Source organism: Cryptomeria japonica, chromosome 9 (assembly GCF_030272615.1).
Source record: "Cryptomeria japonica chromosome 9, Sugi_1.0, whole genome shotgun sequence".
NCBI lineage: Eukaryota > Viridiplantae > Streptophyta > Pinopsida > Cupressales > Cupressaceae > Cryptomeria > Cryptomeria japonica.
The window spans coordinates 344171057-344315235 of NC_081413.1; the positions used below are offsets into that span (position 1 = coordinate 344171057).

General features: G+C 37.5%; 1 protein-coding gene across 2 annotated transcripts; it reads left to right on the forward strand.

Moving 5' to 3' along the window:
• The first annotated feature begins 14193 nt into the window (after positions 1-14193).
• Positions 14194-74703, forward strand: LOC131029713 (uncharacterized). Of its 2 annotated transcripts, none has more exons than XM_057960330.2 (4): positions 14194-14540; positions 14686-14843; positions 61887-62116; positions 74112-74703. In XM_057960330.2, the coding sequence occupies exons 1-4, from the start codon at positions 14449-14451 to the stop codon at positions 74388-74390; spliced, it is 759 nt and encodes a 252-aa protein (XP_057816313.1). In that variant the 5' UTR covers positions 14194-14448; the 3' UTR covers positions 74391-74703. The 2 variants fall into 2 exon arrangements, with proteins under 2 accessions (XP_057816313.1, XP_057816312.1); XM_057960329.2 differs by having other exon boundaries at positions 14196-14540; positions 14650-14843.
• Positions 74704-144179: the final 69476 nt, after the last annotated feature.

Consider the following 144179-nt stretch of genomic DNA (forward strand, 5'->3'; position numbering starts at 1 on the left):
TAGTTCAATTTGATGTTGTTCTGACATGTCCCACTGGAATTTTTTGATAAGATGTCGCCATCTTTGTAGGAAATTGGTGAAGGTTTCTCCAGGCCTTTGTTTTGTATTACATAGGTCCATCATAGAAACATCATTACCCATGTTGTATGCATAGTGGGCCACAAATTTTTCTGCCAAGTCTGGAAAAGAGACAATGGAACCTCGTGGTAAAGATAAGAACCATGCCAGGGCGTCTCCCGTGAGACTCTTAGGAAAGAGTTTGCGAAGATAAAGGACACTATAGGAGACTTCTTGGCATAAGATGTGGAATTCTCGGACATGGTCGCGGGGGTCTCCTTTGCCTTCATACTTGGTGAATTTAGGGATTTCAAATCCTGGGGGATATGGTGCAACTGATATAGATGGGTCGTAAGGACAAGGGCAAAACTCTTCGAATGAGTAAGCTTTCCTTTTATTAGTCTTTTCTTTCATTTTTTTGATGATATTCTTCATGTCTTGAATTTCCTTGATGAGGCCTTGTTGTGGACTTTGATATTGATGAATTGTATCTGCCCCAAGAATTGGATGAACTAAAGAAGGTGCACCACCACCAATATATTGATATGATGAGGAGGTGGGAACGTGGGATGTGATGATCGATGTCGCTGGGGTTCATGTGATAGTTCGTTGTGGTCCGCCAACTGTTGTGATGGGATTGAATGCGGTCTGGATAAAATTTGCGACATTGTTGGGAGAAAGGGAAGTTTGTGGAATAGAAATATGTGGTTGAATAGAAGGAGGTGGTATAGAAGTTTGTTGGAGAATGGATGAGATTGGATTTGATAGTGGTATGGATGGTAAGGAGGAAGAAGGAAGGATGGAGACCATGGTGGGAGGTGTCGTGGGTGGCATTGATTGGGCTTGGATGATTGATGGGGCTACAATTGATTGAGTTTGAATAGTAGGTGCAACACTTTGTGTGGGAGTGAGGTCTCCTTGTGGTTGTTGGACGAGAGCAGATCTATTAAATTTAGGTGGAAGTTGAGCTCCATGTTCAAGAAGAGTTTTTAGAAGTGCAATAGGATTGTGTTTAATAAACTTTTCTATCATCTCTTGGTTATAAGAATCCGCTAGGAAAGTTTGCACTTCCAGACAAAGTTCATCTTGGTTAACCATGTCAAGATTTTGGCTTTGATCACTTGGTTGCCCACTTTGTGTATGATCTTGCGTGGGATCTTCATACAAGACACCAATGTCTGGCATGCCATATTGTTGATCAGCCATCTTTTTCTTTTGGGATCGAGTTGCGACCATACACGATATTTGTGATGAAAAGACTTAGGAAAAATGTGATGAAATGACTTAGAAAATTTGTGATGGAAGGATTTTAGAAACTTGTGATGAAAGGACTTAAGAAATTTGAGGATGAAAGGACTTAAGAAATTTGTGATGAAAGGACTTAAGAAATTTGAGAATGAAAAGACTTAAGAAATTTGTGATGAAAGGACTTAAGAAATTTGAGGATGAAAGGACTTAAGAAATTTGTGGATGAAAGAACTTAAGAAATTTGTGATGAAAGGACTTAAGAAATTTGAGGATGAAAGGACTTAAGAAATTTGTGGATGAAAGAACTTAAGAAATTTGTGATGAAAGGACTTAAGAAATTTGAGGATGATTGATGAAGAAGGTATGGTAGTGATGGTTTAGAAGAAAACTTGATGACTAGGTTGTCTTTGGCATGAACATGAAGGATCTATTTAAATGGCAAGTTGTATGAAGGGATATGACCACCCTGAGTTGGACGATAGTAGGTGTTTCAAAGGACAAATTTGAGTGTTGATGTAGAGGATAAACTCTTAGCTTCTCTCTTTGGCTTATGAAAAATGGGACGGACAGAGTTTTGACGCAATTTTGGACTTGGCGTGGGTAATGACTTGGACAATTTGTTTGTGTCTTGACAAATATTTTTGCAAAGTGTTTGGGGATAGTTATGTGTTTTTAGTCTACTCTTGGCAAGTATGTATCAAACAAAGCAAACACAATGATTAAATGCATATTATCTCAAAGACACTCATGCTCATATACAACATTCTTAAGGCTGGCAAGGACAATAGTCATTGAATCCCAATTGGTTTCCCATCTACGCTTACCCATAGTGGACATTTAGATGCTTGACCCCACTAGCTCCCCTCCATGGCACTCACTTCTCGGGGCAGCCAAACATCAATTCCCATGAAAACTCCTCATGGCGAACTTTGTGTCTCTACTAAGGGCCGTAAGAATATGGGCCGCTTCAGAGGTCTGACCTCCTGCACCAATGACTAGAAGGTTTTTGGCCACTATGAACAAGGTGTTTAGTAAGTCTTCCCGTTAGGAGCTACCCTTCGAAGTTGCGCAAGCGCAATTGAGGCCTATAGCCCAACGAAGCACCAAGAACTTAGTAGTCACACAAGCATGATTGAGATCTCTAGGATCCTACTAAGCACCCAATGTGAGAGTGAACTCTCATATAGCCCCAACCATTAACCCTTTCGTAGTCAATGGCCTATTTATTATAGTGAGTTGGGAACCCCAGGTCCGGGTGTACTCACTTGGGTCGTTCCCCTCTTACCTTCTCAAAGAGAAAGTTGGGAGGGCAGGCCCGCTAGAGGTAAACACACAATCAAACAAGAAAAGGTTGGAGGGTCTAGATTTCTGATCGTCTAGTAAGACGAGAGCATACTTTCCTACCTTTACGCTTTTCTTAAAGACACATAAGACAATGGTTCATTCCATTTTAATTAATATCTAGGTGCCTAATTTAAATAAATGCACAATATTTGGTTGAATCAGCTAGGCAACCTGCAAAACCACTTGATTAGTAGTTTGAAAAATGGAGTCTTCAAAAAGCGTCCTGCAAAACAACTTGATTAGTAGTTTGGAAAAATAGTCTTCAACAAGCGTCCTGCAAAAATCAACAAAATGACAAAAATATTTATTTTTATTTTATTTTTTGGGAATGAATAGAAAAACATGAATAAAAACTTTTTTACTGATGACAAATGTGGATTTGAAGAAAGCTTTGATGGGTAAATGGGGTTTGACTAGGTTTTTACCACTTTCTAAGGGATAGGCAAGCGAAAAATGGGGATTTTGGAGGAGAGATGAAGGAATGAGAAAATTTGTCCAAGAGGGACAAAAAAACAAAAGTTGAAGACGAATAATATGGGAAAAATTTGGAGGTGATTGGATGAAAAGGGAAGAAGTTATGGCAAACCCTAAAAATAGAGAAATATGGGATTTTGGGCTTCAAAAAGTGGATTTTTGAGCTAAGGCCTCAAAGGAAGAAAATGTGGAAAATGGCAATATGGAGAATTTGGTGAAGTTTGAAGGGAAATGGAGTCAAGATAAAGAAGATATGGCAAAAAAAAGAAAAAAATAAATTTTGAACCCTAGATTTAATGGAACAGAAACCCTAAATTTAACTGAATAGAAACCCTAAATTTAACAAAACAAAAACCCTAAATTTTACAGAATAGAAACCCTAAATTTAACAAAACAGAAATCCTAGATTTAACATAGTAGACCGAAACCCTAGATTTAATAGAGCAAATTGTCGCACTAAACAGAATAAAATAAAAATGTCAAAGGTCTAGATTTCTGATTGTCTAGATAGACAAGAGCATACTCTCCTACTTTCACACTTTTCTACGGGCAGACAGATTATATTTAAACAGAGCAGATAACAGAAAATAAATAAATTAAATGCAAACTACAGTTAGCACCTAAAATTTTTAGACAAATTAACAGAGCAGACAGTAGCACTACACAGATAGAAAAGTGTCAAAGGTCCGGATTTCTGATTGTCTAGATAGACAAGAGCATACTCTCCTATTTTCACACTTTCCTATGGTCAGAGCATACAGTCGTACTAAACAGAATAGAAAAGTGAAAGGTCTGGATTTCTGATTATCTATATAGACAAGAGCATACTCTCCTACTTTCACACAAATTATACTAAAACAGAACAGACAACAAATCAAATAACAAATCAGATAACAGAGCTGTCGTGCTGCAACCGAAATAGAAACATAAAAAAAAAAGAAACAGAACAGAATAAGGAGGAGCTATCACCCAGAAATGCAAAGCCACGATTCTGGAACCTGTGAAAAAGATATATATATATTTTTTGCAATCGCGCTATTCTGGAACCTGCGTCTCACAACTCACAAAAACCTAAAAAAAAAAAAACATTAGTTCTCAGTGACGTGAGTCCCACTGGGCGTGCCAAAATGAAGAGGGGAAAACAGATTTGAAAGGTAAACTAATCAAAACATAATGAAATAAACATGCAAAATGCTAAAATATCATTAATAGACCATTTCACCTTGTTATTTTACCTTCTCCTTCAGATTGAGCTTGATGAAGTGAAGGCGCCCCTTGATAATGCTCCACTTGATGTGCTCCTTTGATTGCTGGATGTAGATGACTCTCCAATATTGTGCACAAATGATTAGGATGAATGATAAGGATGAGATGATCAAGTTACCAAGATGATTTCCTGGGCTCAAAAGGGCAGCATAAGCTTACTGGATTTCAAGATGTTTTTGAATGAAGGGATGGAACCCTATTTTATAGGAAGAGGAGAGGAAAATGGATGGCTAGGATGAATTCAAGATGAAGGGCTAAGATTTACTTGTGAGCTCACACAAGCTCCAAGAGAGGGTGTGGAGACCAAGAAATATGCCCTAAAGGCATTTCGTATCTCCACACTCTACAAGATGCATTAGAGGAATTAAAAATTCTCCAAAAATGAATATTATGGGGATTAGAAGAATAAAAAGGAATTAAAAATTCCTCGGGAGAGGGAAATGCCTAGAGGAATGTGAGATTTCAAAAATCTTATATTCATATAGAAAAAGAGCATTTAAAGCTAGTGGCCGGATGAAAGGACAAAGAGTTGACTTTGTGGCTAATCATGATGATTAGCCATTAACGACTCATTAGGAGGGGGATATGAGGAAATGTTAGGTGGGATTTATATTTGTAGGAGAATTTGACTAGGAGAGAGAATGAGTGGAGGGAATAAAAAATTAGAAGAATAATGTTAAGTGAGTTTAGGGAGTTTCTAGAAGAATTTATTAGGTTAATGATGAAGTAAGAAGATGATTGTAGGAATCATGTAGGTTAACTAATTAATTGAAATTAATTAGCTAAGAGGAAGATTTGTGAGAATTTGATTTTTTAGAAGAATAAAGAAAGGGATTGATTTATTAAATAAATCATATGCTATAGTGACAATATTAATTATATTTAATTAATATTAAGAAGAATTTTAATTAACATAATTAATTAATTAATTAATTATGTGAGGAATTAAAAATAATCAAAATAATTATTTTTAAGTGTCTACACTTAGAAAGAAGGAGTTGATTACAATGAAACCTTTGCACCGATAGCTAGAATTGAGGCAGTCATATTATTCTTGGCTTTTGCAGCACACAAGAACTACAAAATTTATCAAATGGATATTAAATGTGCATTTTTGAATGGAGATCTTGAAGAGGAAGTATACATTGAACAACCTAATGGATTTTCTTTGACAGATGACAATGATATGGTTTGCAGGTTAAGGAAAGCTCTGTATGGATTAAAACAAGCTCCAAGAGCTTGGTATGCAAGATTGAATAAGTATCTTTTAAAGATTGGTTTTACTAAAGGAAATGCAGACAACAATTTATATTACAAAATAACTAATGATGACATCTTGATTATTTTAGTATTTGTTAATGATATAATCTTTGGAGGAGAAGATGGTTTATGTAAGGATTTTTCTACTAAAATGCAGCAAGAATTTGAAATGTCTATGATTGGAGAAATAAAATTATTTTTAGGATTGCAGATTTCACAAACTGATAAAGGTATATTCTTGAGTCAATCCAAATACTTGAAAGAGTTACTAAAGAAATTTGGGATGGAGAACTTTAAACCGGTAAGCACACCTATGACTACAAATGACAAATTATCTCAAAGGGATGAATCTACACCTGTTAATCCAACTAGATACAAATCTATGATAGGAGGTTTACTGTATTTAACACAAACCAGACCTGATATTATGAATGCAGTATGTATTATTTCTAGATTTTAAAGTAATCTTAGAGAAAATCATGAATCAACAGTAAAAAGGATTTTCCGGTACTTACAAGGCATTATAAATCTTGGATTATGGTATCCTAGAGATGAAAACTTTGAATTATGTGCATACACAGATGCAAATTGGGCAGGAGATGTGGATGATAGAAAAAGCACCACCGACGGAGCATTCTTTCTTGGAAACAAACTAGTTTCTTGGTTGAGTAAGAAACAAAGTTGTACATCTTTATCAACAATAGAATCAGAATATGTTGCAACAGCAACTAACTGTACACAGGTACTATGGCTTAAGCAAATGTTAAAAGACATAAAGGTAAAATGCAAGGAACCTATTACCATATATTGTGATAACATTGCAACAATTGATATATCTAAGAATCCAGTACTACATTCTAAAATAAAACATGTTCCTATCAAACTGAATTTTCTAAGAGAAAAAGTTGAAGAAAAGGAGATAAAACTGGTTTATGTGAATACTAAAGAACAACTTATAGATATTTTCACAAAACCTTTGCCTAAGGAGACTTTTGAATATCTCAGAGATCATCTTGGAGTCATACCACCACCGGTAGAGACTTAGACAGTTGATGATTGTCATCAACCGACAGAATTAAAAGACAAATATTTTACTCTGGTCTTTGATGAGGAAGCTACTTCTTAGGGGGAGTAGTTGGTATATTAAATTGATTGGTATTTTGTATATGAACTTGGTTTTATTATAACTTTGGCATTTGATGTCAAAGAGGGAGAGATATCTATGGAAAAACACATTATCTTTTGGAGAGATTGGTATGGAAACTTTGGATAGCACATGTTGCTCCCAGAAGGAGAGATTGTTGTTTGGGAGAGACTATTACTCTCTGTATTTTGGTTATGATCTTTTTGGAGATTTTTCATTTTTAGCATTTCTGTTTTGGCACTTTGATGGTTTTTCCATCTTGTGTTGCAATCAATGCCAAAGGGGGAGATTGTTGGTATTTTGGTATGGTTTTGTCATTGATGTCAACACCTACTAAAACACTAGCACTTTGGAGATCCAACAACATTCACCAACAAGCAAGTAACTATTGCACAGTTACTGGTATATGGTTCACCGACAGGATATAATGATCACCGACACTTGAAATGATATGGAAGACACTTGGTAATATTGAAGACATCATGTGGACATCTTATCTTAATGAATTAATCATTGGTATATTCATATTTGCATATTTACTTTTACCGGCAAATAGGTCCAGGGTTACCTAGGGTTACACCGACATGTTTATCATTTCCAGATCAGCATGGCACACTATGGAAATGATTAATTATTGTTGTAAATGCATTAAGTCGACATGTTCAATCGGTTATTGCATCAGATATTATATTATTTGTAATATGTTTTTATTGTAATATCTTGTAGAGCCGACCTACTAAAATCGGTCTTAGGTTATGGTATAAAGATAAGATCTTATTTGTAAGATCAAGTGTGGAATGCGAAAAAGAATTGTGTGAAGGTATATGCGAGATTAAGAAGTGCAATACATGCAGACATCATTTGAAGGTGAAGCTAGGTTTTTCTGAAAGCATATCAGCATTACACCGGTACTGAATCCAGCATATGAAGATGCTATTTTGTGCAGTACATTCTTATTGGATTTAACCATCCAACTGTAGTCAATGTGACTCCCTTTTTGTGATTGAGCAGTGAGCTCTAGGCTGTTGGCCTTTTTGCATGTGCAGACCCCATTTATGTACACTTACTATCTGTAGTAGTATCATCTGATCGTGGGTAAGGTTTCCCACCATGGTTTTTCCCCTTACAGGGTTTCCACGTACAAATATTGGTGTCATGTGTTGTGGATGAATTTGTGTTTATGTTTCATGCATTAATCTTTACCAGTATAGCAATTAACTGTTAAAACTATCTACCGACATACTTAACTGGTTTACCGGTATTAAGCATTAAGTTAGTTAAGTTGTTTTTGGTTTGAATTTATTAGACAACTGATTCACCCCCCCCCTCTCAGTTGTCTCCGGGACCTAACACATGTAAATACATAAGGACTGGCTCTAGTCCATTTGTATGGTTGTTTAATTGAAGTTTTTAAGATGTCTCTTATCGACAAGACCTACCTCGATCGACAAGTCTTACCTCGATGAGTTCACCAGAGTTTGGAGTGGTTGTATCGGGTATCGAAAGGAGTAGTTTCAAGTTTCCCCGATGATTAACTTGACCTATATTCGGATGGTGATCACAGATGATCCTACGACGGCCGCTATACCGCAATGGAGAGATGCACAAAAGTTATTCCCCGCAACTTGGCGACCAAGGTGGGGCTCGACAAGAGAGTAGCTCAAGGGAGATAACGGTTGAGCAAATCAAGGTTGATCCAATGGTGGTCGCTAGGTCAGGATGGGAAACTACTTGTTAGAATATCCATCACGACCCAACGACAAAGAAGAGCTTCATTCCGAGCGGTTAGTGAGGTCGTGCTAAGGTGGCAGGGCAGGGACCCCAGAGCCAATCAGGGGGTGCCACGTGGCAGAGCACAGAAAGAGATCAAGGAAGATCAGATGATCAAGATAGCTGTTTGGTTGTCTTGCCGATGACCTGATGGATTTGCCTTTGTGGTGCATGTGGGATATTGTGTTTCTCATGAATGTAGACCGTCGCAGATGGTTAAATTTCAAACCATTGGTGCAGTTGCAATTGGAGACCGTTGATAACGAGATTTATCTCGTCCAATAGGAGGAGTTCCAAACATAGGATGTATGTATAAAAAGACCCAATGAGCATTTGTAAGAGGTGAATGGTTAATCGTGGATCATTGATCATTGTTTGTCGATTGCCTCAGAGAACACATTTTGTTTTTCTGAAATGCAATAGAGAAGTCCATTTTCTAGTTTTCAATTAGAGTTTCATTTCTGTTCATTTCATGTATGTTGTTACTGTAATTGTTTCATTTCTCTATTCTGTGAGTTGTTGGTTTGAACCTGTGAATAAATTCAGGATCTGGAAATAAAACTTTCCTTTTCAGTTTTTGTTTCTTGTTTGCAATAATCAAATGGCTTTAACTTGAAACTCCACAAGATCTTTGGAGATTGTCAAGCAAAGCCAGAAATGTATAGTAGGTTTTCATTTGAGAGAAACCAGGAAATGACAATTGCCATTTCTGCATACTAAGCCTACTAAAACACTAGCACTTTGGAGATCCATCAACATTCACCGGCAAGCAAGTAACTATTGCACAATTATTGGTATATGGTTCACCGGCAGGATATAATGATCATTGGCACTTGAAATGATATGGAAGACACTTGGTAATATCGAAGACATCGTGTGGACATCTTATCTTAATGAATTAATCATTGGTATATTCATATTTGCATATTTGCTTTTACCGACAAATAGGTCCAGGGTTACACATGCAGGTTTATCTTTTCCAGATCAACATGGCACACTATAGAAATGATTAATTATTGTTGTAAATGCATTAAGCCGACATGTTCAATCGGTTATTACATCGGATATTATATTATTTGTAAAATATTTTTATTGTAATATCTTGTAGAGCCGACCTACTAAAATTGGTCTTAGGTTATGGTATAAAGGTAAGATCTTATTTTAAAAAGAATTGTGTGAAGGTATATGCGAGATTAAGCAGTGCAATACACGCAGACATCATTTGAAGGTGAAGCTAGGTTTTTGTGAAAGCATATTAGCAATACACCAGTACTGAATCCAGCATATGAAGATGCTATTTTGTGCAGTACATTCTTATTGGATTTAACCATCCAACTGTAGTTAGTGTGACACCCTTTTTGTGATTGAGCAGTGAGCTCTAGGCTATTGGACTTTCTGCATGTGCAGACCTCATTTATGTACACTTACTATCTGCAGTAGTATCATCTGATTGTGGGTAAGGTTTCCCATCATGGTTTTTCCCCATACAGGGTTTCCACGTACAAATATTGGTGTCATGTGTTGTGGATGACTTTGTGTTTATGTTTCATGCATTAATATTTATCGGTATAGCAATTAATTGTTAAAACTGTCTACCGACATACTTAACTGGTTTACCGGTATTAAGCATTAAGTTGGTTAAGTTGTTTTTGGTTTGAATTTATTAGACAACTGATTCACCCCCCCCCCCCCGCCCCTCTTAGTTGTCTCCGAGACCTAACACATGTAAATACATAAGGATTGGCTCTAGTACATTTGTATGGTTGTTTAATTGAAGTTTTTAAAATGTCTCTTATCAGCAAGACCTACCTCGATCGACAAGTCTTACCCCGATGAGTTCGCCAGAGTTTGGAGTGGTTGTATTGGGTATTGAAAGGAGTAGTTTCAAGTTTCCCCGATGATTAACTTGACCTATATTCAGATGGTGATCATGGATGATCCTACGCCGGTTGCTATACCGCAATGGAGAGATGCACGAAAGTTATTCCCCGCGACTTGGCGACCAAGGTGGGGCTCGACAAGAGAGCAATTCAAGGGAGATAATGGTTGAGCAAATCAAGGTTGATCCAACGATGGTCACTAGGTCGGGATGGGAAACTGCTTGTTAGAATATCCATCGCGACCCAACGACAAAGAAGAGCTTCATTCCGGGCGGTTAGTGAGGCCGTGCTAAGGTGGCAAGGCAGGGACCCCGGAGCCAATCAGGGGGTGCCACGTGGCAGAGCGCAGAAAGAGATCAAGGAAGATCGGACGATCAGGATAGCTGTTTGGTTGTCTTGCCGATGACCTGATGGATTTGCCTTCGTGGTGCATGTGGGATATTGTGTTTCTCATGAATGTAGACCGTCGTAGATGGTTAAATTTCAAACCATTGGTGTAGTTGCAAATGGAGACCATTGATAACGAGATTTATCTCGTCTAATAGGAGGAGTTCCAAACATAAGATGTATGTATAAAAAGACCCAACGAGCATCTGTAAGAGGCGAATGGTTAATCGTGGATCATTCATCATTGTTTGCCAATTGCCTCAGAGAACACATTTTGTTTTTCTGAAATGCAATAGAGAAGTCCATTTTCTGGTTTTCAATTAGAGTTTCATTTCTGTTCATTTCATGTATGCTGTTAATGTAATTGTTTCATTTCTCTGTTTTGTGAGTTGTTGGTTTGAACCCGTGAATAAATTCGGGATCTGTAAATAAAACTTTCCTTTTCAGTTTTTGTTCCCTGTTTGCAATAATCAAATGGCTTTAACTTGAAACTCCACAAGATCTTTGGAGATTGTCAAGCAAAGCCAGAAATGTATAGTAGGTTTTCATTTGAGAGAAACCAGGAAATGGCAATCGCCATTTCTGCATACTGAGCCTAGGCGAGCTTAGTGATAGTCCAACTAGGTATCAATAATTTGAAGGAGATAACTTGCAGGGGAAGGAAACTGCTGAGATTTGGGAAAAGATCCAGAAGGCTACAAGCCTGAAAACAAGACATTGTGTAACCATAGGGAAAAGTTTGCTAAACCAAACAAGATGGGTGGTTTTGCAAAAAGAGAGCAAATGTGAGTGTGTCCAAAACCCCTGCAAGGATTTAGTGAACAAGCTTACCTTGTGAGCTTGAGGAAGATGAGATAAGCAAACAAATGGTAGGGAAGCCCTTCTAAGTCTAGAGGGGTAGGCTTGGAACCCGGAAAGGGATAGAAGCAAACCATCAAAGAAACCAAATTGATGGCAAACTAGGTTGCCTCCCTATCGCATTAGCTTTTTCTAACTGTCCTTACATGCATTGAGACCCCTTGCAATCAGGCCTTAAAGATTTGGTCACAAGTGAGGATGATTGCAAAGGAAAATATTAGCTTGCAATCGAGCCTCCAAGACTTGATTACAAGTGAAATGTATTTAACATTCTTGCAATGGTAGTTGAAATCGGGTTTCAAAACCTTGATTGCAAGTTAAGAAAACTTGAATACAAGACATGGTACATGCTTGCAATCGGGTTTCTAAAAATCACTTGCAAATTATAATGCAAAGGCAATAGAAAGACTTGCAATTAGGCTTTAGAAAACCGACTGCAAGTAATCATAACTTGCAAGAGAAAGATAAACACCTACATACTTGCAATCGGGTTTTGGAGACCTGATTTCAAGTGTGTAAATACATTACATAAAAACAAGTTAACTTGTAATCAGGTTTATAAGACTTGATTCCAAGTAAAGACAATTGACTTGCAATTTAGATAAAAAGTCCCTACTTGCAGATAGGGACTCAAAACCTGATTTTGAACAAAAAACTAAGAAAATGTAAACAAAGGCTGACAAAAACTTGGACAAAGATGACACACACACCTACTAACGAATTGACATTAACAAACATGAGTTTTAAACCTCGTAAAACATACCTTAGAGAAGAAAACTACAAATTTTGAGTAAAAAATTGTAGGGGTTGTCTATTTTTGAAAATTAAAAAATCAAGACAACAAGTTTATACTTTAGTTTGCCAATCTATGAACTTATTTTTAAGATAATTGATATAATTAAAAAACTATTTTTTATAATCATTAAATACATGCTACCACCAAAAATCTAACTAAAACAATTACTATATAGTATACTATATATTCAATCTACTAACCACTTAGGCAGGGGTCCATGGAGTGGCTAAAGCTTCTCTAAAGAAAGAGGTGGTTACATGAAGATTTTTTTTTGTGGTGTGGGATTATTTGGAATCTTTTCTTAAAAAATAGGAGCCCCTACTTTTTAGGCTTGCAAATTTGACGGGGTGAAAATGATGTTGCGCTAGAAATTGCTCCACCAGGATATTTGCCAGACATCTAATTTAATTTTCATTAAAAAATAGTTTTGAAGATTAATTTTTTATTTATTTTTAGTTCCCACATACAACAATATACTAATGCATTCATTCAATCCAACTTTTATATTAGTTCAACCAATCATTGTTTAGAATTAAAAATTTGAGCAACATTTCTATAGTTTATAATTTTTTTAATTTAATAATTAAAAAATGTCATTTATCTTTCTTGTTATTGATTCATGTTGGCAATAGTCCTTGCAAAAATCAAATTATTGTTTATTTTTTCTATAAATTTTGTGAGCTCAATTAATGACCTCAATGACATATATAATATTATATACATCATAATAAATGCACATGCTGACTTTAACATTATGTTGTCTTAATGAATGACACATGCGATGTCATTCATATCTAATCAATTAAATATACAATTTAAAAATAAATATTAGATAGTATATAATCTAAAGAATACTTACCTACTTTATGTATTGTCTAGTTAACAATTAATTATATTTAATGTTTTGATTGTTTTTTAATTATTACTTTTGCATCGATGATGGGTGCAAGATGCTACAAATAATTTTGACGGTCTGTGTTTTATAATTATAAAATTATTATTCTGAACCTATCCAAGAACAAATCGATTGAAAATAAGATGGACAAGAATTCTATGCTCATGTTCCTTATTGCCACAAACAATTAGTTTCCTACACACCACCAAAAAAAGGAGCTAGAAACAAAGAACAATAAGCTAGATGACTAATGATGTACATCAATGCTCTATGTTTCCATCAATCTAATTGCAATCATCAACTACTCTACTTAACAATAACTACTATATCTAACACTTATAGTGGGAACTTGACACAAGTTTTTACTTGTTTTCATCATGCACATAAAAGACCACCACTTTTTTTAAATTTAAGAGCTTAAATTTTTAAACTGAACAACACTATAAAATTCATGGGACACAACTTTAAATTTTTTCTTAAAAATGTCAACAACTCCAACTCTATTTAGCAATTAGGGAGGGTCCCATAAGAGGGGATTAAACTCTATTTTTAGGAAAGAGGTGGTCCCATGATGAATTTTTTTTTTTGGGTGTGTAATTATTTGAATCTTTTCCAAAAAAAAATAGGAACTTCTACTTTTTAGAACTTAAATTTGAGGGGAGCTAGAAACTGCCCACTAACTTAGAGATATTTTCTGCCACTTGTCAAACATTTAAATTTAATTTCTATTAAAAATAAATTTTAATGAAAAATAAATTATTTTTACTCTACAAAAATATTATATTCATGAAACCTTAAATTTGGAACTTAAACTTTTAAGCTGCACTGCAAATGAATTTCATAAAACAAACTACTTAAAAATTTTCTTAAAAATTCTCTCCAGCTCCAGCCCAGCCTTAGAATTTAGACCATCATAACCGACCAGAGACTATCCTTCGACTATCCTTACCTACCCAGGTTTTCAGCGAACCGAACTGTAAACTGTGGTTACAGCTAAAATTGTATTGGAAGGCCGTTTGGCATTATTCGTGTAGCGTTCGAAAGTGAAGTGTGGGGATTGTTAGCCAGGATGAATCTGACTGGCAAAAATGTTCTGCTCACAAGTAATGGAGATGAGGTTTCTTTTAACTTAGCCCTCAATTTGTGCAAGACTGGCTGCAGGTTAGATTTAACTTTTTTTAATCTGAAAACCCTAAATTCAAAATTTCAAAAAGAGAATTTCGACAAGTTTTGGAGCATATATCAATTATGTGGTATAAGTTAATGGCAGACTTGTGCTGGCTGGCAATGGTTCCGATTTTAGCAGCAGTGCGGAGCGTCTCAAGAATTATGTCAATGGCAGCATAGTTGGTGTGGCTGAGCTCGATATGAGTAGCACTGAATCGGTAGTCGATGAAGCAATTCACAAAGCATGGCGGAGTCTCGGTCACATTGATGCTTTAGTCAATTGCTACGCTTACGAAGGTATTTCCTTTCCTTTTCTTGATTATGCTTGATTCATGGTTTAAAATTTGGATTAAAGAAGACATTTTGAAATGATTGAGTTTGGCTTGTTGCATTTCGTTATTGGCATGCCATCTCCCTTGGACCATGCAACATATTTTTAGATTAGGAATACTAATTTTTTTTTCTTCTCTTGCTTTTATTTGATTCATGGTTTATGAAGGGGGAAATTAAAGATTGTTTTTTTGAAATGACCGACTTAGGCTTGTTGCATTCTCTTATTGGCATACCATCTTCTCTGGGATCACGCAACAAAGGTTTTAGCTTAGGAATACTAATTTTTTTTGCTTGATTTTTTAATTTCATGATTTTTGGAGGATGGATTGGAGAAGACTTTTGAAATGTCCGACTTAGGCTTGTTGCATTCCTTATTGACGTGTCATCCTATTGTGACGTATTCACACATCGCCCCATTGCAAATGGGGACCCCTGCTTTTTGCTTTCTAGGGTTTGTTTTTTTGGGTTTCTAGAGTTTTGTCTGTTAGCCTTTGCTTTTCGAGTGTCACCAGGGGGATCACTAGGATGGCAGGCTTTGCTTGAGCCGAGGTGAGTCTTTGGGGTCCCAGAATTAGGGTTTCTTTGAAAGTCTTCCTTAGGGCCTGGTTTTTCTCTTGTTGCTAATTGTGTCTTGCTTGGTGAGTGAGTATCATTCTTGAAGGTCCGAGCTAGGTCAAGTTGGTGAGTGATGAAGTCTGCAATGTCATCCTGATCTTCAAATGCCCTGAAATTTGGCTAAGTCTGGAATGTCCTGACCCTGAAATTTGGCTGTCTGGAATGTCTTGATCCTGAAATTTGGCTAAGTCTGGAATGTCCTGATCCTGAAATTTGGCTAAGTCTAGAATGTCCTGATCTTGAAATTTGACTAAGTCTGGAAAACTGAAGAATCCTCCAAAAACTAGATTTTGCAATATAACTCCTGGAGGTCCGAAACCACTCTCAAACATCCTGACAGTATATATGGAATATAACTTAAAGTATAAGTTATATTCCATAAAATGATCTTGACAGAGAGACCAAAATGTCAAATTTCACTCCTGACCCTTCCAAAGGGTCCAAAGCGAATTTCGCTCCTGACCCTTCCAAAGGGTCCAGAGCGAAATTCTCCATAAGACATTCTACTTTGACCAAAACCTAGAACTAAAGCATTCCTAGGCTTGAATGAAGGTAAAAACGCTTGTTTGAATGAGGAAATGTGAAAATGAAGTCAGGATTTGAGCCCAAGGATGATTTTCGCTCCTGACCCTTCCAAAGGGTCTAGAGCGAAATTCATTTTTCTCCACTTTGCTCTTTGACATGACCAAGTTTGTTGACTTCTGGGGCGTGATGGGAAGGTTTTGATGCACATTTATCTTTGAGAGGAGATTTGAGGTGACAAAATGATGGAAATTAGCCTAAAGTAGGAATTTCACTCCTGACCCTTCCAAAGCGTCCAAAGCGAAATTCTTGAAAACCTCATTTTCTCCCTTGTTTAGACCAACATTCTAGTTTTGAGGTGATGGGATGTGAAAATGTGAAGGATTTTGGCCAAGATTAGGAATTTCGCTCCTGACCCTTCCAAAGGGTCCAGAGCGAAATTCTTGAAAACACTCATTTTTCTTTTAGCCAAAGTCAGGACCAAGGTGGAAATGAAAGGAAAGTAGTCTATGTTTGCCTCCCAAGGAAGATTAGAGTTTGAAAAATCAAGAATCAAGGTCAAAACATGATTTTCGCTCCTGACCCTTCCAAAGGGTCCAGAGCGAAAATCCTTATATCTCTTGTTTTCTTCCTTGTTTTGGCTAGGCGTTGGCATGATGAAGGAGGAATTAGTATGTTCTTGCCCTGAGAGGGAGTGGGATGCTTTAGAAAATCAAGTTTTTGCCTAGGAGATGAATTTCGCTCCTGACCATTCCAAAGGGTCCAAAGCGAAATTCATTATATACTTCATTTGCTCCCTTGTTTTAGCTTGAAACCTTGCTCCTTAGATGGAGAATGATCTATGTTTGCTCCCAAATGAGATTGAAAGTTTGAAAATTGAACAAACAAGCTCAAATCATGATTTTCGCTCCTGACCCTTCCAAAGGGTCCAGAGTGAAAATCTTCTTAGACCTCATTCCCTTCCTTGTTTGACCAAATTTTGATTTGCAAGGTATCTTGAAAGGAAGAATGGACATGTTTGGCCTTTGGAAATGTTTGAAAGCATTGAAAAATGAAGGATTTTAGCCAAGAGGGTGAATTTCGCTCCTGACCCTTCCAAAGGGTCCAGAGCGAAATTCTTGGAAACTCATATTTTCTTCTTGGAGATGGTCAAATTCTTGAGTTTTATGGCATGGTTAGAAGGACTTTGATGTGTTCTTGCCTTTGAATATTGGATTGAGGTAATGGAGTAGTCAAAACAAGCTCAAAATAGGAAATTCGCTCCTGACCCTTCCAAAGGGTCTAGAGCGAAATTCCTAAAATCCCTTATTTTCCTAGCAAAGTCAAGTCAAACTTGGGTTTTTGTAGCTTGGATGGGTGAGGAGAAGTGTTTTCTTGCCTTTTAAGGTGAATTCAAGTTGAAATGATGGAGGAATAAGCCTAAAACAAGATTTTTGCTCCTGACCCTTCCAAAGGGTCCAAAGCGAAAACCCTAAAAACCAACTTTTTATCCAAATTTTGAATGAAGTTAGGCCTAGGCTAGAGTGAAAGAAGCTATTTGGAATCCCTTGGAAATATTTTTGACCACCAAAGATGCAAATTTTGAGCTAAAATTGGAATTTTGCTCCTGACCCTTCCAAAGGGTCCAGAGCGAAATTCTGGATAGGTCCTGTCCCTGGCTAGGTTTTTGAGTGAATTTGACTTTTTAGGCCTTGTGAAGATCAAACCAATGTTGCCAAGTTGGGAAGTGGATTCAATGTGAGGGAGTCCAGATGAAGTGAAGTGAAGAAAGTGAAATTGGGTTAATAGGCAAGCAAAAAGTGAATTTTGCTCCTGACCCTTCCAGAGGGTCCAGAGCGAAATTCATCAAAATCACTATTTCCCCTTTGTGTCAAGACAAGATTTTGATTCCTAAGGCATGAAAAGACTGGAGGGAGGTTATTTAAGCCTTGCAAGATGAATTGAGATAAAGGAAGTGTAAAATCAAGCCTAAAACTGGAATTTCGCTCTTGACCCTTCTAGAGGGTCTAGGGCGAAATTCCCATTATCACCTAATTTGCACATGTGAAAAACTAGGAGGATGGATCCCTATACTTTGTTGGACTAAAACAAGCATATGCTCACCTTCCGAAGGATTTTGGAGTTAAAAAATGGAGTAATTGAGGCCTAACCAAGAAATTTTGCTCTTGACCCTTCCAAAGGGTCCAGGGCGAAATCTTTTAAAACTCCTATTTTTCACCTTGTTTGGGCCAGGCAAGGAGCTGGTTGTGAGGTAATGTTGAAAAGAGGTCTAAGTTGGCCAGGAATGCAAATTTCGCCCCTGACCCTTCCAGAGGGTCTAGGGTGAAATTCTTATAGGGCCTGTCCCTGGGGAGAATATTGAGCAAGCTTCATTTTAATATCTTTTGTTGATGATTTAAGGTGTAAAATACTATGTCGAAATGAATTTATTATGTGTCCTTAATCATCTTTTGGTTTGTTTTGCAGATGAAAGAAGATCAGGCCAGGACAGGGACGACCTTTTCCAGTCCAGCATCATCAGGAACGACCTTTTCTGGTCTAGCATCATCAAGGACGACCTCTTCCAGTCCAGCATTTGAAGGAAAGGTACACCATCCATCCTGCACATCAAAGACAAAGGAGGTTAAAGCAGGGGTCTGTTGAAGAAGTATATAGTTTCAGAAGAATTAATTAAAGTTAGCTTCTCAACATCATCAAATTAATATTACAAGTGTCAGACAAGGTGGCATCCCAGTCATCACTCCTCCAGTCGGATTGGTCCATCTCAGCCTGTCCAGATTCAATGTACCTGACTCCTCAAAAATGACACAAACTTCGATGTACCTACCCCGGTTCTCCATTGGTCGAATATTCCAGAGAAGACATGTGTCCAAATAATGCAATTATTTCATTGGCCAGAATTGAGTTGGTTGTAACAAACCCTAATTAGGGTTTTCATTGTAAAATCTCGGCCATTGATCTCAAATTGATCTGAGCCATTGAATTGTATTGTGAGCGCTATATAAGCCCTGGCTCCTCATTTGTAAAGGCTAATAGTTAGTCAATAGTCAGTAGTGGGTGAATAGTTAGAAATAGTGAATAATCAGTTGATAGAATAGCAATTAGAGTAGATTAGGAGGACAAGGCAAGAAATTGTTGCCATTGATTGTAAATAAACTCCATTTTTATTGAAGTTATGGTGAAGTGTGTTGTTTTTTTGCAATATGCATGGTCTCTTGTTGAATCTTCATTTTAGATGATAGATAATTAAATTGAATGAAAGAAGTTATTGAATGCACTCGCGTGGAATCCTCCTAGTCCAAACCACTAGCCTTTTGCTGACTGTAAGAGCGCCTTGCGTGGTCAACTGGCATAGAACGAGCTTAATCCCGAGTCATAGCACCTTTGTTGTTCATGCATTATCTTGAATGGTGATCAGTATCTGATGGTGTACGATTTGGACATATTTGAAACATCCCTTAGAAGATCGCACTGAGTTGGTGTTGGATTGTTCAAGCCTGATGGTGAGACCCAGCCCAGTAGGACTCCACCTAGTCATTCAATCATCTTCTCGCATTCTAGGTAGTAGAGTAGACTTCCTGAACCCTGCATCTTTTGCCATTTGTTTGTCTTCCAATTAGTAAATAGGACTTGTGACGTTCAAGTCATCAAATGTAAGTCCCCTTGTGATTCTAGCAAAATCACATCATACCACGAAGAGCTTATCCACGAGTAGAGATCCTACATAACAAAACCTTGGAGTTGCCTCGACTGATCCTTCGGCGATATCTTCAGCAGTCAGGAAACTTTACTCAAGAGAGGATAAGGTACCCTAGGTATTTTATTCTGTGTTCGCATGTGCATAAAAAACACATCAACACATCCCCACGGACCATGCAACAGAGTTTTAGCGTTGGAATGCTATACAATGTTTTAGCAGACAATCTTTTTTTGTTCTTGATTACAATCATTAAGGTTGAATATCTTGCTTAGTGTTAAAAGTTATCAAGATATTGTTCAGGCGTCTATCCTAGAAATGCATTGCTAGATTCCATGAACCTTTGTCTCGAGTCAGTTGAATCCAAAATCTCCCGTTTCTGCATCTTTGTAAAGATGAGAATTTTAAAATATGATGAATGGTGATGGATCAGATGGGGATCAACCATGTTACATCTGATCCAGTTTTAATCTTATGGTGTAACCCTTGTTTGAGTTACCATGGATTTGTGGACTATGCAAGCCCAACTTCATGCTCTATATATTGGATTTGTATTCTCATTATTTTACAGAGCAGCGCTTGTACAAAATATAGCGGCTTAATTTCTCAACCTCAAATTACCATGGATAGTGGCATATGGAACATGCATTTTGATAGTGCATGCTCAAGAGAAGGAAATGATGTAGGTGTTTTATGGGTGTCACTGGATGACACAAATTATATGTTCACTTATAGGTTGGACTTTGAATCATCAACAATGTGGCTGAGCATGAAACATTGCTACTTGGTTTGAATATGGCTCCTAGGTATGGAATTAAATGCTTAAACGTTCATGGTGATTTGGAGCTATTGTGTCTTAGGCTAGGGCCATATATGCAGCTAAATAAAAAAGATTAAGGATGCATAGGAATGCAATGCGCGATGTAATTGTAAGGTTTGATGCCTTTGACATGAAGTCAATGGATAGAGAAGAAAATTTGACAATAGATGCCCTTGCTGTTTTGGCATCAAAGTTTGATACTTTCATGCTATCTCCCTAGTGTAGGCAGGTGTAGAAATTCTTACTAGAAACAACACTCCTGACATCTACAATTTTGAAGTCTTTAATGACAACCAGTAAATCTACGAGTTTTTAAATTGCTACAATCACTTTAAGAATCAACGGATTGATCAGTAAACCATGGTGGAAGAAAATGAAGATGGGAAAGAGACCCCATTTGGGAATAAAATAATTCAGTTGAAAACAAATGCTCTTTCAAGAAGTTTCCTTGCTTTAGAAAGAATGTTTGACAATGTTGATTGTTATAAAACAAGAAGCAAGCCTGTTAGCAAGGATGATGTGGAGGTAGTGAACTTAGGAATTGATGCAGCTCCTAGGATGATCTACCTTGGTGAGAAATCAAAATCAGTAGAGAAGCAAATGCTGATTCATTATCTAAAAGGTATATAAAATGCTTTGCCTAGTCTTACAATGGGTGGAAGGCTTACAAGGAAGATTTCTTCTTGCATACCATTCCTTTGGAGTTTGCACAAAGACCTTTCGTCAAATGTAGCAATCCATCAACACCACACTTGCCCCTCAAACGCAAAAGGAGCCAATGAAGATGAAGGTAGGAATTAACCCAATCAAACATTCAAAGTGGGTTTCCAAGCTTGTACCAATGAGAAAGAAAAACAAAGATATTAGGCCTTATGTGGACCTTAGAAATTTGAGAGTTAAATCATTGAAGGACAACTATCCATTGCCTATTGTGGACCATATATTATGGTAGGAGACAAGATTAGAATTGATGTCTATGATGGATGCCTTCTTAAGGTACAATTAGGTTTAAGTAGTCTGAGCAACACAAAACAAGCTATGTGATGTCCCCGATATAATTAAATAATAAATTTAAATACTTTATTGTAAGGTCTCAAATTTAATAACAAATCTTTCGGGCCCTTTATTTAATTAGATTAGTCAAGTCTCAGTTTGGTCGTGTCAGCTAGTTTGTAACCCTTCGGGAAAGTTCCCGGAGCCCATATTTATGGCCAAGTCTGTCATTTGTGTTGGTATGCGAATTTGGTATTCTCTCTTGTTTGTGCGAATTCCAGTTGGAGTTCTGTTATCCGCCATTTCGGAGGTGAAAGACCCTCCCTATTTGGTTCTTGCAGTTTTGGTGGGAGTAACTCTTCACCCTACTCTACCCTTCTCTGAGTCCCGAATTGTTGTAATTTGAAGTGCATTAATTTGACTATTCTCTGGCTCATGCAATAACATATAAATCTTCTTGTTCATCGTTTATCTGGCATCATACCTTATTGCAAGCTTCATCGATTCCATATACCACACTTTGGTCGAATACACCACACGCTGAACAGCCTGGCTCGAGTGACAAGTCTTCACTACCGTACGGTTCTCTCACTATATGGTCTGCACCCTCACCGTATGATCTCACACCGTACGTCCACACCCTCACCATACGGTTACACACCGTACATCCACACCCTCACCGTACGTGTTGCACACTGTACGTCCTAGACCCCATCGTACGAAACACAACATCTTCCACCGAATGGACATAACCGTGCAATTGCTCTTGACTGTACAACCCAAATTGATCAAGGGACATTACAGTGGTATCAGAGCTAGTGATTTTGCCAGCCTGTCGTGTAGTGGATGCAAGTGTACACTAGAAGGAGGTACCGTTCGGCCGATCAAATGGGGGAACCACAGGACCCTGCAAGAGAAGTCATGGCACTATTAAGGGAGCTAACCAAAAGCCAAGCTCAGCTCAACGACACCATAATCAGAGGGGAGCAACGACAACAAATCATGGAGGAAACCTTACGACAATTGGCCTTGGGAAAAATGAATGGAGAACAGAATGGGCGGGGCGATGATTCGGTCACTGGAAAGTCAAACATCCAATGCTCACATTCACGGCTGCTAATGTCGACTTTTCCTCAAAAATCTGAAGCGCTACGCAGGAAGCAAGAACCCACCTTTCAGGAGATGCAAGCACAGTTGAACCAAGATTGGAGGGATGCAAATCTCGAGGGGGACATATCCTTCAAGGATTATGTTGAGCTCTAGATGAAATACCTGGGTGGCAAAAGTCGGGGCTATTAAGGACACTATAACAATGACATCAAGCAAAAGGTTGGCAAGATCAACCTGTCATCGTTTGATGGTACCGAAGCAACCTCGACACGAGCTTGGGTTCAAAAAGAAGATACCTACTTCCAACTCAACCTGATGCCTGAAGATGAATCTATCAAGTTTGCAGCACTTCACCTGGAAGGAGTTGCACACGAATGGTGGCATCATGGAATGGTCACTCTCGGCCATGACTAGATAACTTCCTATGCCAACTTCACGGAGAAGCTCATAGATCGGTTTGACAGGAAGGATCCAGAACTCAATTTCAAGGAGTTGGCGCAACTAAAACAGTTGGGACCTGTGGACAGTTACATCACAGAGTTCCAGAGACTATCCGTGTTGGTAACAAACATCTCAGAGCGGAGATTGGTGGTCTTGTTCATGGACGGATTGATGGAACCTCTGAAAGGTTGGGTGAAAGGGTTCAACCCTAGCACACTCACATAAGCAATCAAAAAGGCCCGTAACATGGCAACATCTTCCTCTTCCAGAAATTTTGCACATACCAAACCACCTTTCATTCTGAAGCAGAAGGATAATAAACCCTTTCCGAAGAGGTCATCACTCGATGAAGCCACAAAACAGGAACTTAAAAGGAAGAAGCTTTGTTTCACCTGCAAGGAGCCATGGGAACTAGGACACCGATGTTTGGGCAAAGGAAAGATACACTATATTGAAGTGATGTCTGATGGAGAAGAGGAGCCTGAGGAAAGTGAACCAACAAGGGGAGAATCTGTCGAAGAAACCAGCTTGGCGGAGAGAATCTCCACATTGGTACGGAGTGGAGGCGTCATTGCCACACTGGCGGGTACCCCAAGGTGCAACGTATTTAGGGTACGTGGTACACTCCAAGGGCAACGAGTCCTGGTTATGCTCGACAGTGGGGCCTCGCTCAACTTCGTAAACTCATCACTCGTCACCCGAAGGGGTTTGTGTACAAAGGAGCATGAAGGGTTCGATGTCAAGGTGGCAGGAGGCAATCTCCTATCATGCACTCACTTGGTTCCGCAACTGAGCATCACCATGATAAATTACACGGTGACCGACGATTTCTTTGTAGTAGATCTGTATGACACAGATGTCATATTGGGCATTCAATGGATGGAGACCCTCGACCAGTACACGCAGAGCTTCAAAATGGAGTTTTCATTCGAGGTGGATGGTAGGAAGGTGGTTCTTAGAGGAATGTTGAATGGCGGCTCGAGGGAGATTTCCGCCAAACGGATGGAAGCCATCTTCAAACATGATGAAGTAGTCTGGGCAGCACATTGCTTGATCTCGACAAAACCTGTGAAAGAGCAACCGACTTACTACCAGGATGAGGAACTTCAGTCGGTTTTGGATAAGCATAGTTTGGTCTTTGCTGATATTCCACCTGGTATACCCCCACACTGAGGGTTTGAGCACACCATCGAGCTGGAGGAAGGAGCAAAACCCGTTATCACCACACCCTATCGCCACTTAAAGGAGTTCAAAGAAGAGATAGAGAAAACGATCCAGGAACTCCTCGATAAAAAATGGATCCGACCCAGCTCTAGCCCCTTTGCGTCCTCGATGGTAGTGGTGAAGAAGAAGGGCAAAACTCTCAGAATGTGTGTTGACTACCGTGCACTGAACAAGAAGACTATCAAGAATAGATACCCCATTCCCAGGATTGATGAGCTGTTGGACAAACTACATGGCACAGTCTATTTCTCCAAAATTGATCTCCGCTCCGGCTACCATCAGATCCGTATGAGGGAGCAAGATGTGGAAAAGACAACCTTCCGTTGCCAATTTGGACACTATGAGTTCTTGGTCATGCCGTTTGGATTAACCAATGCTCCAGCCACTTTTCAGTCCTGCATGAACCACATCTTCAACAAGCAACTGCGTAAGTTCCTACTGGTATTCTTCGATGACATACTCATCTACAACAAGACTTGGGAGGAACATCTGGGACATTTGGATGAAGTATTGGGGATAATGAAATCGCAATCATTTTTTTGCCAAAAGGTCCAAATGTGAATTTGGAATGATCGAGGTCTTGTACTTGGGTCACTTCATCAACGCCCAGGGGGTACAAGTTCACCAGGAGAAGATTCAGGCAATTTTGGATTGGCCTCCACCCAAGACTCTCTTGGAGCTGTGTGGATTTTTTGGATTGTGCAGTTATTATAGGAGGTTTGTGAAAGGATTTTCATAGCTTGGTGCACCACTGACAGATCTGACAAAGAAAGGATCCTTCCTTTGGAATGCGCAGGTGCAACAAACCTTCGACAAATTAAAATAAGTTATGAATACGCGTCCGGTTCTGGCACTACCAGACTTCACTTGCCCTTCATCTTGGAGTGCGATGCCTTGGGAGAAGGCATTGGAGCGGTGTTGATGCAAGACCATCACCCCATTGCGTTCGAGAGTCGGAAGCTCTCGGGAGTTGAGCGGTTGTACTCCATCTATGACAAGGAGATGCTCGCCATCATGCACACACTGACGAAGTTTCGACAGTAGCTTGTCAGGGCAAAGTTTGTTGTACGGACATACCACAACAACTTGCGATATTTCTTGGAGCAGAGGGATCTGAATGAACGACAACAAAAGTGGGTGAGCAAAGTCCACAAATTTGATTTTGACATTGAGTATGTGAAGGGCAAGAATAACGTGGTAGCCGATGCCCTGTCAAGAAGGCCTGCCATATGTTCTTTATCCCAGATTTCGGCGGATTGGAAGGAACACCTGTTGGTTGAATACTCCAAGAATACTTTTGCCTGCCAACTGATGGATGGTCAAGTGCAGGATGACCGATACAAGGTGGTTGACGACATCATTTACTACAACGACATAATTTATCTGGTACCTGAGTCCAAGATGAAGGAAAAGATTCTGAAGGAAATGCATGACTCTCCCTTGGCCAAACACTCGGGATACTTGAAAACCTATAGACAGATCCAAGAAAGGTTTTCCTAGAAGGGACTTAAGAACGATGTCCTGCAGTATGTGGGGGAATGCTCCACCTGTCAATAGAACAAATCTGAGCACACCTTACCGGTCAGACTGCTGCAACCATTGCCAATCTTCGACCAAAAATCGGATAGCATCTTGATGGATTTCATTACTAGGCTCCCCAGAGTGCAAGGAAAGGATTGCATTTTCGTCTTAGTTGATCGCTTGACCAAGTATGCACATTTTTTTGCCATCCCCACAGGATACCAAGCAGTTCAAGTGGCTGAGTTGTTCTTTCGTGAGGTATTCCGCTTACATGGTCTATCGCGAAACATAGTCAGTGACAGGGATATCCGTTTTCTGGGTACCTTCTGGATGGAGTTATTTCGGTTGGCAAAAACTGAGTTGTTGCCCAACACGAGCTACCATCCGCAGACAGACGGACAGACCGAGATTGTGAACAAATGGCTGGAGGGTTATCTCAGGAACTACGTCTCAGCTCAATAGAAGGCTTGGGTTCGCTGGTTACATTTGAGTGAACACTGTTACAACACCACCTATCACATGTCGATAGGCATGCCACCCTTCAAAGCAATGTACAATTATGAACCTTCTTCATTTGTTGATCTGGCATTGGGAGACAGTTGTGCATCGAGGGCCAAAGGTTGTCTTCAGGAGAGTTTAGACATCCTGACATCTCTCAAAGATAACCTGCAGAGGGCTCAGAACCAACAAAAGATGTATGCCGACCGACACTGGGTTGAGCGAAATTTTGAGGTGGGCGATCTGGTATACCTCCGACTTCAACCGTATAGACAATCCTCCTTGAAGACAAGTGGTAAGAAGAAGCTGAAGCCATGTTTCTATGGACCCTACAGGGTGGTTCGGAGGGCGGGCGAAGTTGCCTACAAGTTGGAGCTTCCTGAGGGGAGTCGGATTCACAATGTTTTTCACGTGTCATGTCTCAAGAAGGCCGTCTGGCAGTGCGTCACAGTGTCCAAGGATCTACCACCCATCGACGAAGAAGGAAAACTAATTCTGGAGCCGACGGAGATCATCGATGTTAGAGAAAAGAGGCTGAGATCACGCATAGTCAAGGTATTTCTTGTGTGTTAGAAGAATCTACCCTTCGAGGATGCCACCTGGGAAGGCGAGCAAATTCTGGAGCATCCAAGTCTGCAATTGCTTGAGGACAAGCAATTTTTGGCCCGGGAGGACTGTGATGTCCCCGATTTAATTAAATAATAAATTTATTGTAAGGCCCTAAATTTAATAACAAATCTTTCGGGCCCTTTATTTAGTTAGATTAGTCAAGTCTCAGTTTGGTCGTGTCGACCCATTTGTAACCCTTCGGGAAAGTTCCCGGAGCCCATATTTATGGCTGAGTTTGTCATTTGTGTTGGTATGCGAATTTGGTATTCTCTCTTGTTTGTGTGAATTCCAGTTGGAGTTCTGTTATCCACCATTTCGGAGGTGAAAGACCCTCCCTATTTGGTTCTCGCAATTTCGGTGGGAGTATTTCCTCACCCTACTCTGCCTTGCTCTTAGTCCCGGATTGTTGTAATTTGAAGTGCATTAATCTGACTATTCTCTGGCTCATGCAATAACATATAAATCTTCTTGTTCATCGTTTATCTGGCATCATACCTTATTGCAAGCTTCATCGATTCCATATACCACACTTTGGTTGAATACACCACACGCTGAACGGCTTGGCTTGAGTGACAAGTCTTCACTACCGTACAGTTCTCTCACTATACGGTCTGCACCCTCACCATACGGTCTCACACCGTACGTCCACACCCTCACCATACGGTTACACACCGTACATCCACACCCTCACCGTACGTGTTGCACACCGTACGTCCTACACCCCACCTTAGGGAACACCGTACGTCCTGGCTCGAGTGACAAGTCTTCACTACCGTACAGTTCTCTCACTATACGGTCTGCATCCTCACCATACGGTCTCACACCGTACGTCCACACCCTCACCATACGGTTACACACCGTACATCCACACCCTCACCGTACGTGTTGCACACCGTACGTCCTACACCCCACCTTAGGGAACACAACATCTTCCACCGTACGGAGATAACCGTGCAATTGCTCTTGACCCGTACGACCCAAATTGACGAAGGGACATTACACACTACACCATGGAGAACATTTGTTTATGTTAGGATGCCATCTAGGTTGAAGAATGTAGGAGCCACATTCAAAGAGCAATAGATGTTGCATTTGTTGGCCTTATTAATGAGATTATGGTGGTCTTTTAGGATGATTTGACTGTAGGCTCCAAGGATTGAAATGATCACAACAAACACTTGGAATTAATCTTCCAAATGTGCCTAGAGTATGGGATTTTATTTAATCCCAAGAAATGTATCTTCGGAGTGGAAGACGGAAAGCTCATGTAAGGGGTTAGAATTGACCTAGAATGAGTAAGGCTATTGATCTCATCTTGCAACCAAAAATAATCAAGGCAGTCCAATTATTGTTTGGGCAGATAAACTTTGTTAAGATATTTCTTCCTGATTTTGGAGAAAAAACAAAGGCCATTTCAAAGGTGTTGAAAAAAAGAGGCAATCATCAGTTTGGGACAAACAAATTATCAATTGATTTTTTCATGGACAAAAAAGATGCACTCAAGAAGCTGCTTGTATTGGAAAGCCTAGACCATTTAAAAGCTTTTTAAATCATGTTTTTGCATCGTTTTACACTATTGCTATTGTTTTGCTACAAATAAAATGGTGATGGTTGTTGTTGTGACCTTTTCACACGTCGCCCCATTGTAAATGGGGACCCTCACTTTTTTCGCTTTTTTTGGGTAGATGTTTTGCTTAGGTTGCCGTAGTTTAGCAATACTTTCCTAGTGTTTGCCTCTGCTTATGGGAGGGTGTCATGTCAAAATTCCAAAAGGTGTTAAGATTGCAAGGAAATGATCCTAAGTGTCAAGTTGCCTTAGTTTGTCAATTTATTTGTGTAAGTGTTGAGTTTCAATTTGCCTTAGAATGTGAGCAAGGAATGATGAAGATGTTGCAAATTGATGTGAATTCTGCACGAAAATGTTGAAAGTCCATGTAGGAGTCGTTTTTTACACTCCTAAGAGGTGAAATAAGTAAAAAATGCACAAAGTCCTGATGGACTTCTATTTTTCATCCTCCAAATTGTGGGAAAATTCATAAAGTCTCGATGAAAATAGAATTTCCATTGCATAAATTGATGAAATTGGGCAAGTTTGGACTTTAAATGCATGAAAATCAACTTAGTCCCGATGGAAAACGTTTTTCCACTTAGCAGTTAAGTCATAAAACACAGTCCCGATGTGAGGTGTTTTTCCACTGAGCAATAAAGGTGAAATTTGATAAAGTCTCGATTGAGGTTGTTTTTCCACTCCATTTTGAGCATGAAGGTACCAAATTAATGTTAAGGACAAGAAAATTCTTGATGGAGGTCGAATTTCCACTCCAGGACTAAGTTTACAAGTGAAAGTGTGGAAAGTCTTGATGACTAGAGAAATTCCACTCAGGACAAAACAAAGGACATGATGAGTCCCAATGGAGGTTTTTTTTCCACTGGGTCAACAAGAGTAAAAATGCATAAGGAATATGAGTCCTGATGACCCATGTTTTTCCACTTGGAGGAAAATTGACCAAGGTAAGATGAATTTATCAGTCTAGATGAGCATCGATTTTCCACTTGAGGTATAGTTGTAAGGTGATGGCTGAATTTCATTGAAAAATAATGTCCCAATGGCCATCGATTTTCCACCAAGGGCTGGAAATCAATATTACTTAAGAATTTTTAATGACAAATCAGTCTCAATGGGGTGCGATTTTCCACCATTCCATTTGGCGGATGAAATGAAAGGAAAATAAAGTCAAATTTAAATGTTCCGATGCATAGTGATTTTCCACCTTGTTGGGTTAATACATTTTTTTATCCCACATTTGTTGTGTGGTGAAAGTGAAAGGTAAAATGCTGAATAAGAACCCAGGCCAGCAAGCATTATAATATCGTTAAGTTGCTGATTTGACTCCAAGTGAGCTGGAAGGAAGGAAGGATTCGAATCACCAAAGGGGGAAGAGGTGCGATTTTTGCCTAAGGCATTAATAGCACCACCATTAGAGGTACTTGCAGTATTGTCAAAGGCGCCATTGTTGGCTGAGACCACCATTATCAGCCGCCACTTCAGACTGAAACACACCATTTCCAGCCAAGTGAACACAAATCGTATCAATTACATGAATTGCACCATGAAGGGGATGATTTTCAGCTGATAAAACACGATTTTCAGAGGTGTTGCAGACCTTTGTACTCAGAAATCAGACCTGAGACAGTGAACTGGGTTGAAATATCACCCATTTTCTGAGTTTTGAAGGGCATTCTCAGACTTACACATTGAAATCAGACTTACCCTAAGTCTGAAAATCAGGTTTATTTAAGGAGAAATTTCCAGATTTTGATCAAATTGTTTGTATTTTCCAGAATTATGTTTCATAACTTCGAATTTCTGATTTTAGAAAGCCCATAAGTCTGAAAGTCATTCAAAATCAGAACCTAAGTCAATTCTGGAAAATCAATTGTTCAAATTACCTACCACAAGTTGGGACAAAAGTTGGGAACAAAATGTCCCTATGAGGTTCTATTTTCAACTCAGGGATAACAATCAACTTATCCATCGGGAATGAGGACAAAGTATGGAATATTGAGGTGTCCCGATGAGGTTCGATTTTCCATCCAAGGGTATGAAAAGCATTACAAGGTAAAATTTACTAAGGACTGATTTTGTCCCTATACCCATCGATTCTCCACTCCAAGGGTAAGGCATCAAAATGAAGTGAAATTTGCTAAGAGCAAGGATTCCCTATGACCTTCTAATTTCCATCATGAGAAAATGATCATGAAGACAGTGATAAATTTCAAGGACTGAATTAGTCCCTACAGGGATCGATTTCCCACCAAGGTTGAAGTAGAGTTTATCCCATAGGTGTTTGATTCAATATTTGTTTGTTTTGCAGGTCTGCTACAAGGAAGGGAAGCATGATGATCAAGGCTTGAAGTGAAAAAGGATGCAACTTGTTGGGATACCAAGGGCTCAACACTTCAAAGCAACAAATGATGAAGGATCAACTCCAAGACCACAAGCAAGTGTAATGCAAGAATGAAGAAACTCAAACAATGCTATGAGGAGGAATCAACGTTCAAATTCCAGAAAAGATAAAGGTATGATTTGGATAAAAGACTCTACAAGCATATTGCAAGGACAAGTCACAACATCACAAATGCGAATGAGGAAGATCAACATTTCAAGGATTGGAAGAGGATTTCAAGACAAGGATTTACAAAAGCAAAGATGAGGACTAGCTCAAACATGAAAAAACTTCACTATGATGGTGAACAAATGAGGGAAAGACAAATCCAAGACATGATCACAAGGAATTCCAAACATCATGAAGAATGTTCAAGGCAAATTGATTAAGTCTACAAGGCAAGTTGAGGTGGCATTCCAATCACCATTCGTTCAATCAAAGGGTTCCAAGTCAGCATTCATTCAAGGATGGAATAGGTGACATGTGGTGCTACATCAAATATTATTTATCTTAGCTATCCTCATCTCTCATTGGCTAATGTAATGGTGGTTGTAAGAAACCCTAATTAGGGTTTTATCTTTTAATCTTGGCCATTGATCTTGAATCAATTTGAGCCGTCCATTGTAATGAGACCTCTATATAAGGCTCAACCCTCTCATTTGTAAAGGCTAATGTTAGAAGAGTAGAAGAATAGTTGCTAAGGCAATTAGGAATTAGAAGTTAGAGTAGAGTAGAGTAGGAGAAGAAGAAATTGTTGCTAAGACTTGTAAATGAATATACTCTTTTGATTGAAGATATGGTGAAATGTGCTGTTTCAACAAGTTGCATGGTTTCTACTTCTCATTTGCTTTAATGTTGATTAAATGAATGGAAGATTTAGTGGGTACTTAATGGTGAAATTCGCATATCCATACTACTAGCAGTTTGTTGATTGTAAACTAGCCTTGCATGGTCAACTGGAATCCTTATTCAAGCTTAACTTCAATTGCTGTTCACACATTGATATGCATTGCCTTGATGGTGTCTATGTTGTTGGCGGTAATTTCAACATCATATATTTACCTTAGAAGATTGCACTAGCTTTGTGGAATTGTTCATTGATGTCAAAGCAAAGTCTAATAGAGTCTCACCAAGTCATTCACTACTTCTTACATTCCTAGGAGTAGCATAGCTTTCTCAACCCTTGTCCTTTCTTTTTTATCTTTTTTTTTTTCAAATCAAGTAACTTCCCACGTTCCAGCAGCATTCAAGCAACGTTCAAGCATTCAACTTAAGTCCCCTTGTGATTCCAGCATTATCACATCAAACCATTGAGCTTATCCACATGTCGAGACCTGACATTAGGAACCTTGGAGTGTTCCAATTGATCACATGGTTTAGCATTTGAGAGACTTTATTCAAGAGAGGATAAGATACCTTGGTATTTTATGCTATGTTTGAGGTGCATAAAAAACACATCAACAGTTATGAACAACCAATATCATTATTCAACAGATCTTTGAGAGGTGCTAAATTGAACTACTCCATAATGGAGAAGCATGCTTATGCTCTTGTTAAGGTAGTGAAAAAATTTAGATCATATTTGATAGGAGGCAAAATCTTTGCCTTCATGTCACATACAATAATTAGAGGAATCTTTATGCAATAAGAGGCATTAGGCAAGAGGTGCCGATGTATCAACAAAATCCAAGAATATGACTTGGAGGTGAAGACTACCAAATTGATTAGAGGTCAAGGCTTAGCTAGGTTGATGGTTGATACAAATTTGGATGCACTTGAAATCCATTTGGTAAACTTCAACCCATCCTTTTTTGCTTGTCATTTGAAGGATTGTCCTTGTATAAGGACATTGTGTTTTATTTGGAGAACTTGAGCTGCCTTCAAGGCTGGATGATAAAAAAAAGAGAACATTAAAGCTTATAGCTCAAAAGTATGTGCTGCTCGAAGGCCAATTAATGTGGAGAAACCTTGATGCTGTACTTGTAAAATGTTTAGATGGGGAGCAATCTACAAAAGTTATTAATGCCAACAAGGGTTGTGCAGTGGTTATTTTAACTTAAGGACTATTACTCTTAAACTATGAGAGTAGGATATTGGTGGCCCACATTGCTGAAAGATGTGACCAAGTTTTTTAAATGGTAATGCTTGGTAGAGGTTTTCTAGCAAGATGAAATTTGCGGGTTCACACCACCTTATACTAAGTAGAGGCTCCATTCCAATAGTGGGGCATCGATTTCATGGGGGAGATTGTTGAAAATCTTGAAATGGGCATAAATAGACATTGGTGGTTTCCGACTACTTCACTAAATAGGTGAAGGCAATCCGTACAATAAATGCTTATTAAAAGTAGTGATTGATTTTTTGTTGAATAACATCATCACAAAGTTTTGTGTGCCACCAAAGATAATTACTGTTAACATTGTGTTTCAAATCTTTGGATTTCGTTGATATATGTTCTTAGTATGGGATATTTGTAACATATTTGCCCCCTTATCATCCAAAGGAAAATGGATAGGTCGAATACGCTAACAAGTGCATCATGTTTGTCATTAGAAAAACTTCAGGTGCAAGCAAGAAACAATGGGATGATAAGCTAAAGTTTTCTTTTTGGGTTGATAGAATAACCTACAAGGAGGCTATTTGGAGAAGTCCATTTGAACTAGTTTATGGCACAGGGGCAAAGATGCCATTCAGCCTTGAATTACCTATTTACAAACTATTGCAGCAAATTGAAGGGTAAGAAGAAGATGCCATTTCCCAAAGAGTGCATTAGTTGGGCGAATTAATAGAAGTAGGAGGCTGTTCATGAGAGGAATTTGTTGAGACCATAAATAATGTGGCGTCTCTTTGGTAAGAAGGTTGTGCAAAGGGAGTTTCAGGTGTTGAAGCTTGTTCTATTGTGGAAATCCAAATCAAAGGATAAAGGATAACATGCAAAACTTGATGCCTTGTGGGTTGGACCTTATCAAATTCTTAAAGGATGTGGTCAAGCCACTTTCAAACATAGAAGTCTTGATGGAGAATTCATGAAGTTGCTAGTTCATGGTCAACATGTTAAGCACTACTTCTTTGAGGTATGTATTTGGGAACCTTTATATATATGTTCTTGTCTTTTAGTTGCTCTGTTTGTTTTTGTTGTGCTTTGTCTTGTAAGTATCATGTTGCATGTCTATGTGTGATCATGATCCCTATTTGATCATCATGAAGTGTGTTGCTTGCAAAGGTTTTCCTTTTGCGTCCTTGTGTTGGTTTGCTCTTAGAGATCTAGATTCTTGCTATGTCATCAAGTGACATGCATCTCCAACTAGATCCATTGTGGGCGCCTTATTTGACTATATACTATTGTGCTTGAATCCTAGCCCCTTGTGAATTTTGGCCTTATTGTACCCATTACTTATAGTCAATCTACGAGATCTTCAATGGGCCCTTGTGTTCAAAATGCCTCCTTGTGTTGTGTTGGTTCTGCATTACACTTAGTTGCCTAAGTTGTCAAACTTTGTTTTTTTGAAGTGTTTTCTTTTCTACCTTGTTTGCAAAAGTTAGGAGGAGGGTTAGTTTAATATGTTGCAAATTTTGAAGGTTTGTAAATTGGAGAAAAGTGTGACTAAGAGAAGGAAGAAATTCACCAAATTTGTGTTTTGCAAAATTTGTAAGCTTGTGAAATCTGTGAAAAACCAATAAGGCTCATGTAATGACAAAAGTGCTAACAAGAAGAAGAGAAGAGAAAGAAAGAGACAAAAGTGGCAAAGTTCTAAATGTCACAAAGTTCATGAGTTTGTGAACTTTGTGAAGATGCAACATGGTTAAAGAAAATCCCAAGATGCTAACAAAAGATAGGGTGGAGATGATATGTTGGGAGGTTCACGAGTTCTTGAAGCTCTCAAAGCTTTGACTTGTTTCCATTACTTGATCCTTGTTTTGATTCCATCTTGCAACCTGTTGTGACCTAATCACACATCACCCCATTCAAAATGGGGAACCCCTACTTTTTAAGGTCCTCTTGGTCTTTTCACGACAGTCTCTTCGATCTCAGTTTGCAAGTGTTTTGGGGTGAATTTGATCAAGTCTGCAAGTCGTTTGAGTAAATTTGGCTAAGTCTGGAACTTGTTTTGCCCATTTTAGGGTTTCACCCTTTAGACTTAGATTTGAGGTCTTTTCCTTAGGGTTTTGAAAATACCGAACATTGCATTGGAATCGGGACCCTTCAAGGAACCTACAAGTGAAATTTGAGCTAATCCTGAGCAACTTTCTATTTTTAGGGATATCACTGCCTCCCAGATTGTCTTTATTTCGCCAAAAATCAAACTTACTATTTTTAGCAGATTCTATTTCTAGTAAGTGTCACCCTGTCCTGGTTTGCCCTAATTTTGATGTTTTGAAGTACTTACTATTTTTAGTAAGTCTATTTTTGGTAGGTTCTTCACAGGTAGAGGTCCCGACATTGAAGACTGAGCATTCTTGAATATTTGTCTAAATCCGGAAAGTTGAAAAAACACGCTGTTGATTGAAAAATGGCTGTGTTGAATTCATTCCAGAAGTGGAAAGGCATTGAAAAATCTCCTAAGGCATGAAAATCCACTTCAATCTAAAATGGCATCTAAATCTGGAAAGTTAGCAAAAATGGAGGTAAAAGCACGAAAGTTTCCTAAGGCAATGAAATCATTATCTTGACAATGAATTGATTCCAAAGATAGCATGGGCACCAAACTTGGGTGGTGAAGGAAAATCTCCTCAAATGCAAAAATCCTTAACACCATGGAATCCACGCCCAAGAATGTGCATGGGCACTAGAATGGGGTTGTGGAGGAATTTTCCTCCACCCCCAAATTTCCTTCTCCTAGTGCAATTAGCGTCCAAGCATGGGTCATGGGTGCCAAAATAGGGTTGTGGAGGAATTTTCCTCCACACCCAAATTCCTCCACACCATGCAAACAGTGCCCATGTCTGGGTATAGAGCGCCAAAATGGGGTCATGGAGGATTTTCTTCCACAAGGTCAATTCCATGCCCATGGAAAAAGGTTGAAAATAGGGTCGTGGAAATTAAGGCAAAGAAATCCCCTCAGGGAGAAAAATCAAAATCCCCTCTCAGGCATGGAAATTTGCCAAAACTGAAGAAATTTTGAGGCAAGACACAAAATTGGCCAAGTGAGAGTTTTCTCTCTCCTGAATGATGGAACTCAAATTTGAAAAAGTTCCTAAAAAATAGGAAATGTGACAATTCAATGAAAAAGCTTCCTTGGAACAAGATGAACTCAAAAAGCACAAAAAATTCTTCTCGGATAAAATTTTCTCTCAAAAAATGAGATAATCACAATTTCTTCCAAAGTGGATAAAATTGTCAAAATATTTTCAGGAAAGAAAAATTTGTAAAAATATCCTTTTGAAATTCAAAATAGAAAGGTTGACGAGTTGGCAATATTCAAAGAAGAATATTCCATGCTTATGATGCATGACTTAAGAAATCACGAAAATTTCCATTTTTGAACTAGACGATAACTGCGGGACCCATTTGCATGGCGAGTTATTAAGGAAAGTATGACGCATTCTTAATGCAATTGCTAAGATTAGTCTTTCGCCAACTTGGCAGCTTGGTGGGGAAATTCTATTTAAACCAAGGATTCAATTCATTTCTCACGTGCAATTTTGGAGAAAGTTGAAGTTGGAGAGAAGTGGCAAAGATTCAGAAATGAAAATTTTTATTTCTTTTCAAGAAGTTCTTGATTGCGGAGGTTTTATTTTATTCCTAATTAGGAATTTGTCGACTAGAATTTCTTCTCCACCATCTTATTTAATTCCTTACGCAGATTTTTTAATGTTAATTTACTTTGTTTTGTAGGAATGGTGGAATCAAGCAAAGCTGCAGCTACTTCCCGACAAGCACAAATCAAGAACGAGATGAAGGGATTCCTTTCAGAGTTCAAGATAATTTCCAAGTGGAAGGAAATCAACGACACCAACTTGGGAACTTTCCAGCTAGAGCTTTCAGGCACAAGATTTTTGGAACAACTTGACGCAATCCATCACCTACTGCTATTAAATTTGTCAAGAGTGGAATTGTCTCAACTGTAGGCTTCCCTCCAGCCATTCAATGTCCATAATTGATTTTGGAATGTGCAAAGCACCATGATGAAGAAATATGAGTGATTTTGACATCGGATGGCAAGCTTTTGTCTAACCTAATTGCCAAAGCTATTGTAGAAACTTTGGAATTCCGGCATATCATTCCATGACTTACTAACTTTAGGAAAGAGCAACAACAATGTATGAGGCTGGTGTTGAAAGATGCGCTGAGCTTATTAACAAGACTTGGATGCATAAGTCAAGACCACATATTTCCAAGATGCCTAACTAGATCACCAATTTTGACTTCAAGCAAGAATACGCGGAACTCGTAATGATGTTGAATAGGATAATGGGATGTCAGCATGCTTTCACATTTGAAACCTGGATGTTCTTCATTGGCGAGGTTATGAATGCCAATGGGATAGTGGATTGGGCAAGATTGATAAGCCATTATGTGCATGAACAGTTGAAGAATCTAAAGGAGAAGCGTACCCAATCCTTTTAATGAGCTCATATGTGATTTATTCGCTGGCAAGGAAGGATGGGCAGCTTCAATGGCTTACCATAAAAAGGGCCCATGGGATGTGGGCCAAGATAGTTCAAAGTCCACGAATGCTACCCCAGTTGCACTTATATAGCACTGATTCTTTCAAGCTAGTGAATGATACGTTTATAATGTATTTAACCAGATTATTGCAAGGTGAACTTCACACGAGAGTGTCGCCCGAGGCTAGGGTATTGATATAGAAATTTGGAGCCTTATACATTCAGTTTCCAAAATTTACTTATATCTGGGCCCAAGGATTTTCCTTTCAGCCGCACAAACTTCCAAGGTATCCTACGGACAAAATGGTGTTACTGGAGCTCACTAGGCAATTGATTGCTTATGACATGATTCAGAAAAAGAAAAGGAAGCTGTCCATCGAATTCCCTATTGTCCTAGGCGACTATGTAGAATTGTGTCCTCCATTCACGACGGCTGAAAAGTCCTTGGAGGAATTGGCATTCTACCACTTGACATTCCATATGTCTAGATCCTTATTTGATCCCGTATAACAAAATCTGGATGGTCGCCAAAATGAAGTTCAGGCATAAATTTCACTTGGAAGATTTTTGGGCAAATGCCAAGGATGATCTTGAGATCAAAAAAAGAATGTTTTCAAGATTACCCCTTGACATGATCCAAGCTGGTGAAATTATTCAAGTACTAGACCAGGTAAAGGAAGATTAGGATGTGATGCAGCCAAAATTTGAAAAGTTGAAGGATACACCTATCCAAGTTCCAGATTGGTCAGAACTTGAAGGTGATGATTTAGAAGATTTGGCTAGGTCTGTTTTGAAATTTACCAGGCATTGGGTGGATCGGCAAGTCAGGGCGCTGAGGGAAGGAAGGGTGCGCCTTTTACCAACTGATGGGAAACTTGGATTCCCATAGTGATGCCACAAAAGGATCATCGCAAGCCCAAGCTGAAGAAGGAGAAATCCAACAGGAAGGGGCTGGACATAGCAAAGAGATGGGTGTTCCTAAGAAGTCTAGAACAAGGAAGAGGAAAGATGCCCAACTGGAAATCCAGTCAAAAGTTCGAACGAAAGAGCCACAACAAAAAATGCCGAGGGTGAAAGAGGCACAGTTGCCGGCCAGTTCCTCTAGTGTGCAGGAAGTAGAAATGTTTACACAGGAGATTCCACAAAGTTAGCCTCAGGATAATGTTCTTGGCAGTGTTCCAACATAGGATTTGCTCAGCGCCAACACTTCTCACAAACCTGTTCTGCGGTAAATTCAAATGCAAGAAATTCCTCCTAGCACAGAACAACAAGACTAGGATGGTTCCATTGATACAACTCTTGGAGACATGGAGGAAGTTTCGCAGGACCAAGGGGACAAAAAAATTCATGATCAACCAGCCGTTGCTCTTGATTGGCTCAGAGAAAGGATGAGAAGGGATTCGGAAGAAGAGATAGATCCAACACAAGAGTTAGAAAGACTTTTGAGCAGAATGGACAAGCCGGTAGAGGAGAACGCAGCCAGGAAATTTTCAAAGATCACAAGGGATGAATTTGGATCCAAAACGTTGCACTTGGCCGAGCCTACGGTAGACAAAGACAGAAATGAGATCACGCTTGATGAATACGTAATTATAGAAGTTAATTTGGGGCGTGCATCCACAACATAGGTAGTGGAAGATTTTGAAGAGTCTTCCTTTGTCACAAAGGAGAAAATAAAGAAGATGAAAGAGAGGTGCAAGAGACTGAAGAGTGAAAATCAAGTATTGTGTGAATATGTGCGGAGTTTTAAACATCTCCTCAGAGAGGAAGATCCCTTCTTTGTACTTCCCTCCTCTCTTCCTAAGGAAACTGTTGATGGTGTTGAAGAAGTCAGAAGATAGCTCAATGCTCTAAGGAGTGGGTGGAAGGTGTTTTCACTTCAGTAGGAGGATTCATTGAGAACTTGGCTTGCCTTTATAATTCATGCAATCCTGGACTGGCTAGAGGTTGTAGATAGTTCATGGGAGGACGTGCACATTTACCAAGACTTAACTATTTCGTGACTCAGAGCACTAATGAAGATTCCTAGGCAGACGTTGATTGACGGGAAAGCTGTCTAGGAGAATGATGTTCATGATTTCCTGCAATGGTTTTATGTTGTTTACATTGGAAAGGAATATTTTGAAAGGTTCAACAAAGAGTTTGCTTCTTTAAAGGATTTAGTCGAGAAGGTCCAAGGAGAAATCCTTAACGCAGTAGAGGCACTATTTTCCAAAAGATTGACTTAGGAGGAAATAACGGTGGACTTCCTCAGGGACAAATTGCATGAATTTTTCTTTGTGGATTCATTTTCCATGACACACTTGGAAAATGTTTCTTTGTTCAACAACACAATGCGGAAGACATAGGAGTTGGCGAAATATTGGGAGGACCTTTTTTTTTATATTCTAGATCATTTACAAATATTTGCTCATACGAGCATCAACATGAGACCATTACAAGCTATTTAAGAGCACAACTATGACACTAATATTTGCTCATTTCGAGCAACCACACTAGAATCAACCTATATGGAAGACCAAGATACACAAATTAGAATCCACTTATTAGAAACCACCTCCAAACTAGAAGCCAATTATGGAAGACTAAGAGTCACAACTTTGAATTCCATATTAGATGTCCCTTTGGGATTTGAACTTTGATCTCCACAATGAGAATGCAATGCTTTAACCCATAGATGTAAAAAATTGTCAAAAAATCGGTTAAATCGCAATTTTTTGTGAGTCATTCGCCCAGATGATTTAATCGTCATTTAAATTGCGCGTGATTTTTTGGGTAAAAATTGCAATTCTCAGACACGAAAAATCGCGATTAAATCACGACTAAAACGTAGAAAATTGACATTTAAAAAAGCGAGTTTAAAAAAAAGTCGCAAACCCTAAAATGTAGAAAGGGTCGGGCAAAATTAAAAAAATGATTTCATTTTTGGCCAAATTGAAACGTGCGACTGCGACTCTGCGGCTTCCCTCCTCCCTGACGGTCGACGCCTGACGTTGTTCCAGTCTTCCAAATCCATACTTCCAGGTTTGCCTCGATTTGCCATCAACATCGTAGCAAAAGTGCATGAAAATTTAAAATCAATGCATTAACTTGAGTGGCTAATGTATTTAATCAGATGTGTATTTAGCTATTATATTTAACTTGAAATCGTAGCTATTTCATTGAATGTATTGCACTCATGGCAATGCATTTAATCAGAAGTGTATTTAGTCACTCAACGCATTTTCTATAAGGCTATTTAAAATTTAAAATTGCTAAGAAATGTTAAAAATTTAAATGTATTGTGATTTGGGAAAGAAATTGCTAAGATATGGTAAAAATTTCAAATGTATTGTGTTTTTTAAGAATATTTTATGAAATTATATATTTTCAAATGTTCGATAATTTTCTCGATTTATTGCCGATTTTTAAAATTTTTTTGGCCAAAAGATTTATTGCCAATTAAGAAGATTTATTGCCGATTAAGAGTTTTTCATCTTTGCTTTAACCAATTGAACTCAACCCCTTGGACTCAGATTGGGAGGACTTTCTCCAAGTGCGAGGAAGAAATTGCCTTGATGGAATTCAGGATTGAAAGCGTGCCAAGTGTCTCTGTAGGAGAATTGGAGGCCGTTGTCGCCAGGTTCATTGCATATGCTATTAATGAGCAAGATAATGGTCGTCCATTTCTGGATGAGAATTTTTTGACATAATGGCTCGTGCATGACTAGAATATTTGACCAAGTGGTGGCTAGGTCAACGCATGCTAAAGTGGTGGAGCACCTTTTTGCATGTAGCCGTGGTAATTAATAAGATAATGGAGCATCTTTTTGCATGTAGCCGTCGCATTTAGGAGATGATGGAGCATTTATGGTGTTATGGCTGATTTTTGCATGGAGGAATATTTATGACATATTGGGCGAATTTGATGGAGAGTGGTGCGTTTAACGCATAGTGGATGCTGTTTTGGGCAAAAACGAATTTATTGTAAATGGGCATGATGTGCATTTATTGTTTATTCCCACCTTGTTGCATCATGTGTGAGGAATCTTTTGGGTCATGTTGACGTGTTTTTTATGACAGCATCAAACACAGAATAAAGTTGCCTAATGGTCACTTCACTCTCTCTTGATCAAAGTACGATTGCATGCTAAGATTGCAAGAAGTTCAAACAATCGACTTCAAGGTTCCTTCAATGCGTGGACGTGACTCAGTTGGCTAATGTGATTGCTGGTAATCCAAGGGGCCTTACGTTTGCATCATTCCTTCACCTCTTTGTTGTGGCTGGAACTCCATCATCGGATATGGCAATTCTACGATGCTATTGCTTCGAATAGACTAAAATGAACTGAAAGTAAAGGGGAAAGGGTTAGAAGGATCTAAATCTACTCCTAAGGGCAGTGATAACAATGAATAGTTCTTTGGTGGACAAATTTCAAATAAACCAAGCTCTGCTTCGCCAAGTTCAACTACAACTCCGCAAGAACCGGTGCAGTCTTCTGAGAATATTGAAGGATTTTCAAATCGGGAAAGTGCATTTGAATACCCAAAACAACGCAATCCAAACGATTGTCCACAACCGAACTTAGCACAAGTTTAGTGGCTCAGGCTAACTTTACACTGCAACTTACAATCATAAAGATACAAAAAGTATGAACCATGGAAATTCATTAGACACCATTACATTCTCCATTGAAATCAAAGCACTTTACTACTTCTAATCTAAGTGAGGAAGGTGAAACCATGCAAGTTTTGAAAAAATAACTCAAGTGGACACCATTAGAGAACAATGTTTCACTATTATTTTCTCAAAAACTTATCGCAACAATTTCATACAAAGCTCCCCTCTTTACAAATGAGGGGGTCACCCCTTTATATAGGCCTCAAGCCATGATTACATGCAAAACCCTAATTAGGGTTTGCCCCAAAGATTCCCCACTCAAGGTGCAACAAGGTGGGAATCGACAATTAATAACCCATTATGCCCATTTACAATTAATTTAAAGAGCCTAAAATAGCGCCCACTAGCACATTAAATGTGCCCCATGATGTAAAATCGCCTGTGATGCCATAAATGCACCATCATCTTCTGAATGTGATGGCTACTTGTAGAAGGAATATGTCATAATGCCATAAATGTGACAGCTGCATGCAGAGAGATGCTTCATTAATTCAACGTCCGTTGACTCGGCTGCCACTTGGCGAGAAAACCTTGGAGAGAGAAAACTTAAAGAGAGAAGAATTTGATCCATGAAGAATTTTTTTGAAGTTTCTCGAACTCTCCTTGCTCTGGAGGAGATTTTCAACAATTCTCCACCATCTCCTATTTTTTAGGAATTTCCACAATTTTAGGGTTTTGGTCCAAGAGAGAGAATTCTCTCACGTATCCATATCTTCAAAAGTTTCTAAATTTGGAGGTCATTTGAGCCCTAAAAATGGATTTTTTCAAATTCTTCCCTGGGGGGGAAATTTCTTGTTTAGTTCATCCCCGATTCCTTCCTTGCCTTAGAAATTTTATCTTCAATTCATCCTTGGGTGTGACTTCTTGTTGTGGAGGAATTCTCCTTTGGAAAGGAATTTGTTCCTTACCCCGAGGAAGGAAATTCTTCATGCCTTAGCCAATTTTCATGATGTCCAAGAACTATGTCCTGAAGGAAGAAATTTCAAACACTTAGTCAATTTTTTACCTTTCCTAGAATTCTGTCCTGAAGGAAGGAATTTCCGAGACACAGCCAATTTTTTCACTTTCTTGGAATTTCTTCTTCTTGGGCGCAATTTTGACTTTGTGGAAGATTCAGTGAAATTTGTGAATCCTCCATGCCTCCTTCATTTTGGCGCCTATCCTTCATCTTTGGGTGGATATTTGCTTTGGCCATGGATTCATGGATTTTTCTCCTGTCCTTGGGGATCCCATTTTGGCGCCCCAGTCCATACTTGGGCGGATTTTTGCTTATGCCATGGATTCGCAGATTTTCCTCCTGTCCTTGGGAATCCCATTTTTTAATCTCCCAGACTTAGAATATTTTGACCTCTTGTGATTTTGAAGTGTTTTCCCGAGCTTTCTGTTTCAGGCATGGATTTCCAGCACTTGACCCATTTCTGGCTTTCTTTGTCTGCTGTCTGACTTTTCGGAATTAGAAATGTCTGCGAACGTCTGATCCTCGTCGCCTCGTTTGACTGACCCTGCCAGTAATGACTTTCCAAAAATAGAAACCTTCAAGGTGTCAACGTTAGATCCTTAGACAGGGTGCAGGAATGACTTACTATAAATAGAAACTTACTAAAAATAGAAATTACTAAAAATAGTAAGTTTGATTTTTGGCAAAATGACGACATTCCGAGACTCGGAAAATTCCCTAAAAAATAGGGACTTTCTAAAAATAGAAAGTTGCTCCGTTTGGGCTCAAATTTTACTGGTAGGTCCCTTGAAGGGTCCTAATTCTAGTCGTATGTTCAGTTTTCCCAAAACCCTAACAAGAACCCCTAAAACCTAGGACAAAAGGCAGAAACCCTAAAAAGGGACAAAACAGGCCCTAGACTTCATAGAATTCGCTCGACAGAGAAGCAGATCAACTCTAATTGACCCCCGAACATCCGCAAAGCGGAGAGATTGAAGAGATTGCTACCAACACACACAAAAACCAAGACCAAACGACCAAAAGGGCCTAAAAGCTAGGGGGTCCCTATCTGGGATGGGGTGATGTGTGAAAACGTCACAACAGGTCAAACACTAATTAGGGTTTGCATGTAATCAAGGCTTGAGGCCTATATAAAGGGGTGACCCCCTCATTTGTAAAGGGAGGAGAGATTGTCTAAGATTGTTGTGATAAGCTATTGAAGCAGTAAACTGCAATACATTGTTCTTTTGATGGTGTATACTTGTCTTGTTTTTGTAGCTTGCATGGTCTTGCTTTCCTCACTTAGAGTAGATTTATTTTATTCATTTTAGTGAACAAAGTTTATTGCAGTGTTCTAAGGTGGATCGTTGCTCATACCTTTTGTTAATAACTGATTGTTATTAATAGTGTAAGGTTGGTCTGAGCCATTATATGTGTGTGTTTAATTCGAATCATTGTGTGGATATTGTTCTTTGATGGTGTTTGCTGACGATTCGAAATCCTTTAAACACACTCCTTGAAGATTGCACCCACTTCATGTAGTTGCCTTAACGCGACGAAGTGAAGTGTGGTTGATCTATCTGAAGCATTGCAGTTTGCTGAGTTCTTAGGTTTTAGCATAGCTTCCCTAAACCCTCTCTCATTTTACTTTCAGCATTTTCAAGTCAAAAATCCTAAAAAGAGCTTCTCATTGACAAATCATTTGTGATCAAATTCCCTAAAAGTCAAAAAATTGTTTAATCTTCTTTAAGTGTGCATAAGTCCCCTTGGATTATCGACATATCACATCAAGCCAACTGAGTCACATTCATTGCATAATCGGAACCTTGGAGTCAATTGTTTGAACTTATTTGCAATCTTAGCATACAATTTAACTTTGATCAGGAGAGAGTAAAGTGACTGTTGGGCAACTTTATTCTATGTTAGTCGTAGTCATAAAACGTATGTCAACACGACCTCATGTGACCCCTCTCACACACAAGTTCTTATTTCCATTAGGCACTTCTGCAACTCTTTGAAACCTTAACACGCTACAATTTTTCAGTTACTCTCTCCAATTCTAGGACATTTGAGCTACTAGAAGTAATGTCGTACAACCTTTTAGGGTTCTTGTAGAGTTTGTAGGCATTATTTAATGTCACGGTAATTCAGACCCTTAAACCATTATTGTAGAGGACATTTGCAGATCATAGAAGAACATTCCTTGTGTATAACCGAATGTGTTGGGCCACAATTTCAAGTGTGGTTTAGGGAGAAATAACGCTCAAGGGATATGGGTGTCCTATGCGGAGTACCAATCAAACAACTTTCAAATTTAATGAAGATTTTATGCTCCCCTTTGGTTGGTTGTGATTTGCAAAGGGAGTATTTAAAGTTAAAGGTTTAATTTACGAAGGGATGGACTAAATTGAGAAAGAGCACTTGTAGAGCCAACAAAAGAGAGATATTCACAAACGCCCGAGGGTTTCAAATTTTTAATTTTGGGTATCATGTTTTTGGTATTGTGTTGATGTGGGTTTGTTCAAAATTTGAAACAACCTCCTTATAACCTTCAAAGAGTGTATATCGTGTAGATTTGTCCTTGATTGAGTGTCTCTTAGTGAATTATGATTAGCTGATTAGCTGATTAGCTAGAGGATTGTAAAATCTTCACAAAGATTTTGTAAGGTATCTTTTTTGAATAATAAAAGAAATGTTCATATTATTTAAGGATTGCTAAGTATTGCTCGTTTAATAGTTTGCAACTTCAGTTATCTTTTGGAATATATGTAGAGAACCTAGTTTACTCATGTATTTTGAAGGGTATATTCTTTTGTGAGATCTTCATTAAGATATCACTATTGGTTTCATTTTACACCTTTTGGATAAATTCAATGACTTTGTGCCTAATTGGGTATAGGCACTAGTTTGTTACTTGCTTTGTATTCCATCACTTCAACACATTGGAACAAACTAAGCACTATCATCATTTTCAGTTTGTCTTGTTTTAGTTCATTCTAGCTTTCATTTGTGAAAGTACATAACAGCAATAGGGGTTGTTATGTCCATATTTTCAAAGACTTCCCATAGTCTTTTTTTGTTTTAGTGAAGATGCTTAACCTTACATAATCAATCTAGCACATAGGTATGTTGTGACTTGTGACAATCAAAATAGGGGTACACTTTGTGGAAAGTAAACTACATTCCTTATAATTTCATCTATTTTAGAATCTTAGCGAACCCCCCCCTGGTTAACATCTTTAGGAGTGGAGGAGGTTTTACTTGGCTTAGCAATTGGTCCTCAGTTGCCTGAACTTGATCACAAGTGTTTGGTCTTCTTCTCAAATTTGACACCCTTGGCATTTGGGAAAGGATTCAATTTTAGGGATTTGGGATCTATAACTCTAGTCACCAACACTCACCTCCTTGAATACTTAAAAAAAGTTCTTAATGCCATATTCACTATCGTTTTTTTTATTGTTTAAATTTAAAGTAACAAAGAAATACATAACACATAATGATGACATCATTCATAAGCAATATGTTGTGCAATTCAAAATTTATTTCAACTCAACATAATTCAATTTCATTTTGATTCACAATTGGTGTACAAAGTACAATATTGTGGTAACATAATCTATAGGTACAACTTTATTCCATACAGCATTCTATCTTCTCACTTGAAACACTTCCACTACACCGCTATAATTTAGGATCTTTGCTACTTTTCAACTTGGGAAAGAGGGCATCATGCAAGCACTTTACCTCCAACCACAAGTTATTGTATCAACCCATACATTGGCCTTACAAAGGTCAGATTGCTCCCTATTGCAGATAACTTTTCTTTTTTCTCAGTCTTTTTAAGATAGTGTTTGCTAGTACCAAAATTGGCACCCTTATGAAACTTTGTGTTTCACGTCAAATTTATAGTTAGTAACCTTGTCAAGTTAGTCATTGTTGGTTAGGTGATTATTCTTGTGACCTTGTCGAGTTATCAGGTCATGGACCAAGTCGTCTACTAACCATGTTTGCAGATCATTCATGGATAAGGAATCCCAAGCTATGATGCATCAAAATTTCAATGGAGAAGGCACTAGGTGAAACAGAAGATTATACATCAACGAAAGTTAGTAGGCAAGGTCAAAGGGATGAAATAGTTAAAAGGTTCTTTCAGTACCTTGTTCAAGCAAACAAATGCGAGTGACAACATATGAAGGAAAGCAATTGAAATGACTACTTCAAGTGAAATTGGCAATAGAAAGATAATGCTCTCATCTATGGCTAAGTTGTTACTCCTTTTCCGTGGTTCAGCTATATAAAAATGTCAATTCTAATATCAGTGGCTAAGGAAAAGTGTGACAGGGACAAAGTGAAATGTTAACTAACCATGAAATTGTTGTTTGTTAATGGCAATGCCAAGGTTTGAGTGATTTGAGTTGTTGAGACATAGGAAAAGTGTGATAGGAAGGAACTTAAAACATCTAAGGTCAATTTGCATCTTGATAGTCACATTACTAGGAGAGAATGGTGGTCCAAATGGCAATAATAGTATGAAGGTATGATCAACATAAATTAACTTAAGTTTTAAGAAAAATCACATATTTTTAATGGTTGAACTAGGCGAAAAGAGCAACTTGAATGGGAAGTCCATGCCAAGTAAATGAGAGCTCAAGAAAGAAGGTGGTTGTGCCTTGGTCTTGGCACCATCACTCTAGAAATGCAACTTTGCTGGCAATGAAGTGCTCGAAGTGTGACCAGCAAGAAAAAAATTTAAATGGTTAAAGTTCATATCACACTTTCCCAATGGCAATGCCACTAAAAAAAGGGCAATCCAATTGGTGATAAACTCCCAAAAATATGCTCAGTCTAGTGCCAAACAAAAACATAAAATTAAGTTGTATTTTTCATGTGGCATCGCCACCCCAAATGTTTAACAAAGGTTTACGTTAGCAATGTGTTTTCATTTTTCAAAATTAAAAAAAGCACTTAAGGATTTATGGTGGCCTAATTTTAGTTGGTCAATTGGGGAAATAAAGCAAGAGTTAAAGCGCGGAAAGCCTATATAATGAGGTGTTTACTCATTCAAATCACAAAACAAACTTTATGTGAACAAGAATAGAGTGAAGTTGAATATTCCATTTTTCGCAATTTTTTCAAAATTTCAAGGAGCCAAAGTGGAGGGTTTTTCAAGTTTGAAATGATTAATTCAGAATCACACAATTTTGCTATAATGAGTGCAAGCACTAGTGCAAGTGTCTCAAATTTCATCATAACCCTCCAAGCACTCGTTGACTATCTTAGTTTGTCCATTTGATTAGGGATGATACAATTAACGACGAGTAAGTTGAACGTCCAAACATGAAAATAAGTTAGTTAAAAAATTATTTGTAAATATAAGATCATGAGTCTTGGCATAATATGTAGTTTTTGAATAGTAATCATAAAGGCTGTTATTTCAATGCTTGATATAAATGGTGCATATTGGGTGAGATGATCTACAACAACCATGATGATATATTTGTTGTCCCAATTTTTGGATTTTCAAAAAATTGACAACCCCTATGAATTTATACTCAAAATGTGTCGTTTTTGTCTCTAAAGCATGTTTTATGAGGTGAAAAGCTCATATTTGTTAATTCCAAATCATTAGTAGGTGTGTTTGTCATCGTTGTCCAAGTTTTGGTTAGTTTTTGTCTTCATTTTCCTAGCTTTCTGTGCAATTTTGGGTTTTAGGTCAATCACTACAAGTAGGAACATTTGGATGTCATTGCAAGTAAACTCATTGCAAGTAGGAACTTTTTGACCCTCTTCCTCTTTGGTTTTACAGCCTCTTGTTGAGGAGGTGCTACTCTTCTGTAGGCTCCAACACACTTGAGTAGGTTTAGAATTTCATAACAAGCAATTACAGGCTCAAGGTTGGCCGTGCCGAAAATTTTGATCCCGAAGGATATATAAATGACTTGAGAACTCAAAGGCTCAAGGTCAGGGGCTACTCCCATCAATTTGATGAAAGGGAGGATTTCATGAGAAATGTTAGTCCCACTGAAGCTGTCCAAAGGAAGGGAAAATGGGAGTACCTCAAGAAATTAGAAAAGGAAAGAAAGGAAAAGGACCCAAGCTTCAAGGGTTTTTGTTCAAATCTTCAAAATGACTTGGCAAGGATGCTAAGTATGATAAGATCCTTGCATCTGAGGTGAAAAGAAGAGCAAGACAACAAGAAGAAGAACAAGGAGAGGAAGGACTAGAAGAAAGGCCATCTTATGAGCCTTCCAAATCAAAAGGGAAGGGAATTTTCATAGGAGAGTCTTCCCAAACTGCTCCTTCACAACCTACTCCATCACATGAAGCCCCTACAACAGAACCAATAAAAAGGATAGAAAAGGGAAAGGCGAAGCTCTCTAACTTTGTTGAAGTCATTGAGCCAAATTTTGATACAAGCATTAGGCTACCTTCTCCCCCAAGAGACACCTTCCAAGAAGATGAAGCGACAAAGGTCCTTGTAGACCTTGACAAGTCTCTCATCCTGAGCAACATCCCAATGGAGGAGACAACAGATGAAAGGGTGATTGCTTCTATGTAATTCATGTCAGATGATGATTTTGTCAACACCCCCGAATTTAAATCATTTTGGATGTGGGAAAAGTTGAAGGCCCTGTTTGAAGAGGAACTTCAAAATTTTGATAGAGAAAACATCAAGTGCGCCCCTCAAGAGGGAAGAGAAATTGTAGCAAAAAGTGACATCTTGCTTGTCCCTGGGTGGGACCTGGAAAAGATTTTCCTCCTTGACCAGGTCATGAGGCAAAGAGACCCCATTTATGCTCAAGAATTTGGTGAGCATGGGTCAGGAATAAATCCAAGTGTGAAAGCCTTCTCAATTTGGTCAAAAGCCCCTAGAACAAATAAGCCAATGGTATTATTTGGGGTAGAGCGAAGGGTTGGAGATGCAGTGATTAGGACTCTAGCTGACACATCATTCGTTGAAGCATCAACAATCACTTTCCATGCTGCACATTTTGCAAAGTTGGCAGCAGAGGAGGAGGCAAAAAGACATGAGATTTTGAGGAACAAGCATATAGCCCTCAATCATGATCATAGTAGATTATTCATTGAAAATGTAAGTTTAAAAAGGAGCTGGCTGAGAGAGACAACGGGACTGCGATAGGGCCTAAACCTGAAGATTTTGAAAAATTAAAGGAGCTCCAAAGAGAAAAGGATGAGGCCAGCAGGAATTATTTTGAGATTAGGAAATCTACAATTTTGCAGGTGTCAAATAAAGTCATTGAAAAATTAAGTGAGGTGCATGCCTCTTATTCTTTAATGTCTTAGCTTCTCAACCAATTGGATGAGTTATTTCAATTTTTTCATCCTATTAGGATCACTTGGTTGCCAAAAGGTCAAATCCTAAAGGAGGTCCTATTGGCAGTAAAAAATGTGACTTCTACACCCCAAATTGTGGGGGCGACTTGGAAAAATTACAATTTATTGATTAGGGAGCTTCCTTACATTGAGGAGGAGAAGAAGACATTGATTGGTAAGATGGATTCTTTTCAAGGACTTCAGGTGTGGGACATTCCCACTATTTTGACAAGAGGGGCAAATCAAAGATTTGGACATGTGGAAGTAGGGTTTTAAAGACGCCATCAGCACGGGTTTGAATTCATCGACTGCAGACCTTGTCCAAGGTAATTCATATCACAATATTATTGATAAGATCATGGAGGTAGACATGATGTATCATAAATTCACCTTGTAAGCCATAGTAGTACCATCACATCAGACAAAAGAGGCGATAAGTAGGCTTCAAGGCTTGAGAAATTTTGTCTGGCCTGCGGATGAGATCGATGCTCTGCACAGAAAGTACTATACTATAGAAGAAGAGCAACTTGAAGAAGAGGACTAGTCGGAGTCACTTCCATTTTTGCACATCCTACTTTTTTGGACAGGTTTCCTACTTGGGATAGGGTGATAAGAGCACTCATTTTCCACTCATCAGCCCCCAAAGTAGCTGACAGATTCAACGCCCAAGTATAGTTGACCCTGACAGAGAAGCTACAGAAGGACGCCCCTGCACCAGTCAACATCAAGCCTGTTGATCCAGTGTCCAAAAGTTGTTAAATCAGCCGCCTGCATTTAATAACTAGGAATTTTGAATTATGCAATGTAAAGATGCCCTAGGGCATATTCTTAGCTCGTAGGCAATAGATTTTTAACATGTGTCTTACTGGCCTGAGGTTTGTTTTTGCTCCCTTGTCCTATAAAAGGGAAATCAGGGCCATGTAAGAAGGATTCTAAAATTTTGATTAGTATGTACCAGGGAAGCTTTAGAGCAATACAATGACAGTTAGTCTTTTGCAAGTTTAGTGAGCAAAGCAGTTATCATGAATGTATCAATCCTATTTTGAAAATCAATAAAGAACATTCATTTTCTTGCTCCTATCTCGTGTTATGTTGTATGGGTTGAAGTGTTAATGGCATTTTAGCTTGTCTTCTCTAATGGGGAATGTGTGTCTCTTCATGGGTTTTATTCCAAGTGAATGAATTAAATTCTGTCTTGAACACTGCAACATTAATCTGAGAAAGTGTGAGGAAGTTGTGGATGCATTCTCAGTTTAAGCACTTTAAGCAAGTCGTGTGTGTTTAGTATTGAATCTTAATGCTGATAATATGAAACTGATTGTCATTAGGCCTGCTATTTGACTTTGTATTCCCTTTGAACTGGCACTGGTCATACTCTTTAAAGTTTTAGGATCATTCTTACATTCTCATTTCACCTTTTATATTTCAGCTTTTAGTTTTTTTGCATTAGGATTAGAAACAGATTAGAGCCATCGTTCAATGCAAGCAAGAGTGATATAAGCTAAGGTTCAAGCCAGAATTGATAGCATATCCTACTTTCCTTGGTATATTTTCATTGAAAGCATCTTCTATATAGTGCAATGTTTGTTTATATGAAGCTAAAATGTTGTGTAACATTGCAATAGGGGTACCCACCTAGGTCTTGTAGAGCCTGAAGAGTAGAAGATTGCAGCTTCCATGCTGAATTTTGTTCATTGGCCAAATCCAATCCTAGGTCTGTTTATGAGTTAGTGGCTATTTTTGTAGGATTTAGGATCTGTTGATTTGGGAACCAATCCAGCATTGCAAGTGTGAGGGTATACATTTTCATGCAAGTTATCTTTACTTGCATTCGAGTATCTAAGATCTGATTGCAAGCTTAATCTTCCCTTAGCAATCTTATTCAACACTTGCAGTCGGATCCTAGAGACCCGATTACAAGTGCTTATGGTTATCTTTCCCCCCAATTTGCCTTCAAGTTATGATCGGATTTATGAAGTATGATTACAAGTCATTTATAAGCATACGGTTATAAACACTTGCAATCGGGTCTTTTTACTATGATGTTTGCTTGCAGTCGGGTGCCTAAGATCCAATTGCAAGTGTTTTGCAAAGTTCAAATGCCATTTTATTGTAATGTTCCCAAGTTCCCTAAAGTCTTTCCCATGGTGTTTACAAACAAAGTTTACTTGCATTCGGGTTTCATAAACCTGATTGCAAGTAGCGTCGAAGTATATGAAACTTGTTTTCTTGCCATCAATTCTTGAAATCCAATTGTCAAAGGCAAATTCCCGATTCATTTGCAAGCTCATGTCTATTTTGCAAGTCCTTCATGTTTCACCATTGGCAATGCATATTTTACTTGCAATCGGGTTCTTGAAATCCGACTACAAGTGTGTAAGTACTACCTTATCACATTTAATCAGTCTTCCAAATAGCCGAAACTGGTCCAAAATGCACTAAAAAACACTTGAAAATCAGTCTCTAGGATCCAATTACAAGTGCAAACTTGTATTTTCCCATTACACAAATGAAGTTGCATGTTCGTTCTCTACAATTGCAAGTCAATGTTCTTATTTTTCCACACATGTAATGCAGTCCTCAAAACCTGAAAGTCACTTGTGAGCCCATTTTTGCATCAATTTATCCCTTCCCTTGTCAGTCTTGTTTGCACACACGATCTATCAAACCAACAAATCAAGGCATGGACATTGTTTTATAACAATTTCATCTTGAATAAGGTGTTATGGGTTCTTCATTAGTGAAGAAAAGAAGAGATACAACACTAATTCATGGGACAGCCCAAGGGTCAATACTCCTCGTGAAGTCATCTGTAAATAGAAGTCATCCAGTGACAAAGTGAATCAAGCACGGAGAAGGAACACAACGAAGAGAAGAATTTCCCTCCTGAAGAAATGGTACTACCCCAAGCATGTGATAAGGTTGAAGTTCATTGGCCAAGGACACAAAGACTAGCAAGGGCACAAGTTCTTGTTCCGGTTCAAGATGCCATTCCCAAACCCGAGTACTTCAATCACATAGTGTCTTATAATAGTGTGAAGATCAAACAGAAGATGATGTAAATAGAGTCGTGTCTTTGGACACTTGTGTCAATTATGCATTTGTAATTTCATTTTGACAAATTACATGTAATGTCAGAAATTGTAATTGCAATAGATCATACCACTTGCATTGTTGTAAATTGTAATTGCATGTAAGCAAATTACAACTCGAAAGACAATAGGACTGTAATTTGAATAAGTTATAGTTAGTTAGTTAGTTGTGGAATAAGTCTGAGTTGGTTAGACTTCTCCCGCATTTTACTCTCAGACCCTCTCCTATATATAGACGAGGGCACTCTATGTAATTTTTGTTTTTTGGCAATGCAACGAAATTCTGCCAGTTTGTATGTGCACTCTAAGATTTTGAGCTTAGATGTAAATCAAATTGCTTTCAATAAAAGAGGCAAGTTTTGTTGAGACTTTGTGCGAATTCAAGTTGTTATGCGACGACATTTTTTGGAATTGATTGTGATTTTTGTTCTATTGTTCAAGAGGGATTTAAATTCAATCTTGCAGACTTTGAGCTGCTAATTGTATTTAGAGTTATAGGTTTGATTATCACGTTTAAAGCTAGTGTAGAAAGCTCAAGTAAGGAGATAACTTGTAGATTTTGTGCTGCTTTTATTTTTATGCAGTTTCCAGATTCTGAAAGTAGGTGGGGTTTTTAGCAGAGGTAGAAGAGATGATTTTTTTTCCAATTTTTAACATAGTTTAAGAATTTACTTATGAAAATACCTAGTTTTGCTGATCCCTCCACAGGACGACCCCTTTTTTATATTCTTGTAACAAGTTAGGAACTTCAAGATATGCTACTCGCTCGAATGCTTGCTTTGGTGCTACCCTTGCCACTAGGTATCGATCTCGATCTGCCTAGGTGGATCTACTGGATCGAAAGAACTAGTTCCGGGGTCAAATGTTGATGGCGGTTCTCTAACTCTGACAATAATCTAAAAGAGGGGCCGTCTCCTCTCCTGCCTTTGCAATAGCTCCCCGCTGTTGGTACTTTATCAGATGCTGAGTCAACTAGTTCAATGGATTAAACTGCTACCTCTCCCACCTCTTCTTCTGATGCTGGCTATCGATCTGGAAGAGGTGCAGGATCTGCAATTAGTAATGCTGCTAGCTCAATAGGCTATGGATTTACATCTGCATATGCCATAGAATTTCTAGGGGGCCCTACTATTCTAAGGGATCCGGCTCCGCGTATGGATTTGTATGCGTACCTAGATTTGCCACTGGCACCGGCCACTTCTAGTTAAGTAAGACTTGTGCATGTAAGGTGAAGTGCATCATATAGACAGACTTTGAGCTGTTGCGTGTTGTACATTGTTATCATTTTGAGAAGGTTGATAGGACAGTAGGAGTGCTCAAGACTTTGTACTTTTATTTCTATTTTCCCATCTCGGGGAAGTGACGGAAGTCTTTGTGCTTTCATGGAAACTTTGCTTCCCTTTATGTTCTAAAAATCCTACAAAAAGTTTCATTTCTGTATTTACTGTTGCTGTAACTTCTTTCCTGAAATAAGAGAAAGAATATTGTCTTTTTTGAAGAAAGAGAATAAGATGTTATCCCACCCAAATTATATTAGTGTTAGTAAGTAGTAAAGGGGGAGCCTTCCCTTAGAATTAGGAGAGTTCTTACTCACACACTGTGGCTGAAACCACAATTTTGCACATCCTACTAGGTGTACAAAATTTTCAACCAACAGTTTTTGGTGACTCTATTGGGGATATGATATGCATCCAAAGGCCTCATGCTTTTGGTTGAAGTATACCGTTATCCTATTCATTGTAATTTTTTTCTTGTAGTTCGTCAAGCTTTGAGCAAGGACATGTAAAATGGCTGCTCAAGGTCCTTGGGGGAATTCTTTTGGTCCGTTGAATCTGACTCCACCTTTACATGCTCTTACTGATGATTCGAGGAAGAACTTTTCCAAGTTCTATGGAGATGGAAGACAACATCCAGATGAGGATGTTTCAGTGAGACTTTTCGTTGAAACTTTACAAGGTGCTGCTGCTGATTGGTTCTACCACCTTGCGCCACAAACCATCACAAACTGGACTACTCTTAGAACAAAGTTTGAAGAGAGGTTCAAGCTTGTAGAGGATGTGCATGCATTGTTAGCGCAGTTGACTCAAATGAAAAAGGAGCCGCATGAACCCATGCGGGAGTTTGTGGCTAAGTTCAACAAGTTGTCTAACCGAATTCCAATGGTGGCTCAACCCACCGCTGCAAATTTGAAGTGCGTCTTCATCAATGCTCAGTCGCCTGAGGTGAGTTTCTTGTTGAGAAGGGCAGTTCCAAGGGACCTTGTAGTTGCACAAGCTCTAGCAATTGAGATTGAAGGTGATCTTATCCTTGCAGTTAAGATAAAGATAGAGCCAAATGGGTCCAAAGAAAACTCTTCTTTGGGATCATGGTCTACCAAGAGAACAGATCCCATGGTGCAGAGGTTGGCTAATGAGCTGCTTGCCCTCAAAAAGAAAATAGCTCAAGGTGTATTCTCTTCTCCTTACCATATTTCCTTTCCATGCAAATGTTTTTGAGACACATGAATCTAGTTGGAGTTTTTCAATGAGAGTGTGATTATCCATGTCCTTCTTCCACCCTTTACCTTAATTACCTGCAATATGTAAATGGCATACAAAAGTGACTCGAGTTCATCTCTCCTAGATAGAGCATCAGCCACAACATTCTCCTTTCCTTTCTTATATATGGTTTCGAAGTTATATCCCAACATCTTTGAGACCCAATTTGTTGTTCTTCAAATGACAACCTTTGTTCCAAGATGTATTTGAGAATCATGATTTGTCTTTACCTTAAAGTTTATTCCTATTAGATAATGTCTTTGTAGTATGCTAGATTATATTTGCGTGACTAAATATAAATGTTTGATGGAAAGCCACACCAGAAGGTACTCGTTTCTTTGGTTGAACGCTTAATGTTTGTCAATGAATAATCAAATAATGGAAATAATAATAACAGGTATTTAATTTATTCAAATTTGGCAAGCACAAATTTACACATTTAGCATAAAGATATTTCATTATGATTGCAAAAACAGGAAATAGTTTTCTGACCTTTCACTGGTCTATTCATGCACAATTCTCATACAATTTGTTGTAGCCTTCTACGGGACTGGTTTGGTCTCTTTCTCTGAACTGAGTTTACACTAGCAAATAGTTTTGGATCTCCTCCAATTGTTATGGGTGCTGCAATCTTCTAAGTTAATAAACATGACCTCCTATATATGCTGTTATCTTCCACATCTATTCAGAAGATGTAGACTTCCATACTGTAGTGAGCAGATATTAGTTATGCAAAACCTGATCTAGGTGGTGGCAAATTTGAGGATCATAACTCCTTAAAATGGTGGTTGCAACTTAGAACATAACTTTCCATATTTCTTGCATCCTTGTTTGGAACTAGCAGCTGACATTAGATCATCTTTATGGATTTTCTTCAACCTAACATCAATATTCCATTTTAGAATGGCGTGACTTGCATTTTCTTCCCAACAGAGGTGGCAGTAATTTAACTCGACCCTGATATCATTCTGTGTGCTACTCTTACCCTGGCAACACTTATTATTGACAACAACTCTACATTTTGTTCCCCGCGCAATTTGGTTTTCTGAAGATATAGTAGCTCAAATGTGGTCATATAATTAAATCACCGAAACCCTTATTTTTTGCTACAACTTAATTTGAATTATGAACAAATCCTCAAAAATATATAGGCAGTCAACAAGTATTTGTTAGAGTAAAAGGGTATTTACCTAATTAATTATTTAATCACTTAGGTTCCTTTTCACCTTAGCATGTTAAGCTTACATAGGTCATGTGCTTTTTGAGTCTCAAGTCATATGATGGATGACACATGTCATAATCTAATTTTATACTCACCTAGGATTTCTTTAGGGCTGCTTTTTTCTTTTTTCTTTTTTAAAGATTTTTTATTGTAATTTATTGTTTAATGCACATTTATAATGATTCATTGCTTTTTTGGATCAATCAAATCTTGGTCTTTGTAGCCTTGTAGCCTTGCTTTCTCTCTCATGTGGTAGATGTTTGATTTGTAAGTGATCCTTGGGAAATGTAAGGTTGAGGAATTAACTCCAACATGGTAATAGAGCTTTAGATCTACAATTTTCTATCCTCTTTTTGAAAAATCTGGCCTTGGATGTAAAAACTGTGTATCTTGGAGCCACATGCAGCTCATCGTTGTATTTGAAAGGCTCTAAGATTGATTGTTAATTCATCGAAATCAGAGGTTGCAATTTTTTGAAGCGTTTTTTTAGGGCAGAGATTTCAAGGCATTGAAATCCATACAGCTGTATGGATCCATAAGATTTGTGCATTGTATGGTGTTGTGGGCAATGCCAATGTTTGTGCAAAAATTTCAATTTGGCATTCTATGTAAGATTGCTGCCTTAGTTTGGTTTTTGTGGATGGGTGTTTTTTTTAACAACGATAATTTTAAAAACAAAAAGGAAAATCCAGTGGCATCTTTGCACCTTCCAATGCCCTTTTTGGCTGATCGCAATGTTTATTTTTGCTGTTTTTTTCCATGAAACTCTCGTCACTTTGTTTTTTACGCCAATGGTGAACCTTCACGGATGTCACCCAATGTTCTCCACCCAATGCTTCTGTTAGGAGTTTTTAGCACGGGTATCTTGAACTTGTCTTCCTGACACTATCTCAGAATGTTGATAAATGGTTTACAAGGGTTATTTGAGTTGGTTTTGGTTTGGTGTGGTGGTTTCAATGCTTTTCGACAATTTACCACATTCCGTTCATTGTTTTCAGCATGTTCAAGCTATTTTGGCAAGTTCTTTTGCTTCCACGAGCTTTCAATAGTATAATGTGCTCTTTGGCTATTTCTAGTGTTTTCCCAACTGTCCATGGTTTTTTAATCCGATTTGGTTGTTTCTGCATTTTTTGTTGGTTGATTTTTGCTTTTCGATGGTTTCCTAGGAAAATTGGTTGTTTTCCATCATCTAGAGAATATTTTGTTTGTTTGCAGCATATTTTGTCTACTGACATCAACATGATGCCACATTGGCGTCACACCGTACAGATCGATCACCTAATATGCCCTCCAATCCCTAATTTTGCCCTAAAGTTATTTTTATTCATTTTTGCATAATTGGCTCCCGAGCTCAAAGTTCTGGCTAGTTACTTTTTTTGTTATATTTATGGTGTTCAAAAGGTCTGTCAAAGATCTTCATAGCTATCTGTGCAATTTTTCCATGTTTTTCCCCATCTATCTTTTATTTAGTTTGTTGTTATTTCATATTTTGGTTGATTACTTGGACGTTTTGGCACTTGAAATTTTTTTGTTCACATGAGATGACTTCTTTTGAGCTATTTTATATGTATTTTCAGCATGTTGTCCTTTTTGGGCATTTTGATTGTCTTTTGAATGCACTTTTTCATTTGTAAACGCATTGAAATGAAGTGCCACTTTTGTGCATGCTTTTTGGGGATTTTGAACATCATATTGTGACATATTTTGTATTCGCACTACTTTATAAAGTGTTATGGGGAATTTGCTGTGTGCACTTTCTTATTTGCAATCACAACCTTGACTACCTTCATGTTTGTGGGGCTTGGTTTGCACACCCTTTTCTAGCTACAAATACTCTCTTTTGCAAATTTAGATGTTTTTCTCCTTCATTCACAACCTTGTGACACAATTTTTGTGGACCTATCATGCCTCTCCCTTGTCAACATTATAGGGGGCTTCATATTGTTGGTGCTAATGGTTCATTGGTTTCGCTCCTACAAATACTTGGTTTTGTACATTTAAATGTTTTTTCTCCTTCATTCACTACATTGTGACACATAGTTTGAGTGGATTTGTCATGCCTTTCCCTTGTCGACATTATGGCGGGCTTCATACTGTTGGTGCTAATGCTTCATTGGTTTTCGCTTTGGAGTGAGCTAGTATTTGTTCTTATGCCCTAGGTGGATGCAGCGGTTGGTTACCCATGCATTTTGGTGAGATAGAACACTTTAACATATAGAAATTATTGCATTCTTATTTTATGGAGGCGACCTTCCATCCTTAGTTGATTAGTTTCTTCAAACTATTGGATTGTCGCCTTTGCCATCTGACCATTGTTTGAGTAGTGTTGTTGGGGGCACTCATGCAGATTTTTGTTTTCTTCAATTGATAAATTTGTTAAAAAATCTAACCTATTCAAAGTCTTTGAGAAGCATTTGATTGAGTATCACAGAGTGCCCAACAAGATCTTAGCCACTGAAATTTCCTACAATGTTTGCTTTAGATATTTATAAGGCCCAGATGCAGTCAGGGAAGCAATAGATAAATTGAAAATATTAACAACGGATTCATAATGCCAATAAATAATCAATTCCAGTAAATGATGACGACCAAAACTGAGATTCTTCTTCAAAGAGTGCATAAGACACCTAGATGAACACCTATTCTTTGCTAGAGCATTATATTATATTATAAAGCTCACTTTTGTAAAGCATTATAATGTAATATTGTAAATATTCAAAAGTGCATTCATTTTCAATTATTGTGTTATATTTCTCAGTTAGTAACTCAATGTTTGTCATCTTTGTCTATATAATGTACAAATGAGACATTGTATGGGACTTTTGGTTAATATTTGTAGAAATTGTAAAGGTTAGAAAAAAAACTCCGAGCTTTCATTTTTGGAGGACAAATAAATAATTTAAATCAGAACTTTATTCCTTAAACAATTTTTTTCTTGTGTCTTTCTTACATTTGATGTGAGTCATTTGTTTTCCAATTCTATTTTTTTTTCAGTCTGTGAAGTTGTTTGATTGTCTTTAATTTAATTCACGCTCTTTGATTTCAAAGCAACAAAATCCCACCCACAAAAACAAATCTGCTAAGTAATTATTGTGAATCTTGTAATTATTTTATTAGGTTTTCAATAAATACAACTTCACTTTACTTGGGAAGGAATGTTTACCCTACAATAGTTCAAAATTGGTAGGTACCAATTTACTTACCAATATAGGAGGGATTCCTTTCTTTCCTCTACCTTGCTAAGTCTTTTTAGCATTCGATCCAGTTCTTCATCCACCCATTTGCTTTCCCCTTTGTTAGTCTTTTGTTGGTTTCTATTTGACTTCTCCCCATCATTAAGTGTTACATTTGAATTCATATTGGCAGAAGCCTGATGGCAACAATCTCAAGTATTAAATCAATGAAACAATTCTATTTGAAGTCTAAGTTAAATTATATGTACTCCAAGATAACTAATGAAGGTGAAGCATAATAACACTGTTACTGTCTAGCCCAGATTGTCAGATTAAGGGGGAGAACTGGATGAGCATCTATGAATAAGCAGGAAAACCACAACCAAATACCTTTGGGGCAAGTCAGCACAATCTAGAAACCATCAGGATTGCCTAAGATGAAGTGCACAGTCTGTCTAGAGGTGCACAGAGAAGAATAGAAGATATATACAACAAAGGAAAAACCACAAAAACAAAATATTTTTTCGTAATACAGGATTGCTGGTGAGTGAGGATGCTCCTACATCACAATCTCAAGCTTGTCTCCAATACAATCGCCACCATCCTAGAGGTTACCAGGAATAAGGTGCAGGGATCTATTAGAGAAATGCAAGAGAATCTGTTGAAATTGCTGGGTAATTGATTACACCAGCAGGTTGATAGCATTCACCACCTCCAAAAAGCCATGACAAACTAGTGGATTGGCTCTGCTTGCAAAGCATATCTGAGGCAATTGAAAGCATTCTACTCACTAAATAACGGAAATGCCAGCTTTTTAAAGCCATGAAACAAACTGCAAGACAATAAGCAATGACCTCTCACACTCTTTTCATGGTGTTCAGGAGAACCAGTGCCTCTTTAACCCTTCCCCTAGGATTGCAAATTCTATGTGGAGTGCAATTCGAAGAGATGAAGGTGGTCAGAAAATGGATGCTGGTGTTTCCAGGGGCCCCACTGTCCTGCTACTGCTTGCTTTGCTGCTGTTTGAATGGTTTAGTTCTTCTGTCCTTTTAAAAATCTATTCTAATCAGTTTTTACAATTGATGTTCCCATTTTGTAAATCTATATTAATTTGTTTCTGGTGACTGTTCTAGGCTTTCTTATCTCTGACTTTTCAAAGTATTGTAGGTCTCTTCTCACCTGTTGTATCATTCTATGGCAACCTTAGTCACCATCCGTTCCTCACAGATTTAGATATGGATTATGGTCTTTTTGATATAGGATGCCTTCTTTTTTTTTAATGCCTTTTGTATTAATTTTATATCACTAGATCATATTATTTTGCAATTTGATAGAATTCATGTTTTTTGATGTATAGATCATGCAAACTAGTACTGACATCTGATTGATCTAATTTCAAAATCAATCAAATAATCTAAATTTTTGTGTGTATTGACTAATAATAGGCAATGTAACACCACCCCTTGACGTTAAGGAAGATGAATTGGACAAGATAATACGACTTAATCTCAAGGGAACATGGCTTGTCTGCAAGGCGGTTGGTAAGCGGATGCGGGATAATGCAATTGGGGGGTCCTTCATTCTCCTTACAACAATCATTGGCGGTGAAAGAGGGCTTTACCCGGGAGCTTCTGCTTATGGTGCTTGTTTGGCTGGTGTCAATCATCTTGCAAGGGTAAGTATGCCAATTGGCTTCGTCTGTTCTGAGTAGTTAGTATCATGGTTTCCTTGCATTCTTTGCTTTGACATACTATGTTTTCTGAGACACTAATACAAAGCTATAAAAGGTTAAGTCCTTTGGGGATTAAATCTCTAATTTTTTGTACAAGCTTTTGGAAATGTCTTTTTGCAATGTTGAACCTGACCACAGAAAAAAAAAAAGAATCTTTCTAGATGATGAGTAACATTCAGTTTTTATTTGCTTACCACTCTGTTATACTCTCTTTGTATTAGTTTTAAATCTATCCAGTATAATACAATTCTCAACAAACAAATTTAAAGAAACTTTGAGACTAAACAATTGGTCAAATTTTCTGTAAAGTTTTGGAAGTCTACTAATCCTGGTTGTAAATAGTTAGTCTAGTTGGTCATGGCACTAATTTCTAGTTTAAATATACTAAATCTAACAGTTACATTGTATTAGTCTTAATGTTCGTGCTATCTAGTTAAAACCATTCTTGTAGTGTAGGGGCACACTAAGTTGTTGCTTAAAAGAGCAACATTTGTAGAACCAAGGTTTTTTTCATTTCAAAGGAGCCTCATAATGATCCCATTCTATAGTTCTCATGCATTACAGTAGAACCATTCAATGAAAGATGGACGCAAAGCTATCAATGTTTGTGTTTTTCACAAAGAGCTCAAATTTTATTGTCTTAAGGGTCACTTAGCTTGGCGATCCACTGATGCCATCTGCTAGAAGCATTTGATGCATTAAATTTTCATGCATTCTATCACACATTCTGGGAACGAGTTGTACAATGAGAAAATGAAGGACTAAAACTCAAACACCCTAATCTAAATTTGGGTCACATCCGTAGTGTTGGGATTTATAGCTTTCCCAAATTTGGCTTCAATTCCCGAAAATATTTTATTTATTTATTTTGCACTTCTGATAGTTTGTTTTGTTTTTGCTTCCAATTTACATATGTAAATATCAAAACTGTCTCAGCAGTTTATTGCTTGAATAAACAATACATAACAAATATATTCAAAGGAATAAATGGTGTATACATATGACATTTAGTAAACTCAAATAATATTATTATCTTAAATTCCAAATGAACCTGTTATTTTCCGCTCCTTAGGCCACACCATCACCTTTATGGCACTTGGGACTCATTAGGAGTGGCGGCTGAGGTAGTAGGCTAGTCAAAGAATACACAAAAAAAATTCTGAGATTGCTTGGAGGTACAGCTGGCCCACCATCAGCTGATCGCCGCTTTTTGGGAAAAATAACACATTCAACTATCCTTTCACTTTGTGCCTGCGCTATCCTTATTTTCTCTAGCTTTATTGGCAGATCCCTTTCTTTTGTTTGGTTTTTGATTTTTGATTTGTCTTTTCTAACAGCTGGATCCAAATCAGCCTCCTAAATAACGATGACCTTTTTGTTTGTTTTTTCCTTCAAACTTCCCCCGCTACCTGGTATGCTGCGACTTTCTTCTATCCTATATGGTGCCGGAAAAGATAGTGGGCCGACCCCAAAATACAAACTTTTTTTTTGCCTTGCGAACCCTGTCTGCCTTTCCATTGTCTATTCAGCACCCAGATTTACCATTTGATTGTGTTTTTTAAATAATTAAAAATTAAAATACAAGAATTTTTTTTTTCCAACTAATTATTAAATACAGTCAATGGTAAATTTTGGGTGCTGGATAGACGTTGCCGTCTGCCTTTCCTATGCATGGGAGGCAGGCCAGCTGTCACATAAATCAGAGTTCAATTTTAATAAAAATTCTTCCTTGCAATTGTCTTCAGCCTACGTTGACCTTTAGAGAAGTCACTATCTTGTAATCTGCCAGAATCAGTCCCCATGTCACTGCAAAGAAACAATTTTCTTTTGAAAACTTGGTATGGATGGCTCGTCTGGGGTTATGGATTGGTATTCTAGTTCTTTATTTAATTTTGTTTTTATTATTCATACAATTTATTCAAAATAAACTATATCTGCTGAAACAAATAATCATATCACCTTTTTATAAAACTTCATAGTTCCACTTGAGTTTGATGGGGAACGGGGGGACAAAGGGACGGGTTTCGGGTATGGGGGATCAAGGGCCTATGTTTGGGGACGGCAGTGGGGGGTGGCATAAATACATATAGTACTTGAAAATAAGTTGTAAGAAGATGTGTAAGGAATTAGTATAAGAACTGTAAATGAAACTTTGCCACACTATGTAAAGCTTATACTAATAAACATTAAAAACATGGAAATGAATGCATTAAAATTTGAACATTAACAATGGTGGGCAGAGTTTTGAAACTTTGAGAGAAAACTAAGAATAAGTATAAGAATTCCAAATGAAACATTGGCATACTAGTGAAATTTAAACTAATAAAACATAAAAAACATGACAATGATTGCATTAACAATGAGAATGGTGGGTGGCGGTTTGGGGTCAAGAGGCAGCGCCCCTTGTGGGGTTTTGGGGGCAGAGCCCCCAATGGGGTCTAGGGGCAGCACCCCTGCGGGATCTAGAGGCAGTGCAAAAATAAGGCCTCCAAAATCTCACAAACCTTCATTATGAATGTCATTTTCATAAAATTTTCACCAATTTTTGTTTAGGGTTGGAGTTTCTAACTCGAGGCTCTGGGAGACTCCTAGGCATCCTCGAGATGGTTAGGAGACTCCTAGGAGTCCTTGGGATGTCTAGCCATCCCCGCCGTCCCTGAAGTCTTGATGACATCCCAACGATAGTGGAAGTGCAGTGTGTAGTATCCCTACCCTGTTCAGACCCTGTTTGACCTGGTTGACCAAGGTTGACTTTTCTGTGGCTTACGTGGATGATTGATTTATTGTGATTGTGATGTGTTATTCTGGTATTATGCTTTGGAGTGTAATTGGTGATTTTGATTATTCATTATTGCTTATTGATGAGTAGTTGTTAACTTTGCTTCTGCATCGTATTTTATTAAAGAGGAAATGTTAATTTTATTTATATGTTGCTAATGATGGACTAACACATTTGCTTCACGTGTGAGTTGCTTTATGTATATGTTATGTTGTGTGGAAGTGTTTGGGATGCGAGGAGATGATTTTCCGTCACTCATTGCGATGAGACACAAAACGTCATGATTCTCCTTCACCGGTGTGTTTACCGTGTTTGTGTGTATATATGTATGCGTGGTTCAGTGATGCAGGAAATTGTAGGTACAAGGTACCGACTCCACCTGTCTCCACAGGTTTGAGCGTACCTAATTAACCTAATGGAAGTGGAGGAGGTAGTTCTAAGGTCCAAATGTTAACCCTAGCCTTGCTCGTTGTGAGTGTCGTCAGTCTTTTGTCTACCCTGTTAGATTGTCAAGTAGGCCACTTTTTCGACGTCGGTATGTGGGTCATGTCCTTATCTTGTTTAAGTTGAGTTTTGCGGGTTATGTGTTCTGTGTGATTGATTATTCTCTTCTTGAGAAGTTAATAAGTAATTTAATATGTGTCATGTTGATTAAAGGGAATCAAGAATAAATTACATTAGAATCATTTTGTGGTTAATTAGTTAATCAATTATTTTTAATTGTCAAGTTAGAGTGAATGTTGGATTATTAGTGAAAATTATATTTTGGCGTAATGGTTTTTTTTTTTAAAAAATGAAAGAGAAAGAAAGTTGTTTTTTATTTATTAGTTATTAAATTATATATTGACTTTGGTGTTGAAAAGAAAATAAAAAAATAGAAAAGTAATAGAAATTTGTTTATTCATGTCATGTTAATGTTTTGATTTATATAAGATTTTCAAATGTTATTAAAAAAATGAATTTTGCCCTAAATGAGATTTTTGGGAATGGCTTTATATTTGGAAATTTTTTCAAAGAGGGGATTCTTTCCTCATGTTGGGAAAATTATTTGCACTTTTATCTAGTGTTTTAGTTTTATCCCTTCGGGGTTTCCTGGCGGGGCATTACACAGTGGGGGGACGTTTACCCCGTGTCCCCAAAACGTCTCCATCTTAGAAACTTTTAAATACTTGTAAGCCCAAATTTGGCTTTTGGGTGAAGCCAACACACAAAATCAGAGGATTCTCATCTTCCAATTCTCGAGGATTTGAGAGGGCATTTGTCCTCAAGGCAAATTGCTGAATGAAAGCTCTACACAAGGGTTTCTAGGAATTGACCTTGATAGAATGAATTTCTTTTTCTCCACTAATATCTTTCTGTGCTTTTTCCAGCAGCTGTTTATTTTATTTTGAATACTTGCAATGTCCCCATTTTATGCAATATTGTTTCGTGAGCTTTTGGCCAATTTCCGAGTTTTCCTTCAAGCTTTTAGGTTTCTGGGGAGAACTCCAAACTTCTTGGAGGATGCAGGTTCAATAATTAAGTATTTCTATTTGATTTTTAGTAAGTCGCCGAGTTGGCACCAATCAGCATCCCACTGCTTCAGTTTCATCATGGCATGATCAAAATTGGGTTTTGAAGCCTTGCAATGTTTTTTTTAACACAGGTTGAATATTTAAAATATACACTTAGTTTCTAATGTTTACTGTTAAAATATTTGCTTTAAGTATTATATTTTAGTGCACATGAATAATTTTATTATTCAAAAGGTCTTTTGGTAGGAAAATGAATTATTTTATTCAAATCCAAAACTATTAATCTAAAGAGGGTTTTCATCCTCAAAAGATTATGAAACAACTCGCAGGTTCAATCCAGCAACATAACAGTATGAGAAATCTTCAACATATGCACGAGACCCCTCAACCTCCTTTTATAGCTTTGGAGGTTACTATAAAAGGAGGTTGAGGGGTCTCGTGCATATGTTGAAGATTTCTCATACTGTCATGTTGCTGGATTGAACCTGCGAGTTCTTTCATAATCTTTTGACGATGAAAAGCCTCTTTAGATTTTTAGTTTTGGATTTGACAGATAATAACCTAGTTGGATAGAGTGTTGTTTCATTTAGGAATCACCATTGTGCTTCAACAGAGTTTCAGATTTTGGTTTTCAATATTGTTGGTTAACAGATTTGTCCTTTCTTTAATTCATATATGTATATTACAATATTGACTCGTGCACACCCCTTTATGAAAGGAAAGCAAATGAACCAACAGTTGGGTGAACCGAATTAAAGTTCATCCTCTGCATTAGAGGGCAGCTCCTCGTGAGATTTGCAATGAATTTTTATGCAGTTAGTTTAGAAACGAATACACTTTTCACCAAAAAGTGCAAAAGGCTTTCGCATTCATTCATCAACACAAAAGAATGCTACAAAAGATCTTTTTATAAGTGTAAAGCTCACAAACTTCTACTTCCGCACATATTTATTCAATAAAAAGTAAGTAAACTCAAAGTAGTGTAAATGTTGATCGATTCTCACTCATGCCTCACAGGACAAGGGGGATCAGTGCCATTTAAACAACAATGAAATTTCTTGTAATCAACGAAAATCAATGAATTTACAAACACAGAAAGAACTGGTAATGAAATGACATATTTTGCACATTAGCATACATCTCAATAGAGATCGCTAATCCTTCAAACACATAGATTTTTTAAGATTGCATCAAAATAGCATTTCATTCAAGTACCAGAAATATCAGTTCTGAGAAATTCAAGGAAAATCAAATCTGTTCCTCCAAATCAAAGTTTTTTGGACCATAACAAAGCTTGCTTTTTTTACATATATAGCATCCAGGCTAGTAGTTTGTTACAAAATAACCCTAAACCTTTTAACTCTAACCTAGAGTCAAAGAAACCGTCTTCTTTGAACTTTATGAAACTAAATAAACAAAAGCCGCAGATAGGATGACAACTCATCCGTTAGCCGATCAGAACTCCATCGTGGAAGAAGCGACCGCTGATTTAATCTGCTTCTCCGCGGCACCACGCACATTACGCCACTCCAGATGCGCTGCTGAAAAGTTCAAGATAACCTGAAAGTACGAGAGTCCGATGTGTTGGATACGTTGCTTCCACACTTCCTTGTCCATGTTCACCTGGGTAACCTTTGCTTTATGTGCCTCCAAGTGATCAAAGTAGACTGTCAGCATCGACTCTATCCTCGCCACTTTTGAAAAGTCATCGGTGGTCAGAGATTTCGTTTCTTTTACAAGCTGACTCTTTCTTTGAAGATCTTGGCCATATCTGCAACGGCTTCAATTGTCTGCCCATCCTCCTTCATGAGTCGTATATCAATGCACTTTAAATCCTTTTGCATTGTATCAATCAAATCCTTCAACCCTTAGTAATTTAGCAGATTCCTCATGGCGTTGCCTAATAATCGAATTTCTCCATTCGACATTCTTTCTTGACACATAAAGCATATTATCATCTAGATTTTCCACTGGTTTCTCAGTTAGGAATTTCATCACACCAAACTTCTGCACATCTTTCATTTGGGCCAAGACTGCTACCCATTTGGTTCTTTCCTTCTCCCATGCAACAATTTCTAGCTCTAGTTCTTTGCTTACAATTATGGCGTCTTCATATACTTTAACCAGGCTGACAATGTAGTCCGAACCTTGCTGTGCAATAGAATCAAGCCATTTATCGAATATTTCAGCTATCATGTGGCTCCTCTGGACTTGATCTAACAGATTCTGGTTCACCTGTGATTTGGGGTCAAAGGACAATGTCATCTGAGACAGTGGTTGAGGGCTTGGATGGTGTATGGCATTGATGTACTCTGCCATTTGAGTGATGACCTGTTTTAGCTCCTTTTTATCTCTCATCCTTCCATGACCTGGATATCATCCTCTTTGTGGAGGATTCCAGGTGTTTAGCATCTACTGCCCTTGAAGCAACTCCTAAATCAATTTTCTCCACAGTAAAATCATCTTCAGTGGCCTTCTCCGAATCTCTGCCTAAGATGGGTTTAGCTACTTCAGCCACCCAACGACCTGTTGTTTCGTCCACTTCCACCATTGCCTGCGTTTTGAGCTTCTTTGGTTTAGATACTTTCCCTAGGCACTTGCTCACCATGTCCTCCATGGGAATTGTAATAGGGCAACATAACGTTTCTTCCCAATTGATGCTCCTAGCCATCGAGGAGTGCTGGAAGTTTCTTTAGACGGTGGAGGTGTTTGAGCATCCGGGGAGTCAATAATAGTCAGAGTGCTCATTGGGTTTGGCCCTTCTTCAGGTTCCTTACCTGCATCTGTATCCTACAATGGAGGGTTATTCAATACTTGCTGATCCATTGTCACTTCAGTTTTTTCACCTGGATCCAAGTCTACAACAATTTGGTTCACCACTGGTTCTTTGCTCTTCTTTTTGCTCCTCAAGCGAGTAACTCGGACTGCTAAAGAATTCAGTGGAGACCTCTTTGACCTTCTGGGTTGAACCTCTTCAATAATTGGTCTTGTGTCACCTGCAATATCAACAATCTTGTTAGAGGAAGAAGTAGGAATCTGAGTTGTAGCACATGGACCAACTGTTAATTCATGGGGAGGCATGTTTGAATCCTTTCTGAACTTTCAATCCCTTAGCTATTTTTCTGTTCTTCTTATGACGTTGAAGGACTTGGCTTGAATGCTTTCTTCCTCTCGTTTATCCCAGTCAATTTCAGGAATTGGCTGCCCTTGAACCTTTTCGTTGAATTCAGGATCCAAGACATCTTCCCCTTCCTCTTCTTGTACACTTGATACATTAATGGGCAATTTCATGGTAATAACCTGTTGTAGGGTGAACCTTGACCATAATCTCCTCTTCACTTCAAACTCATCGCCACACTTTTCCCAGTAATCTTCTAACTAAGGTTCATGGAAGAAATGATCATCCACATTCAAATTTTCTACAGCATATCCCCTGCTGTCAAATTTTCGCCTGGCAATGTAAGGCTGTAGATTCATTTTCTTGAACTCCAATTCTAAGTTCAAGACATCAGATACAGATTTACAACTGTAATAACCAAGTTCAATAGGAAAAACAACTCCAGATTTACCCTTTGTCCCTAATCTTTTGTCAATGTGAGCCAATTGTTGGCTCACTTCAATTAGTACATAATTGTCAAAAGCATATTTGGGTAATTTGAATGGCTCACCTTCAAAACCGCCCACCCGGATATAAGTAAATCTGGAAAACTGGATGAAATAACTTCCATAGATGCTAACCAGCTCCATGGCCTCTGCTGACATTCTTTTATTAATATCTCCTTGCAATTCAAAGGCAAGCCTTCCTGCGAGAACATCATTCCATCTAATGAAATACTCTGCATACTTCTTGTTTCAGGTTAGGGTAATAGTCATAAACCTTCATTCCGTCCACCCATGGCTCATTATGCAATCCTTTCCAGTCCCTGGTACATGCCAATATGTAGAATAAGTATGAAGACATGTAAAAGCTGGACATACCAACAAAGTTGCTCAAACCCTCATGAAGCCTTTCGGCGATAACCTGAGCCCAGTCAAGGTATTTCTCGCTAGCTAATAACACTTGGATATAGAAGTACATCCAATCCTCCCAGTAGAAAGAGTGCGAGTTTCCTTTAAGTCTATTTAGCAGTATGACGATATCTCGTACCTCTGTGATCAAATGTTCCCTGGTAAGAGGCTTAGGTAACCGGGACCCCCCTTTTTGAACCTTCAGGAGCCAATTCCTTGCAATAACGCTTCTATATGTGCTTTTCTTCTCAGAGAAAAACGCATATGAGGTCCCAATTGACCAGTCCTCGTATGGCTCTTTATGTGGGATCCTAATCGCAACCATTACTGTCTCTCTGTTAATCTCCACCAACAACTCACCACTACTAGTTCTAATACACCTGCTATCAGCATCATAGTTGTTCATGCACGCTATTACCAAATCTGAACAGGGAGCAGCGGTTGGAAAAGCAACGGCTTTCATCAGGCCACTTCTTACTATCCTCTCCATCATTGAACCTGCTCCAGGGTTTTTAGCCCTTTCTAAGAAATCTCCCAAGTCAGCTTGGGCCAAAGAGGTGTCGTCCAACTCTGGAAGTATACTCACCAAGCATGATGTTCGACCAAGTTTTGGAAGTATTGGCCTCATTGAGGCCGCTTTTACATTAAACAACAATTCCTAAACAGGACAAAATTCTATTCCAAAACAAAAGATCTCTCCTACTCTGACCGACCTTCTGAGCTAAAAACACAGTAGAGGGAGATTATCAAAACTCACCTGTAACCACCATGAAATTTGTGAAACCCTCGGCAGAATGGAGCTGAAATTACCTTCGGCGTCTCTAGCTCCTTCAATAATAGCAGCTACAACTTTTACAATTTTGAGAATTCACATGTCTTTTTAAAACAAACGGGAAAACAGCTGAGAAAGATATACACACACCTCATAGTGATTCATTCGAGCGTGTGAGATAATAGTGATATGATAGGAACCTGACACTTTCTTAATTACCTATCAACTCCGCACAAATGGTCAATGCTTTCATGATTTCTTTCTAAATTTAGAATTTTAAATTATAAGATGCCGGGAATATTCCATTTGTTGCACCACCATCAGTGTATTAAAGTTTTTAGAGCCAATTTGGAATGAACCTTTTGAACCTTGAACCAACTCGCGAAGAGTTCAATGGTTCAAGTTCAATTCGAGGAGACAGAACAAAAAATTCTCAACCTGTGGCTCAAAACAACACCGGGAATGAGCAAAGACCTTTAATAAACAGAAAGGGAAGTTTTGAACCTTGAACCGATTTGTAAATAGTTCAAAGTTCAAGTTCAAAACCGACTTAACACGTTCACACTTGCTCATTAAATAACATTACATAGCCGCGACTCACGCAAGAGAACCAGTTGAACCTTGAAGGTTCAAGGATTCAAAGTTCAATACAAATTACAACAATGCGCTTGCCTTACCATAATACAAAGCCACAAATAGCATTACTTAAAGCGCACTTTGAACCTTGAACCTTTGAACTATGAAAAGGTTCAACGACTTAGGTTCAAAGAAAGGAAACATAAGACCGAAAGAGGAAAGAAACACCAAAGGCGACCTCCAAGTTTGAAATTTTAATGAAAAATTGAGGGGATGCTAACAAGTATGAAGGTTTTTGATGTGTTTTAGAGTTTGCAAATGTTTTGGGGAAATAATTGTTTATTTTGCAGAGTTGTATGCTGAGTTTGGAGGTGTTTAATTTCCTCTTGGGCTGTACCATTTTAGGTCAGCTTTTCTTTTCTAGGTAGCACCTAGGGTAACCCTTTTAGCGCATTGTGTCTTCCAATCATGTCATGGTTGTTTGACAGACCTGGTCGCCTCTATTACTCTGACTATTGCTGGTTCGAAGATGTTTAGGTGGCATTGTTGCAGGTTTTGTATTTGGCCTGGTACAGACTATACCTCTTCCAGGCTGGGCGTGTGAGATTGTTAAGGGAAGTGCCTACCTTTAATTGCTTGGACTTGCTGAGTTGTTGGCATTTGGGCATTTGGAAGTTGTTACGAACCCTTTAGAGGTGTATCACAGTGCTTTGGTGTGAGATTTAGCCTTCTTAGACCTGCTGTTATTGAGGTTACAACTGCAAGAATCACTTACGGACCTTGGTGTGAGGTTTTGGGCATAATTTGTTCCCATTTTGATGATATTTCCAACTCCATTGGTTGCATTGGTCATGTTCCTAGCTGTTTGACATACTTATTGGGTGGACTTTGCTGGATTCGTCATAAAATCCCTCAACAGTTTCTACCAAAATTTTCATTTTTCATTATTTAGGACCAAGAGAATGTCTTCCACATAGTCATTGAGAATCTGGCCATCAATCAGAACCTAATGAAACAAGAAGCTTACCAGCCATACAAGAAATTCTCTCTCAAATAACAGGATAGTGACAGTTGGCTTCACAGTCCAATGTTACCTACAAGGTGTCATAGGATTGACAGCTTGGCATATAATTGGAGCTACCTCCTCTTCTTGGTTCCATTTAGCCTTTCATTTGTCTTTCTTGTAGAGACTCGTAGGTCATACCATCAGAAGATTCCAATGTGGTGAAGCCATTATGAAACATGATAATTCTGACAATTGAACACCCTACTTGGGAAGGCGTGAAATACACAGAAATATCTGCAACTGATAAGCATTTTTCTAAAGGACAGAAGGTATTGCCCCTAGTTATCTTGTCATTGTGGGCATTTGGGTTATTCTGTGACTAACTCATGGAATACATATAGCTCTGACTAGTCTTCTACTAGTTCTATACTTTCTATTCTATTTTGGTTGGCTTGATTAGTTCTTATTAGGCTGCCTCAACTTAATTATGATTGTAAATAGGGAGAATTTCTTCATTATAATTCAGCACCTGTGGTGTTCTATTGTTAGGTTCTTGCATCTCAAGGTTTCCTTTTTCAGATATTTAGTACGTTTTATTTAGCTTCATCTATTTCCTGGATCTGCTCATTTTGATTACATTCTGTGGAATTGGCTCTGTTATGTCTGTTAATTTTATTGTGCAATATAGAAACAGGCATAGATAATGATTAGTCTTTTGGGGCATTAACTTCAACTTTACTGAAGAGACCCCTGGAACTGTCCTATAACATCATCAATGACACTGACATCTGTGCTGATCTTAAACTCTAGCTTTGTTAAAGGGCTCCCTTCAATTGACCTGTAAAAGATTGTCACATTTTATGGCTGTTGATTGTACATGGTTTACCAGCTTGGCAAATTGACCATCACTCTTCATGGAAGATGCGACTTGCTGCATGCCAGCACATTTGTTATGTTTTCTATCAATGGAGCTTGTTTCAATTATGCAGGGTCAAAAAACAGAAGTCCTCGTTCTTCATTCTTTGAATTACTGATTGAAGGGGGAACTTTTATGTTTACAATTGGAAGGTTGTGTTTAGAAAAGAGAAAAATGCACCACTTAATGTAAAAAGACTTATTTAGTCACGTAAACGAAAGGATTCACATCATGCTTACACATGATACATAACAGAAGTAATGCATATATAATTTTTATGTCTTGGCAATGTTTTGCTGTTTATGCTCATTTTGAAATGTTAATTCAATTTTGGGAGAACACTTTCTTTTTTTTTGGCATAATCCAGGCTTTGGCAATGGAGCTGGGGAAGTATAAGATCAGAGTCAATGCAGTTGCCCGTGGATTACACGATTCTGATGCTTTTCTTCAGACATTTAGCGAGGATAAGAAAGAAAAATCAGTCAAGGATATTGTTCCATTGCAAAGATGGCTAGATGTAAAGAACGACCTTACTTCTATTGTTCTCTACTTAGTGGCTGATGATTCTTCTTTCATGACTGGAACTGTTATATATATTGATGGGGGCCAGTCAATAGTAAGACCACGTATGCGTTCATATATGTAAAGAAGGAAGGTTTGAGGGAAACTTCATAGGGTTTTGGTTTTTTTGGCAATTGTGTTTTCATTGAAAGTATCATTTCCTATGAATTTGTAGGGATAAAAGTCGTGGTAAATGGTCAAAATAGTGGTGCATCCCAGTATGTTTATTATAAAGTACAGCCATGTTAACGGTTTTATAATTTATTGTCTATGATGAAGGAAATGTGATTCTAATAAATTATATTCTTCATTGTAGTTGACTTTCCCGTTCATGTAATTGTTACAAAGCTTTAAATATGACAGTTACTGCTGCTAACAAAAGCAGAAACTATGCTTCACTTATGTGCTCCAAATTCTAGCGATGTTAAGAACAGCAAACTAGCATATTGTGTTTTGCTATGCTCCTTTGCAGGATTCCTGTTCACATATGCTTCATTTGAAAAAGATTACTTCTGCTTGATGTTAGCTTGTTTTCGTACTGCTGTATTATAATGCTCTAAATTAGTGACCAAAGTGATTTCCATATGAAGTGTAGACAGAACCGCAGCTTATTAAGCATTTTTTATTATCGGAAGTTGCATGAATCTGAATCTTGTCCAAAATAATATTATTAATTGCCATGCAATATATTCATGTGTGTGTGCACGTATGGGTGTGCCCATGTGCATGTGTGAGTCTGTTTTGTTTGGATTATATAACTTTGGGGTAGTATACACATATATATGCAAGCATGTATACATAATTCACTCGTGAGTGTCAATGTCAAGTTTAACATTTTTGTCGTTGGCAGTGATCTAAGGCTTGGCACTAATGTAAGATTTGGCACCATCAATACGGACACAAAGAAGACATCAGTAACGAATCTAGTGTGTAGACTTTCTTCCTCATCGTATTAGTTGACTCAGGATGAGGGAGTGGTGGAGGACATTCTCTCTCCACATTTGACAGAGTTTGAAAAAGGTGTATCTTGGATGATTGTTCAAAGAAGAAAGGGAGGTCTTCTTAAAGCTGTTTCAGAATTGCATCCCTAGGTTAAGGGTGTGGATTGCAATGGAGGTTTCAGGTATTGTGTAGGTGTTCTATTTGTTCGGGTTTTCCCTTTTGGTGCTTGGATGCAGTTGTGTTGTTTAGTTTAATGTCATTTTTAGGTTTAGCTAGTGTTCCATTGACGCTTTGTTGCAATTTGGTTTGAGGCCATTGTAAACTTATTCACCCATCAAGGTTGTGGGATATTATTGTTGTGGGGCGGCTTCGTTGCAATATTGTTGCTGCTTGGCTTCTGTTCTGGGTTACATTTATTGTAAAGGGTTTGAGGGCCCCTTCATTACCTATTTTACCCATACAATAAAAACCGAATCTAGTGTGTAGATTGGAGTTCAAATAAGGCCATTTGAAAAAGGGAGCTTTCACCATTCTTGAAGAATTCAATGTTCCTAAGGATTTAGTGTCCATATTATTTGTCTCCTCAATAAGAAATTATAATGAAATCTCATTTCATGAAATGCTACGTGGATGGTAATGATTTCTATTATGATTTCATGGAGATATGGAGTTAGTGCAAAAGATGGTTAAGTGTGGGTGTGCATTTGTGTTAGAAATTAGGATTTGAGGACACTAATAATTATAAACAAGGTTTAAAATAAATAAATTAAGAATCATTCAAACATAAATTTAACACATTAAATAAATTCACTCTCAAATGAGAGAGAACCTCCTTAAATAAAGGAGAAAGGGTGGCAAATACCTTAAGGGGTATGAGTCACACCTAATCAAGCAACCATTATTAAATAATTGACAATCTAATAGTTATTAGATTTTTAATTTTTTAAATTGTATATACTTTATAATATAAGGTTTAATAACATTATATTAGAATTTTTTTATAAATGTTAATACGGGTATGGCCCCTAATAATATTAAGTTGTAGCACCCCCTTAATGTTAATAGGAGGCATTGCATGCTAATTTCCATAAAAGAAAAAATGTACATTAGTAACGTAGGTCTTCCGTGATAGTGATAAATAGGAATATAAATGTATGCAAATATGAAATCCATGTATTTTGAACTACATAAGTGTCATATTTTAAACCCAGTGTTTTAAAAAGGATGCTATATATGAGGTCTTTTAAAGATTTTTATTGGAGCTTGAGTCTCTTTAAATTAGCCTCATCCTAGGTTCATTACATAGTGTCGGTAGGTCTTAATAGAATGTGCTCGTAGGACTTAATACAATGCTTTTATAAGTGAAAGATTTATAGAGAAATTTAATGGATGCTCATAGGACTTGTAATGTACTTGTAGGACTTCATATAGTGTGCTTGTACGACATACAAAATGTGCTCGTAGGACTTAGTAAAATGTTCTTGTAATACTAAAGAATTTTGAGAGGTCTTATGTTATGCCTATTAGGTCTTACACCCAAGGATTTAGCCATCTTGAGGTGTTTTTGATTAAGAAAGCAACAAGAACTAGGGTGTTGACCCTTAATACAATAGCCCTCGAGTAGTAAGAGAATAACAAACCAAGGGAGCAAGCCCCAAAAGAATAATGTTAAGGCAGGCGAAAATGAAAAACCTGTCAAACCAACAACAAGCCAAATCCAGCTCAAGGAGGGGGAGAGACACCCGATCCTTGATAAGGAGGGGTTTGGGGGAGGCGGGAGGACTTCCCCTTCCGCTTGCGACAAACCATAGTCCACGTGATATTGTGATTAAGACCGTCAAGAGAAATATCAAGCAAAAAGAACCCCGTAGGGTTACAATTAGTAGCACCAACAGAGTGTTGTTGCAAGGCAACAACTGTAGAACAGTAGCAGGCTATTGTAGAGGAACAACATCGGGAGCAGATTCCATAGGAGAAGAACGAAGTTGTAAAACAGGGGCAATAGGAGTTGAATCCTCAGGGACAAAAGAAATCACTGTAGTAGCATCTGCAACAACATCATTGGTAGCAAGAGGCACATCATCTCGGGAGGAGAACAACCATCCTGAGGTGTTAAAATGCTTGCAGGTCTTCTTTTATGTCTAAGCCCTTATGTCTAAAGGTGCTATTGTTATGCACACCCTCTCAATGACAACTCCTTATGGCCAAACATTGAATTGAATTTGGAGTATATAATGCCTAAAGGTTGTATGTTATGCCTTTTAGGTCTTACATCTAGGATTTAGCCACTAGGTGGTGTCATGAATATCCCCCTAAATGACACCACTTTAAAACTAATCATTGATGAATAATGATGAACAATAGATACCCTAACTGTTATTGAGAGGGGGGGTGGGGGGGGGGGTGAATCAATATGGTCAAAGACTCTCTGACAATCTTTTCAAGCTAAAACAATAGTAACCGGTTGTCTTCATCACTGAACTTAAGCATGGCAATACCGGTTAAACACAATAAGACTTCAGACAACATAGATCGGTAAGTCTGAACATTTAAAATACATTTAATACTTGATAGTTACTTTACCCATAAACATATGCATGTGGTGTGTCACCAATACCATAACCATTAGCTCTGCATGCATAATCACTTAAACAAAGAACACTTAATCATCACATGAAAAATGCACAACACATGACACATATTTTTTACGTGGAAACCCAAATAGGAAAAACCACGGTGGGGATGAATACCCACATGCTTGTCTTTGAACTCTTTTGAAGCTCGCTCTGTTAGGAGCCTAGTCCGGTTAAAGACTTTACAATAAGGTTCTGCTAGGAATCGATCTTGTTAAAGATCACCCGGTTAAGGGATGGATATATACCCTGTTAAAGGTTGAAACCCTATTAAAGGTTACCTTGCTAGAGGATTTGAAGAACTCAATTAACTTGAGTCACCTGGTTAGAGGATTTATAGTAAGCTTGTTAAAGCTACCCGACAAAGGGATTTTCCAACTATTGAAATGGTTAGAAGACAATAGGTAAAGCTTTGATCTGTTAACAACACTATATGCTAAGACAGATCCTTTTCAGTTCCTCTACTTCTGCAATCACACTCTGCAGTTTTCTCTTACTGGTCTGGCAAGTATCTCATCACTCAGATACACACACAACATTTGCCAACAACTTACAATAACAAACATCATCGACCTTATAGACAACAATTAGGTTGGTAGCATAAACCCTAAACCCTAAACATTTTAGGTTTACAATACAAGCGGTCCAATCCTGACCATCCAAACACTTTGCATAGAGCAATACAATTTCAAACAGATCACAAGACAATCTACATCGTTCATTCTTCACCGCACATAGAAATCAGTAACTCATCACGCTTTCTTCTCATACTGCTAAGAAGAATGTTCATTCCTGAGGTAGACATTTAATGCAGTCGATCTTCTCATGCAAGATCGTCAAGGAAATCCTTCACGTGCACAAAGCTGACGTGGCATCACGATCTCATCTTCATCTCTTAGCTAACTTAACACAGAATGTCATCGATTGCATCACACAAGCGAGATTGCCAAACCAGAAACCCTAGAGTTGAGACTACCAACTGGTAGTCACACTCAGTGAAACCCCGACACCGGTTCACTGCATTTCTTCATACCGGCTCACCAACTTCTTCCAATCTGCATACCGGTTCACTTACACTTATTGACATCAATGGCAACATACATTATCATCATATCAACATGCCGGTTCATCATATGCCAACAATCACTGCACAAAGGTTTTAATATGTGATTTTGACTTATTTCTTCTTGAGCATAGTATATTCACTTGAATAGAACTAGCGAGAAAATTTTGACATTTTGAATACTTTTGCTTGAATGAGGTGCCTATCATCTTCAATGTGCTTTTCTTCTCTTTAAAACTTTGGAAAGATTAAAATGACTTCAATTATCATATAGCAAGATGGACTTTTACAAGTATATAATTGAAACTCTTTTATAAATCTTCAATACCATATTGAGTCTTTAAGAACAACTTTTGTATTTCATTGTGTTGATTGAAAAAAATAAATAGAGGATAGCTTTCTTTTAAAGTAAATTGAGGATAGCTTTATTTTAAGGTAATGCACCATCCATGTGATAGCACATGCACCATTTATTTTTTAATACAGTCTATGGTAGATTTCCTATATAAATAGAATCGCCAAAATAGTCAATAACATAATAATCAAGAAAATTTGATACATGATGTAGGAATAATAAAAGACCACAATTAATTATCTACATTTCTCATTGTTCAATGAGCATAAACTATTCTACATGGTCACTTTGATTAGCATGATTAATTTTGTCATGTTTCTTTGTACAAAAAAAAATCAGCCATGCTACTAAACATATTGTAATGATGCATAAAAAAATTAGAGCAATGAGCAAAACATTAGGGTGATAGCCACCATTATAGTGATTAATACAAGATATTTTATTTTTCACAATAGTAAGGTTAAAAATAATCTAAATACAAATTAAAAAACCTTAAAACCCAACTTGTAGTTGTGCCTTATGAGAGAGTTACAAAGCATAATTTGGCTCCATCTATTTATGAAATGTACACTAGAGAGGGACACAAAGAAACTACACAAGCACTTGCACCAAAAGGGGGTGCAAGGGCTATGTCAATAGTAAGATATAGATGAACTATTTGAGTTGAAGAGGTTTTTGTCACATTCATTATTAAAGAAGTATAAAAAATCGTAAGAAATAAAAATTGTCTTTATTAATAATAACTAAATAGAAGTGAATGGTGAACAAAGATTACTTTAGTGGCGAATACTCACCAATGGCGAGTTTTTCATGTCAGCGACCTGAGAAATGGCAAATATTTTGTACCGACTGGGGGTGGCCATGTCGCTAGAACATTATCAATTTCCGTCAAATTCACGGCTCGATCGCTATATGTTTTATGTAATTAAATGTTTCTATACGAGGATTTCAGCAATACAATATACAGTGGACACACGGTAAATTTAATTTTTTCCCCCACACTCTCTGAGGTTGCCTTAATAGACGACCATAATTCACCTATAGGCATATGAAGATTTGTTAGCCAAGAGGACCCAATTCGCCAGACATTTTGCCGACGCGTATCTCCATTCACCCCAACTTTCGCCAACTACATTGTATTTGCCAATTATTTGGACGACCCATAATCGCCTCGAAAATTGCATAAGTCGTGTTATAGTTATGAGGGATTCGTGAAATGTTTTTATACCATATAAAATTCTTGCAAAATTCGCCATATAAGGATTGTTATGAATACATTCAAAGATCAGATCTATCTCTACACAAACTGGTGGGTTCTAGGCTCTGAATTCGGATCAATAGCGAAGTTTCAGACCAAGGAAAATCATTGTTGTTGACTGCATTGGCGATTGCTAGTGACCTAACGGTGAGCGATCATATTTTTGAAGTGTTATAATATTATTTTGAATTTATCTATATCTGTTTGCACTGTTGAGTTCATTATTATTCAATGGGGACCCATCAGTGCCAAGTGGTTAGTTGGGAGATTCAGACCTCAAACATCTAGATTGTAGGTCGTAGGGAAAATGAAACACATATTATACTTTATAGTCTATTTTTGCTTCTTCAACAAATTGATATTTTTTTGGCATCCTTTATTTCGTTGGAGATGTCTAATAGGAAGAAGGATAGGAAACCTGAACGTGGGGAAGGCCACGAGAGGCCAACAAAATGCAGAACGTTGCCTTCGTACTTTGGCTTTGGAAAAGATTGTGGTGAAAATCAGGAAGGTACATCATCACAAGTACAAGTACAAAATTCACAACCTACACCGAATGTTGAAGACGGTAGCGAACCTGATATCTCAGATCAGGATGATCTTAAAGAAAATTATCTGGTAGATGCCCAAGTTAGCCGGAATGATATAATCGACTTGGGTGATAATGCCATTGATGATAATGCATGGAAGGGGAAAAGAAAAGCCAAATCAAAAAAGGATCAACCACAATCAAAAAAGGATCAGGAGTGGGATATGTTAGTGAGGAATTTTCAAATTAATTGGGTATCAAAGTATCCATTCATTGAACCAGTGGAGAATCCAATTGAAGGCGAGCCTCCAATAGAATGCAAGTGTAAGATTTGCACTTGGAAACATAACAAGGAAATTAGGTTGCAGCTAAAATTTGACACCATAGAAAAACATATGGGGAAAGTTTATGAAAAACAAATGATAGACGGAGTTGAAAAATCAATGATAAAATAGAAAACAAAGGAGGAATGTAAGCCTATGAGGAATGCCGAAGAGTATTATTTTCATGAGAAAATACAGACGAAGCCTGCTGAAGTTAAAGATTCTATTGAAGCTAGTTTTGGAAAAGAAATGCAAATAGAACAACTGGGAAAAGCTGTTCAGTTAAGCATTGTTTTTTATATTTTGAGCTGAGGGTGTCCTATGACAAATTTTCCATCAATTAGTGGTTTATTACACTTTTTGAAAGTTCCTAACTATCCTAATAGTCACTGGCTAATAAACAGTGGATGGGAATGGGCAAGTTGTATTGCTGAGGTTGAAAAAGAAGATGTAAAAGAAAGAATAAGAGAGTCAAACTTTATTGCATTTTCTTTAGACGAAGTTACAACAGTAGACAATACTTCATGGGTATGCATGCATGTTTATACTGTACAGAATCATGCCTGCCAACCTCATCTACTATTTGTTGCTAAAATGAAGGAGAGTGCGACAACGAAAAATTTATTTCAACTACTAAAGAGGAGTTTAATTGAATATGGAGGTATGGATGACATGATGGTTGCCAAAAACTTGGTGTGTGTTGGAGCAGATGGAGCTTTAGTAATGCAAGGTCACAGGAACAGTCTTTGTACAAAGATTGAAACTTCATTTGCACCGTACATTACTGCAATTCGCTACTTAGCTCACATAATGAATCTAGCTTTTGGAATTGTGAGCAAGTATGCTTCGGTAAAAAAATGAAATTTTAATCAAAGAGCTCTACTCACACTTTTGTCGAAGTCCCAAGCGATTTATGGAATTTCAACACTTTGTTGATGGAATAACTAATGGGAACAAGCTTCTCAAGGATAATGATACCAGATGGATCTCTTTGGATGGTCCAACGGATCGAGTTTTTTCAGAATATCCATCCTTGATTGGACTATTTCACACAACTTGCGACGAATCAGAGCAACCAAAATTTCCTGACCTTCTTTGGAGGTTAAGTAATCTAGAGACACTTTTAACTTTAGCAGCTCTTTTGCCCATGCTAGAGGAAATGAGGAATATTATGAAGGCTGCCCAAAAAAGAGCTCTGTATATTGCAGAATATGCTACACCGAGTAAGATGACATGCATGACCTTCGACAATCTCTATCTAAATCAACCAACACTATCTGATGAAAAATTTGTTGTGGCAGACACTCACAGATTTGAACAATCCTGATAACTTTTTACAAATCGGTGCAAATAAGGAGGTGTGTGCCAATGTACGGGGAGTTGAGATACCAATGCACTTCTATGCCACGGTTGACCCCGAGGAACCAGGAAAGCGCCCCAGGAAGCAACTAGCAAGAGTTACAAGGGAAGATTTCGACAAGATTGTTGAGTCTGTAACTACTTCTGTGAATAAAATTGCCTATGATCTTTCCTCACAAATTAGAAGTAGATTCCCTCCTGACAACCTACTCAAAGCCATGTCTATTGTGTTTCCTCAATATTGGAGCCTCAACCGTGCAACTGATTTTCGAAGTAAGTTATTGACTTTGATAAAACAATTTTGCATATCCAGAGAACTGAATGGAGTAACTATAAATGAAATATTAGACGAAACTCATCTTAGAGGGCAATCATCTCGTTTTGCATACACTATGAGGGAACAATATGGCAGAATGGAGAACCCCTGTGAAGAGGGATCAGTAACAAGGCTTTGGAAATATATAGCTGAGAACGAAGCGTTGCGTGATTCAATGCCAGAATGTTTGAAGCTTGCTGATTTATGTCTTACCGTGATATTGGGTTCGGTGGAAGATGAGAGATTTTTCAATGTTTTGGGGTTCCTAAAATCAAAGATAAGAAACAAACTAGACAAAAATTTGGAAAATTGCTTGAGACTCTATACATCTAGGTATGATGTCCACACTTTTCCTTACGATAGGGTATTGCAAATCTGGAGGTCCAAATGTGAAAGAAGAGGTTTGAGCAACACTTAAAACCAAAGTGCCAGTGGGACTATTGACTCATGTATTGGACCTACTGGTAGCATTGAGATGCAGTTCAACTAAGGTATGCAGACTCAGAGTGAAGAAAACACTTACAAGAATCAAGAAAGCTCTGAATTTGATGAGGATGAATGACAACTATAAGAGATTGGTATTTATTAATCTTATTACTGTATCTCATCATTCATATTACAAAAAACATATTATTATGGTTGATAACTTGATGATATTTTATGAGTCTCTCAACTTTTTGCAATTAGAATTTAATATTGATTTGTAATTGTATTTTTCAACTTTCTATTTCCAGATTTAAAATAGCATAATAAGAGACCATAATGTGTTTATTGATACAGAGATGTTTATTTAGACATGTTGAGAACTTATATTTTCATTAATTCTTTCAAAATATAGCCATATGATACAATTCATTCAATACACCACTCTGTGTGATTCTCCATGCAAAAGTCAATACAAAGTTTCAGAACCCTTTGCAAATGACCCTAAATTCCCTTTTATAGATACAAGGGAGCAACAACAGCTTCAAGTCGATTTGCAACATGTGAAGACTCAACATCAAAATCACAAACTCAACACAAATTTACATGGCCATCATAGGCCAAATTAGCAATTTAACAACTACTACATGTCTGATGTCTCCTATTAAAAAAACAGAGTTCAAAATTAAATATTAATTCAAGCCATGACAAATTAAATATTAATTCAAGCCATGGCAAATTAAATATAGATAATAGCAGTGCTGAAAACCTAGTAATCAGAAATAGAGAAATGTTAAAACTTGGGAAAATTTGAGAATACAAATTTACATGCTGAAGGTTTGCACTGTGCATCACAGATTCATAGACTGGATTAGCAATAGCGAGTGCTGGTTTTTTCCTGTTCATAAAACAAAGTTATTTCAAGCGATGCCAAATTTCAAACAGAAAAAACATAAAACCTTGAAATTAAGAGTAAAAGCAGAAAACTGTGCAATACATACTACGATTCTTAAGATTTCCGTTCCAGTTTTTATAGGGTGCTCCACTCTTCGTCTGATGGAAGGTCAATATTCTTTAAACTATGGAAAGTCAACTGCAACTTCGTCAACAATCCATATTTAGAAGAGTGACTTGACATCATTGTTTCACCCAATACCGCATTCAGAGTTGTAAATGGTTGGATGAATTGCAGAAAGCTTTGGGGAGTCGTGTTCTTAGAAAGCAAGTCTAAATCAGACTTCATTTTTATCTCCATGTTTTTTTTGTAAGCTTCTTTTCCAGTGAATTTATTTGATGGGTCAATGGTCTTAGGCAAACCAAGTTTAATCAAAGTAGTTGTCTTTTCTTGGAGCTTCAATATCTTTTTGCCACATTTATCCACAACTTCTGATGTTTCCCTTAGTTTCTAGCATTTTTGAAGGATAGATGATGTCTTAATTGTGACATCAATGTGGCTGTTAATTCCCTTGGATGCCAAATAGCTGTCACTGGTATTGTAGACTACTTGCAAAATCTGTTTTCCCTTATCCTCTTTTGAATAAACATGTATTCTCTTCTCAATGTGCCGTTTGATTTTCATATAAATTAATCTCAGACTTTCATTCAATTCAAACCATTCACACAACTTGTCACTCCTCTGCATTATTTGCCCCCAAATGTTTTCTTGTATATACTTCGTTGTATTTTTCATATTATCTTTCAATCTATCCTTCGAAGTTTTAATTTTATCATTTGCATTGTGCAAGTCTTCTTTCATTTGTGCAATTTTTTTTCTTTCTTCCTCTACTTCCTCTTCCAAATGTTTTGCTTTTTCCTTCTCATGATCCAATAGGTCCTTTATTTTTCGGCAACAACAAACTCATAACTTTTGTATAATTTTTGAAAATTGGTTCTTTCCTCATCAACTTTTTTACTACTTTTAGCCAGTTTTTCACTCAGGTCTTTCAATTCTGCATCCATCTTTTCTTGCTTTGCAATTTCTACTGCAGAGCCCCAATTTTTTATCCTTTTGTGCAAATCATTGCACTTGTTATCTGCTACTTTCCTCTTTGATTTTTTCATTTGCCAGGTCTGCCTATAACTTTTCTATTTTTTTCTCCACTTTATTTTTTTTCTCTCCACCTTTAGCAGTGAAGTGTAGACCACTTCATTAGTCCTTTTTGACACACTAATTTTGTCCACATTTTGTACTTTGGAAAAATCCATTTGGAGGGTGCTAACTTGAAATTCAGAGGGATCTATCTGACTGTGTGGTGGATTTTTATCTTTAGTTGGGGGCATAACAACCATGAAATCCATCATATATTTGTGTGGGTCATATGTTGGAAATACCTTGTTCCTTGTAGGCTGTTCGTCTAAAACTTCAGTCAGGGCAACCCTATGAAATGCTCTTTTTTTTTTCTTTATTTGTATTTGTTGTGTGTTCAAAATTTTCATAGTAATCACGAAATTGAAAATCTGGGCTTGCTGAAGCAATTGAATGTTTAAAAGGTGAAATAGAAGAGGCTCTAGTTCCACCTATGCCTGTGGTTTTAACTAATGCATTATGAGGATTACCAACAACCATTCCTGATCTTGTCCCACTGTCACTTTCATGTGTAGTTTTTATAGTCTTTTGAGGGGTCTGATCTGAAGCTGCAAATGATAGATTTGTAGTGTCAATGACACTTGATATAGAATTATGAATAGTATGAGTATCTACCACTAGTGGCCTCTTGCGAGAGATATTTTGTTGTTGCACTTGTCCAACACCGAGACAAATAGTATCAGTAGTAGTATCCATGCCAACCCCACCAATTGCAGTGGCACTTGACTGGACACTAATAGGAATACTATCCCCAGATTCCCCACTAGTGGAAATGGCACTTGATTCACCACCAATGGGAATACCATGATGTGGTGGTGGTTGTGGATTTGAACCTGAAACAAATGCAGGCGGACCCTGAGGGTAGTGAGTAGTACCTTTCCGTGATGAAACTAAAGAATCAAGTCCAATGATTGGTTTAACGGGAGCTTTTGATTTTGAATCTGATGGAAGTTGTACCTCAAGTGGATACCAAATGCCTTCTCCTTTGGGACCTAGACCACCACCTTCAAAACCCATTTTTTCCACAATGTTTTCCCCTTTGCTATATTTTTCTTTCATGGACTCATTGACTCCACCTAATATTTTAGGGACAATAGTAGTTGTTGGAGTGGGCTCAACCTCATACTCATTTTCATCTTCACTCCTGTCATATGCTATTGTGGGATGCTCCATATTCCACAATTTGCTAAACTCTTCATCCTCTTCGATGGACTTTGTTAGGATTGCCACAGATACTGAGAGGGGGGGGGGGTGAATCAGTATGTGACCGGTTAATAGATTTTCTTTATTTAAAACATGTAGAGCATATTAATACTGTATACTGGTAAACAAAAAGTAATGCAATAAACAGAGATAAAAGCAACCACATTAAAAACACACCATAACACAATAGTTTAACGAGGAAACCCGGTGTGGGAAAAACCTCGGTGGGATTTGTGACCCACAATATTCACTTACTGGCCAATAAGAGAATATTATTGCTACAAGAGGGGACTGCACATGCAGGAAGGCCAAGTGCCTAGAGCTCACTGCTCAATTACAAATGGGAAGTCTCACTGACTTACAAAATGGATTATATAAATCCAATGTTTTGTACTGCTTCAAAATAGCATCTACTATGCCAGATCCAGTACCGGTTTATAGCTCTGCTTCTCACATAAACCCTTATCCTATAATTCACATAATAGGTCTGCCTTAATTTTCCTAATTACATTCCTCCATTCTTCTTCCATAATACCTACGATGAACTCTCTTATATATATAAGAGTCATTTTACAACTTGCCAAGTCGGCTTACAATGATTTTACAATAATAAACAAAATATATTATTAACAAAATTCCTATCGACTTCTGTGCCAGTATGTTTCCTTTCACTGCCAGTGCCAGTGGTCTATGTGCCGGTGTAGAATCTGACTTTGCTGGTGCCGGTGGATTGCCTTGTTGGTGTCATAGGATTGTAAGGTTGCCATCAATGAAAAAACCTTCAATCACCTACAATGTCTCATTGGAGTGTGCATTTGCCAACAGACTCAAATTCTGCACTGGTCTTTGGTTCACCCAGATTCTTCCTCATAGTCCAAAACTCATTTATTTTGGTTTAAGTCCAATAACTGTCTTTACATTATTGCAGAATTGTTTTGGGAATAGATTTGTTAGATGGATTAGCATATTTTGGTACAAATTGTAGGACCTTCTGTTTTCGATGCTCTCCTCTGTGTGTGCAATGCCATAATTTGTGATGACAATTCTTCTGTTGAAATGTTATTGTCAGCGACAATTTTCTCCATCTCTTTTTTTACCTCATCCCAGGAGTCCATGTTTCTAAGCTTTTCTAGCAATGGTTTACTTTCATGTTGACATAACGCTCAAGAGTTCCCATTTTTCTTAAGCCTTGCTTGAACTACACTGATTGGATCATACTGCCAGAGACCCTCATCACGAAAGCTAAAAACTGTCAAAAAATCATGTGCCCCATTGAATGCTTTTCTCTCAAATGTGAACCCTCCACATGAGAAAGGCAAGGAAGGAAATATGCTCTTCTTTTGTTGACCATGGAAGTGCCCATCTGTGCTCTCCAACTATCATACACATTCTAATGCAAATACCCTCTCTGTCACATGTATTGGAAGTCTATAGGGTTTTACTGTTGATCCGTAAAACCTTAACACACTGTATTTTTCCATGAAGATCCAGTCAACCAATTGTATTTGACTTCCGAGTTGAATGCAATCTCTACAAGACACATGCAATCTAGGCATTGGAGTGCTTGTATTTTCATTATATGTTGGTGCCAAAAAGAAGTCTACAAAATGGTTGTAGTTCTTTTTGTTATCATGCATCCTTATCTTTGGTGTCCATTCATATATTGGACACTTTGTTCTGTTCCGAGTCTTCTCATCAATCTTATAGTTCACAATGTGAAGATTGTTGGTCTCAAATATTTCACGATACTTGGATAGAAGGAGATAGCACAAGTAGGATGAGAACCTAAATGTCTTACAGGAACCTTTTTTTATCATTAGTAATTGTTTTTGCATGGATTGAACAACGTGCTCAACAAAATTATATCTTACTGGTTGACTTACACAATGGATATTAAAAATCATTTCAAGAAGGCTAGCACCAACTTCCCTTTCATTTTCCAATCCCACACAAAATGTCAGCAAGGAAATAATATCCCGAACCCATGGAACAAAAATGTTAGAATCATAAGGAGGCTTATGATTCCGATCCAACGAAGTACCACACATTATTAGAGCTTTGATAAATGAATCTCTACAGCTTGGATCGAGACTCTCATAATTCTCTACCAACTTTTGTAGGTCAATGTGGACGTTTGAGTTTTGTGCTTCAAACCTTAGGTTCAACAAACGAGCAAATTCTCCCACGTTTATGGATAAAATTTCCTCTTTTGTATTTTTATTGACAATTGCTTTTTTATCTTCATCATAATTTTCGGTGCAGACCATGACAAATTCAGGGCAAGGGAATACTTCAGGTAACATCATGCTTCCCAATCCAACATCCCACAATGCGATTTTATTTGTTCTTTGTTTTAACATTGTGTTGAAAACAGTAAATTTTGCCTTGCTTGGATCTGCCGCCTTATTAGACAATGCACATCTAATATCTATGATACACTTTTCACTATGGATAGCAGGGTCATAAATATCATGGTATTCATCAGTGAAACTTGGTGTTTTTATCAGTTCGGTATGTCTATTTTTTTTTTCACTTGGCTTCCTGTTAAACTACTGCTTCCCGGTTTCCCCATCGCTGTTATTGTTAATAATTCAAAATAATGCTAGATACAAGCCTGAAAATGCTAACCCTTAAATTGAACCACGAGATTAAAAAAAGTAAAAAACGCGGGATGTAGGTGTTCTAGATTTTACCTGAAATTTCTCTGTCACTAGATTGGTGCAGATAGACTTTGTTGCAACTTGCATTCCTCAATCTAGTAGCCGTTTCTGAATCTCCCTCAATTTACTGATTTGTCCATGAAATTAAAAACGATTATAATTTATGAGTCACTTATTTTGAAAACATTGAAAAGTACAAAAGTAATACCTAAAGGGCAAAATATCTAGAATCCTGTTGTAATTTTATAAATTATTATTAATATCTATTCGCTGCTAAAGGACAAAACATTCATTGCTCCAGTCTAAATTCTAAGGACAGTGAAGACATCACCTAACGCGAGTGACGAGTCACTTTTCCAGACTATTTTTGAAGTCTTTTTAATCCTTTTCAACTTCCGCTCGAAATAGAGCTTAATTATAGATAATTAAATGTAAAACGTTCAATTTCGGGTCAAGTTCTCAAAAATGTGTTTACTTTCCACATTAAGGCCGAAATCCACCCTAAGCCATTGATCTATGCTCATCCAACAAGCGATGGTATCTATTGTTAGTTGTCATGGGTCCCATGACTTTTGCCATTTTTCGGGCACGTCTCCACTCGAGTCACTTTTCCGAACTGTTTTTTAAGTTTTTTTAATCATTTTCAACTTTTGCCTGAAATAGAGCTTTATAGATTTAATTATATTTAATTAAATGTAAAATGTTCAATTCTGGGTGAAGTTCTCACAAATGTGTTTACTTCCCACATTCGGGCTGAAATCCACCCTAAGCCGTTGATCTATGCTCATCCAACGGACGATGGTATCTGTTGTCAATTGTTGTGGGTCCCATGACTTTTTGCCATTTTTCAGGCACGTCACCACTCTCAAGTCACTTTTCCAGACTGTTTTTTAAGTCTTTTTAATCCTTTTCAACTTCCACCCGAAATAGAGCTTTATAGACTTAATTATAGTTAATTAAATGTAAAACGTTCAATTCTGGGCGAAGTTCTCACAAATGTGTTTACTTCCCACATTCAGGCCGAAATCCACCTTAAGCCGTTGATCTATGCTCATCCAACAGATGATGGTATCTGTTGTTAGTTGTCGTGGGTCCCATGACTTTTGCCATTTTTCAGGCACATCACCAGACTCGAGTCACTTTTTCGGACTGTTTTTGAAGTCTTTTTAATCCATTTCAACTTCCGCCCGAAATAGAGCTTTATAGACTTAATTATAGTTAATTAAATGCAAAACGTTCAATTCCGGGCGAAGTTCTCACAAATGTGTTTACTTCCCACATTCAGGCCGAAATCCACCCTAAGCCGTTGATTTGTGCTCATCCCACGGACGATGGTATCTGTTGCCATTTTTCGTGGGTCCCATAAATTTAGCCATTTTTTCGAACATGTCACCAGACTCAAGTCACTTTTCCAGACTGTTTTTGAAGTCTTTTTAATCCTTTTCAACTTTTGCCTGAAATAGAGCTTTATAGACTTAATTATAGTTAATTAAATGTAAAATGTTCAATTCCAGGTGAAGTTCTCACAAATGTGTTTACTTCCCATATTCGGGCCAAAATCCACCCTAAGACATTGATTGGTGCTAATCCAATGGTGTCTAATTGAGTCTGAGAATCTTGAATTTTCTTCTAATGACCTTGGCCTTGAGTCTAATAATGTGGTGAATCTTATTGATAAACCTGCACCTCCTAAGGACATATGCATCACCTTTGATCCTAGTGAGACTATTGAAGCACCTGATGGCCCACTATATATCACTGCAAAGATCAAAGACATACTCTCACGAGGGGTTCTCATTGATCCAACAGGTATGGTGAATGTAATAACTTAAGAATATCTTTATACTTTACAATTGCATGAAGTAACATATGATAAATTTGATTTAGTGGTTAAGATCTTTGATGATTTCTCTTGTCCCACTATAGGTTCTATTACTCTTCCTGTTAAGGTTGGTGCTAAGTGCTTAGATGTCATTTTTGCTATCATTTCTACATCAGATCAATTTTGTGTGAAGTTGGGACATCCTTGGTTCTCTTCCATGAAAGCGATCCCATCTATCGTTCATAAATGTCTCAAATTTCTTCATAATGACAAAATCGTAACTATAAATCATAGCATGTACCAACCCATGGTGGGGCATGGAGATGTTAATCTTGATTAGTTTTAGCCTAAAAAATTTGAACCTCTTAAGACTTGAAATGATGCTCTTTTTCAATCTTATAAAAAATGGAAGAATGATATAATCTTATATTTGAGTAAGCCTAGAGATCCTAGACATATTCCTCCTCCTCATGATGGACCCGGTCTCCTTCCTACACCTTATATTCCTCCTTTATATGTTGCAATACCGCCCCCTACATCTTACAAAGGAAAGCATCCAACATCTCCTATTTTTCAGCCTAGTAGACCTTGTCCTATTCATCCTCCTATTGATCCTAAACCTTCACAACCCTCAGCTAAAACTAAAGAAACCGTTGTACAAGAGAACACCAATGGAGACGTCGTGCAGTGTGCTAAGGCTCGTGAACTTTCTTCTCAACCCATTTCCTCCCTGAAGACACCAAATGTTTATCGACGGTATCTATTGTCAGTTGTCGTGGGTCCCAAGACTTTTGCCATTTTTCGACCATGTCAACAGACACGAGTCACTTTTTGAGAATGGTTTTGAAGGATTTTTAATCCTTTTCAACTTCTGCCGAAATAGAGCTTATTAAATTTAATTAAGTATACAATTGCAAATTTAGAATTTAACTATACTTAATTAAATGTTTATCGTTTATGGAAGTCTTCCATTAGAAGTTTGCAAAACATGTTTATCGTTCCTCCGCATGCACTAGTTCAAAACTTCAACAAGTAAGTTGGACTTTTAATTCACTTATTTTTCGCGAGATAAACATCTTTTTTTTAATGTTTATAGAATTATAATCAACGATAATCAATGCACAAATAATTAATGGAACGAATTGGAATTTTTTTATATATATTAAATATAGAGAAAGAAACATTACATAAAAAAGATCACAGTATTAAATTTATTTCCATTTTTTAACAAAATATTGAAATAACGTAGCTCATAGACAAAAAGAATTTGCAAAATTATCATTAATAAAATGAAATAAAAAACATTTTTATATCCATAAGAGGCAAACTGAAACAAACTGGAATTTGCAAAATTATCATTAATATTTATGTTTCGGAAATTTACAATTTTTACATGTCTGAGACCTGAGTCCCTCAAAAACTTTAAAGACAAAATGAGTGAGCCTGTGAGGTTACGAGGACATAGCCAAAAAAACAAAACTACTAGGGGGTCGGGGCTAGGGCACAGGCAGTGGACACATTCATGGTTTACCCTAAGAATCTCGCCCTCCCTCCATGTAGAATTCTTCAGACATTATAAGTTGAGAGAATTCTTCAAGCCAACTGTAGTTTGGAAAGTCATTTAGGAGGAACAATTTCTGGAGAAAGTCCCTACCAATCCGCTCCCATTTCCTATGATGCGTCAACTGCTCCACATTCAGGTTCAAAAGAAACGGTTGCTTGGCCACTGACACTGTTTGGTTAGGGAGGAGAAGCTTGGTTAATTCATTCGCCCAAGGGATCCCCACCCCTACTTCTGCAAAGATGACAACAATAATGTCGTCTCCAAGGAAGTTTTCTTTAAACACCTTCCTTAACAAAATCAACATATCCACCTTGTCTCCTCCGAGGTCCAGAAGAGACGTAAAAAACCGGGACGTAACATCCGTGTTAACACGATATCTATTTTCATTATGCAAAAAATCTCTGCCCAACACTATCCTCACAACCTCCTTAGTGAACATCCCAACCTCCTTGCAGATTGATTGGAGGGTTGGGTCTCTAAGGGAGACCAAAAAGGCCCTCTGGTCCTCCACAGAAATGCTTCTCAAGCAGATAGGAGTTTCCATCTTGAGAAATTAGATTACCAAATTAAACAGCTTGAGCCTATAGACCTAATCAGAGGCAAAATTTAAATACCATGAGCTTCAATGATTTATCTACCAAAGGCTAATTGAAGATGAAAGAAGCAAAGATCATATATAAATAGCTGAAGCTTTGGATTGTAATAATACCTTCTCTAACCGTATTAATTGCTTTAAATTTTCTTAAATCTTTCATATATCTCTGCAAATTTTCCCCATAAATGCACGAGTGTGCGAAATTGGAAACAACTATAAACCAGTACCAAGTACCACATTGGAAGTCGTGGGGACAGAGTGAATTGCAGTTAGTGACTAGACATATATTAAATGACCCACATTATCGACCGTGACATTTGATACGTGTCTATTGAATCCAATTCCATTCCGGGCACTTTCTGTTGAACTATGTTCTCTTTAGAAATTTGGGCCGAAATAAAACTTCAACCATTGATCTACGATCATCGAACGGTTTAAAATCATTGATGGATTTTAGGTATGTGTCACCCTTCACGTGTCAAACATGCCACACTTATCGATACGACGTGCAGAGTCCAAACTCAATGTGATGTGATGTGCCTTGTCTATTAATGACAATGAATTCATGAAATCACTAATAAAATATACCTTTTTCCATAAATAACAAAATATTAGCCAAACAAATTAAATAATTTTCAAGCGGTGGATAAAAATGGCCAATATGCTTAAATATTTTTTCCTTTGGACTAAAACTTTTCGCCCATACAATTATATATTTGTTCCTTTAAATGAAAAATATTCGCCTCCTACAATATACATTTTCCCCATAGAACAAGGTATTATTTGCTAGAATTTTATGTAATTTTCACACCCTAGGAAAAAATCGTCAATCTAAAATGATTTTTTTTCCTACTTTGGAAAAACATTTTGCCATTAATATGAAAATTTCCCCTAAAAAATAATGTCTGATTCACTAGGATTTTACACTTTTGCCTGGGGGGTGGTTTCTTAAAGTTATCCCTAATGGTGAATCCATTTGAACACAATATTCTAAAAAACTATTAGAAAGATCAATAATATTTTCGAGGGTAGAAAATTTGAGAATGTAAAAAACTACATTAGATGGTATAAAATATAAAATATTTTATTTATTTATTATTGTATGATTAATACGATGTATCAAATGATAATTTTTCATTTCAAACTTTGAATTGTATAGAATATAAAAACAATTTTTTATTACATGATTAATAATTATATTTAAGTTATAGTTTTCATTTCAAATATTGATTTAGATAGAACAATCCTTTTAAAAACAACTAAAAATAAAACAAAATAAATAAATTTTTTGATGTATAACTTAAATATCACCTTCTATTCCTTTATATTTTTCTTTGTGAATGTGTATATTTATTTAAGTAAAAAGGAATTGCTGCTCTATTAAACAATCTTAAATTAAAGATAAAAAATAGACTTAGCATCTATTTAATGTAACCTTACATAAGACCACAACTTAAAAATTTTACCTTTTCTTTTGTCAATAATGTTTTTTAACTAATAAAAGTAAATTGTTCGAAAAAAAATTTATACAACTTTTTTCCAACCTTTAGTTCAAATTCAGTTTTTGATTAAGAAAGTAGCAAGAAAAAGGGTGCAAATCCATTATACAACAACCTAGAGGGAGCAAGAGACAACAAAATAGGGGGCAAACTATGAAAAAGCATAGTTAAAGAAGCCAAAGAAAACCTTGTTGAACCAGTGAACAACTGAAACCCCAATCAAAGAAGGGGAGAGACCCCTGAATGCAGGAGAGGAGGGGTTTGGGGGAGGGGAGAAGACTCTCCCTTCCGCCTGCGATAAACCACAATCCAAACAATACTATCATTGGGACCATCAAAGGATAGATCAAGCGGGGAGGACCCAGTCAGAACACAATGAGTTGTGATAGTAGAGTGTTGCTGCAAAACAACAATAGGCTGTTGCAGAATAAGAGCAGGTTGCTGTAGAGGAATCAGGAGCAGGTTCGGTAGGAGTGGAACAGGGTTGCAAAACAAGAGCAACAGAAGTTGAATCCTCATGGATAGAAACAACAACATCGATAGTGAGCGACACAACTTCATCTTGGGGGGAGCATACATCCTCCTAAGAGGAGTCAACAGAGTTAGAAGCATAGACAATCAGGTGATCAATATGTTGGCATATGATGAACTAATATGTTGATATGATGATAATGTATGTTGTCATTGATGTCAATAAGTTCAAGTGAATCGGTATGCAGATTGAAAGAAGTTGGTGAGCCGGTATGAAGAAATGCAGTGAACCGGTGTTGAGGTTTCACTAAGTGTGACTACCAGTTGGTAGTCTCAGCTCTAGGGTTTCCGATTTGGCAATCCAGCTCGTGTGATCAACTGATGACATTCTATGATGAGTGAGCTAAGAGATGAGGATGAGATCGAGGTGCCACATCAGCTTTGTGCACGTGAAGGATTTTCTTGAGGATCTTGCATGAGAAGATCGACTGCATTAAAAGTCTACCTCAGGAATGAACATTCTTCTTAGCAGCATGAGAAGAAAGCGTGATGAGTTACTGAATCCCATGTGCGGTGAAGAATGAATGATGCATATTGTCTTGTGATCTATTTGAGATTGTATTTCTCTATGCAAAGTGTTTGGACGGTCAGGATTGGACCGCCTGTATTGTAAACCTAAGATGCTTAGGGTTTAAGGTTTATGCTACCGACCTAATTGTTGTGTATAAGGTCGATGATGTTTGTTATTGTAAGTTGTTGGCAAATGTTGTGTGTGTATCCGAGTGATGAGATACTTGCCAGACCAGTAAGAGAAAACTGCAGAGTGTGGTTGCAGAAGTAGAGGAACTGAAAAGGATCTGCCTTGGCATGTAGTGCTATTATCAGATCAGAGTTTTTACCTATTGTCTTCTAACCATTTCAACAGTTGGAAAATCCCTTTACCAGGTAGCTTTAACAGGCTTACTGCAAATCCTCTAACTAGGTGACTCAAGTTTATTGAGTTATTTAAATCCTCTAGCAAGGTAACCTTTAACAGGGTTTCAACCTTTAATAGGGTATATAGCCATCCCTTAACCGGGTGATCTTTAACAGGATCAATTCCTAGCAGAACCTTATTGTAAAGTCTTTAACCAGACTAGGCTCCTAACAGAGAGAGCTTCAAAAGAGTTCAAAAACAAGCTTGTGGGTATTCATCCCCATCGTGGTTTTTCCCATTTGGGTTTCCACGTGAAAAATTTGTGTCATGTGTTGTGCATTTTTCATGTGATGATTAAGGGTTCTTTGTTTGAATGATTATGCATGCAAAGTTATTAGGTTATGATATTACTGTTACACCACATGCATATGTTTATTGGTGAAGTTGTTATCAAGTATTGAATATATTTAAAGTGTTCAGACTTATCAGTTTATGTTGTTTGAAGTCTTACTGTGTTTAACTGGTATTGCCATGGTTAAGTTCAGTAATAAAGACAACCGGTTGGTATTGCTTTAACTTGATAAGATAGTGGGAAAGTTTTTATTTGTAGTGATTCACCCTCCCCCTCTCAGTACTAGTTAGGGTATCTGCTGTTCATCATTATTCATCAATTGGTATTAGAGCAACTCCAGAGCCTCGGTGATATAAGCTTAACCGCTTGAGGAAAAAGATCTTGCCTTAATGATGAAGAGGGAAGGTCATAAGTTCAATAGAGATAACTTCAAAATATGGAAGGACATAATGAAGATCTATATCAAGAGTTTGGGTTCTCAACACTAGAGCTATGTTGAGAATGCCTATGTGATTCCCACTAGCACTCTGACCGATGATCAGAAGAGAGAGATTCAAGAAAATGGGCAATTCATGGAAGCTCTTATTAGCATTTTGTCTGATATCGAGTCCATTGATCTACAAGATAAGGACACTCCTAAAGATGTATGGGACACATTGGAAACTATTTATGGTGGTGATGAACATGTAAAGAAAGCTAAGGAAGAGAGCATTAGAGGAAAATTTGAAGACATGAGGATGGTTGAAGGTGAGACCATTCAACAATATGGCATAAGAATCAAGACTATTGTTGGAGATATCAAGAGCACTGGTGGAACGATTGATGATGCCACCATTGTCAGTAAAGTCTTGAGATCATTGTTACTAGTCTATGCAATCAGAGTTGCTGCTATCCAGGAACTAAGATCTTTTGATAAAACCAAGGTATCCTTAGACTCTATCATTGCGAAGTTAACTGCATATGAGTTGAATAGATATGATGGTAGTGTTAAGAAGACCGAGTCAGCTTTTAGAGCATCTGCTGCACCAACCAGAAAAGGAAAAGAAGCAAGTACTAGTTATGAATCCATGCAAAGTAGAGGTATGGATGATGAAGAAATTTTGATGGAGTTTGAAGCTCTTCTTGCCAAGAGACTTCCAAAAGGTACTAGAAAAATACAGAGGTAAGCTTCCTTTGAAATTTATTTCTTGCAATAAGATAGGACATGTAGATATTAATTGTCCTAACAATGATAATAAGGATAAATCAGAGAGGTTTAGAAAGTATAAAGGAGGAAATAAAAGAAATTGTCTTGTTGCAGTGGATGAAGGTGTTACTAATGAAGAATCTAAGGATGAAGAAAATGAAGACATAGTATTTGTAGCTGTGAAGGAAGAAGTGTCTGACAATAAAGCACTTGTCTCTTTCATTGACAACTCTAATGAGTGGATAACTGATAGTGGTTGTTCTCACCACATGACTGGTGATAGGAGAAAGTTTCTATCTCTAGAAGAATATGATGGAGGTGTTGTCAGATTTGGCAATGATGCACCGTGTTTGGTGAAAGGTAAATGATCCATCTCACTAAATGGAAAGAGCAGTGCAGATGATGTCTACTAGGTAGAAGGTCTTAAGCATAACCTATTGAGTGTTGCTCAACTAAATGATAAAGGACTTGTTCTGGAGTTCAAAGGTGGAGTCTGCAGTATAATTGGAAAGAGCAGTGAACTTATTGCCATCGGTAAGCAGACCAGAGGTAACTTATTTCAGTTGAATGCCAAGATAAGTCGGTGTCTAATGGCTAAGTTTGAAGATAGTTGGATATGACATAGGAGACTTTGTTATATGAACTTTGATACTATTGTAAAGGTTAGTAAGATCAAGGCAGTAAGAGGATTGCCTTTGCTGAACAAATTGGAGAATTCCTTGTGCAGAGAATGTCAACTTGGGAAGATGTATTCCTCAACTTTCAAAGGTAAGTATTTTTCAGCTAAAAACTTACTTGACGTTGTGCATACTGATTTGTGTGGTCCTTAGAAAACTAGAAGTATTTAGGGAGATAGGTATTTCATGATTCTTATTGATGACTGCTCAAGAATGATGTGGGTTACATTCTTGAAAGACAAGTCTGAGGCATTTGGAAAGTTCAAAGCCTTTAGAGCATTAGTAGAGAAGGAAAGTGGTCAAAAGATAAAATGCCTAAGAACTTATCAAGTAGGTGAATTTAGTTCTGATGAATTCAACAAGTACTATGAAGATAGCAGTATCAAGAGGCAGTTGTCTACCCCAAGGAGACCACAACAAAATGGCATAGAAGAAAGGAATAACAAGACTGTAGTTGAAGTGGCTAGAACAATGCTAATCCAAGGAAAGGTTGCTCACACTTTTTGGAGAGAAGTGGTGACCACTGTAGTCTATACTATGAACCGGGTACTCATTAAGAAAGGTAGAGTTAAAACCCCTTATGAGTATTGGACCGAGAAAACTCCCACTATGAGTTACTTTAAAGTGTTTGGTAGTAAGTTCTATATCAAGAGAGGTGAGCATTTGAGCAAATTTGATGCTAAAAGTGATGAAGAAATATTTCTGAAATATTCCACTAAGATCAAAGCTCTCAAGTGCTACAACAATAGGACACAAAAAATTGTTGAGAGTATCAATGTCAGGGTTGATGAATCCCCTGAAGAACCTGAGGAAACCTGCAAAGAAGAAGTGGAAGATGAACCGGGTATAGCCTTCTGGGAACTGGTTAAAAAAGAAACAAGTAAAGATCTCAGTGTTCCTATACCGGTAGAAGCTGCACTAGGAGAAGAAGAAGAGGTAAGTGAAGAAGAAGAAAAGCTAGCAGATCAAGCTAGAGTCATTCCTAGGTATGTGAAACTACATCATGATCTGAAGAAAATCATAGGAGATAAAGATGCAGGGATACTCACAAGAAGAAAAGTGAAAGAAAACTCTTGCATGATTTCTAAATTAGAGCCTAAGACTTCCAGAGAAGCACTTATAGATGAAGACTGGATTAAAGCAATGGAAGAGGAGCTAGACCAGATAGAAAAGAACACAACATGGTCTGTGGTACCAAGACCAGAACACAAAAATGTCTTAGGTACCAAATGGGTCTTCAGGAATAAGCTAAATGAAGAAGGCACAGTTGTAAGGAACAAGGCAAGACTTGTATGCAAAGGATATGCTCAGGAGGAGGGAGAAGACTATGGAGAAACCTTTGCTCCTGTGGCTAGACTAGAAGGTGTACGAATGCTACTTACATTTGCAAGATTTAAGGGATTTAAGGTTTATCAGATGGATGCGAAGTCTGCGTTTTTGAATGGAATCCTAGAAGAGGAAGTGTATATTGAGCAACCGGAAGGGTTTGTCTTATCAGAAGATAGTAACATAGTGTGTAGATTACACAAAGCCCTGTATGGATTGAAACAAGCACCTAGGGCATGGTATGAAAGGTTACACTCTCATCTTGTGAAGACTAGATTTCAGAGAACAAGTGAGGATAGAAACATCTACTTAAAATCTGAAGGTGATTAGATTCTGATCTGTGAAGTATTTGTAGATGACATAATCTTTGGAGGAGATGATAAAATGAGTCATGCTTTTGCAGATGAAATGGAGAAAGAGTTTGAGATGTCTCTGATTGGAGAGATAGAATTCTTCAGTGGTTTATAGATTCAACAAATGAAAGAGGGTATCTTTATTACCCAGTCCAAGTATGTCAAAGAGGTATTGAAGACCTTTGGCATGGAGGAGAGAAAACTGGTTGGTAAACCAATGGTGACTGGTTGTAAACTAACCAAGGAAGATGATTTAGCGTTGGTGAATGAGAAGGAGTATCGGTCAATGAGCGGTAAGTTACACTATGTGGTGCACAACAGACCGGTTATTGCTCATGCAGTGGGCATAGTAGCTCATTTTCAGAAAAGTCCAAGAGAATCCCACTTGGTAGTTGTCAAGAGGATTCTTAGATATCTGAAAGGAACAATTGACTATGGATTGTGGTATCCATATAATGGTGACTATAACCTCAAAGTATATACCGATGCCGATTGGGCAAGTAATGTGGACGATCGAAAGAGCACAACTGGTGGAGCATTCTTTCTTGCTGGAAGACTAGTCTCATGGACAAGTAAGAAGCAGAGCTGTATTTCTCAGTCTACAATCGAAGTAGAATATGTGGCAGCATTAATGAATTGCACTCAAACAATCTGGATGAAACATGTATTGGAAGGTTTCAAAGTACCTCTATCTGAACCGGTGAATACATTTTGTGACAATACAAGTGCAATAAATATCTACAAGAATCCGGTATTGCATGCTAGAACTAAGCACATTGAGCTTAAGTATCACTTCTTGAGAGAGAAAGTTCAGAATAAGGAGGTTGTACTAAAACATGTTTCCAGTAAGGAGCAACTAGCAGATATATTCACTGAGCCCTTATCGAAGACTACATTTACCTATTTAAGAGGTGAATTAGGGGTTCTTCCCCTTCATGAAGTCAACTAAAGTTGTGTACTTCACATTAGTTAGGTACTATAGTGTCAAATCTTTCTGGATTGATGTGTTGAAGGTGCTACTCCATAGGGGGAGCAACATAGTAGAGAATGGAAGCTTGTGCCTCCACTTTGGCATTGTTGTCAAAGGGGGAGAAGATATCTGATGTATGGGGAGAAGATATCTGATAATGAAGATACACTAGTCTATGATTTCTACAGTTGCAATGCTACACTGAGTATTGCCATCAATGCCAAAGGGGGAGATTGTTGGCATATGATGAACCGACATGTTGATATGATGATAATGTATGTTGTCATCGATGTCAATAAGTGTAAGTGAACTGGTATGGAGATTGAAAGAAGTTGGTGAACCGATATGAAGAAATGCAGTGAGCCGGTGTCGGGGTTTCACTAAGTGTGACTATCGGTTGGTAGTCTCAACTGTAGGGTTTCCAGGCTGGCAATCCAGCTTGTGCAATGCAACCGATGACATTCTGTGATGAGTTAGCTAAGAGATGAGGATGAGATCGAGGTGCCACATCAGATTTGTACACATGAAGGATTTCCTTGAGGATATTGCATGAGAAGATTGACTGCATTAAAAGTCTACCTCGGGAATGAACATTCTTCTTCGCTGTATGAGAAGAAAGCGTGATGAGTTACTGATTCCCATGTGCAGCGAAGAATGAATGATGCATATTGATTTGTGATCTATTAGGTTATGGTATTACTGTTACACCACATGCATATGTTTATTGGTGAATTTGTTATCAGTATTGAATATATTTGAAGTGTTCAGACTTATCAGTTTGTGTTGTCTGAAGTCTTACTGTGTTTAACCAGTATCACCATGGTTAAGTTCAGTAATGAAGTCAACCGGTTGGTATTGCTTTAACTTGATAAGATAGTGAGAAATTTTTTGTCTATACTGATTCATCCCCCCCTCTCAGTACTAGTTAGGGTATCTGCTGTTCATCATTATTCATCACAATAGTGGCATCCTTCCACCAAGTAGCAACTCCCTTGTGAGGAGCAATCCAACGTTAAATGACCTGTAGCGAAGCATTTTCAACAGCGAAAGGGGAGGCCCTCAATATACAATGGTTGAGTCCAAGGCCTATCCCTGACCATAAGAACCACATCCCCAGGGGGAGGCGAGGAGATGCCAATATCCACTAAGATACGAGCAAAGGTAGAGTAACCCATGGAAGAAGTGGCATCATCAACCTTCAAGAATCAAGCAATAGAGTTGCCGATGGCCTCATAGCAAGAGTGCTCCTAGAAATGAAGAGGAAGATTCAGAAGGCAAACCCAAACCGGACACACATTAAGTGGTTCAGTAAGGGGGTTAAAATAAGTTGTCCAAGGCTTAACAAAGAGGAGTGAACTCCCCAAGCCCACAAATTTCTGAAAATCAGGTCACGATCATATGAAGAAGTAAAAGAAGCAATGGAAAAGCCTTTAGGATAGGGAAAGAGCTCAATAGTATGAGAAACCAAAGGTTTCCATGAGTTACTCACCCAAAAATGAAGGTCCGGTAATGAAGGACAAAGCCTAGAGAAATTGCAAACCAAAGCACAACATTGGTAGAACCCAATATTGTCCACAAAATCCTATCCACAAACCACTATAGGGGAGGACTTGGCACAAGGAAGAGGACAAACCTCCTTGGAAGGTTGGGCAACAGATCTATCCACACTAGAAAAGCTACGCTTACCAACAAAAGAAGAAGGTTTGGGCAGAGAATTAACACCCACAAAAGGGTCACAATCAATAGCAACATCACCAGATAGAGGAGAAGCACCATCAACCTGAGCATCCATGACAAAAGTAGCCCTAGGAAGGGCATCCACACCCAAAGCTGGGGCATAAACTTCACCCAACATAGAAGGAGCCACTTCGCCCACGATAGCACTACCAGCACCAGGACGGGCAACAACGACATCAGAAGGGGCACCCATAACACCCATCTCGCCAACAACCAACACAACAACCACAAGGGCGACGAACGTAGGGGCACCGATAGAGGAGTTTGAGGTAGAGTGGTAGGACCATTGGAAGCAGCCATCATTTTTTATTAATTTTTGGGGTGTTATTAACTTAGTTCATATCTAGTTATCTTTACATTACAAATTCAATTTACTTATATTATACACAATTACTCATAACATAATGGATATTCCATTGAGAGGTATGACAAATTTGATGATGGAAGCAAATTTATGTGGGATGTGTCTACGGGGCTAGGGTTGTTCAGCCTTGGCTTCTTTCTTGTACTGCTCAAGGGTGCTACCAGTTGCGTGGGTAGGTGATCTTCTTCGTTGTTTGGAGCTGTCTTTGGGAGTTTCGGTGCTTGCTGTGGGTTTGAGTGGGTGTGGGGTGCATTTTTGAATGCATGGTGTTGTTGAAGATGGAGGGAGATACGGTCTGTTCAAGTATGGTGGTAGGTGGTGCTATGATGCACAGGGGTTTTTTTTCAAGTGTGCATGCAAGGTCTTCAGATTCGTTTCTTGTGGGTGATGGTCCTAAGCTTAAAAAAGTGAATGGTTGCTTACCTAGGAGTCAGGATTGCCTAGTTATGGTTATTCCTCCCAAATTGGTTATGGAGGATGTTGCTTATTGGAGAAAACATGCTCTGATTTGTAAATTTCTTGGGATCCATATTTCCTTGTCGGTGTTGGATGCCTGGATTCATCGTTATTGGTAGGTTGAGGGGGTTATGGAGATTATGCTGGCTACAAATAGCTATTTCATGGTTGTTTTTTCTTGCATGTCTGATCGAAATCATGTTTTTGAGGGAGGTCCCTACTTTTACAATCATGTGGGCTTGTTCATGAAACCCTGACATGCAAGTTTCAATTCAGCTGAAGAATTGCCTTTGAGGGTTCCTGTTTGGGTTCGGTTGTCGCGACTACCTTTGGAATTTTGGAGGAGGATATTTTGCAATGGATTACTACTTTGCTAGGAAAGCCGACTACGATAGCCCAACAAACCGTTGAGAAGAAGGTAATTTATTATGCTCGTATTTGTGTTGAGATTGATTTGAATACTCCATTACCGGACTCTTTGGAAATCTGTTTAGGCCCTTCATTGTGGGTTCAACAATTAGATTATGAGTCTCTTCCTTTTCAGTGCCGAATCTGTCATGAGTATGGACACCTTCAACATCACTGTCCTAGGGTTAACAACATAGTTGGGGTTTCTCCTTCTTCTTCCTCAGCTCTGAAAGGGGATTTTGAGGGAAAAGGAAAAGATCCTGTGAGAGATGGTCGACCTCATAAGGAAGTTTTTACACCTGCTAAGCCATGTGCTAAGGGTAGAGCTCAAAAGAGGCCCTTTAGGGATGGCCAAAATGATGAGGGCTTCAACAAGTTTGAGGTGCTGAACACTTTAGCCTTCGAGGAAGGGATTCTAGTGGATGTTTCTTTTGGGGCTATTGGTATGAGTATGGATGTTGTGCAGGAACTGGGAACTATTGTTATGGGCCCAATTGATTTTCAACAACGTGGGGTGCCTCTTGTTGGTTCTGATCCTAATTCTGGTGACCTAGACAACCCTGCAGATTTGCAAGATGATGTTGTCTTGGCAGATTTGGCTAAGGAGGTGTTAGCTTCTGGCAAGGGAAGAGGGTCTTCTTGGTCTCTAGGTTTGCAACAAAGGCCCGTTAAAGTTTCTTTTGATAATTCTTCAAAAGTTGGCCGTAAAAAGGACCAAGAGAAGATTAAGTTGGTTGGAGAATTGTTGGTGGAGTCTGGGTCTGTCAAGCCCATTGTGGCTCATTTTCCCCCATCTCTTTCATGATTATTCTTTCTTGGAATATTAGGGGGTTGAATAGAATCCCTCAACAAAAGGCTATTCATGAGTTTGTTGCAGCTCATTCTCCATATATTTTTTGTATTCAAGAGACTAAGCTTTCTATTGATTCCATACTTCAATGTGCTTCTAGTGTTTGGGGTTTTGGTCAGTGTCAATGCATTGGAGCTGTGGGTGCTTCTAAAGGGTTGGCCCTTTTGTGGGATCTAAGGAAGATAGTCCGCATTAGTGGATCTCTAGCCCATTTTCTCTTTCTTTGGTTGCTTCAAGATTTGAATCGAGTGAGACTATTTTGGTTACTATTATGTATACCCCAACAAATTTTCATGGTATAAAAACCTTGCTCTGGTGCCATATTTGATATGTTAGAGAGACACCTCCTCTTCTTCCTTTGGTTGTGGTTGGCAATTTCAATTCAATATCTGGAAGAGAAAGGGGGGGGGGGTTGCCTCATCCAGGCCCTTCCTTTGTGCTCTTTCATGAGAATGTAGACCACTTGAATTTAATTTATATTAAACCATGTAATGGAATCTTTACTTGGAATAATAGGAGTGGTGTGGAGGCAATATTTGAAAGGTTGGATAGGTTTCTTGTTTCTTGCTATTGGGTTGGTGGTAGCCTATGTACTACTTCTAAATTTCTTGTTTGGAGGGGCTTTGATCATTAGCCTATCAAACTTTCAGCTTCCTCTATGGTGATTCCTAAAAACCCTCCCTTTAAGTTCCAACTTATGTGGCTGCGGGACCCTTCCTTTCATGACTTAATGGCCCAGTGGTGGAGAGATGGGAGTCTTGATTATGGTACCACTATGTATTGTTTTATTAAGAAATTACAATTTGTCAAGTGACAGCTGAAAAAGTGGAATAGGTTACGCTCTGGTAACCTTCATATCATGAAGATGAATGTTCAGGATCGCCTTGATGGTATCTTGACTTCTCAAAGGACTTGGGTAGAGCTGAGCCACAAGTTTTTTCGGGAATTGGAAGAGTGGGAAATTAGGGAGGAGATATTTTGGAAGCAGAAGTCCTGTAATAAATAGCTTTAGGAAGGAGATCTTGGAATACAACTTTTTTCCACAAGTCGGTCACAAGCCGGTGTAGGTCTATCATAACAAGTTATATATCCTCTTTGGTTAATGTTTCAAGAGATCAGTTGACCTCTTTGCCAGCTATGCCACATGAGGCCTCTCAGTACTATGTTGCACTCTTTATTGAGGATTCACCTCTTGATATGGATCAGGAAAATCTTATCATAGGTTGTATTCCCTCTCTTGTTACTAATGAGATGAATGAGTCTCTTATGCCTCAAATTTCTCTGCCTGAGTTGGAGGAGGTTTTCTTTGAGTTGCATAAGGGTAAGGCTTTGGGTTCAGATGGGTTTCCTATTGAATTATTTCAAGAATTTTGGGATATTATCAATTTGGATTTGCTTGAGGTGGTTCGAGAATCTTATTCCAGCAAACAACTGCTCAAGGCCATGAATTTTAATTTTCTTGGTCTTATTCCTAAAAAGGATTGTGCTAATCAGTTGGACTTCTTCAAGCCTATTTCTTTGTAAATAAATTATAATTCAGAAAATCATCCATCATGTGTATGTTGAAGTTGTTAATTGGATCAGTGTCTTTTTTTCTCTGCGGATGAGCTGTTGTTGATAGGGTTTCCTTAGCATGCTGTGATTCTTGTTTTCTTATTGTAGGAATGCTTGAAGTCAGAGGAATTCTACCCCTAGTTATAAATACCGATCGATGGGGATATTCAAAGTGATTACCAAGCCATGGTGGGATATGAGGAACTAATCTTCAGATAAGCAAGGAAAATGACTACGCTAAGCATGTCCGGGATAATGCTGCATAAAAAGTGTTGGGCGATGGCCATTAGCTTTGACTTTGGATGCAAAACATATGAGGAATGATAGATAGAGGAGTTGTTCTCTCACAAATAGTGCTTGTTGCTAGGTTTTCACCATTTGTTTTTATTGCACCTTTTTGTTGTTTTTCTGATATTTTTTGTATTTTTTTGATTTTTTGATTTTTTTTGTTTTGTATTTTTCACTTTTTTCGTGCATTAGACCACTCAAGTGTATAATTTCTTCAGATGGATGTTGTTGGTTGGTTCATCGGGCACATCTCCTTCTAAAGTTGTTAGCTGATAGGTGCATGATCCATAGGCTGATATGATAACATAGGGACCTAACTAGTTAGGTTCAAACTTTCCCTTCTTTTCTCGATCCTGTTGATTTATGGGATTTTCTTTGAGTACAAGATCACCGACTTTAAAAATCCTAGGGATGACTCTGTGGTTGTAGCTTCTGCACATGCACTGTTGGTATGCTTTGAGATGATCATATGCATGTTGTCGCTTTTCATCCAAAAGCTCTAGTTCGTGCAATCTATTTACCCTATACTCCTCATCTGGTATGAGGCCTTTTAAAGATACTCTGAGTGATGGAATTTCTACCTCAAGAGGTAAAATTGCTTCTAATCCATACACCAATGCATATGGCATAGCTCCTGTAGGTGTCTTGATGCTAATCTTGTATGCCCAGAGTGCTAGATTGAGTTGTACATGCCAATCCTTACCTGCATCATTTACTGCCTTCTTTAGGATTTTCAAGATTGTTTTATTTGATGCCTCTGCTTGACCATTCCCCTGTGGGTAGTAAGGTGTAGAGAAACAATGTTGGATTTTGAACCGCTGACATAGTTCTCACACATCTTGATTTTTGAAGGGACACCCATTATCGGTGATGATGGAACTTGGAATGCCATATCTGCAAATTAGATAATTGAGAATAAATGAGGCAATCTACTTTCCAGTTATTGTGGTCATTGGGATTGCTTCAATCCATTTTGTGAAATACTTTGTTGCAGTGATAATGAACTTGTGTCCATTTGAAGAGGAAGGATGAATTTTCCCTACTAAATCAAGTCCCCATTGACATAAAGGCCAAGATTTTGTAAATGGCTGCAACTCCTGTGCTGGTGCATGGATAAGATTGCCATGAATTTGGCACTTAGGACATTTCTTTGCAAATTGATAAGAGTCTTTTTCCATCGTCGGCCAGTAATATCCCATTCTCAAAAGTTTTTTAGCAAGAGTAGGACCACTTGAATGTGTGCCACATATACGCTTGTGAAGCTCATGTAAAACAAAGTCAAATTCATTACAATCAAGGCAACAAAAGAGAGCACCATCTAGACCTCGACGGTAAAATGTATCAACTGTTAAAGTATAACAGGCGGCTTGCTGGATAAAGTTGCATTTTTTATTATGAGATAGGTCAATGGGTAGGGTATTGTTTTTAAGATATTCATAGATTGTCTCGTATAGAGGAGAGTCTGAACCAGTTAAGGCATATATGACATGGGAAGCATAATTGTCATAGGCCAGGGAAAACAATTGCTCTACCAGGAACTCATAACGACTCTGCTGCTCTGGAATTTGTAACAGTGAAGCAATAGTGGCCATTGCATCAACCTCTCTGTTGTCCAACCTTGGTATTTGATCGAAGGTGATGTGTACAAAGTAGTGTTTGAAGTCATCTACTATTCTTTTGTATGGCAGCAGCTTGTCACCCTTTGTCTGATAATCATTGTTGATTTGATTTATAACCAGTTGGGAATCTCCATAGACTTTCAATTCTGTGATTCTCCATTCCATGACCATTTTGATTCCTGTGACCAAGGCTTCATACTCAACGATGTTATTGGTGCATGGAAACATGAGTCTATATGATCTTGGAATGGTGTGTCCTTCAAGGGTGACGAACAAGATGCCGACACCTGAGCCATGTTGAGTATAGGAACCGTCAAAGTACAGGGTCCACTGCTTGAGTGTAACAGTAAGGACATCCATGTCTGGAAATTCCACCTTCATTGGTTACTTATCTGGTAGTGGTGCTTCAGCTAATTGATTTGCAATTAGTTGTCCCTTGATAGCCCGACACTCTGTGTATTGGATATCAAACTCACTGAGAGTCATGACCCATTTAGCCAGTCGGCCTGTAAGAGCTGCTTTGCTGAGTAAATACTTGAGAGGATCAATTTTTGCTACTAGCTCAATTTTGTGAGCTAGAATGTAATGTAGAAACTTTTGAGAAGTGAATACCACAGCTAAACATGCCTTCTCAATGAATGTGTAATTTACCTCATATCCGTTTAATGTTCGGCTAATGTAATACATAGCTCGTTCCTTGCCTTCTTGATCTTCTTGTGCTAACAGTGCCCCCAATGATACTTTCATTGTTGATATGTAGAGAATGAGTGTCTTTCCTACTATTGGTGATACCAGAACTGGTGGATTCATTAGATATTGCTTGATTTGATAGAATGATTTTGCACACTTGGCTTCCCATCTGAGTGGTATGTTCTTATATAGTAGATGATTAAATGGTATACTTTATCTACTAGTTGGGCTATGAATCGCTTGATTGACTGCAGTTGTCCCTATAGAGATTTGAGTTGACTAATGTTCCTAGGAGGTGACATCTCCATGATGGCCTGTACCTTCGCTAGATCTACTTCAATGCCCTTTGCTGACACAATGTAGCCTAATAATTTACCCGATGTCACCCCAAAGACACACTTCTTAGGGTTTATCCTGACTTGGAATTTCTCCAATCATTGAAAGATTTTATTTACTATGCCCAGATGTTCTACTTGGGTGAACGACTTAGCCAGTAAATCATCTACATAGTCTTCCATGAAGGTATGCATCATATCATGAAAGATTGTTGTCATTGCTCTTTGATAAGTTGCCCCAACATTCTTCAAGCCAAAAGGCATGACATTCCAACAATACATTCCCCAAGGATAGGTGAACGTAGTTTTATCCTGATCCTCTAGAGCTATCTTGATTTGATTATAGCCAGAGAAACCATCCATTAATGAGAGCATTGCATGGCTCGCTGTGAGGTCCACAATAATGTCAATGCTGGGCAAAGGAAAGTCATCCTTTGGATAGGATTTATTGACATCTCTAAAATTTGTGCATATTCTGATGCTTCCATCTGGTTTTGAAATTGGTACAATGTTTGAAATCCATTCAGCATAGTCTATAGGTCGAATGAATCCGACGTCTAATAAATTCTTTAGTTCAGCTTTGACCATTAATGCTACATGCAGATTCATCTTTCTTAACTTTTGTTTGACTGGATTGGCTCCTGGAGCAATAGATAAATGATGCATGATTAGGTTTGGATCTATTCCATGCATATCCACATAGGACCAAGCAAAATTGATTTGCTTTTCTGTGAAGAATCTAATAAACTGGTTTTTCCTCTTCTGTCAGTGATTCTGCTAGGTGTATGTTTTTAGTTGTTGCTTCTATACCGATGTTGATTGATTGAGTGGGTTCAATCAATATGGGTGATCACTCTTGATAGTGTTCAGGAAGAGTGGCAAGTCTCCCATCCTTAGGTGCCTTAAAAAGGTTTTCACCCTCAGATGTGTCCTTTATTTTGACTTTTTGGTGATCTAGTGCTGCCATTGACTAGTTTTCAACATTAAATGCTTTGTTTCTTTCATTTTTGTGACTGAGAGACTTGGCACCCTCCCGATTGCAGATATCATTATTTTGTTCACTGGTAGAGCCTATTTTTAGGTTGACTATACATAGGTAATGGACAATGGATTCCTCATCTAGGAAAATAGGTATATTATGGTGTTCAGGTTCGTCCTAGTCTATCAAATCAGGAAATTCAAGCGGTAGAGAGTCATTTGGTGGGTCGAGGTCGACTGCGGTAAGTGTCATGATAGAGGTATCATTAAGGCTGTCTAGATGTTGGTTGATTTAATGATATTGTCGAGGTTGTCAATGGTATCATCTTCTGTGTAGACTTGGTCGTAGTGTCGTTGCTCATTTTCCTTAGCTTTGTAGATATGTTGTGGATCGAATTCAAGTAATCAAGACTTTGTGCCTTGTCCTTCTCGAGAAAGGGGTGTGTGTGAATGTATAGAACCTTCGAGGACATCCTCAGTAATATTTGAACAACTACCCCATTCATAGTCATTATAATCAATTTTAGAAGTATTGTCCCAGAGCCTTTCAGTGCTGCTAATAATGTTGTAGGGTGAGAAGAGGTCTCTGATAATTGATACCAGTCTTGTATTTTTTTCGGATTCCAAATCAGAGCCTTCTTGTTCCCTTTGCATTTGTTCATACACTGTTTCTCCTTAGGGAGTAGTGATGTCTTTAGGAGGTGACTCTTCCTTGTTTTGAATAGGTTCTTGTACACGATGCACTTTCTTATAAGATGCTTCTTCTTTTTGAATGGTCAGTTCCTTTTGTCGTTTCTCTTTTTCCTGTTGTTCTCGCTCTTTCCTTGTTGTTTCTGATACTTGGTGTAGTGCCTCTTTCCATGAGTCCTTATTGTATTTCTTCTTTGCTTTCCACTAAGGTTTTTGGTACTTATTTTGTTTTTGCCTTGGGGGTATGCTATGTCCATATCCTAGTCCTGTTTTGTCTCGAGAAAATTGTGAAGGAGGGTCTAGTGGTTCTGTAATGCCTTCTTGATGCTTGCCTATAGGTCCTTTGCCGTTGTATCCCATCCATTGCATGATCAGGAATCCTTTTCCATACTATTGTGTTTGTATGGCTACCTCCAGAGTAGCAACTCTGACTTCTCCCTCATCCTTGTATAGACAACTAAGGATGTCTTTCTCTTCTGATTCATGTGCTAGTGTGCACAATTCGATAAATTTGCCATCAAACTTAGTGATGGGCTATGTTTCTTGACGTGCCGATGCAAAAGGTTGCCCATGAGATTTTGGTGATGTTGGCAATTTGGATAGACACATGGGTTAGAAATGATTTTCTCTTTGATTTTCATCTTTTGTTTGAAATCCATGGATAAAGATTTGAGCTTTTCTCTATGATGATCCATTGCTGAGGAAGCTGGAGCTTTCGTATTGTGTGGAACCAGGCTATCTTGAGCTGCCCCCATAGCATTGCAATGTTGAAAGGGATTATTGTGAGTAGAGATGGAAATCTCCTATCCATTATATGGGAATATGACACACTGATGGTAAGTTGATGACAGTGCTTGCATTTCATGTATCCAAGGATGACCCAATAGAATATTGTATGTTAAGTCTATGTCTAAGACTTGGTACATAGTGTCCCTTTGTATCGATCCTACCTAAATAGGTAGTATCACATTTCCTTTGGATGATCTTTCTTCATCATCATATGCCTTGATGGTGATCTTTTTGTGTGGATCAATAGATTGTTCATAGAAGCCTAATGCACGGATAAGTTTTAAGGTACAAATATGGAGACCATCTCCTCCATCTATTAATAATCTTTTAACTCGACGTTTGTAAACCAAGACCTTAATATGAAGGGGAGTATTATGTGGATGGCTCAAAGAGATATTATCATGTTCGGAAAAGGTGAGATTATGAGGCCTTGACATATGAGCCACCATGGATTGAAATTTATCAATGTCGAGATCTTGAGACACATTTGTTTCAACTAGTACTTGTTCCAAGATGTCCTTATGTTTCGATGAGAGTTTGAGTAACTCGAGTATGCATATCAGAGTAGGAGTTCTCTGCAACTGATTTACCAAATCATATTGAGTCTTGGAGATAGTGGTCGATGTTTATGTATGCCCTTTCAAGACATATTTTTGAGCTCTGGTTGTCACATTGATTGATGTAAGATCTTGCTTGTCTTTGATTTTTATGACATTTATTTGGTTATCATTTGTTGATATGTAATTGATGGTGTTGTTGTATAGATGATTTATGCATGCTCCCCGTGTATCATTTGAGGATGAAGCTCCTTGTTGTAATTCAAAAGAGGATTTTTAAAGGCATCATGATCACCATTCATTTTGAGACCATCAACCATTAAACCACCTCTATCGAACATATCTTGAACAATATTCTTAAGGATTATGCAATCATTTGTGTGATGTCCTTTGTTTCGATGAAAATCATAGAAATGCGTGTCATTCCACCAAGGTGGTTTGATATGGGGTTCGAAGTTGTTAATGGCTGGCAATGTGATAATCTTGTTTGCCAGGAGTTTGTGAAATGTTAATTCTAAGGATTTCCCCAATGGTGTGTAGATGCGCCTATTTGGGAAAGTGTTGGTGTTACCTCTTTGATTTGTATTATTGCCTCGATTAGTTTTGTTGCCTTGGGTATTGTTGTTGGTTTGGGTATTGTCGTTGGCATTTGAATTTGAAGGTCCCTGATTGGTATTTTGTGGATAAGTGTCAGTGCCTTGGTTAACACTTTTTTGATTATTGTTAGATTGTGGATTACCTGATAAAGCTAATACTGGTCGTTTGGACTTCATATCATTAGCATCAGCTCCTCCCTCATTAACAATGTTTTTGTTTCTGGTCCAAAATTTGGATTTGTCTAAAGTGTTGTTGTTGTTTTGGTTGTTAAAGTGAGTGTTGGATGAATTAGGTCCTTCCTTAAAGAACTTCAATGTTCCTTTCTTGATGCAAACTTCTTCTACTTGGATTTCATTTTTGATCAACTTGTCAAAAGATGGTATGCACTAGAGCTTGAGTAGATAACTCATCTCACTATTTAGATTGTCAATAAAGATATCCATATTTTCTTTTTTAGGCACATCTCGAGGATATCTCGAAACCATACGTCTCCAATGCTGAAGAAACACCATGAACATTTCATTGTTTTTCTGTTTGGTATTACATACATCCAACATGGTGATCGCGTGTTGAATATTATAGGATTACTGTGTGATAAATTTGTTTACCAACTCATCAAAGGATCTGATGGGAGGGGTAAGTTTAGACAACTACTCCTTTGTTTTCCCTCCCAAACTTCTTGGGAAAAACCTCATCAAGTAATTATCATCATGAGAAAATTCTAGGCTTATGGTACAAAATTCCCGAACATGATCGCAGGGATCACTTTTACCATCGTATTTTTTGTATTTTGGCACATCTGAATTCAGGGAAAAGGTATCATGTTTAATCTCCTGTCAAAGGGGTAAGGACAAATTTCATCCAAGGAGTATCGCACTGTGGTCCCCTGTTGCATGTCCTGTATTTGTCTTTGCAGCATTTGAATTTGTTGTGTAAGAGCAACCATGGGTGCATTTATTCGCCGAGGGAAAGCTTCTTCACTTTTATTATCCCTAGTTCGGGCATGGTTGTGTTCATGTATGTTATGTTGTTCGGGCATGATTTCAGGATCATGTGTTTCTTCTTCTCTCTGTTGTTCTTGATAGGCATAATTTCGAGTCCTTTTCCTAAAAATTTGTTCGTCGACCTTCCTTAAGTTTTCACTATCGAAATCTTCAGGAAGTATAACTCCTTTGCTAGTTAGCATGAGCATATATTTTTCCTTGTCAGCTTCAATGAGTCTTTCCATGAGCTTTTGGAATGAGGGGTTTTCTTGACATTCTTGGAGAAGTTCCTTCGTGATCTCTGTATCTCCCAGATCAGTATAATCGAAAGGATTGGATAATCTACACCCCTTACTTGACTCTAGTTGTGGTTTGCTTCACTTGTTTCTTTGAGAGCGAGTGACAACGGGCATCTAGTAAAAGCTTTCTGTGACAAAGGGGATAAAATATTCTTCTTCTTGCTTAGGGGTTGGTGGTTCAGGTTGAGCTACGTTATAAGTGATGCAGAATCATGGGAATAAAGCAGGATTAATCTTTCCTCCACGATTTAAGCGTTGGTTAAATGCCGCTTTCTGAGTGTAGGCTCTCCTTCTTAAGGGTTCTTTGTCAAAATCGTTTGATTTTCTTTGAAGATATAATCACATATGACACAAGAATGCACAATGTGATTTAAAAAGTTAGCGATTGATATAGAGAAACTTATTCCGTTTGGCAAGTTTTTTTAGAACTAGGTTGTCTCTTCTTCAACTCAGTTTTGTGATGAAGAATTGTTCTTCTCAAAATATGAGGATTGGTCATACATGAATGATCAATGATTTTCTTTGATGTTGGATTGAGATACTTTGTTTGAAAAACTCAAGCTTACTTCATCAAGAAGAGGTTGAGATCCGCCCCCACGACAAAGTGTGTCAAATGATATGGATAAGAGTCTCCCGATATGGAAACTCGATTTGATAACTTAAGGTTCAAACTTGGTATGCTGTTTGTTTGATAGAATCCGTTAGATGGCGGACCTTTTGATCAATGTGATGGTACTACCTGATTTTGGTTGGATGAAGTCTTACCTCTAGCTAGTTTTAGATTTGACAATTTTGTTCTAAGGATGCTTGCTTGATTTTGGAAATGTTTGCTCTGATGATTTGGTTTGGATTCTGATTGGTGAGTTTGACAGAAGGCCCAAAAGGGTGTTCAGGACCGGTGATGAAATTTTTTAAAAATGTCTGGTTTACTCTTTGTTTTTTTGTGCTTTAGCCGTGCGCTAAAATGGAGACTGGATGCGCTATCTGATGATCTAGATGTGCCACACGAAATTCCCGATGCACTAAGCTGCCTATGTTATGCACTAGCTTAGAGTTCTGAAACTGTTTCTGACTGGGAAGATTATGCGCTAATATGTCTTGATTAAGCACTGTTGTTTAGACCGAAAGTGATAAGTTAAGCTTCTTATGGGCTATACTGACGCTCAAAAGCGCTAATATGGTTACATAGAGCGCTATTGAAATGCCTACCAGTTTGATAACTGTTTATGCACTATTTTGACTGATGAAAGCACTAATTTATCATTTGCATGCGCTATAATATGGTCGATATGCACTAGGAGGTTGCTCCTACATGCTAAACTGTCCTGATTGCTTTGTTGTTGGTTGTTTTTAGAAATTTTCAACACTTGTTTGTTTTGATGGATGATTTTCTAAAATTAACTTGAAAACATGACATGAAAGAAATAACCAATTTTGCCTATGCTAAACGGATAGTGTATGTTCTATGAGGATGTGTTCAAATCCTCAATGTTTTCATAGGTTTGGATACAAGTAAGAAAAATAAGATAGACTCTTTATTCAAGGGTCATCAATAATACCATAGCCCACTAGTCTCGATACTCCATCAGCTCAAATAGTCGTGTCACCCCCTAGGGGGCGCTCATGTTTTTGCCTTTTTCTAGAAATTAACTCAAAGTGAATTGCTTCACAATTGAGTAGTTATCTTGGGAGATATATGGTGAGTAATCTTGGGGGCGGATTCTTCCCCACCCTTGCACTATGATATTGGAGATGTTTGGATATTGACTCTGCTCAAAGTTTCTATTTCTAAAGTTTTTAATCAGGCTTTCTGTTCGGTCTTCAGTGATAAACTCCCTCGGGAGGCTTCCCAACCTTTATAACAAAGGCTTTATGTATCTTAAAGATACTGGGGGAAGGCTAATCGCTGAGCAAAACTATTGAAGGGACTTTCATCAACCTCCACTTTTGATTATAGTGGGTTGAAACATTTGGCGATAAAGTCGTTTCCCACTTAGGTCGTTCCCCTCTCCCCGAACATTTAAATGACACTCTAAGAGCGACTCGGGATGGCAGGCCTGCTAAAGGATATAAATGCTTGAAATGAAATTAACATAAGAGTGGTTTGGCTTTTTGGTGACCCAGTTAAGGGGAGAGCATATACCTTCCACTTTGGAGACAAGGCAAACAATGATTCTTTTTAGCCTTTAAGAAAATCATTTTTCTAACTTCTAGTTGGAGATTTTTCTCCAAAAAATCATGATGTTATTTTTATCCTTTCATAGCAAAGTGTGTATTTCCGAAAACCTTTGAATAAACCTGGTTAACAAAGTAAATCGTGATTTGGTCAACCAAATTTAAAGTCAATAGGAGAAAAATTTCCCTTTGCTTTGCATAAAATGAAGACAAGGTTCTTTTACCTTTGCAAAAATAAAATTGATCCTTTTAGGCACCAAAGGAAGGTAAAGTTTGTTTTAACCTTGCTAAAAGTAAATTTGTTTTATTCTTTTTAGAGCCCCAAAGTGAAGTGTTTTTCCTTTTCTAACTTGCAAGAAAGCAAAAGTGATTTTTGTTGTTCTTTTTACCTTGCAATAAAGAAAGATGAACTTTTGTTTTAAACACCAAAAAGAAGTCTAAGGTTCAATTTAAGCATCCCAAAATGAAAACATGAGGTTTATTTTACTTGTACAAAAACGGAGAGTGAATTCTTATTAAATTCTTTTGAAAGAAAGTAAAAAAAGATAGAACTTCTAAACTAACTCCTTCCCCTGCACAAAAAATATTAGAACCTACATGAAATTCGTCAGTAATCAAATCTTTAGTGTGGGCTTACACAATCTTAAAATAATTTTCTTCTATTACAAATTTTTCTTCTCTGCTACCTCTATGCGCTACACTATTGCACCGATGCGCTACAGAATAGACCGTATGCACTAAGCTGATCACCGGATGTGCTAGACTGGTTTCTTAATGCTTTGTGATTTTACAGTTGTCAGTCAAAAATGTTATGCGCTAACCTAATTTTTGAATGCACTAATGTTAGAGTCTAATGCGCTAAACAGTGAGCGAGATGCGCTAGCAAATGGTTTCTAAGTGCTAAAAGAAGGCTCCAATGCGCTAACTTAGATTTTTCACGTACCTACAATATCACTCCTACATCAAAAATGATATGTTTATGAGGTTGAGCCCCACGGTGGGCGCCAAAAATGTGTGCGGGAAAAGTTGTACAAAGAAATAGAAATTTCGGTTTCAAAATGGTCCACACACCAATGGGACTCTTGGTGCAAGTTATGGAGCTATATTGAATAGCTCAACTCCCCAAGGGATGTTCCATTGTTCTGTATCACAGGATCCCTCAAGTCAATGCCTTTTCTCTCAGATCACTGAGCAAAGTGACTTCAGGAATGACAACTCCAAGAATGAGGGATGTTTGATCAACTTAATATGAATGCATTCCTAGCTATGCATGATATTAAACCTAATATGATTTAAACTAGCTTGGATATGATGATAAGATAAAAGATTAGTAAAACCTATCCTAACATGATATACTAGTCTAATATGAGAGTGCTATGATAATGGAAATGCTTCTTATAATGCTTATTAAGATTATTTCTATTCAAAGAGAGGCTAAATGCTTTATTAAAAAAATAATTATGGATTAGATGCATGAAACTTGGATACTTAGTAAAATGTCTATAAGTTTGATATGAAAGACTTGGATGTGAAAATGAGAGAATGAGAACTCTATTTATAAGAAAAATAGGGCCATGAATGGTCAACATTGGATAATCTTAACAAGGGCCAGGATTGAAAGTTATCAATCCATGTTTACAATTTGCATCGATGAAATGGTAACAATTGTCAACAAGAGACTACTTGAGAGGAGATGTAAGAAGCACTAAATGCTTGAGAAGACATGATGGTTACCTTGAGAGGTAAGGGTTAAGGTTAGGTTATGGTTATCCATTGGATAAAGCTTTTACCCAAAGGATAAACTCTTGTGCAAGGGTTAAAGGGATAAGAAAGGTTAAAGCCACGAATGCTTGATGAGACCCTTAGGTTATATGAAGGTTGAGTTAGAGAGAAAGTCTCTAATCATGCAAGAAGGTTGAGTTAATCATTAATGGTTCGGAAGACTTTAAAGGTTAACTTGTTGAAGACACAAAACCTTTAATGGTTTTCAAAGACTTTGAGGGTTTGAGAAGTGACTTCCGTTTGCTTAGGGATGTGACAATATTTAGTAGATGGATTAGGCTAATTTAGAAGTGATTAGAAGAATCTAGAAGGGGGTTTAGAGAGGCAAGTGGGGGATGTAGGAAAATGCAAGTGGATGGAGGGGAAATTTAATTAAAATAAATTACTTTATTTCAACAAAAAGTAGATGCAACTTGCATAAATACAAGTGGGGGATTTAAATAAATAAATTAGTTTTATTTATTTAAAATGATTAATTTAATTAAATGTAAATTTAATTAAAAGGGGAGAAAGGGGAATTAATTAAATAAAGTGATTAATTTAAAAGCTATGAAAGGCTTAGGTGAACTTAATTAAATAAATTGAGTAATTCATTTAATCAAATAGATGAATGTGAATAATTTAATTAAATAGAATTTAATTAAATAGAGGAATGAGGTTAAAATGAATATTAAATATTCACTTAGGAAAGTGGTCATTTTTATACGTTTACAATTTCAACATTAAATTCCACACAAGCATTTCTATCAACATTGTTGCTACAACCTCCCTTGAGGTGATTTATAATTCAGTCTTTCAATTACATCTGCTTGCAAGTACTTTCTTTTATTACTTGGTTAATTCAAAAACTGGGGTTTGACCTAAAGACAAACCCCCAATCCCAATACATTTCCCTCTCTTTTCTGTGTGTAGGTTGCAGGTGTGCAGCTGTACTTTCGGATTCGGGATTCATTTGTAGAGGCGGAAAAACTCATTTCGTTTCGCGGATTTTTCGGAGGACCGTGTACATTCCCTCCACGGTTCGGACAACTTTTCGTCAAATTTGCAGGGCAACTCCGTCTCGACATTTTACTGCCAAATCCAAGTGTACAACTTCATCCCATATTCCAATCTCAAGTTATAATCGATTCTTTGTCACTTTTGCACTACATAATTCAGTCAAATTCCTTTCCAAATCACACAACAAAGAGGGGATCAACTTAGCATTCCCAATTCATTCAGAATTCAATCTACCATCTTTGTGTGGAGAGATTGGATCTAGTGAATGATCATCCCCTTCTTCCTAATGTAATGGTGAAAAGTGCTTGAAGGGTAATCAATTGTGAAAGTCTCATCTATCTTTGAAGGAAAGGGTAGTTTCCTTCTTGATCTATCATTCATCATTTTTCCACAATTACAGAATTGTATAGCAAGGAACTGGCTTAAGTTAGAAAAAGGAGATAAGTCTCAGCTACCATCATTAGTTTTCATTTGAATGAGCGATTGTGGAATTTCCACCAATTCTTTGCTTTCCATATATGCTCATATCTTGTTTACATCCTTTCTATTCAAGAGTCTTCTTGGCCAGGTCTTGAGCTTCATCACCCTTCCCTTGTTTTTGCACCTATTTATCAAAAAATTCCTCAGTTGACCCTGCAAAAGAGCACACATTCTTTTTCCTGCATCAATGATGTATTCTCAATGAGTTTGGTCATAAAATTGGAAGGAAACCTTGGCTTATATTTTTCTCATGTTTTTGCTGACTTTGTGATGAAATTTGGAAGCTTTTACACCCAATTTTACCGGTTCTCATATCTTAGAATTGGGGGTTTTGTGAAAGAGCCACTAAAACTGCCCCGTTTTCTCTCTGATTATGTTGTGTGTTTAGAAGTTTGTCGCCATATGTTTGTAGTGAATGTGAAGTATCTGAATATACAAAAGAGGGGATATCCCTTTCCATTTTTCACCAATGCCTTTTGCTGTAAAACCAATGGTGCTGCTAAGGCAGTGGGGACACTTCTGCGGAAATTTCACTTTTCATCTTTATCAGCCAGAGGCAGCTTTGACAATAAAGAGTATGTGAGGCACCATCTATTAGGATTCCCACAGACACTAAGGGGGGGGGGGTGAATCAGTATCTAACTGGTGAATATAATTTCTTAACTTAAAACATGTAGAGCATATTATAACAGTGTACCGGTATGCAAGAAATAATGCAATAAACAGAATTAAAAACAACCACATGAAAAACATACCATAACACAATGATTTAACGAGGAAACCCGGTGTGGGAAAAACCTCGGTGGGATTTGTGACCCACAATATTCACTTACTGGCCAATAAGAGAATATTACTTACAAGAGGGGCCTGCACATGCAGGAAGACCAACTGCGGAGAGCTCACTTCTTAATGGGAAGTCTCACTGACTTACAATGATGGATTATACAAATCCAGTATCTTGTACTGCTTCAAAATAGCATCTATAATGCTAGATCTAGAATCAGTTTCTGCTCTGCTTCTTATATAAACCCTTAACCTATAATTCGCATAATAGGTGTGCCTTATTTCGCCTAAATATGATCTTCTATCTTTATTTCTTACTTACAAATGTCTACAATGATCTCTCTTATATATAAGAGTCATTTTACAATGATGCCAAGTTGTCTTACAAAGATTTTACAATAATAAACAAAATACAATATAACAAAAATCTTGTCGGCCTTTGTGTCAGTATGCTTCCTTTTTTTGTGCCGGTGCTGGTGGTCTGAGTGCCGGTGTAGAGTGTGATCTGTTGATGCTGGTGTAATGCCTTGCCGATGTCATAGGATTGTAAGGTTGCCATCAATGAAAAAACCTTCAATCACCTACAATGTCTCATTGGAGTGTGCGTATGCCAACAATCTCCCTCTTTGGCATTGATGGCAACACTCATGAGAAAATTCAAAAGTGTATCCAAAACTGTAATCCAAAAATATGTTACCAAAAATGTGTCACAAAAAAGATATGCTCCCCCTAAGTAGATAATTCTTTTGTCGGTTATTTTTTTCTTATTTTCTCATACTACTACTCCTCCTTTGGCATCAATGACAAAGGTTGTCAAGGTGTCAATAGAGTTGTAGCCTCAACCTTGTAATTGGGTAGTTACAATTTGAAATAGATCCACCAAAATCAAGTTTATACTCTCCATAAACTTCTTACTATCTCTTATTGTTGTCTTTGTTCTTTGAACTATACCGGTGAGGTGCTGCATATGCTCTGCCGGTGTTCTATGTCCCTATACAAGTGCCTCAGATATTTCCTTCTGCATGAATGCTAGATAGTCCAATCTTGGACTCAGTCTTAGTCTCAAATTCTTTGCCTTATCCACTATTCTCTCATTTTCTCTTCCTAACTTAAGTAATTCTTCCTCAAAAGTTGTTATCTTCTGTTCAAAAACTGATAATGTATTAGGCGAGTTAACAAAACTGTCAGCAAGTTTATTGATTTCATCCTGTACCTTTCTCATCTTCTTATCTATGTCTACTGTCAAAAAGTTTGTTTTGCAAGTATCTTTATACAGAGTTTTAAATTCGTTTAATAAGTTGCACAGTTCTAGTAGAAGTGTGTCAAATTCTCTAGTACACTTCTTTATCTGATCTTCAAAGAACTTTTGCTTTTCAATTTCTACCTTATTCTTCAAAGTCTCTTCCTTTATTTACTCAATAGTCACTGTGTTCTCAGTGATGTATTTACACAAAGTATCAAGTTGTTTTAAAGAATCCTTATTGTCTATGTTACAATTAGGAGCTATTACTTTTTCTATAAAACCAATGGCGTTGCTAAGGCAGTGGGGACACTTCTACAAAAATTTAACTTTTCATCTTTATCAGCCAGAGGCAGCTTTGACAATAAAGAGTATGTAAGGCACCATCTGTCTGGAGATAAAGGTTACATGCATTGTCCTAAGACTGAAGATTTTTGGGAAGATTGTTTAGATGATGTTGAAGTGTTTAGAAATTGCTACATGAGGCTCTCCTTGCAACAAATTCACACCCTTGGTGTTTCCTTCAATGTCTCGGATGATGTTATCAAAGATGAGTTCATCACTGAACCGGAATACCATACTGTTGCTAATGCAGTCTCTTTAGAAGTCGATTGGTCTAAGGAAGAAGTTTTAGACCTGATGATCCGTACTATCCTGGTGTTAAGGAGAACCTCTAACTGGCTAAATGGAAAATGGAAGCAACAGGTTTGTTCTTCTCAAGGTAAAAAATAATGATCTTGCAGAGAGCTTGTGATAGTTTCTTCCTCCTTTGCTCAAACACCAACAACTAGGTCAACAGACAAACCTTTGAGCACAAGATCTCAATCAAGCGGTTATGAAAAAACACTAGAAGAGACCACTCCTCAACTTAAAGCCACTTGTGAACAAGATAACCGAGCTATACCACTCAAAGGAAAATCACCCCTCTTTGATTCTGAGGTTATATATCAGCAAATTATTGATGATCAGTCTTTTTCTGCTCTTCTTGAAATCCCTTCCTCCCCTGTGCAAAGCACCCCTGGTATTACCAATAATTAATCAAAATCTGATATGAATTCTCCAGCTTGATTGAAGTCAGAGGTTGAGAAGAAAATAAAGGTTTCCACCCATATCTCTACTAAAATTGACATAGTTGCATTGTTATTGCAAATCTCTTGTAATCCTAAGAAGGCTAAACAGATGTCTTGAATTGTCTCTGATCCCTCTTCTGACCACCAAATCTTAGAAATTGTTGATCCAATTGAGAATGTTGATACAAGTGATGTAACTGAGAAGGATTATAAGATCAGTCATGTAGATATGGGACCCTCCATCTTGGAGGGGGATGTCTTTCATGATGACTACTCTGTTCATGCATTAATAAAAAGAGCACAAGAACAAAAGAGGAAGAATATTGAGCTCCAATCTAAAGTACAATATTTAAAGGATTTCATTTCATCTTTTATAAATCCTACTGCTGGAGAGTCTTTGAGCTCGTAGGTGTAGGGGATTGATCCAAACATTGTAAGGAAAGTTAAAGGTAACTTGGGGTATGCCAAAGTTGTCACTGACTGGATCGATGAAATGTATGGTGTTGGCATAGGTTATGTCACTAAGTTCAGGATGCTATATGTAAATATATAGAACAAAAGAAAGGAATTTTTTTTATTAAGGAAAATTAGGTTTTAAGGGACCCAAAACTTGCTTACATAACGAGAAGATAAGCATAAGAGAAACCAAAAAGAACATGACAAAGAAAGAAAGGCTGCAAAAGAACAACAGAGAAAACAACAACCAAGGAAAAGAACAACGAAAGGCCATCGAGAAATTGGCAACCTAAAAAAAAATTACATGTCAGATGAAAATCTTTATAGACTCTTCCGTATCCTTAACCATCATCATCATAGCATTAGCTGCCTCTTTCAGGTCTTTGTTTTCTTGCATCTAATGGGTGTTTTTGGTCTTCAATTCCAACTCACTGGTAGTTTTCTTGGTTCTGCGTCTGGAGGAGTGAAGAACAGAACTAGTGGCCAACACATCATCAATGATCACCGTCTCTTTATTCTGCTTGTTCTTCTCTAGACAAGCAACCAAAGTGTTCATGTTTTGAGAAGAAACCTTCAAAACCTCAAGACTATGCTCCATGAATTTCTTCAAGGCCTTCTCAATTTTTGTAATCCGGTTGATTATAAGTTCATTATCAACCTCTCCCTTTTCTTTGATGATTCTGACCACATCTTCAAGATGCTTCAAATCTCCCTTAATCATATCTTTTTTTAGCCAATCCAAAATTTCTTCTTCATCCTTTGCCTCACTGGTATCCTCCACAACATCCTCTTTACCTTTAGTGTTGGTATCCTTAATTAAGTTCTCAATTTTATAATCCAAATCTCTTTATTTATTCTAAATATTGGAGATGTTATCAATTAACCATTTCTGAAAATTGAACATTTCCAGGGTACTATTTCTGGCAGCATTCTGAATGGAGTCTGCATTCTCCATAATCAGAGTAGAGCCCACAGACCTAGGTATTCCCTCCTCCATGCTGTGCTGAACGTCATTCCTGCTATCCAAGACATAAGGGTTATTCTTCGCTTCTGGTTCTTCAACATCCTCTTTTCTCTTCTCATTCCCTTCCTCGCCCTCAACCTCTTTCTTCTGCTCATTCTCCGCCTCTTCATCTACCTCCTTCCCATGTTCCTCCTCTGAACCAACATTCTCTTCCGTGTCTTCTTTAGCTTCATCACCAACCCTCAATTTCTTATGCAGAGGAATATTAGAAGAATCTTCATCAGAATTAGAGCCATCATGACCCTCAGAAATGTGGGCATTCTCCACCAAAGGATCTTCCCTATTAGCCCTAGCTTTACCCTTCAAATGCTCATAAATGAACAAAATAAGGCCTTGGTGAGAAAAGGGGTAGGATTTAGGCTTTTTGGCATGGTTGGCCAGGCTATCGTTAAGGGAAGAAGCTAAATAGAAGGGCAACAAAATCTTCGAGCCATGGAGAAAATGGTTAAGGATGACAAAATGGTAATTATAAACCTTCAAAAAACCTACCATCAACTGTTAGGTATTCCATTAAAACTCTCAACATTTTCTGCCAGAAAGATTTTACCTGGTGAGGGAGGTAGTAGGACACATTGTCCTTCTTAGCGAGCCGAGCCCTTTCTTCATCATTTTTAGGGAAATTCTTGGTAGCTTCCACCGAGAACTTGCGGTCTCTATAGAATTTGGTGCCTTCCTTCTGCAATCCTGTAACCTCCACCACCAAATCTTCATCCAGCTTCCATGTCTAGCCAAACAGAGTGACTTTATTATTGCTCCAACCCTTGGAAAAACCATGTGACACTGACTTTTTACTCTCGTCATAAAAGAACATGAGAGTATGTTCGTGCTCTCAAGAGAAGTCACAGAGCTCATGTCATTGGGCCATGCCATACTGACCACATAAAAGATAGTTGAATATCCAAGGGAGGTTAATCCTATTTGGTGTGATGCACTAGATTGGAAAGAGATCTATCATGATTATATTGACGATATTGATAATGCCCTGAGATGTTACTTAAGTGACTTACTGAAAAATTAAAGAAAATCTCTGCACTCTGGATGTTGATCTTATGGATAGTTTTGAGGAAAATGTATTAGAAATTAGTGAAATAATATGCCAATTTAGAGATAGTTATCAAAAGAATGTTAGAGATTATCAGAGCATGTCCTTTGAATCCTTTAAAATATTGGGTTTCCTGCAAACTCATGCTTCTACTTTCGAATCTGAGATGGATGAAATGCACAAGAATATAGCAGCTCTTGATGGGTTGGTTTCAAAGTGGAGAACAAGGTTGTAGATTAGCACTGTACCAGAGGACCTAAAAATAGATCTAGTTGTGAATAGGTACCATGAGTACAGGAAAAGGACCAAAACTTAGGAGTTGACATGTGTCTAAAAAGAGGTGGAAATTGTTGAAAATGAAGAACTAGAAGCTGAATAGGCAGGGGTGGTTTCTTTTTTTATGTTCTAACTACTTTTCTTGATCATTGGATGGCTGGGGAAAGCCTAAAGACTTTTAAAATAGCAGTTTCCTTCAAGAAACCATTATCTTTCATATTTTAAATATCTGGACTGTGTTTCTAATTGGGATCGTTTGGGAAAACTTTGATTTTCTGATTAGAGCAAAAAAAATTATGCATGTTATTGTCTTCTATTTTTAATATAGAAGAACTACTAGTGTTTTTCATATATTCATAAGCTTTGAATTATGGTGTATGGTGTTATATAGTTCAAATAATCAGAAGACAACTGAGAGGGGGGAAGGGGTAAATCAGTTGTCACAGATTACCAGAACTATTAGCAATTTTAAACTTTAATACCGGAACCCAAAACATTAATACCAGAATAGAAATTAAACCAATTAAGCATAAACAATAATCACAGAATAAGAGCCATCCACATGACACAAAGATTTATACGTGGAAAACGTGGTAAAGGGAAAAACCATGGTGCGAATCCTACCCATGTTCAGATAATAATTCTGCAGTAAGTATGTGAATAACAATTGAGGGGCCTGGACTTGCAGGAAGGCCAACAACCTAGAGTGCACTTCTCATCACAAAAGGAGCCTCACTGACTATATAGAAATCCATACTATAATTCAAAGAAGTGTTGAATTGCAAAAGATAACATCTCCTATGCTTGAGTACAGTTCCAGTTAAGCTCAATACTAGAGGATTGAATCCTCTTACATAAACCCAATTCGATCTCCAATGATCAACCAAATCCTTTGCCTGAATGATATTAAATTATTCTCACATTACATTCCTTGAACATGACCTCTAACATAACCATGATGATCTACAATGAGATCTTACATCTATATATACAAAACCCTCAACCATAAACAATTAGGTCAGCCACCAGATAATAAACCAATTACATAATTACAAACCATGTCGGCCTTAGACCAAACAAATAATATCTAACAAATAAGACATCCCAGAAATACATCGAGAGGTCCAATCCACATGTTACATTAAAGTAGGTCCATAACCTAGATCAACCAGGACCCAATATAGGTCCACACGCTACAACAATGATCTCCATCCGTCAAGTCTCGAACATGATCACCAAAAATATCCTGAAACTCCACTAGAAGTTGCACCAACACCACTTACACAATTCATCAAGGATCTTCATCAAAAGCTCTGCCAGTGAAACCCTCGCTAGAACCAAAAACTAAGCTTCTAAGAAAGCAGGATAACATCCGATCACCAGACCAAAACCAACTGACCGAAGATGAGCAGGAGTATCATGAACAAGCCAATTCCATCACCAAACTATACTGGAGCCTACTCGATCATGCTGGATCCAAAACAACAAGAATCCACTCAACCTACTAGGAGTAGAAGGGTGTCGGTAAAGCATCCAAACAACTACTATTGGCATCAATGACAAAACATCAATGCAACACATAATCAATTCCACCAAATGGCCAACATGTGGATGCATTTCTATTCTTTGAAATGGATGTAAGTTGGTGATTTTATATTGAAATGGTGGATGATTTTAAATTTTAGTTGCTGTGAAATATTAGCTGTGAATAGTGTTTCATAGAGGCTTTATTTTAAAATCTAAAAAAATCTATAAGTAGTAGTTAGTATTATGAATGCCTTTATAAATATTTCTGTTTAAAATCACTTTCCTTGTTTTCTTTTGGGTTAAAAGAATAAGAGTTTTTTATTTATTCATTGAAAATTATTAGAAGGTAGCTTCCACCTTGTAAAATAAGTAGAGAATCGGCTAGTTCATATTTTGTTAGGCTGGTTCAACTGTGGTTACATTTGTCATCTCCATGGGCATGAGAATATAGAGTTAGGTGACAAATTTGTTAACCAATATATTTTTGGTGACTTTGCTGGGGAAATATATAAGGATGAGTATTATGAGGCATTTGTGGGATAGTAGTCCATTATGGGTTTGCCAAGCCAAGTTGCCCTTATGCTACAACCTAATGTAGATTGGTTGGTTCATAATCAAGAAGATTTAGTGGTAACTCTTTGATGCCTTGTCTGGGAGAAGAGGAGGACCAAACATCAGTTTCACAGAATTAATGTTGTCTTGGAGAAGGAAGATGAGTTTGGAGAAAATGTTGTGCATATGAATGTTGCCCAAGAGGGAGTAGTTATTCAAGCTGAAGAGATTCTCCCTTTACCAGTCCTTAGAATTAATTGAATCTTCCCCTTAGGTTGAAGTTGGTGACTCTTAGCCTTGTTGATTGAATTCTGGCTTCCAAAAGATACAGTAGGGCTAATAAGAAAAAAGGATTGTTGATCAAGATTTCAAATTTTTAGATTCTATCAACTTTTCAGCTTTCCCACCTGTTCGAAGAACTAAAACTGTCAGTAGACCTCCTTCTCCCCCTAGGTCTAATAGGCCTACATTTTCCATTTTTTAATTCTCTTAGTCAAGCCCTTGTATTGCAAGGTACTATATTACCTATCCAAGTTTGTTTCCCAATCCCTGCTATCCAAATCATGGCTCAACTTGCACCACCTATACCATGGGGCTTAGCAATAGGTCCTATCGCATTTGCAGTTAGGGCCCAGCTCCATGACTTACCCAAAGATGGGGGGAAATTATACCTAAGTTTAATGGGGATGGGAAGGTTTCTCCTGAAGAACATTTGAAGGCTTTCTTTACTGCATCTTCTATCTTGGCAATGAAACATGAAGATGTTGCAATGAGGTTGATTGTGGAATCTTTGACTGGTCCTACTGCTGAGTCTATTCTCTTCATGATGGTTGCATTAATGATTGGAATACATTAAGAACCAAGTTTGAAAGAAGATTCAAAATAGGTGAGGATGATTCATTATTGGTTGCTCAATTAGGGTCTATGCAGAAAAAAGTACATGAAACTATGAGAGATTTTGTAGCAAAGCTTAACAAATTATATAATAGGACTTCTACTAATATGAGACCTAGTGAACATTTAATCAAGACTTATGTTTATTAGCACCTTAGTGCCTGATATAAGTTTTATTATTAAAAAAGAGGGTGCTGGTAATATAGAAGTTGCTCAAACATTGGCTATAGAAATAGAATATGATCTTATTACAATTGGAAAATGGAAAAAAGAATTATAGACTAGAAAACCATTACCATTAAATTCCACTGATCCAGTGATTCAAATATTAGCCAATGATATTATTACCTTCAAGAGACAGATGCCTAAAAGTTCATCAACTTCCTATCCAGATGTTTCAAGGAGGGATTTCAATTATCAGGCAACCCAAAGTAAACCGCTTGCTATAACTGGTCCAAGCCCAAGGTTGGCAATTGAAGGTCCTCCTTGTTCTTCTCCGTCTTCTAATGTGAGTAATCATTGTGTTTTTCATTTAATTACATCTAATCATGATGGAATCACCTATCTAGAAATGATAAGATATATACAACTCCTCTCTACTACTCAACATACCACAAAGCCCTATGTAGAGGAACCTAATTCATCCAAGGATGTTGGTTTCAACTTCTTTGAGTACTTGTCTGGTAATGTTTATGATGAAGATGTACTGGTAGAAGTGAATGACCCTAGTTGCATTGTGTTCACTCCATCACAACATGCAAAGGGGGAACAAAGTAATGCATCTACAACCCCAAAGTTTCTCTTAACCAGACAAAAGAAAACAAATCAAGGGACTCCCAAAGAGACTCAAGATGAGGTAACCTCTTCTAGTCATGTTCCCATTGTACTAAATGCTAGTTCCTTTGATATAATAGAGTCTTGAAAAAATGCAAAGATCCAAATTTTCCAAGCCGAATATTTAAGGCTCAATCCCAAGGAATTGGACAAACTAGTTAAATACGTCAAAGAGGGAAACCTATCACCCCAATGCAATGCCCATTTATCCTTTGATAATGAAGTAAATATAGAAGAGAAATTTTGTGATAATTATAAAGATGATTCTTCTTTCTTACAAGACCCTTCAGCCAAACCAGAGCCCTTCTATGTGTCTTTATTCATTGTTGGCTTTAGATTAAGCAACGACATTATTGATTCTGTTGCTTCCAAAAATTTAATGCCTACTCAAGTAGTCCAAGCTTTAGGTTTATCCATTACCTCTTCCCAAGGGAAATTCTACTCCATGGATGGTTCTGTAGTTCCAATTATAGGTCAAATTAAAGACGCTCAGGTAGCTCATGCAACTTTCCCAAAGAAAATATTAAAATTGACATTATTAGTGGTTGATATACCTACCAGCTATGGGATGCTACTAAGTAGGAGATTTTGTACAGATCTAGGAGGGGAAATTTAGATGGATTGGTCACATGCTTTAATTCCACTTGAAGGGAAAAAGATGCATCTAAACCCTGAGCCTAAAGCTAAATTTACTATGTTGAAGTCAAGAGACCCTAGAGATGACATTCTATTTATTGAAACTGGGCTTGGAACTTATATGTGTTCATCAAGCCCTCATGATAATTCATAACAAATTATCCCTAGCCTAAAAGATGAGTTATGGACATTGGAGTTTGATGGAATTTGTGCCAATGCTGGATCAGGAGCAGGGGTGGTCTTAGTTTCATAAGATGGTTGCAAGTTTCCCTATGCCTTCAAGTTAGAGTTTGCTAATACCAATAATACTGCAGAATATGAAGCTTTGTTGCTTGGTTTGGGGTTAGATAAGGAAAAGGGGATTAAAAAGTTGAAGGATTTTGGTGATGCTGAGTTGGTTGTCAAACAAGTCAAGAAAGTTTACACTGGGAATAATAGCCGTTTGAAACTTACAGAAACAAAGTTTGGGATTGCATCAAATTCTTTGATGCTTTCTCAATTGAATCAGTCCTAAGAAGTCAGATCATGAGAGCAGACTCATTAGCTATTTTAGATTCTCTACTCTTGCCCCACCCTGATTTTATGGATAAAACCTTCCAAGTGGAGGTAATTTACAAACCCAGTGTCCCTGATAATGTTGAACATTGAAAGGTGTTTAATGATAACAAACAGATAATTGAATTCCTTGAGAATTCAAAATCTGTTGCTCACTGTTATTTTTAAGGGGGTGATAATGAAAGTAATGAAGTTCTGGAGGATGAGGCAAATGAAGCAGAGGTATTTTAGTTAAAAGGAAATAAGATACCTAAGGGACTAGTCTCTCTTGAAGATATTTTCAGTCGGCATGATCAATATCTGAAAGAAAAGAACAAGTATGTTCCTACCTCCTCTGATTATGATTAAACTAATATTGGAACTAAGAAAACCTTAAGCTTGTCTATATTGGGAAGTGCTTCTCTCCTCAAGAAAGAGAAAAAATGATCACTTTATTGTTGTGCTATCAAGATGTCTTTTCCTGGAGCTATGTTGATTTGAAAAAATTCAGAAATAGTAGCTTTCAACATAAAATTTCTTTAAAACCTGGTGTTACGCCTTTCAACCATAAACAATGTACTTATAATCCAAAGATTGTTGGTGCAATCTTTGCTGAAATTGAGAAGATGTGAAATGCCAAGATCATCTACCCCATTCATCATTCCACATGGGTGGCTAATATTTTCCTGTTAGGAAGAAGAATGGAGAAATAAGGATATGTGTGGATTTAAGAAATCTGAACCAAGCTTCCTTAAAGGATAATTACTCCTTGTCTTTCATGGACCATATTTGGCAAACAATTGCAGGTTCAAAGATGATGTCTATGCTTGATGACTTCTCGGGTTATAATCAAAGTGAAGTAGCTCTAGAGGATCAACTTAAAACTACTTTCACTACTCCTATTGGAGTATTTGCGTATCATAGAATGCCATTTGGTCTTATCAATGTTGGTGCCACCTTTCAGAGAGCCATGGACCTATATTTTGGGGACTTAAAAAAAAAGATCATTGTGATTTATTTGGATGATTTGATAGTTTATCTAAGAAGAGAGCCAATCATTATATGATACACAAATACTCCAATAGGAGTAGTGAAAGTAGTTTTATGTTGATCCTCTGGAGCTATTGGATTTTTATGTTGATCCTCTGGAGCGTATCAAGAGCATTGTTGTAGATGATTTGGTAGTTGTGAAAAGTATTCTTACTTAGCAGGAGGTCGGCTGCAATAAAAGGGGCTCTTGGATAGCTAAAGTGCAGGAGTATGATGTGTATATCAAACCTACCAATTTGGTTAGAGGAAAAGGCTTGGAAGAATTAATTGCAGAAAGCAGACCTTCTGACGAAGAAAATATTCCATTGGTATTGTTTACTAGGACAACAAACGAATGGTTCTTATGTGTCATATTTCTTAAACGTTTGGAGATTTTCCTTCTCATTTGTCCTCAAAGGAAAAAAGGAATTTTAAATTGAAGGCTAGGAGATACGTTCTTTAGGAAGGAAATCTATATAAAAGAGGAATTGATGGTACTTTCTTAGAGATGTGTAGATAAGGAGCAATAGAAGAAGTTCTTAGAATTCTTCCACAATGAGGCCTGTGGTGGTCATTTCTCTGCTTCCGTGACAACTTTCACGGTTCTTTGCCAGAAGTTATATTGGATAGGTATGTTCAAAGATGCATATGAATGGGTATCTAAGTGTGAAAAGTGTGCCATGTTTACTGGTAGACACCATCTAGCCGCATTACCCTTGAAACCTGTTGTGATCGATGAACCTTTAAAACAATGGGGCATTGACTTTATAGGCCCAATCAATCCACATTCCTCTACTAGACACACCCATATTTTGATAGCCATTGATTACTTCACCAAATGGGTAGAAGCCATCCCTGTGAAACCTACCACTTCTGAGGTAGTTTGCAGTTTTTTGAAAGAAAATATCTTCGTAAGATTTGGAGTTCCTAAAAAAATAGTTGATGATAATGCTAGTTATTTTTCATTAACTGAGATTGCCTTGTTTTGTTATGAAAATGACATTATTTTGACACATTCCTTAGATTATTATCCTCAAGGAAATGGATAGGCTGAGTCTATCGACAAGAATCTTGTTTCCATCATCAAGAAATTGGTAGATGAGAATCAGAGGGAATGGCATAAGAAGTTATATGATGCTCTATGGGTAGATAGGGTAACATACAAAAGGGCTATAGGCATGTCTCATTTTCAGCTTGTTTATGGGGTGGAGAGTGTTTTACCTTTGCCTCTAGAACTTGTTGTGCTCAATTTGCAGAAGGCTATTGAAGACAAACAATTCCAATCTGTAGTAGAGAAGAGGATTATGTACTTAAATAAGTTTCAAGAGCAAAGGGATGTGGTGATTGATAGAATTTCTCACCACCAACAGATGGTTAATAATTTTTTTGACAAGAGAGCCAGGTAGAGAGATTTTTCTGTTCGATACATGGTCCTCCTTTGGGACAAGAGAAGGGAACCGAAAGGCTTACATAAGAAGTTTGATTCATTATGGACGGGGCCTTTTTAGATGAGGTAGATCCTTGGCAACAATGCTTTTCTGTTGGCTTACCTGGATGCTACTCCACTGCCTCTTGCCTATAATGGGAAAGATTTGAAGAAATTTAGTTAAAGAAATATCTTTCCCTTTGTACATAGTTTTGTTTTCCTAGTTAGATTATTTTGTTTACTTTTTTGGATCATTTGTGTCCTAAAAGTCCTTGTCCCCATTTAGAACCAATATGTTACCCCTTTATTTTAATTTTGAAATCTCTCCCCTTTGGTTGCAGATTCATTCATTTCCTGAAGTCATGTCGTGCAACACGCTTATTTTCTAAGTTAGTCACAGAGTTAAGAAGTTCTAAAAATTCTTGGTCACCTGACACCTCCTATCTTGTATTTGGTCACCCTATCATGGGTTGTAAAAACATCACAAGTCCCAACCTTAGGTTCATAAGTTGGTGTTTTCCTCGATCAAGCAACATGTCAAATCTTTCCTAGGTTTCAAGGCACCGTCTTTGTGTCAAGTTTTATATGAACTAACGCTATTTGCCCTATCAGTAGGAACACGACGAATTAAGGTACCATTTAAAGAGGTGAAGTAAATGCAACATTTAAGGAATGTCACATCAATTAAGTACATGAACGGGGTGGTGAATGATTTTTAAACTAGTCTCCATTTTTTTTAGTTCTCTAAGTGTATCATCTAGCTCGCGCTCATGTAGGGTATAATACAAAATTAGTTGGCAGGCGTGGAAGGCATAGTGACTCAGCTATTGAATTTGAAACATTTTTGCAAGAGCTAGAGAAAGGAAAGAGAACTATAGTATGTGAGAAAATTGTGCAGTGTGGTTTGGCCTCTACAGCTGGTTTTCCATTTGTTGTTCCTTGCACAGATTTGGTTGTCGCTTTCTCTCAGAGATATCATCTAGAGACTCAAGAAATTTAGGAAGAAGGTGGCAAAGTGATTGCACGAATTAACCCTGAAAGCGTTTCCCACACTTTGTGTCTCACTGAAAAAGAAGCGACTGAGAGAATGTTTGTGTTGGCTAGCGAAGAGTACTTTCATGCGCATGGTGACTTTTGCATGAGTTGTATAGCAAGAAACTAAATTAAGTTAGAAAAAGGAGGTAAGTCTCAACTACCCACTAAACTTAGATGAATGCATTTCAAAGATGAAGTTGCAGAAGTCATATTCCTATTGAACCGCGTCGTGGGTAGTAATTCTACTGATTTTTGTGAATTTTGGACGTGTCACTTCATCCTAACTATATGTGCTCCCGATAGTTTCATAGATAGGGCCTTTGTCATCAGTTTTCATCTGAATGAGCAATTGCAAAATTTCTGCCAATCCCTTGCTTTCCATATGTGCTCATATCTGGTTTACATCCTTGCTAGTCAAGAGTTTGGTTGGCTAGGTCTAGAGCTTAAAAAACCTTCCCCTATTTCTACACCTGTTTATCAAAAATTTCCTCAACTGACCCTGCGGAAGAGCACACATGCATCTTCTTGCGCCAATGATGCATTCTCAGTGATTTTGGTCAGAAAATTGGAAGGAAACCCTAGATTATGGTTTTCTCATGTTTTTGTTGACTTTATGATGAATTTGGAAGTTCTTACACCCAATTCGACCGGTTCTCATATCTTAAAATTTGGGGTTTTGAGAAGGAGCCACTGAAACTACCTCGTTTTTCCTCTGATTATGTTGTGTTTTTAGGAGTATGCCACCAGATGTCTGTAGTGAGTGTGAAATATCTAAATATGGGAAAGAGGGGACATCCCTTTCCATTGTCCACCAATGTATTTTATTGTAAAACCAATGGTGCTGCTAAGGTAGTGGGGACACTTCTGCAAAAATTTCACTTTTCATCTTTATCAGCTAGAGGTAGATTTGATAGTAAAGGGCATGTAAGGCACCATTTGTATGGAGCTAAAGGTTATATCCATCGTCCCGAGCTTGAATATTTTTGGGAAGATTGTTTAGATGCTGCTGAAGTGTAAAGAATAAGCTACATGCTGATCTCCTTGCAACAAATTCACACCCTTTGTGTTTCCTTCAATGTCTCGGAAGATGTTACCGAAGATGAGGTCATCATTGACTCCGAATACCATACTGTTGCTAATGCGATCTCTTTGTAATTTGACTGGTCTAAGGAAGATGTTTCAAACCTGATGGTTCATACTGCCCCGATGTTAAGGAGAACCTCCGATTGGCTAAATGGAAAATGGAAGCAACATGTTAGTTCTTCCCAAGGTCAGAAATCATCATCTTGTGGAGAGCATGAGACATTTTCTTCCTCCCCTACTCAAACACCAGTAGCCAGGTCAACATATAAACCTTTGAGCATAAGATCTTAATCAGGAGATGATGGAGAAAAGCCAGAGGAGACCACTTCTTGGCTTAAAGTGACTTGTGAATAAGATGACCGAGCTACACTGCTCAAAGGAAAATTGCCCCTCTCTGATTCTGAGGGTATATATCAACAAATCATTGATGATCAGTCTTTTTTTTCTCTTTTTGAAATCCCTTCCTCTCTTCCCTATGAAAAGAACCCCTACTATTACCAATAATGAATCAAAATCTAAGATGACTTCTCCAGCTAAAGCTAGAGGTTGAGAAGAAAAGAAAGGTTTCCACCCCTATCTCCACCGAAATTGACACAGTTGCATTGTTATTGCAAAGCTCCCGTAAGCTTAAGAAGGATAAACAAATGTCTTGAATTGTCTCTGATCCTACTTCTAGTCACCAAATCCTAGAAATTTTTGATCTTGTTGGGAATGTGGATGCAAGTGATGTAAATAAGAAGGATTATAGGATAATTCATGTAGATATGGGACCCTCCACCTTGGAGGGGGACGTCCATCATGTTGACTACTTTGTTCATGCATTAATCAAAAGAGCACATGAACAAAAGAGGAAGACTATTGAGCGCCAATCTCAGGTACAATCTTTAAAGGATTTAATTTCATCTTTTATTTAAAATATCTTTCCTTATTTGCTTCTAGGTTAAAAGCATAAGATTTGTTTATTTAATCATTGAAAATCATTAGAAGGTAGCTGCCACCTTGTAAAATAAGAAGATAATTAGCCAGTTCATATTTTGTTAGGCTCGTTCAACTGTGGTTACATTTGTCATCTCCATGGGCATGAGAATATGAGTTAGGTGATAAATCTATTAACCAACACAACTGCATCTTCAGAATAACCTAAGGCACAAACAAGACTTAATGAACAAATATTTAGTTCAGCTCATCCATCTATTAGGATACATTTAACATACATTTTATGGATGAGAATTTCGATATACAAAGGAGCATTAAGTGGGTGTTGTAAAGACATGTCATCATATTCAGTGCAGGATAAGCAACAAGGCACTGTTAGGTGTCCCACCATGGTTTGTAATTGATTAACATCCAGGTCTTTAGGGACTATGGTATCTACTAGAGCTTTTTCCAAAATCTCTTTATGCGTTGATGATAGTTTTAAAGTTTCTAGTATTGATATTTGTGTGGGGGTCTTCTACAATTGGTCCACTATATTATATTGTTTAGAGGTGGATGGTGTGTTAGTTGTAGGACTCGACAAATTTACCTTAGCTTTACTTAGTGATGGAATGTGCTGGTTTTGGTTGTGATTTCTCTTTAATGATAATAACATTAACCACATTATCATAGGCTTGAGCATAGATGACTTTTTCTTTTCCTTTGCCATCTCATGTTGGCGATGATTCACCCTTCTCATAATTTGAGAGTGGAGTTTTTAATATCGTGTGTGATTCATTTGTTTTATGCACATCTACTGTTATTATCTTGTTATCTATCAAATTTTGTATGACATGTTTCAATCATTGACAATCATTTATTTGATGTGACCCTTTACTTCGATGATACACAATAATGGTTGTTATTCCACCATGCTAGTTTAACTTTAGGTTCAAAATCTCTCACTTCTGGCAATGTGATCAATTTATTCACAAGGAGTGTTTTTAAAGTCGATCTTAGTGGTTCCCTAATGTTAGTAAATTTTCTATGAAAAATTAGGAAAATACTGTTTAGGTTTATTGCTATCTTGATTAACCATCGCAATGTGACTTGATAGATTGAAAATAGGTTGTTTTGGTATTAAGTTGTTGGTATCCACCACTCCATCGTTGATGATGTTTATTTTCTAAGTTAGTGAGACTTCCTATTTTGTATTTGAGCAGTGAACTCTAGGCAGTTGGCCTTCCTGCATGTGCTTCTAACATAAACCCTTAACCTATAATTCGCATAATAGGTATGCCTTATTTCGCCTAATTACATTCTTCTTCTTACTTCCAAATGTTCTACAATGATCTCTCTTATATAAGAGTCATTTTACAACTTGCCAAGTCGGCTTACAATGATTTTACAAATAATAAACAAAATATATTACAACAAAAATCCTATCGGCCTCTTGCCAGTATGCTACCTTTCACTGCCGATGCCGGTGACCTGAGTGCTGGTGTAGAGTCTGATCTTGCTAGTGCTAGTGAACTGCCTTGCTGGTGTCATAGGATTGTAAGGTTGCCATCAATGAAAAAACCTTCAATCACTTACAATGTCTCATTGGAGTGTGCATATGCCAACAGTGGTCTTGCAGATCAGTTCTACAATTATATTTATCATATTTAGGGATTTCACAGTTTGGAGAGAATGGTATCATGTTTAGATTTTTGTCAAACAGATAAGGGCAGTTATCTTGCAGTGCGTACCTCTTTGTGGTTCCTCTTTGCATATATTGGATTTGTGTTTGAAGAATTTGGATTTGTTGAGTGAGAGCAAAAAGGGGATTATCTGTATTGTTCCTTGTTTCATTGTCTTGGTTGTTCTGAATTCTTTCATGATGAGTTTCAATAGTATCATTTCGGTCTCACCAGTTCTTTCATTTTGTCTCAACTATGTGACATCAAATTCCTGAGGCAACTTAGAACCCTGATGTGTTAACATGAGGAAGTATTTCTCTTTATTCATTTCTAAGATCTTTTCCATGAATTTACCAAATTTTGGGTCTTGTTGTGCTTCTTTGATAGTTTCTTCAGTTATTTCCTCATCATCATCATCTTGATTATGGGGTCTATAGAAAGGATTTTCCTTAGCCATTGTAGATTTTTGTTTTTGTTTCTCCAGTCTCAATTTCTTCTTTTGATTTCTAGTCAAAACCAACATACAAGTATTTGAGATTTTTAATTTTTTGATCCGTGTTTGAAATGCAAGTTTTTGATGTGATTTGACCAAGTCCACTAGGAAAGATCTATCTTATCGATAATGACAAGGTTAATATGATCTAATGTTTTAGTTTTGTGATGAAGGATGATAAATCTTGATAAAGAAACTGTGTCTGAGAGATCAGATATCAAATATGTTGATTATGCGCTTAAGATGTTTGGATCCTAAACTTGGTTAAAAATTATATACTTGTTGAACTTGTTTTCCTAGTTTCAAATTTGTCCTAACAAAAATAATCTGAGAAGTAATCCGAAAAGGGTATCTAGAGTTATGTTTAAGTTTTTGAGAAAAGTTGTATTTTGCTCTTTTTTTGTGATGCAAATCCACAGATGCGCTAAAAGAAGGTATGAAAATGCTACACTGACCACCCAAAACACTACTCTAGACACTAAAAACATTATTTTGTCCTATGAGAATGCTATTCCGCCTTACTAAATTGCTAATTCTAGGTCTTAAAGTGTTATTCTTCTCCGTGGACTAAGAATGCTAGAGAATGAATTGAAAACACTAGAGGATGTCCTTATAAGACTAATGTTTCACCTAAGAACGCTAGAGTTTGACCTTAGAATACTAGTTTATGATTTGAGAATGCTAGAGTTTTAGCTAGGAATGCTACATTTTAACATGAGAACATTAGAGCTTCACCTTAGAATGCTATAGTTCAACATGAGAACACTAAACTACTATGTGATGGGTATTTTGAAAGTTTCATGTTTGTAGTTTAAATTTGACGAGTTTCAATGGATGATATTCTAATTTGATTTAAAAACATAGAAGTCGGATTTTCAATAGATTGTCTTTGTCTCACAGTATAACATGAAATGTATGTTCGAGGCTTGAATAAAGCCTAAGTTTCCATGGGTATATAACATAAAAATAATTCAAGCAATTCTAGCCTAAGTATAATTGGCTTCACTATTATTTCTCAGCCCACATCTTGGTACCCTTTCAGCTCACACTGCCTTGTCACCCCCAAAAGGGTGCCTGTGTTTTTGCCTTTGTGAGAGCTAGTGGAATCCCATTAGGAGTCTTGCAATAAGTACTCAAAAGGGGAGTTCACACATATGCTCAAGAGGGACATATGGTGAGTGTCTTCGGGAGAGATTCTTCCCCCTCCCTGCACTGAGATAATAAAAGTGTTTGAAGGTGAACCAGGTAGATTCTAGTTAAAAAGAGGTACTAGTAACAGAATAAGTTTGACACGTCGGGGTATAAACTCAATTAAGTGGTCTCCTAGCATTAAAAACCAATGTTTGATATACTCAAAGGTATGGAAGAGAGCTATTCCCAAGCACTATTGTTGACTTCAATTTTCATCGAAATCACTTTTATTTTAGAGTGGGTTAGATGAACTTGGCGCTAGCCATTCCCACTTGGGTCATTCCCCTCTTACCCAACCTTATGGGCTACTCGGGAGGGTAGGCCTGCTACAAATATTGCACTAATGAAAGGAAAAATGATGAGTCTAGCTTTCTGATCACCCGATGAAGGGGAGAGCATACTCGCCTATCATCTCAGATACACAAGACATGTTGTTCTTTGATCTTTTAATTAATGTATGTGCCTATTTAAAAAAAGAAAAACGCAATATCCCACGGCTACACACAATGTTAGTAGTTTATAATTGATTTTTGGGCAGTGAAAAGTTTTGTAGCTCCAGTCTTTAACAATGAAAAGGTACCTGCAAAACAAAAAGGTAAAAATTAGTTTCTAGAAATTGGAATTCTGCAAGAAGAACTGAAAATGCTAAATAAACTCATCCAAGCAATATTCTGAACTATCAAAACAAAATTTACTAAACCCAAAATGCCATTCTATAAAACTAGATAGCTAAAATACAAAAGCAAAATGCTAAACTATCAAAGCAAAGTGCTAATATGTCAAACCAGAACACTATTCTGTGAAATAAAAATGCTAAACTATCAAAGCAAAACATTAATATATTAGATCAGAATGCTATACTATAAAACCATAACTGTAGCATATGGATGCCCTCAAACAAAAGCTAAATACACCAATTTTAGTCACCAAAATGTTGGAGTGGATTTCCGGATGCACCTACCAAGAAAAACCTACAGGAAAAGATATTAAAATTCAGGGCAAGGGCCCCATAGTGGGTGCCAAAAAATGTGTGTGAAAACAATTCACTAATTAGCAAACTATTTTAAACAACACATAAATGAGACAATAATAAAGTGGAAAGCAAAGTAGAGATAAACAACGCAAATTCAACCCTCCTTGTGATGTCCCATTTTCCTCTAGTTCCAAGGATCTTGTAGATCTTTTGAGGTGACTCTCAACAGTAGCAAGATCAACAAAATGACTACCTAGAATATGAGAAGCTACATGATATTATGCTAAATGCATGATTGATATGATATATGATGTTATGCTAAAGATTATGCTAAGAATGATATGCTAATTGCTAATTGGTAATTGCTAAAATGCAGATTTCAAGATGATAAAAGTGAAGAAATGAGCTAAGATGAAGGGCTTGATTGATTGAAATGAGATGCATTTATAGATTTTCCAAGGTCAAGGCTGAGGTGGTAGGATTCGACGATTGAGATTCAATCTAGAGATATCAAGGGTTGTAAGTGAAGAAGTTGGAGAGGAGGGACACTTGTCATCCCTAGAGGGACAAGTGTCAAGGATTCTTCAACAAATGCCAATAAGAGGGAAAGTGTCAAGGGGATAAAGGACATGTGGTAAAGATGCCATGTGTCCTTAAAAGGGAATCTCCAACTCATGGGAGGCTAGGATAACCTTGGTTAAAGGATAGAGGGTTAGGTTAGGAGGAATAGGGTTAGTTAAACCCCAGATTAGATAGGATGGGCTGGGTCAGAATATGGTTAGGATAGGTGGTTAAGATTATGATCCATGTGCTCATTTGAATTACAAATTCAAATTAAAGGATGGGGGATAATTAAATTCAACAAATAATTAAATTTGTTTATTTAATTATGAAATAGAAGAAATTAATTTATTATGGGGGGATTAATTAATTGAAGGGATTATTGATTATGAACTATATAAATAAATCCTTAGATTTATTTATAAGTAGAAGAATAAAGGTTAATTAATCAAATCTCTTTGTATTTAATCAATTAACAATGTTGATTAATTAAATAATTGCATATTTAATTAATCATCTCCAGACCAATTTTAGGTGTATACAATGTCTTTTTGGGAAAAGATGGGTATTTGTTGTGATTGAGGTTTCTCGTGCTTATAGCAATAAATAGTATGTGTCTCTGATGGATACGAATCAGAGAATACATCTATTAAAATTATGCAATCATTGTCCATAATGATAGTTCTACCTTTCAAGCGTGCCACCTTGAATAAACACCTATTCTAATAATCCGCCTCTGTTTAAAGCTTATATTTTTGGACACTAAATATTTGATTTTGTGCCAAAGTTAATAATCATAATAATGTTGACTTCATGCCTTTGTTGTAATTTTGATAGAGATGCCAACAATGCCTATTCATCATATCACTCCACTCTTGATTATGAATTTTAAACCATCTTATCTTTAATAGCATTTTTGGCTAATTCATCAACATGCTCATTACCTTCTCTGTAAATGTGGCCAACCTTAAAATCTTGAAAGTTTTCAGTAAGATTTTTAATCTAAATCAACCACTTATTGAATTTCCAATTAGACGCTTGGCCTTTTCAAATGGCATTCATTGTGATCAATGAGTCTCCTTCCCAATTGATTCTCTCCAAGCCTAATTCCTTTCCTATTTCCATCACTCTCAATGCAACTTTGAATTCAGCTTCATTATTAGTTTCCCTACCAATGTATTCCAATATTTCAATCAATGTTTCAATGTATTTATTTCTCACAATTATTCAAATGCCACTTGGCCCAAGCTTATCTCTGGCAGCTACATCAAAATTAATTTTGACCCAACCCTCTTCAAGAGTGATCCATACTGTATTTATTTTTATCTTTAATGCATTGTTTGGAATCCTCCCTCCCCTTCACGGTTGGCACTACAAGACCAGGAAATTGCTTCATCAATTCCTAATCCCTATTGGTGTAGGCTTTTCTTGGGAGGTAAGTTTCTAGTAGCTGCATTAACTAATTCTATAAAGTTTGGTTCTATTTTTTGAATAAAAACTTTAAAAGACATAATTGCTTCTTTAAAAACCCTTTTGTTATGCTCTTTTTAAAAGGTTAGATACAAGCATATGGGTATAAATATATGTTACAATTTTTAATATATAAGGATTTATGCAAGTGTGTGTGTAGACACCAAAAATTGTTTAAACATCTCTAAACAATATTTTACTAACTTTTCTTTTAATTTATTTAATTAAACTAATTTTATTCCTCCATTTCAAATTCAAAAATAAGAATTTCGCTCCCTTCATCATATATTAAATAATTTTTTATTATTTAATTATCTAATTTTCTCTATTATTTAATTAATTCTTTCTTGCACAAATAATTATATTTTTGGTATTTAATTATTCTAATTATTTAACTAAATCCTTTTCTTTCAAATTTCTCATGATTAAATAATCAATTTAATTAGTTAACCAAGTATTCTATAGTTTAATGAATTCTTTAATCTAATTAATTATTCATTTTTCTAAATTGTCCCTCTAAAAATAAATAATATATTTATTTTATTTATTTGTCTCTCTCATGTGAAAAATTAAATAATTATTTAATGCTCGTTTATTCATCCTCTTCCATATCTCAAAATCCAACTCACTTTTAGTTCAATTCATCAATCAATTATGTCTATCTCCTTCTTTCAATCAATTATCTCCCTAATTATCTCAATCAATATTTTCACATCAAATCTCAACCGTTGATCACCAAATTTTCTCCTTATATCCCCGCCGTTGATCGATATTTGAAAATATATAAAAATAACATTGATCATCTATTATTCCTAATCATAGTCTTTGAGCTTTCATGCAATCACGACGCTAAAATTTTGCTACAGATTCTGAGAGCAACATATTGTCAATGCATGAAGATCAAGAAGAGGAATGGAGGTCAATATGATGTGTGCTTGATTGAGGTATTTGGTTTGATTTTAATTTGATTTCAATTGAGCATTAGTTAATTCTCTAAATGTTTTCAAGTTTTGGAATTAGATTCAACCATAGGTCTTTGTGGTTGTCCTATTTGATGATTCACTGTTATTAAATTTTTCCCCTATACCCAATGGGATCCACATCCTTGACATTAATGAGATTTTGAAAAAAAAAATGGATTTTGAAGGTACAGTTATCCTGCCACTCAATTACGAGGTTCTACACCACAACTAACAAATTTTGTGATGCAATTACCAGATCTTGTACTGTAAGCACCTAAATAACTACATAATTTCCCAGTTCTCTTCACACATGCCAGGAATATTGCACCACATTCATCAACTCATGCATCATGCTCGTCAAGACTAGCACCATAAATGATCTATATTAAAATTTGGTTGATTTCCAAGAATATTAATTATTTAGATTTAGTGTAGAAAGCTTAAATATAACATTTTATGACTTCTAACAGTAGGATTTGGTTTTTTAGGCATAGGTGTGCATTCATTTTTGTTATTTTTTATTGTAGGAATTTTACACTACAATTGCATGATTCTGTGCTAGAGTTAATATAGCTTACACCACAATCATCAGATCTTGCATTGCAGTCACTAAATTTCGTGCCACAGTTGTTAGATCCCGACAATTGCCAAATTTTGTGATGCATTTTCCAAATA

What these genes read in the sequence shown, in the direction of transcription:
- LOC131029713 (XM_057960329.2), top strand. Translation starts at nt 14,449, where the DNA reads ATGAATCTGACTGGCAAAAATGTTCTGCTCACAAGTAATGGAGATGAG. An exon ending in TTGTGCAAGACTGGCTGCAG is followed by an intron (nt 14,541 to 14,649) that starts GTTAGATTTAAC and finishes AGTTAATGGCAG; the next exon opens with ACTTGTGCTGGCTGGCAATG. An exon ending in GTGTCAATCATCTTGCAAGG is followed by an intron (nt 62,117 to 74,111) that starts GTAAGTATGCCA and finishes GGCATAATCCAG; the next exon opens with GCTTTGGCAATGGAGCTGGG.